This window comes from Miniopterus natalensis, chromosome X (assembly GCF_054644295.1).
Source record: "Miniopterus natalensis isolate mMinNat1 chromosome X, mMinNat1.hap1, whole genome shotgun sequence".
Classification (NCBI taxonomy): Eukaryota; Metazoa; Chordata; class Mammalia; order Chiroptera; family Miniopteridae; genus Miniopterus; species Miniopterus natalensis.
The window spans coordinates 76,023,274-76,167,452 of NC_142103.1; the positions used below are offsets into that span (position 1 = coordinate 76,023,274).

The following is a 144,179-nucleotide window of genomic DNA, read 5'->3' on the forward strand; positions in this document are numbered from 1 at the left end:
AGAGCAGAGAGGCCAGGGGTTGGCGGTCCGGCCCGTGGGTCGGAGGGCCACAGCCAACCCTGCTTCTGTGGCCTGACAGACACGAGGCCCCGCGCGGCAGCGAGCCGAACAGGTGCGCGGGCGGGGGGCGGTGCTTGGGGATCCTGCGCACTGCGCGCGCCCCTCCCCCGACCGGGCGCCAGCGGGAGGAGGAGCTGCGGCAGCCGCTGCCACTCCGGCAGGTCAGCCGCGCCAAGTCAACTCGCGGACGGCGCCGGCTGCTGGTCCGCGCGCGCTGGAGGCGCAGGCAGCTCTGGGACCATGGAGCCTGGTGGCGACGCGGCGCCCCTTGGCCTGGGGCCGGCAGCGCAGGCGCTGCCACCCGGGCTGCTGCTGCTGCCGCTGCTTCTGGGTCGGGGGCTGCGTGTCGCTGCCGCGGCCTCCTCTGGGGCGGAGGCTGAGGACAGCAGCGCCATGGAGGAGCTCGCCACTGAGAAGGAGGCGGAGGAGAGCCACAGGCAAGACAGCGTGAGTCTGCTCACCTTCATCCTGCTGCTCACGCTCACCATCCTCACCATCTGGCTCTTCAAGCACCGCCGGGTGCGCTTCCTACACGAGACCGGGCTGGCCATGATCTATGGTGAGCACCCCACCCAAGCCCACCTCCCCGACACCCCTTGGGCAGCCGGAGCTGCGCTTCCCGCTCCCCGCGCTTCACTGTGCTCCCCCTTCACTCGCAACGTGTTTCATTCCTTTTCCTTTTCCCGCTGTTGGTTCCCAAGGTCAACTGTCTGTATTTTCTGTTACCATTAAAAAGAATTACACTCCATTTCGACGTTTCTTCATGGGGAACCAGAAAAATGAAAGGCACAGAGGTGGCCTGGTTCTGTCCACAGGGTTCTGGCTTGCCCCCGCCCCCCCGTTGCGACCCCGGACCCCCGCCCTAGTTCAGCTTAGCAGGCTGTGTGTGTCCTGGCGGGAGGTGGGTGACTTCGCAGGGGACCGCGCCACCCCAGGAGTCACACCACAGTGAGAGTGGGGCAAGGACTGAGGGCTTCTCGGTTTGGGTATGGGGCCTGGTGGATGCCACATCCATGGTCAACCTGTCTCGGCATCCATTTCTGAGATCTGTGTTCCCTGGTTCCTGGTTGATAAAGTCAGAGCTTGAAGCGCTGTGAAAGGTGAATGTGGTTTAGGATCCAGAGTGGTGCTCAGCCATGTGGGCACGCCTTTCACCCTTGTGTCCAGGTGGGAAGTTATACCCAGTCACTTGCCTTCTCCAAGCAGAGAGGAGCTTTTGTATTCCTCAGATTGTAACATGGACATGATTTTGAGGATACATTTGTGAATGTATGAAGGGGAAAAGTAGTGGTTTTAATTCTGGAATCAGCCTTCTTTTGTTATGAAAGGTGGGCATGATGCCACCATCCTTTTCTGGATTTAATGGCACACAGTGTGTCACATGCACAATGGTCAGTACAAATCTTCTGTCATTACATAGGTGTCATTTAGCCATAATCTGAATCATCCTCCCCCCCCCCCCAAGCCCCCTGATCCCTTCACCGTGACACCAAACTGGAACCAAGTATTCTCCTTTTGAATTTAATTCAGTAGAGTTAAGGCCCACATCGGTGTCCTTATGTGAAATGGATGAGCCCACTTCTCGACTGTTTCCAATAGACAACATTTTACTTTATCACTTATACTGGAGGGATCTCTCCACTCAATTTCCATTCAGGGTTCCCTGATAGAGAATGGAAAGCAGACACCTTAATCTTTAATGTGAAAATTACCCTTGGCTCTGGGCCTTGCTTCCTCATGGTTCTTGATTGGTTGCTGATAGCCCAGGCTCTTGGCCACCAAGGTTATGAAGTGCTGTCGGGAGCCCTTGAGTTTTCAGGGGGTAGTGGCCTTGAAAGATCTTGTATTGAAACAGGACCAGGTCCAAAATACCTGGTCCCTCTTGAGCTCTGTGGTTTGTGTCAGTTGGTGACAAATGTCTGAAACCAAGGCTGCAGTTAAGCTAGGAGGTTTCCTGAGCAGAGAGCAGAATGGGGAGTGGAAGCACATTGTCATTTCTGGCGATTGACTCTGAGCCATAATGCAAATGAAGATTGCCTTTATATTATATAGGTAACCTTGAAAATATTTTTATTTTATAGCCCCTATATCCAATTCATTAAAGTGCAATGTGAAATACTTTTAAAAAGGTAGCTTTGACAGGCTCATAAATATATGCTCAAGTGCATAGAAAGTAAATGGGGATTTAAAAACACATTTTCTGAAGAGTACTCCGTGTTCTTAGGAGCTCAATCACCTTTATCTTAAGGCTTAAAAACAGCAGTGGAATTTTCCTTTGATGATATGTACTTTTAAGCTCATCACCAGCATTTAGTCATTGGGGCTGTGCTGCAGTGTACTGTTTCATTTTGTGTTACTGAAATCTGGTTTAATTGATGATTGTTCAGAAAAGGCAACATCATCTCATACCATTCTGTGTAATTTTTGTACTATGTCTTTGGGGTTTAATGTTACTTTGAAATGTATTAAGAAATTTAGTTTGTCAACATGTGATGTCTTAGGTTATTCCAAATATTAATATTTTGATGTGGCTTGCCTATAATTGTGACTAAATATTTCTCTCAGGGATATTTACTCTTCTGTTTCAAGACCCTCCCCCAATCTGAATTCTAATATCATTTGATTACTGAAGACTATTGAGATTCTGTTAAAAAATTCAGTATGAAAATCTTTGAACACTTAAGTGAATGCAGTACAGATTTTCAGGGCTTCTCTTTTTTAATAGTAAGAAGTCAGATTGCATTTTTTGAAATCAATAGAGGAAGTGAGTAACTGTCCTGTTCCCTCTGAGTAATAAAGGACAAAAAGACCCAAGGAAACTTGTATCTGCTGCATGCCGGGTGACCAACTTCATTTTTGGAGGTAGACAATTTAACTTCTAAATGTGAGCAAATTTTTATGAGTGAAAGTGTTCAACTGTGAATTTCAAAACTTTTTACTTTTAAATTTAAAAAAATCTAATTTCTGCCACTTTAAAAATATTTAATCTAAGAGGGAAGGCTTTTATATACGTAGTAATATATCAAAATAAAAATAAATTGAGATAATGTATACTTGCCAGTATAGTCATAAAATATCTGTAGGAACTAGGTGTCCGTGACATAGGGGTGAGAGGGAGACATCACTTTATACCTTTTGTGCTATTTGGTTTTTGAACTGTGGAAGTGTGTCCATGCCTTCATTCTGTGGCATTTGTTATGGTATTTTTAAGATGCTCCTCAGATCATCAAATTTGATGCCCACTTCTCCAATTTAAATCACATTACGTTGTCAATTTTCTGTGACCTTTCCATTGTTGTGTGTACCCTGGAGCTTCTGGAGCCCTGTGCCTGAAATTGAGACAATTTCAGGTGAAAGGGGAAGATTTTCCCCCTCCTCTCCTTTTTACCCCATTATTCCCAGTGAGTAGCTGATGTTACATTAGGAGTGGTGTGCACAAATAGATCCAATAACAACACTTACTTTGATGCAAAGGACCTAAGACAGTAAAAGACAAATACGCCATGAATGCTTACCATTTAAATTGAGAGGAACTTCCCCATCTACCAAGAGAGAGTTATAAGCACTCCTCCCTGACAACAGCCCCAGACAGCTACAAGGGAAGGTGACCACATACCAGACTCCAGGGTAGTTGAAAGCAGCACCCCAGACCCTGAGATGGGAGCTGTGTGGCAGAAGGCAAGGCCGCCAGTCTAACCTGTTTTGTTAGGGCAGGGAGCTCCCAGCTGTCTGGCTCTGTGGTGATTAAGTGCCATCCTAAAGTTACTGGGCACAGCATGTCTGTATAGCAGAAAAAGCAAGTGTTCAAGGCAGAGAAAGCTGGTATAAACAGACTGTGGCCAGTTAATTGTGGTTTTCTCTCATGTGTACAGTAGTTCCACTTCCCTCATAATGTTTTTGTGACAATTGATGTGGCTCCAAAATATCTAACTTGGTCATGCTAGCATACCACCTGCTTCTTGTTTCCCCCCCTGTTCCCTGCCTATCAGCTTTCCAAGTACATGTCAGTCAGCCCCTCCAAGTTCTGTGGCCCGTGGGCTCATTGTTGCTTTGTTGGAGCTGGATTGCTAAGCACAGCCTGAGAGTGGGTTCATAGGCAAAGTCTGAAAGAGGAAAATATGGCTTTTTTGCAGTAGCATGAAATTAACATTTGAGTTTGTGAGCAAACATTTCGGGACCGTCCTCTTCCTGGTTAATCAGGAGCACTCATTTTTTAAAGAACTCCTTACTTCGGCACTAGTTTGGGGCAGCTCCGTGTGGTCTCACTTTGGTACCAGATTGCCTGGGTTCAAATGCTGGCCCGGTTACTTATAAAGCTGTATGTAACATTGGGTAAGCTCTCTGAGCCTTAGTTTCCTCTTTTCAAAAGTGGAGACAATGTCACTCACCTTACAGGATTATTGTATGAATGAGGTACTCTAAAGGTCAAGTGCAGTTTCTGGTACTTAAACACTGGTAAATATTAGTCTTCATTCTCACTTTAGACTTTGTAATTCTTTGGCCAGTGTTGCTATTTGAGGTTGGTTCAACAGAGGCCTGCAGTAATTTGACAATGCATTAGGATACAGTTAGAGGGATGAAGAGAATTATAAATTTTTTGTGTGGGGACTATTTGTTAATACCTAGAAAAAAGGTACAATGTATTTACCCTACTTTTTTATCCAGCAGCATCAGTTCTTAGACTTTATTCTTCAGAAATACTTGCATTAGCATATTACCTTACTTGAACTGCAGTATTTGTTGCAGTAGAAACAAGTTGCAATACTCATCAAGAAGGGACTGGTTAAATTAAGGCAGCTGCCCACACATACTGCTGTGGAAAAAAAACAAGGCACAGAACAGTATGTGTAGTATTATCTCATTTATTCTTTAAAAATTATGTAATGTATATACATAAACATGATGTCTAGACATTTATATATGGCATGTGTGCTTCTCTGGAAAGATACACAAACTTAGCAGTGGTTATCTTTTGGCAGTAGGACCAGTTGTTGGGAGAGAGGCAGGGAGATATTACTTTTCCCTTTATATTCTGAGTGGCCTAAAATTTCTGTAACATTACTTCTGCAATTGAAACGTTGTTTTAAAATAAAGCAAATGACTTTTTAAAATAAAGCAAATGACTTTTAAATATGTAGCAAAAAATGAATTAGAAATAGATTATAGTTATGTGGTTAGGTAGCATTAGTTATTTAAAAGTTTTAAATGGAACTAAAATGTATGTTAAAATGAGAAAAATGACATTTCCTGAAAGTGTTTCTTAGAACTTTCAGAAGTTAACCTTTTTAGAATAATGTACTTAGAAAATCACCATTTCACAACCCCCAATCATAATTGATTTAGACAAGAATTTTCAATGAATTCAAGAGTTGCAGGTGAGACATTGGGAACTCGGTAGCTGCATGGTGCTGAGTATGACCCCACAGATTACTTGACTATCGCAAAGGAAAGAAGGTACCTTTACAGGGGAGAGGTATGGCAATCACAGTCTTATAACTGAGTCATCAAATTTATCCTTTCTCCCTGTGGAACTCTCTGGTATTATGAGCCTCATTATGCAATGTAATAGGAAGCATACAGCGTTCCCTATGTAGTATTCACCCTCCAAATGTTTCTTCTGAATCTAATCGAGTTTTTTTGGCATATCTTTCAGCTTATAGGAAATATAGGGAACAGAGAAACAAATGATAAAAAACCATGGGAAAAAGAAACATATCCAAGACATGGGACAATCTACAAGACAGTTACCCTAGTTTTTTGTTTTGTGTTTTTTTTTTTGAAAGTCTTTGTCGAGGGAAACAAAAAGGCAGATAAGGTTTGTTATGGATTGAACTGTGCCCCCCCCCAAATCATATGTTGAAGCCCTAATCTCCAATGTGATGGTACTTGTAGGTGGGGCCTTTGGGAGGTGATTAGGGTTAGATGAGGTCATGAAGGTGGGCCTCCATGATGAGATTAGTGCCTTTATAAGAGGAAGAAACCAGAGCCTCCACCCCATGTGAGGATAACAGCAAGAAGGCAGCCATCTACAAGCCAAAAAGAGTGCTCCAACCAGACCCTAAATCTGCTGGCACCTTGATCTTGGGATTCCTAGCCTCCAGAACTGTGGGAAATAAATGTTTGTTGTTTAAGCCATCCAGCCTTACTAGTATTTTATTCTTGAAGCCTGAGCAGACAAAGACAGTATTCTAAGTTAATGGAGACAATGAGACATAACCAAATATAGCACAGGAAACTTGACTGGCTTCTGGTTTATGAAACTTGATTGGCTTCTGGTTCATTAAAAAGCTGTAAAAATGTTTTGAGGACAATCAGGGATATTTGAATGTGGACTTGGTATTATGTGATATTAGGGAATTACTGTTATTTTTCTTAGGCATGATAATTGTTATATAGGAGAATGCACTTATTCTTTGGAGATGAAGGCTGAAGTATTTAGGGGTGGTGTTTGAATCCTAATGTATGCAACTTACTTTAAAAAAGTTCAGTCAAGCCCAGCCTGCGTGTCTCAGCAGTTGAACATCGACCAGGAGATTGCGGTTCACTTCCCAGTCAGGACACATGCCCCAGCAGGAGGTGTGCAGGAGGCAGCTGATCAATGATTCTATCATCATTGATGTTTCTGTCTCTCTCTTCTCCCTTCCTCTTTCTGAAATCAATAGATATATTAAAAAAAAAAAAATAGGAGGTCTGGCCCCAGACTTGCTTAGAATGTCTCAGAGTGGGACTGTGCAATGAAAACACTGCGTTTCCTGTGCTCTCTTGCAGTTGAGTGTGGTCATATGACCAAATTAGAAGTATTATATGTGATTTGTGCAAAGTATCTTTCTTCCCCAAGTTCTCACCCGAGAATATGTTTTTATTGATTTTAGAGAAGAGGGGAGAGAGAGAGAAACATCAATCGGTTGCCTCCCATACACCCCCCGATCAGGGATTGAATCTGCAACCTAGGTATGTGCCCTGACTGGGAATTGAACCAGCAACCTTTTGGTGCACAGGATGATGCTCCAACCAACTGAACTACACTGGCCAGGGCTGTGCAAAGTCTCTTTACAGGGAAGGTAGCATGCCCTTCTTTTGCCATGCTCTCTGTCCTCTTGGATATGGATGTTATGTCTAGAGCTCTAGCAGCCATATTGGATCAAGAAGTAACCTTGACAATGGATGACACTTATAGCGATACAATAAGATAGATGGAGTAGGGGTCTCTGATAGCATAGAGCTGCCATTTCAGGTCTGCATACTTCTGAACTCCTTATATGTGAGAGAGAAATGTGTCTTTGTTATTTGCTACTGAACCTAATTGTAACTTTTACTTACACCAGGCTCTGACTTCCACTTGGAACTTGAGGCATACAGGGCTGTTTCAAGGACCTGAGGCAGATGTTGAGGACTACAGTGCATATGGCACTACTTGGGATTCTAAAGGAGGCTGAAGAATAGGCAATACAGTTCTAGAGAAAGGACTGGAAGAAAGGGTTAAGATTTAAAGTACCACTTATATTTGTTAACTGTTTTGGGCATTTCATACCCACACATTTAGTGATTTGCTAGAAAGACTCATGGGATTCAGAGACATTTGTAGTTGCAGTTATGATTTATTACAATGATAGGTTATGCAGCATGATCAACAAGGGAAAAAGATGTAATAGGTCGAATTTGGAAGAGTCTAGATGTGGGCTTCTAATGTTCTCTCTTTGGGGATTAGGGTGGGGTTTCACAAAGAAGCTTATTCCTCCAGCAATTAATTGCAGCAACACATGCACAGTGTTTCTGACTAGGGAAGCTTGCTTAAGACCCATACTTTTTTATTGGGGACTGATACTCTTACTGAAATTTCTGACTCCCAGAAGGAAAGCAGGTATTCACCATAAATCATATTTGCAGAAACAATCAAGCTAGCCAGGCTTATGTGGCAGAATTCAGCGTTCCAGACACACAAAACAACCTTATCAATTAGTAGCATACGGAATACTTTATAGGCCAAGTTCCCAGGAGCTATTGCAAGGATCAGTCATGCAAGGAGGTCCTCCTAGAGACAGCAACATCAGGCCTATTATGTTAACTCTTCCCTGTAGAGTAATGTGCTGTCAACTGACTGTTAGCTTTTTGTGTTCCCGAGAGGACACTTTTATTTTGTGTCATCCACACACTTTTATTTTTAAAATTATTACCTTTTTAGATTTATTGATTTTATTTTTAAAATTATCATAAGTGAAATTGACTTTTGATGCACAGTTGTATGGATTTTAACATTTGTATAGATATGTGCAACCACCACCACAATTGAGATGTACACTAGTTCCATCATCCTAAAAATCTCCCTCATGCTACCATCTGACTCTGACAACCACTGATCTATTCTCCATCACTATAGTTTTGTCTTTTCAAATATGTTGTATAAAGGGAACATTTCAGTATGTAATCTTTTGGGATTAGCTTTTTCACTCAGCACAATGCCTTTGAGATTCACCCATGTTGTTGCATGTGTCTATAGTTAGCTCATTTTTATTGCTGAGTCAGATTCCATTTTATGGATATAACAGTTTGTTTATTCATTTGCCAGTTGAAGGAAAATTGGGTTGTTTCCAATTTTTGTGTCATTATGAATAGAGCTTCTATAAAAATTAGCTTATGGGATTTTGTGTGAATGTAAGTTTTCATTTTTCTATGGTAAATAACCAGGAATGGGATTGCTGGATTATAGGGTAAGAGTAAGTTTAACTTTATAAGGAAACTGCCAGACTGTTTTCTGGAGTGACTGTACATCCCAACCAGCAATGTGTAAGAGTTCCAGTTGCTCCATATTCTCTCCAGCACTTAGTATTGTTCGCATTTTTTATTTTATTCATTCTAATAGATGTGTAGTGGTATCTTGTGGTTTTAATTTGCATTTCCCTCATGTTGAACATGTTTTCCTGTGCTTGTTTGCCATTCACATATCCTTTTTCAAGTGACTGTTCAAGTCTTTTGTCCATTTTCTAATTGTATTGTTTGTTTTCTTTGAATTTAGAGTTCTTTATATATTTTGGATGCAACTCTTTTGTTAGATATGTAATTTGCAAATATTGTTTCTCATTTTGTAGCTTGTGTTTTCATTATCTTAACAGTGTCTTTTGCAGAGCAAACATTTAAAATTTTAATGCAATCCAATTTATTAACTTTTCCTTTTTACTGATTGTGCTTTTGGTGTCATGTCTAAAAACTCATTGGTAACCCCAGGTAGGAAGGTTTTCTCTTATATTTTGTCCTAAAAGTCTTACGGTTTTGCACTTCACACTTAGATCTGTGATTTATTTTGAGTTAGTTTTTGTAAAAGGTATGAGATTGAGGTTTATTTTTTAATGTATGGGTGTTTAATTTTCCCAACATTTTTGTTGAAAATATGATCTTTCCGTCATTAAATTACTTTTGCAATTTTATACAAAATCAATTGCTGATATTTATGTGGATATACTTCTGGACTTTCTTATTATGTTCCACTTATCTCTGTATCTAGCTTTTTGCCAATACCACACTGACTTGCTTACTGAAGCTTTATAGTGGGTCTTGAAATCGAGTCCCTCCAACTTAATTCTTTTTCAAAATTGTTTTAGCTGTTCTAGTTTGAATATTCTATATTCTTAATGATTTTCTATGTAATTTTATCAATTTTTCACCACAATCAATTTTAGAACATTTTCATCACTCTCACAAGAAACCCTGTATCTGTTAGTAGTCATTTCTTATTTTCTTCCAACACCTCCAGCCCTAGGCAACCATCAGTCTGTTTTCTGTTTCTGTGGAGTTGCTTCTTTTGGACACTTTGTGTAAATGGAACTATACAATACGTAGACCTTTGTGATTGGCTTCTTTCACTTAGCATGCTGTTTTCAAGGTTTATTCATGTTGTAGCATGCATCATTACTTCATTTTATTTTATAGCTGAATACTCTTCCACTGTATGAATATATTTTATTTATCCCTTTAGTTGGTAGAAATTTGGATTATTTTCATTTTTTGGTTATTGTGAATAATAATGCTTCTACAAACATTTGTGTACACATTTTTGTGTGGCTATATGTTTTCTTTCTTCTTCTTTGGGCATATGTTCTTGTTTCTCTTGGGTATATACCTGCAAGTGGAATTCTTGGGCATATTTTTATTTTTGACCTGTTTATGTCTTTATATTTAAAGTGACTTTCTTGTAGGCAGCATGTAATTGGGTCTTGCTTTTTAAAAAATGTAATGTGATAGTCTCTGCCTTTTATTGGGATGTTTTGTCCATTTATATTTGATGTGATTGTTGATATGGTTATTTTGAATTTGTGATCTTGCTATTTGTTTTCAATTTGTCCCATTAATTTTTGTTCCCTTTTCCTACTTTCCTTCATTCTTTTTAATTACTCAAGTATTTTTAAATTCCATTTTATTTTCTGTAGCTTATTAACCATAACTCATTGTTATTTTAGTTACTTCAAGATTTATAGTATACATCTTTAATTTGTCATCATCTACCTTGAAGTGATATTATACCGTTTCAGATTTAGTATAAGGATGTTACAATAGGATACTTCCATTTCTTCCCTCTAAACCTTTATTTTTTCTATGCATTTTACTTTCACAGGGTATAAACACCACAACCCATTGTTACTACTTTTGTTTAAACAATTATCTTTTAAAGACATTTAAATAATAAGAAATAACTTTTATAAGAGTAATATGTTGTTGATATCTGTATACCATTTCCAGGACTCTTCAGTCCAGTGTTTCTTATTTCCATCTAGTTTCATTTTCCTTCTGCCAGGAGGATATGCTTTAAAATTTCTTGTAGTGCAGGTTGCTGCTGCTGAATTCTTTCAGCTTTTGTATGTGTGAATAAGTCTTTATTTTCACCTTCATTTTGAAAGATGTTTTTGGTGGATATAGAATTCTAGGCTTCCCCCCCCTTTCTCCATTTCTTGCTCCATCATCTGTTTGCTTATGTTGTTTCTCATCCTTGTCTTTGTTCCTCTGTATGTAGCATGTCTTTCTCCTCCTGCTGCTTTTAAGATTTTCTGTTTATTACTGGTTTTGAGCAATTTAATTATAATTTACCTTGATGTAGTTTTCTTCATGTTTCTTTTGCTTGGGATTCATTTGGTTTCTTGGGTCTGTGGTTTTCTGGCTTTCATTAAGTTTGGGAAAATTTCGGCCATTATTTCTTCATATATTCTTTCTATCTTTTCCTTTCTGTATTTATGGGCTTCAGGTACCTGTATATTACACTACTTCAAGTTATTCTACAACTCACTGGTGTATTTTCATTTTTTTTCTGTCTGTATTATTTTGGATTTGTTTTGTTTGCTATGCTCTTGTTAACTCACCTTTTCTTCCCCTAATCTGCCATTAATTCTATCCAGTGTATTTTTCATCTCAGACATGCAGTTTTTATGCTCAGAAGTTCCACTTGGGTCTTTTTTATATTTTCCATGTCTCTGCTTAGCTTTTTGAACATAAATATATTATAATAATTATTTTAAAAACTTTCTCTGATGCTTTTAAAATTTGGGTCTGTTTCACTTGCTTGCTTGATTATCCTCATTAATGGTTGCATTTCCTGCCTCTTTGGATGCCTGCTAGTCTTTAGTTGGATGCCAGACATAGTGAATTTTACCTTGTTAGGTGCTAGATGTTTTCGTATTACTATAAATCATCTTGAGCTTTGTTCCTAGATGCAGTTAATTTAGTTGGAAATAGTTTGAACTTTTGGGGTCTTGCTTTTATGATTTGTTAGGTAGGTCTGAAGCAGCACACATTCTAGGTCTAATTATTCCCATTAGTGAGGCAAGACGATCCTGACTGTTCTACCCAATGCCCTATGAATTGAGAGTTTTACCAGTGTGGCTGGCAGGGACAGGTTATTATTCTAGTAGCTAAGCATTGTTCTCCCTAACCTTTTCAGCTTATTCTTTCCTTTCATGCATATGCTGATCTCTCTTGAATATCTGAGGGGCAGACCCTCTGTGGATCTCTAGGATTCTCTTTCTGTTCAGGTCTACTCTCCGGTACTTTGTCCTATGAACTTCAGCTGCCTTTATATCCAGACTCTAAGCTTTGTCAGTTTACACTGGAGAGTCTGCTCGAGTTTCCCCTCCATGTTTTGTAGCTTGGAAATGCTCTTAAGGCAGTTAACTGGAGCAATCATAGGGCTTACCTCTTTCCCCCTCTCCTTCCATCTCTCAGGGATTACTGTTCTTCATTGCCTGATGTCTAGGGTCTTTGAAAACCATTAATTATCTCATGTATTATTTTGTTTTTGTTTCAGGTATGAAGATAAATCCAGTCCCTGTTTATTCATGTTGTCTAGAAGTGGAAGCCTTAATTCCATAAAGGAGTTTTGGTCTTCTTATTTTGGCATCATAACCCCATACACGCACTCTCTATCTTTTGGTATTTATTTTTCTTGAACTGTTGACTTTATGTCTGTGTTTATGCAGTTATACATGTTTATATACACAGAGACACACATTTAAAGCACACCTACCATGGACTATCTTATTCTAGTCTAGGACTCTGTTGGCTACTATACATTTTTGCTGCTGAGAGAACTGGGGAGAGAAACAATTGCATTCATTAACAGAGTAGGCTGTGAATGAGCCAGAGTGATTCTCTTCAGTGGTATGAATGAGAGAATTGTCTATTTTCAATGGGAGTGTTTATGATGGCACTGAAGAGAGACACAGACAAGATGGTAATACTGTAGTGACTTACCTATTGTAGGGAAATGTGGTAAAGGGTGGAGCTCTGATATGGCAGATGAAATCCTCCCAGTTCACTCAGAAAAAAAGAGGCAAGTAGTTCAGTAGGAGGCAACGTGAACCAAAGCATTGGAAGAGCTGAGAAGCCAAACAGGGTGCATTGGAGCAACTTAGTGACATGCAACAGCAGGAAGCCTCTGCCACCCCTAGGGCTGAGGTAGGGAGGAGGTGGTATTAGCAGAGCCCAGGAATGAGATCTCTTGGCAGGAACTGGAACCACTGTGGGGGCTGCCTACTGAGACATAGGAGCTGGAGGGAGGGCTGTCTGGTGGGAGCTTTAGCCATGGAGATGACAGCCATTGCCTGAGAAAGAGAAAGAGAGGGACAGAAGGAGAAAGGGAAAAAGGGAGAGAGCACAAGTGTGTACACATACAGCTGAGAAATAGAGATATCCTGGTATCCTGGCTTCTTTCTTCTCATCCTCTAGTCTCTTACCTGTGCCACCTATTGGATGTATCTAACTGGAAATCACTTGGAAGGGGGACTGGAAATATAGTTTACAGGGGTCCTGGTTGAAGGACCTGGTTGGGCCAATGATATAAGTTCAAAGGTGTGACGCAGGTTTGAGCAGTTTCTTCTATTCAAAAGGCCAAACGAACCTCAATCATTTATTTGTTACAAGAACAAAAAGTTAATGGAAACAAGTTCTTTCTTTAATTGGAATTATAGCAACTCAGGTAATAATATCAGTTAATTCAAACTGATCAGAAACCTTGATTAGATATTAAACTATAGGAATTTCCAATCTTTCTATGTTTTTCTAAGAAAATGATCAGCAAATTTTTCCTTAGTAAATCATAGTTTAATTGACACAGTCTTTCAGTATTTCAAATATCTCCTCTTTGTTGACCAAGCATAAATGAATCAGGAGGCTTTGTCTAAGAATAAATGATAAAGATTTATTCAAGGTTCTTAGGATTTACAAATTAAACACACAACTAGGCAATACCCAGAGTGTTCAAAAGAAAAAAGAAAAGATGAGTGTTCTTATAGTAAAAAGCATGTTCTTGAGAAAAATCAGTCCTGCATTCTTAGCCTCTGGATTGGTCTGAGATGGTAACCTTCCAGGTGTCTGGTGGTTTGGATAATGGCTGTAGGTGGTCTGGGCATGTGAACATTATTTCCTAAGTTCTTCAGAGGATTATCTGTGTGATTTGTCTAGATCTCCAGGCATTAATACACAACTGAAAGGCTCAAAAGTTTTATTCCTCAGACTTAAAGTAAAAGAAAATCTGTTCCTCATGCATTAGCCCATTTGACCTGAATAAGTTTTGTCAGCTTGACTCTATAGACTGCGTTTTGAGTCATCTTTGCTGTACTGGCTTCACCTTGTGTTCCTCACTCGTTGCTCAGAGTACCTGAAAACTAATAACCAACCTGCTGGGTTCAGCTCAGAGATATGGACTGTAGAGCTCTCATCCTTACAACAGTAAAAAAGCTGGACAGATTGCAAATTAATGACTTCCTGAAACCAGAAGAAAATTGAGATTTTAGGGCAAATAGCTAACCCCAAATCAGGAGAGGTACAGGTGCCACTGCAGGGAGAAACAGACCTGAGCATGTGCTTACCTGGGACAGACACTGCTGCATGTCATATAAGCCAGTAATATTAAAGTAGAATTTTTTAATGAATTGCTAAAGGTTAGGGCCTCAGGTAGTAGGAGGTTCTCACCCTCTTGTAGATTTTTTCCTTTAAGGACCCTACCAGGTGCTCACAGGGAATATCAGGAAGACTCCTAATAAAGTTTCTCCCATGTGTTTGCTGGCATAGGCAAATATCCATTGCCAAAATCTGTCCCAAATGTCTCCCCATCTGCCTCAGGAGCAAAAGTTTAATTCTCGAGAAGAAGGATAACAGAAGCTGAGGGCACTGGTGGAAACCCATTGCAGCTATGGAAGGGGAACAGGAAAGCAAAGAATTTCTGCTTTGGGGGAAGGAAAGGAATACCTGCTGGGCCTAGAATTATGTTTGTAGGAGGACTGGGAATGCTTATGAAGACCACAGTCACAGGAACAAGGGTCAAAGTGCCTACCTAATATTGAGGATTAATTGGAACACAATAGAATGCCCTCATCTCCCACCTCCCCAATACCAAGCTAACTAGCATCAAGTAAAAATAGAAATAGAAATGATAAAATGAAATAGTTAAAATGCTCAAAAAAACCTAGAGAAAGCATAAAAAGAGGAAAAAAGAAACAAAGAACAAATGGAACAATTAAAAATCAGGTAACAAGATAGATTTTTTAACTTAATTTTTATTGTTGACATTATTACAGATATCCTTCATTTTGCTCCCTCCACCCAGACCCTGCCCCCACCCTCTGGCCATCACCACATTGTTGTGTGTGTCCATGGGCTATGCATATAGGTTCTTTGGCTCATCCCTTCACCTTCTTTCATCCAGTCCACCCCAACCCCCTCCCCTCTGAGATCTGTTAGTCTGTTCCACGTACCCATGTCTCTGGTTCTATTTTTTTTGGTCAGTTTATTTTGTTCATTAGATTCCACATATAAGTGAGATCATATGGTATTTGTCTTTCTCTGACTGGCTTATTTCACTTAGCATAATAATCTCTAGGTGCATCCATGCTGTTGCAAAAGGTAAGAGTTTCTTCTTTTTTATAGCTGCGTAGTATTCCATGGTGTAAATGTCCCATAGCTTTTTTTATCCACTCATCTTCTGATGGGCACCTGGGCTGCTTCCAAATCTTAGCTATTATAAATTGCACTGCTATGAACATAGGGGTGCATATATTCCTTCTGATTAGAGTTTCAGGATTCTTAGGATATATTCCCAGGAGTGGGTTCGCTGGGTCAAAAGACTATTCCATTTTAAATTTTTTGAGGAAACTCCATACTGTTTTCCATAGTGGTTGTACCAGTCTGCATTCCCACCAGCAGTGTACTAGGGTTCCCCTTTCTCCGCACCCTCGCCAGCACTTGTTTGTTGATTTATTGATGGCAGCCATTCTGGGAGGTGTGAACTGATATCTCATTGTAGTTTTAAAGATAGTAGATTTTAATCCTGCCATATTAGTAATCACTTAAAATGTGAAAGTGTGAATGGTCTAAAAGGCAGAGATTGTTGGATTGGATAAAAAGGAAGACACAACTACATGCTATTTATGAGAAACCCACTTTAAGTATAAAGACATATATAGATTAAAAATAAAAGGATTAAGATACACTATGCAAACACTAAACAAAAGAAAGCTTGAGTAGCTATATTAATTTCAAATGAAGTAGAATTCATAACAAGGAAGATTGGGGACTTTAATTATATCTGCAAAATCATTTAACCTTTGCCATATAATGTACCATAATTTCAGAAATGATATCCTGTCACCTTTGCTATATTATTTTGGTTAGAAGCAAGTTAGACGTCCTTACCTAAAATATAGGTAGTCCTCACTTTGCATCAGCCTAATGTGTACAGATTTCTGTTACCATAGCTTAACTAACAGCATCCCCCTAACAACATGGTTCAAATTTCTGGTGCCACAATATGTTAACTGTGAGTAATTGCACAAAGTACCATCTTTACTACTAGCTCTTTGTTCCAGAAATAACTATGTAAATACAAATACACATCAAGATCAGAGATCAATCATGTTATTTCTTTCAAAGTCTGTTTGTGATTGCTCACCATCCATCTGTTATTCAGTTCATACACAGACAACAAGCATGTAGTTGCACTGTCTCTTTGTATCACAGTGATAAACCCATGTAGCATTTTACAAAAATGGATAACTGAAAGGGAATTGGCCAACAAAGATGAAAGTGCAGCAAATAAATGAAAAAAGATAACACTGGAAAAGAAATTTGTATTGATCGTAAATGGAATCACATAAGAAATAGCTGAAGCAGAAATGTTGACACTGTCATCATCTGAGAAACTAGATATACAGGCAGAAGAACTTAGTGAAAGCGAATTTATTGACATAAATGAGCAAAGTGACATAAATGAAAAGAATGAGATATCCCAGAGGAAGTTATACCAGCAAAGAAACCTTCAGGTTGAAGGAACTCTTTGAGGTATTTCAAGACATTGAAAGTGCTAAGGATATAATGTGGAAGCTGATCCTAACTTAGAAAAGAGTGCGACAATTCACCAAGGAATAGAAAAATGCTCGCTCTGTATTGTAGTTACATGAGAAGAAAGCAAGCAAGCGCTGTTTAAACTACTCTTAATAAGCTTTTAAAAAAGTAATAAAAATTTTAATTCTCAATATTTCTGATGTTTTAAATTATAGTATACTAAATATTAGTTTTACTATCTTTTCATTTCCCTTTACAGTTATAGCCAAGAGTAAGTCTTTAATGTTATTGACAAAAATTTTTAAAGATCATTGAACTATTATATTTTTACCATTGATTATTAAGATTGCTTTACATGCTTTTAGCTTGCATTTTTGTGGTTCCCACTACCTTGCAGGACTGTATACTATTCAGTGATTAAAAAGAATGAAATTCTTATTCATGTTAAAACGTGGATGAACCTCAAAAACATTATGCTAAATGAAAAAAGTCATGCACAAAAGACCACCTACAGGCAAATGTATAGAAAAAAGTAGGTTAGTGGTTGCCTGGGACTGGGGGTGGAAATAGGTATTAACTGTAAATACATTACCAAGGATCTTATTAAGGGCATGGTGGTGATGGTTGCATAACTTGGTAAATTTACTAAAACATATTAAATTATATACTTAAATTGGGTGAATTTTATGAAATGCATATTATAACACAATGAAGTTGTTTTTTCTTAAAGTGAAGGTGAAATAATGATATTCCCAGATGAATAAAGACTGAAAGAATTTGTTTCTATCAGATCTGCCTTACAAGAAATATTAAAGGAAGCCTTTTGGGCTAAAAGGAAATGATACCAGACAATAACACAAATCCACACAAGGAAATAAAGACTAATGAAAATGTAACTATGAGTAACTATTAAAAACTGTATAAATATATACATTTTCCTCTTTTATTTGCTGAACTTTTAAAAAGATATAAAATTGAATTAAACAATGCTGTATTATTGGGTTTGTAGCATATGTTTGTAGTATAGGTGACATGTATTTTAAGATACTAGCATGAAGGAGATATGTAGAAATACTAGAATCAAAGGAAGTTTCAATATTTTATTGGAATTAAATTAGCATCACACTGAAGTTGATTGTGATCAAGACTTTTGTGTTCTTCAGAAGTGTTTTTGAGTTTTCCTCTAAAGTTTAGCACATTTTTTCTTAACCTTATTCTTACATATTTCATATTTTTGTTACCATTATAAATGATATTGTTTTGTCCATTACATCTTTAAACTGTATTGTCCTGGATTTCTTTTCTTTTAAATTGGCTTAGCCACATTATTTTTCATTTTCTTTACTCTCATTTTAATAGCTGAGGATAGTTCATGGAATTTGTCAAATGCTTTTTACTGCATTTTTGCCTTGTAATGAAGTATCTTGAAAATTAATGTAAAAAAAATCTAATCTGAAAATGGATTAGGGTTTCTAGTGTGAATGTTGGTAATTATGGATTTATCATAAATGCTTGAAGGTTGAGAAGGCTGAACTCAGAGTGTGTGGGTTTAGTGGAGGCTGGCTAATTATGAACCAGAACTTGAAACCCTGAAAGTTAAAAGATTAGTCACATGTATTTTGACTAGTTGTTGAATGGCAAGTATTAAAAATCAATATTTGGTCAAGGCTAAACCAAAATATCACTAACTTAGAATGAACCTCTGAGTTAAATAAATCTGAAATTTTGTCCAAAAATAGATAATTATTGCAATTTTATTAAAAACGTTAGAAGTCATATTTTTTTAAAGTTTGACATTGCAAAGTGCAATTTTGCAATATTGCCAGTTACTAGATTGCATGGGAGCTCATTAGGCTGTATGTGTGTGATACCAAAGAGATAATTAGAAATTAAATGCAACTTTAAAAGATTGTTTTGTAATGATATGAATTCTAGTGCACCAAGCACTTCTAGAAAGATTAGAATTATGTTATGATCTAGTATCTATTATTCTATCTTGTATTGTTACTTAATATTTTAGGTATTTGTTGACTTAACCACATATATTTTTTTTTCTTAAGTTAGTGATAGTACTTTTCATTCATTAATTCATTCAATAAATATTCACTGTCTGTTTACTTTTTTATTTCTTAATACATTCCCTTTTTAAAAGCCAGGTTTATTGAGGTATAATTTACATACAATAAAACTCATTTCTTTTAAGTATATAGTTCAATGAGTTTTGACATATGTATACACCAGTGTAACCACCACCAAAATCAAGGTACAGTGGTACCTCGGTTTTCGAATGTGATCCATTCCAGAAGACCATTCGAGTTCTGAAACGTTCAAAAACCAAAGGATCAACAGCCGACAACTGCGCCTCAGGATCTTGCCCTCAGCAGAAGCCATGTGGCATGTTTGACTTCCAAGGCGTGTTCGAAAACTGAAACATTTACTTTGGGTTTATGGCGTTTGTAAACTGAAATGTTCTTCAACAGAGACGTTCGAAAACCAAGGTACCACATATGACATTTCTGTCCCTCACAAAAGTCCTCAGGCGAGACCTTTGCAGACCATGCCCTCATCCTACCTGGCAAGTACTGATCTGTTTTCTGTCCCTACGCTTTTGCCTTTTCCAGAATTTCATGTGAATTAAATAATATATTAGGCAATCTTTTGTGCCTAGTTTCTCTCACTTAGTATATTACTTTTGCAATTCATCCATGTTGTATGTATCAATAGTTAGTTCCTTTTTATTGCTGAGCAGTATTCCATTGTATGAATGTGTCACAGTTTACTTACACATTCACCATTCATTGAACACTTGGGTTGTTTTCAGTTTGGGGTATTATAAATAAAGCTGCTGTGAACATTTGCCTTCATGTCTTTGTGTGGGCATGTGTTTTCATTTCTGTTGGGTAAATACCAAGAGTGAGATTTCTGGGTTGCATGGTAAGTGTATGTTTAACTTTATAAAAATCTGGCAACCTTTTACAAGTCTCAGCAGCAGGGTGTGAGATTTCCAATTGTTCCACATCTTTACTAACTTTTATTAATTAGGAATTTCTATTTTAGACATCTTGGTGTGAAGCAGCATCTTGTTTTAATTTGCATTTTCCTAATAGCTAATGATGTGGAGCATCTTTTCTTATGCTTATTTGCCATCCCTATGCCTTCTTTGGCTCTCTTCATATTTTTGGCTTATGTCTTCTTATTGAGTTGTATTTTTTATATTTTCTGGGTGAAAATCCTTTATCAGATAAGTGGTTTCAAATATTTTCTCCCGGTCTGTGGCTTATCTTTTCATTTCCTTAATAGTGTCTTTTGAAGGGTAGAACTTTTAGATTTTGAGTAAGTCCAATTTATCAGTTTTTTTCTCCTTCGTAGTTTATACTTTTTGTGACCATCTTAATACATTCTTCATAAGTTAACTGTTTTGCATATAAAATTAACAGTTCTTACAGTCAATAATCAGCATTTTATTCTTACAATAATAAAGATGAATATATCGCTCAAGAGACTGATCTAATTTCTGCATGTAAAACACATAAGGTGATCTGTATTCTAAGTTGCAAATAGGCTTAATAACAAATACAAATGGGATGCTTTGTTTATGTTACTCATTTCGTTATGCTGGTCACATGTGATAACAAGTTATGCCATCATATGGTCATTGCTCACTAACAGTTAAGTAATACCAAAAATGACACTGTGGAAGATATTCAGTTACTTCTGAAGACCGAATCTGATTTTTGCCTAAGTCAAACTTTGAAGCATTTCTAGTTTATATAGATTGGTTTCTTGTATTTAATTTTATTGTCTATTAATTACAGATTTCAATCTTTTCATAAAGAGACCCTAGTAAGCCCAATCATGATTTTCACAAAATTAAGTCGTTTGTTGAATACCCAAGCATTTGTGACTATTTATTGTACAGGGACATAGACCCTACTCACAAGGACTTCTATGCAAACACTCTGTGGAGGGGGTTGTTAATAGATCAGCTTTATGATCCCTCTGGGGCTTTTTACCCCCCTTCTGGTTTGGACGAGGCTTGTGGTCTTTAATGTTTCACGTGTGTCCTCACTGTCATCCAGACATTGAGACTTTTAAAATTACATAACTTTCATTCACTTTAGCAGATTAATTGTGAACCAGCTTTATTAGTTTCTTAAATGCAGTTAATGTTTTACTGAGTTTTTAGTGTTTAAGAGACTATGCTTGGGTGTCAGGTGGAGGGAAGAGGAAATAAAGAGAAGGTTTCTGCCCCCAATGAGTTGACACTCTGAGTGGAGCACAACCGTGTACAGTGCACCAAAAGCCAGGTCAGGCTGTGTGGCTGAGGTTAGGGCATGTGGGATCAACTGTAGATATAATACAGGAAACAGGGTACAGATTGTGGGCCTCAATTGCCCTTTTGGAGCTTGGAGGCTCCATTCTATTAAAAAATGGTTCGACATTTGTGATTAAAGGCTTGGGTTGCTTTAGGCCTGCCTGAGAATGACTTTTGTGTCCCATACTCTGTGACTTTGAAAGCAGTAAAGGTAATTGGAAGATGTAGTGTCTGCTTTGGTTGTTGTATGGAGCCGCACCTAGCTTGGGAGCTGTGAATTGGCATGTGGCCTATTGGCCTGCATGAGGGTAGTATAAAAGATTGGTGGCAAAAGTGGCTGTGGCTTTTCTGTATCAGCAAGACCTACAAACATCTTGACTGTCACTGTAGCAGCTATATACGACCTGTGTAGGTGAGTGGACGGAAGAAGCTATGTACTTGGGTGGCTACTGTGTCTTCTGTGGAGATGGAGCTTCTGTCCCTGATGTATTTACTGTCCTGTATTATTCTCTAAAGCTAGATAAATGCATTAACTGAAAACCTGTGTGGATCTTGGAAGGCTGGATGCTGGCTTGAACCCATCACTGCAGCTGTGCTGCTGCAAAGATGCGTTGGAATGAAAGGTTAGCAGTAGCAGCTGGGGAGATGCATTTAGAGTGGTTGTATTGGGGATGAGGGTTATAGCAATGAGAAGGTGAGAATAGTGAACATCTGCACCCATGACAAGTGCTGAGACTCATACTAGCAATTCAGGCAAATGGTGTGGGGCAGAAGAGAGAATAGAATTTTCACTATATCTCTGGTGAGAGGTCTGAATGGGGTCAGGGGCTCTTTCTAGTTGTGTAAACATTTTTAATTTTATGTTTTTTAAAAAATTTAATAATAGAGCATGATATATGCCAAGCACTATTATGGACACTTTATAAATATTAACTCATTTAAGTTCTCATAACTCAATACCATTTATAATTTATTGATAAGAAAATTGAGGCACAAAGAAGTAAAATAACTTGCCCAAGGTTGTCTTAGTAAATGGTGAAGCTGAGACTTGAACCCAGGCAATCTGGCTACAGAACCCCTGCCTTGAACCCTTCCAATTCTTCTAGCTTCTCTTTCACATTCTTCCTCATAGGAAATGAGTGGAATTAATAGTTTTTTAAAATGCCATTGTTGATGACTGAGTCAGAATGCTCATGCAGGTTACAGCTGCACAGGTTTGTCATTGGGCAGTTTCTGGAGAGCACGGATTCCTTACATGGTTTGTGAGGATGGTACCTACCCTTTGGCTTGTACCCCTGTCCTACTACCAGGGAAGACCTATGCTACAGTTGTAGGGCCTCACTGAACATCTATGTGACCTCTTTGCTACTGAGACAGCTTCTTTCTCAAAATTCCTGGGATCAAAAGGTGTATTTTCCCCTCCTCTTGGCATCTATTGTGGGGCTCGCAGCTTTGCTGCTTCAGCAATCTCCTGCTTTGCCTCTTCATAGGAGAGTTAATGAGTTTCCTTTGGGAGAAAACCCAAGCAAGTTCTGAGCAATAGGTGTGCACTTGGGGCTTGCTTAGGGGTTCAGACATTGCTTTTGTTGTAGTTCTTTGCCTTTTCTTGGAAGAAATCTGATTGTTAAAACATGGACTTTCTACCCAGGCCTTTTAGTCGTAGCAAAGAAAGAAAACTGTATTTTAATACATGAATTATTACATTACCTCTTACATCATCAAGTCCACCAGTTATGTGTGGTGGTGGTTTATGTATTTATTCACTTTTTTTTTTTTTGCTAGGTGGGGAGAGCAAATGTAGCTTTGTCATCATGATTTTTAGTCTTTGCCAGAAATCAGTGACTTGGTTTCTAGGTTGACATTGTCAGCAGCCTGATGTTCTATCATAGCACTCCAGTTTGCTCACACTGCTGGCTGAGCAGAGGCTGCTGAAATATGTTGATCAAGTTGTTGAAGCATGCTGTGACTGAAGCTGTCAGTGACAGTTGTTTCTATGTGGTGGCCTAACATGACAGAAGGATACTCGCTTACTAAGGAAGAATCTTCTGGAGGTTTCCCCCCACATCCCTCCTTTGAGCCCACAGAAGAACCCTTGAGTGGCATCTAGTTAATCGTATTCCCATTGTTATGATGACCTGCAGGCGCAAAGAAGGAATCATTTTGTCAAAGTTTTGGAGCTCTCAAATAACCGATTTAATGTCATTTTTAATGGTTTCATTGGTATAAGTACCTGTGAAAAGACTTTGTGATCAGCATTCATCTCTCTATCTCCTTCTCTCCCTCCATCTCTCCCTCCCTCCACCCCTCCCCTTTTATAAACTTTTACATACTTTATTGATTTAGGGACCAAACAAGGCAGCATTTGGTCAGTTAAAGGCACCTAATTGAACATACATTACAGTGCTGTCGAGTGATCCCAGTCACAGTATTTGAGCACAGGAAGGACAATCTTTGAATGATGTTGCTTAGGACACTTGCTCATTTATTTAAAGGGTCTCTTCACACATCATATATGAAACAAGACAAGAGCATAGCATTATGGTACATCTCGGGTGGTTGCTGACAGCTTACCCATGAAAGCAGGTGGACTGATAAATCAGTGGTAAGTTGGGAAGGGAGTGAGACCACTTTTCCCACCCTCCCGATGACCCCTGTAAACTTGATTTGCTGAGCCACTGCCCCCATGAGCACACCCCATATCTCTTTCAAGTGTGGAGATGATTTTTTGATTTTATGGTGTGGGGAACCGGGGTCAGTAGTCAAACCCTCCCTGTTCCAAACTATATGACAGACAGACAGATTTCCTGCATTCCTGGGCTGGCCCAATAACGTTCTGAGATAAAAACTTTTTTTTAAAAAAAGTGATTACTTATACTTTTAAAAACTCTTATATGTAAAAGAAATTGCCCCACTACAACATTGCTGCTCTTCCAGTATTTTTCTTGAGCCCCTCACCACTCTTCACTTTTCATCCTTACCCTGACCACCCCTCCCCTCTGCCCAGCACCTAAGAGCAGGGGTTACGCTGCGGGGTGATGAGCAGTGGTGCAGTCTCACATGGCCTTCTGTTACTAGGATGTGGCTTTAGAGAAGGCTGCTAGGATGCTCGCAAACATGACATTAGGAGTCTGGGATGTGTCAATGGCAGAGTGAATTCCCATTTCCTGTAGTATTCTACCAGCAGGGTAGTCTGAGTGTGGTAGGCCTCCAAGTGGATTTTCAAGGCCTTCGCATTACCATCTGATTGGTGGACCAAGGGTTCCCCAGTGATGTTATCTTTCATGGGCTCCTTTGGGGTGTTGAACTCCTCGTGGTAGGAACAGCCACTAGGGGTGAATCAGTCTTCCTGTGATTCTTGAATCAGCAGAGAGCCTATGATGTAGAATTCAATTACAGAATTAAGTTTTTCTTTCCTCTTCTCCATGAGATTGTCAAGCATTTCTGCCTGCTTCACAGTCCGAGGGAAGCCATCTAGAAGAAACAATTTTTGCATGAAAGGGTATCCGAATTCTTCTCAATGAGCTCCATTACCATTTCATTGCTCACATGCTCACAAGTTTCCCAGCATCCATAGTTGCCTTCAGCTCCCCCCCCCCCCCCCCCCCCCCCCCCCCGGCTCTGAGCCAGAATCCACCATGGCCCTCAGCATGTGCCCAGTAGCCAGAAGGCAGGCACAAGTTTTGGGTCAATTTGGTGCCTGGGTATCCTTGCTGGTCCTGGGTGGCCCCAGCAGCAGGGCCCAGATGCCTTTAAAGGGACTCTCTGGGGGTGGATTCGGCTGCAGGCACGTTGGGAGCCATGGTTGCAGAAGCCTCTCAGCACCATTCATGTTTTATTTACTTTCTTTAATACTGCGGTTCTTTATATGTAATACTTAAATTAAACATCATAAGTGGTATTGGTAGAACTCTTTTCTTGCCTCACTGAAGTTTAGTTTTTACAAATAATTGTAGAACAATTCAAATAACTATGGTTTGAGGAGGAAACATTTCTTGTATATGAAAAACGCTAGTTCTGGCCGGGTGGCTCAGTCAGTTGGAGCATCATCCCGTACACCAAAAGGTTTCCGGTTCAGTTCCCAGTCAAGGCCCATACCTGGGTTGTAGTCAGGGTGCGAACACGAGACAACAGATCTGTGTTTTTCTCTCACATTGAAGTTTGTTTTTTTTCTGTCTCCCTTTCTCTCTCTAAAATCAATAAAGACATATCGTCAGGTGAGGATTAAAAAACCCACAACTCTGTTGTGCTCTATTTTTCTACAAATAACTCTGTTAGCTAGATTAACAAACATTGTCACAGAAATGTTTTGTTTTTTTGAAAGCCATAGATCACTGCATTTATATTTACAAAAGCCATAAACAAATAGGCATTTCTCCCTTATTAGGAGGATATAAACAGTTGTTTAGGTATTAAGGCAGTGACAATTCTAAAACATAATGAAACTAAGTTAGGCTTTATGTTCGTTTTGAAACCCATATTCATAGGCTACTTATGTGTGGAATACCTTTGCATTTTGGGGCAAAGTAAAATTAAGGCTATTGTTATCCCTGGTATCTAGTCCCTGCCCCCACTCCCACCAACAGAAAAACAGAGACAAGTTTTTCTTAAAGCACAGGATCATCAAAATAGATTTTTGGTTTATCAACACTTAGACTAGAATAGGAAACCCATTTTTATTGTAGTGTTTGTATGATTAATAGTTGAAACTGTGAAGTTATATGTTGATTGAGGATATTGGAAGCAAAATGTAACAAAAAATGCCTTTTGCTGATGAATGTTACCAATGGCCTTCACTAATGCATTTACCAGAATTCATAATCATCTCTTCTTTTTGTTTACTTATTTATGGCTACTCTTCCCTACCTGCACTAGACCGTAAGGTCCAAAAAGGCATGCTCCTTGATTGCTTGGTTCATGATTGCTCAATGATTGGTTGCATGAGAGTCTCCATAGTCTTTGGTGGGCTGGTAGGGAAGTGTGGAGGGAGAGTCTTTTCTCAGTCCTGGGCCTTTACTTCGGAAGCCAGGCTGTGTTGTGATAATTATACTAATTTAAAACTGTAGCATCTGAAGATGACTACAGGAAATTGAATTTCAGAGCAAACATATTTATTTCTTGGAAACTTAAAGGATGAATTTTTAAAAAGAGAATCATTTGTTCCTAGCTTCGGAAGCCAGAGAAACCAGAGGCTGCCGGATGTGCCATTTCCCTCAGTCTCCTGTTGTCTTACAGTTTTGATTTCTATCCAGGGCAACGTGACCAAGGAGAGTTATTTGCATCTTTGTAAATTCCACTCTTCTCCTGGATGCTTAGATCGGTAAAGTGGAGACAGTGTGTTCTCTGCCATTCTGGAGAATTGTTAATTAAGTCTCTTGCAAGTCTCATTAATGACTTACTTTTAGAATTAGAAAGAGCCTTAGCTATTAGAGCTGTTAAACCTATTCAGACTATTATATTAAACTTTGTTAAGGATAAAAATTATTTCCTGAAATTTTGTATGATCAACTCAAACTTAAATCAAATTATACCTTCAAATAGGATCACAAAGATAACACAGTTGTCAGGACTGGGAAAGAACAGGATGTGGGTGTGATGAGGTGCCTGCTCAGGGGTACCACATTTTTGTGCTTGAATCAAGTAATTGCTTAAGTGGTTTCTGAGGAAGCTCTTGCCTGTGACTTTAGAACTTCCCTTCAGCAAGCAAGAATATACATATCAAGATCTTTGATTTTTTATAACAAATATCTCTATAACTCATACTTGGAACTGTAGCTTATAGAGCTTTTAAATTACCAGTTATTAGGGTTCTCAGTAATGACTTTAGTCATGTTGTTTGTTCATCCAGCTCCTGTCAGAAGCCTGGCTGAAAATTTTGGTATTTGAGAAAGAATTGTTCTTAAAGAATATATTATTAATTCTTCAAAAAATAATTTCATTAAAAAAATCAGTAAATGACAGATTGGACCATATTATTTTCCCCCCTAATACTCTACCCTCAGAGTTGCTCTTATAGAACCAAACTAACATTATATCTTTAGTTTTCTCTGAGGGCTACTTATATGTGGAATGCCTGGGTATTTTGGAGAAAAATGTTAAAGCTATTGTTGCTCTGAAGGTTCTTCTCCTCCCAATTTCCACAAAAACCCTGTGACAGATTCTTCTTAGAGCACAGGAACAACAAAATAAGTTTTTGATTTATCAATCCTTAGGCTAGAATAGGAAACTCATATTTATTCTTATGATTTCTATTTTGCTCTTATCAGCTGAAAGCATAAAAATTTTAAGCTTATTTTGTGTGATTTTCTTCAGATAACTTTTTTTGGTTGACTATGGCTTTTCTTCTGTCCTTTTTCTTATTGTGTTCATTGATGTTCTAACTGGATTTATGTTTTTACTTTAACTAATTTTAATCAGCTGGATAAATATTGAAAGTATGTTTCTAAGGAGAATGAAGATTTTGGATGACCCTATATCAGTATTTATTGGGATATTTAAGAAAAGGACTGCTTAGACTTACTTGAACAGTATTATTTCTTAATGACTTTAAGGTAACACTTTATTACTCAAAGATAGTAGAAATTACCAAAAGATTAGGACAAGTTTTGTGGTACTAAGTGGGATTTCTACTCACTTGACCCCTTGTATAATTAATGTCAATAACATGTATGTAACATGTATGTCCATTTATAGGACTTGGAGCACTGTTTGAGTATTTTCCAGGAATATAGATTACAGTTGCAACTTTGCTTTTTATGGCATAGCTCCTGTCTGCAGTGCTCAAGAATGTGATTTTCCCTTCCCAATCATTTCATTATTTCTTTGGGGAAATACAATTAGATTATTCGGTGACTGCATGTTGGCATACCTCATGTGGCCAGATGCGCAAGATGGAAGACTAGGCCTAGTGATTTTGTTTTTATTTGTCCTGGGCAGCCCTTATCCTTTTGGTGAGACTTCTGGCTTTATCTGGAAGCCAGCTGACTTTAGGACAGGGTGCTTCCCCTTTTGCAAAACAGCAAGGAACTGGAATTAGCAAGAAAAAAAGAAAAATAAATTAAGAAAAACTAAATTATTATCAAAATAGCTCCAAATGGTGTTTTAAAGAAACTTGGGAGTTATTTGCCTGTTGATTATCAGAACCATTCCTTCCTGTTTGTGTGTAAAACAGTTAGACCTCCAATTTGCTGTTGCTGCTGCTGCTGTTGGATATTTTGAACCAGAAGAGTGAGCGCCTTCACAATAGATAGGCTTAGATCCCTCACAGTTGTTATTTCAAATGTTCTTTTGGATGAGTCAGTGGGGAGTTTGAAAGCATATTTGGGCAAGGTAATTACTTCCCCTCCTCAGTGCTTCCTTTTAGCACTTGCCTCTACTGCAGCACTTCTGCTTTGTGATAGAGCTTCTTAGCTTAAAAGTGGGATCCTGCCTTAGTCATCTCAGGGTTCTCAGCATCTAGTGGTTGAGTAATGCAGAGAACAGGGAGTCCTTTTTTGGGGGGTTGATTTTCATTTGTTATAAGCTTAGGGACTCTAAAAATAAGCATATCTTTACCGCGTGTTACGGGAAGGCAGAGCCCTCTAAAATTCTGCAAACATTCACTTTGCTAGTTAGCCACTTAAAGATGTGTTGTACATCTAGTTCTGTATATATGAGCATTGGTTTGGAAGTCAGAAGTCTCAGGTCTGAGTCACTGCTTCACTCTTTCAGTACCTATTTGTACTTGAGCAAATAATTTACTACCTCTAGATTCTAGCATCTTGATTTATAAAAGAAGACTAATATGTGCATTGCTTACCTTAGAGGGCTTTCACCAGGAATAAAATTAAGTAGTGTGTGTGTGTGTGTGTGTGTGTGTAAAGACTTCTCAAGGCTGAAAAATATACTATACGTGATATTTGTCATTCTTCACTAAGGATGATGGTGCCTCACAAAAATTTGATTTGATCCAGAACTTAACCTTATATCACTGGACTCATATTTTAATTTAAGGAGCAATGAATAATAACATCATTATTAAAATATTGTGACCATTTCCAGGGGCTAACTGCACTTGAGCCATTACAGAGAAAAAACTGTTCAGTCAGCTTGGGTTTTTTTGTTGTTTGTTTTGTTTTGTTTTTGTGGTATCCTTACATGGCAGAAGTGGCTAGGGATCTCTCTGAAACCTCTTTTATAAAGCACTAATCTGATTTATGAGAGTTCCCTCTTTGTGACTTAAACACCTTCCACAGGCCCCATCTCCTATACCAGGGGTGGGGAATGTCCAGCCAAAATCATTTGGTCTGGCCCTGCCAAGGCCTCATCAAAGAGAAACAGTTCCAGCCATCACATTAGGGGTGAGTTAATTAAATGTTTGACCAAGTATAGCAGGCTAATTTTTAAGTTGATAATTTTGTATGGCTGGCGAATGATGTCATAAACATACAAATGGCCCTTCGCAGAAAATAGGTTCCCCACCCCTGTCCTATACTACCAGCTTTAGGGGTTAGGATTTCAACATATGAATTCAGGGGAGGGGGGCACAAACATTCAGACCATAGAAATCAGTATTTTAAAATCTAACTTAGCAATCTTTATTTTCAGTGTTCTTTCTTCCATTGACTATATATACTGGTCTCTCCTTTTCTCCTTGAAACCAGCTTTTTACCATTCTGATTATTTTCAGTTAAGCAGTCAAATGTCTTTGATGTTTGCTTACTATATATTTTTATGAGAATTTTGTTTTTAACACTTTGAAAGTCATACTTTGACAAAAACAGAACCTAGAAATAATTTATACTGTGGTTTATCCCCAGCCATCCCCCAAATAAATTTAGTCTATGATGTACCTGGAATAATACAGGCAAAAACTTTATTATTAAAGTTTTAATACTTTAAAGTTTTAAACTTTAAATATTAGACTATTAATGACAGTAATTTTAAGATAATATTAAAGAATTTTGTCTTAATTGACTTTTTGATGATAGGTAGGTTTGATTAGAGGATGAAAACAAAATAGATTAGACCTGGAAATGTAATCCAAGTGAAAATTTTTGTGAGGGTACAAAAGTGGAGTAATTACATCTACCACAATGTCTGATATATAGTAGATGCTCAGTTAATAATTTGCTTGATGAATGAATCTCTTTCAACAAATTTATCGTCCAATTTGCCAATTCTCTCTTCAACTGTATCTAGTCTGCTGTTGAACTTAAAAATAAAATTCTAAGATCATATTTTTCTGCTCTAGAGTTTCTGTTGGTTCTTTCTAAAATTACAACCTTACACCCCCACATTACTCTCCTTAACCCTTTCTCTGCTTTGTTTTTTGCCATAGCACCATGTTCTTTATGTACGTTATTTACTTATTTTGTTTCTTGTGTTTCTTCCCCTACTAGAATGTAAAGAAGTTTCATGAGAGAAGGAATTTCTCTTTGTTTTGTTTACTGATATATATCCCCAAAGACTAGAACAGTGCCTGGGATATAGTTGAAGCTCAAAAACAATTTGTTAAATGAGTGTGTGGTCCATAAGTATAGAGGCAATGATGGAACCTGTCAGATCAGATTAAGGAGGGAGGTCCTTGTAGAGCAATAGTGGGGAACATCTGGCCCAAGGGCCATATATGGCCTGTGGAATCATTTGGTCTGGCCCTGCCAAGGCAACCACAGGCGGGACTCAAAATTCAATAAATCTGGGAGCTTTTTTCATGGCTAATTTTTAAGTTGATAATTTTGTATGGCCTGCGAATGATGTTATAAATATCCAAGTGGCCCTTCGCAGAAAAAAGGTTCTCCACCCCTGTTGTAGAGCATAGTATGAAATAAGATTGGGGGCATTCATTATGGCCAGATTATAGAGAGTAGCCCTATGTTGAGGTGAGTTTTAGGGGTTCTATACAGTTCATACATACATTATTTATAAAGCTGAGCATAATTTTACCTATAATTCACGTGTCATCTGGGAGCCATCAGGAAATAACAGAAAGAACTCTGGTTTTGGAACTGAAGTATATGAGTTTGAATCCTAGTTCTACAGTTTATGTGACCAGACCAATTTATTTTTTGTTAATCCTCACCTGGGGATATTTTTTCCATTTTTTTTTTTTTTTTTTTTTTAGGGAGAGTGGAAGGGAGGGAGGAGACAAAGAGAGAGAAAGAGGGAGAGAGAGAGAGAGAGAGGGAGAAACACTGTTGTGAGAGGGACACATCAATTGGTTGCCTCCTGCATATACCCCAACTGGGGCCGGGGATTGAACCTGCAACTGAGGTACATGGTTTTGACCAAGAATCGAACCCATGACCCTTCACTGTGCAGGCTGACGCTCCAACCACTGAGCATACTGGCCAGGGCAGTAACTAGATCAGTTTTGTGACCCTGGGAAAGTTATTAGAAGATCTAATTTTCTTAACTATAAAGTAGTGTTAATAATTTCTACCTCATAAAGTTATGTTGAAAATTAAGAGATAATGTTTTAAGTAAAACCCTTAGTAAAAAGTGAGTATTCAATAATTATTTCTTATCCTGCACTGGTTGATTTGAAACTATTATCTCTTAACATACTAAAATGTACTTTTTATGTTTGGGGCAAATTACTTAGAATAATAAGAAGCAAACAGCACTGGGGTAGTGTATTTTAACTGTGGTTTAGAAAAAATAACTACTGAATATGAGTAAAAATGAAAAGGGAGATACTATATTTGGATATTTTACAGTCATGAAAAAAGCCCACAGAAATAACCAGTATCTTTTCACTTCTTCAAAATGGTTTGAAACTCTGAGTTAATTATAGGGGAGAGAAAAATCCCATATTATACCAGAGTCACTAATAATATGGCTTCCAAAAGTACCACACTAAAGAGAAGCCACCAGGCTCTGGGGGAGATTTGGCCTTTCCCGAGTGGTCAGGTCTTCATGGATGTTCTCTTCTGGGTAGGTATCCATGTTGACATGAACATGGAACACTAGCATGACCCTCTGCAGATAAAATATTTTTTTATCCTCACCTGAGGATATTTTGTCCATTGCTTTTTAGAGAGAGAGTAGAAGGGAGATGGATAGAGAGAGAGAGAGAGAGAGAGAGAGAGAGAAACATTGATGTCAGAGACACACATCAATTGGTTGCCTCCCGCAAATGGCCTACCGGGGCCAGGGACCAAGACTGCAACCCAGGTATGTGCCCTTGGCCAGAATTGAACCCTGGACCCTTCAGGCCTGAGGCTGACTCTCTAACCACTGAGCCAAACCAGCTCGGGCTGCAGATACATTTTTAATGTTATATTCTCTACTTGTTAAGGGTCAACCAAGAAAACATTCTCCTGGAGAAGCCTTCTGCATTTTCTGTATAACTGGTTGTTAAAGATGTTACCCTTTCTTGCTAATGGAGCCTTGGTAAAGGTTCATGTGTCAGATTTGTTTTAGAATCAGGATTAAGCAAACATTTATTTCCCTTAACTGATTTATTTCCCTTTATCACAATGATGCAAATCAAATGGAACACAATGTTTTCTTTTTGTTTCAGTTGTCTTGAAACCCAGGACACCATCCATGTCATACCTGACTACAGTAACAGAAAGTTAAGGACCATTTAGTTCCTCTTCTTTATAGTTTAGTATTATCGGTTTCTATTTTAATTGACTTGCTGTAGGGTACCATAAAGGCCTTATAAAACAACCAGACTGTACCTGAGTCAGATCCCTATAGTTTAGCATTTAATTGATTTCACATTTCTAAACACTGTAAATATACACTATATTTACATACACCACATTTAGAATTTAGATTCTAAATTCTAAAGCAGATCTGTCACATGAGCCCTTATAAGATGTACAACATACAAGTGAACAGCAGTGAACATGCATAAACTTCTATGTTTTGAACATGGATAACTCTCAAAAACATAATATTGAAAAAAGGGAGATGGAGCAAAATCCATCCAGTAAGTATGGTGGAGAATGCTACTTGTACCCTAGTATCTGCTTTCTATTTCTTCCACAGTATTGGAATTTTAGAAGGAGAAATGGTTTCCTAGAAAGAAGACTTTCTTTTCTAGCCTCTCTTGTAGCCAGATATGACCATGTGACCAGGTCCTGGCCAGTGGGGTGTGAGTGGAAATAGTGTGTGCAATTTAGATGCTGTCCCCATAAAGGGAAGGGAAGAGCCTTTCCTTGTTCTGTTCTCAATTCTCTGTCCCTGAAATGTGGGCCTGATGGTGAGGGCAACACCCTGTGGATGGTAGAGCAGCAAGACGGGGACCACCATGTTCTCTCAGGAATATTTATGCTCTGACTCTCACATGAGAGAAATATAAACTCCTGTCTCATTTAAGCCACTAATATTTTGGTCTTTTTCCGGCAGCGAAACCTGTTTCCTAATTCTATATGATACTATTTATATAAGTTAAAAGAAACAAAAGAATGTTATATATTTTTGGATATATATATTTAATAAACCTTGGACTGGATGTAGACTACAATGAGTGATGGTTGTCTTAGAGGCAGAAGAGAAGGAATGGCACTGGGAGGGGAAGAATATAGCCTGCCTTTCTCTATGCACTAAGCCATAAGGGATGCTCTGTCTTCTGTGTGTAGTGCTCAGTCAGCCAAGGCCTAGTAGGACGGTTAATTCAGTAATGAATGATGAAGTCTGTATGTTTGAGATTTTCGTGATTGCTTTATGTCAAGCTGGGTTTTTTTAGTTTTTGTTTTTTTATGGCTTTTAACAGTGACTTTTACCTGTTTGAGGTGACTGGATTAGCAGAAAATATCAGTATTATCTGTTACCCTTAAAACGGACATGGAGGACACAGCCATAGTTGTCATTATAGGAGTGAGCTGTGAAATAGAACTGGGAAAACAGACGCTTTTGCAGTCTGATGTTAAAGCCTGCGGCATACATGTTGCCAGAAGGCTTGCAGACCTTAAGAGCCACACAGTTAACATGTACCTTGGCCCAGACTCTAGACAATGACATTGCCAGCCCCTAAACTGAAATTTTCAGCAGTCTGAGTGACTTTCTCAGGATTTGGCTCATGTTAATCAGGTTCAGAGAGCCCAAACCTCAACCAGAGTGCTGGCTTATTAATGTAGGATAAGAGAGTTGATAGGATAATGTAGGATAAGAGAGTGCTGGCTTAGCAGAGCAGAATGTTTGTTTAGGCAGAGCAGAGCATCTTCTCTGTGTAGATAAACAGCAGGGAACCCTGGATTGTCATCAGAAGGTTGCTTAGAGAGGACAGAATAAGAACAGAGGCAATTGGTTATGATATTCTCATATATAGACTGGATAAAGCTGATGGGTCCCTCTCCTTGGTAGGGATAACCTTGTCTCTTCCCCACTGTTGGCCCAGGTAAGGCACTATATCCTTTCAGCCAGTGGTTGCATGGATGATCTCATCATCTGACTTTTGGAGGTTTGCTTTTCTTCCTCTTTTTTCACTGTATTTTTCCCAAACTGGATACCATAGAATGGACTGGATTTCCCCCAAATGAATTTCAGGTGCATTCCAGGTGGGTCGCTTGCAGTTTGGGGATTCCCAGGCTCTTCAGGGCACAAAAACAGCTAATCCCCTGGTTTACTCCCACAATTTGACAATCACATCTAACATATGACAATTGTCCTGGCTAACTCTGAAGAAAACCTTCATTCTCTTGCCTTTAAATCTATGGGGGTCCTCACAGCTGCTCCCCTATTCCGGGTGCATTCCGTAATACTTTTAGTAGTATTTTTGAATGAGGTTCTTCCCATTACATAAAAGGTTTTTCTGTCTGCCCAGTTATCTCTGCTTTCATTCAGCTTACTTAAATGGGGAATAACTCCTGATAACTTTCTTTTACTCTGATCTGTGGATTCAGATACCATTTTTACATAGCTGGCTTGCTGGTCTTTATGTTCAGTCCTGTATGTAATTTCTACAATACAGTCCTGATACTACTTTTGAAAAAAAAAATTTGATAATACATACCATAGTACAGAATTAAAAAGTTCCAGGAGAAGACAACTGAAAAATAGGCCTCCCTTTGTTCCTGGACAGAAATTTGTCCCACTCTTTTCCTTGGAAGGAAATTTTCTCATCATTTGGGCCGTTTCCCCTGAAGGTACTTTGCTGTGAAATCAGTTTATGTGACGACACAGCACCTTCTGTTTTCAATTGCAGCTTTGCCTCTGGACATTCTCATTTCTGTAAATGGTATCCACATCTCACTAGCCACCTAAGCTCAAAGCTTGGTGTTTTCTTTTACTTCTCTTTTTTCTTTTGCCTCATTCATATCTTAATCACCATATTCCATGAACTTATTCATTGTGTATTTTGCAGAAGACCTTTCCTTTCTGTTATATTAGATTGCTGTCAGCACCCTGCTAGATGGTGTGGTGACTTCCCTGCCCACATAGCATTCAACTGCCTGATGACTCACTGAGAACTGTGAGCTCCCATTGCTGTAATACAACTAGAAGGACGATCAGTGGATTCTGTACCCAGGACTTATTTTTTCTTTTCTACAATTCACCTTCAATTGGATTATGGACTCTCAGGGGACAGGAATCACTGTGCACTCTATGTAGTATATCCCCTTTAGTGCTTTACACTATCTTATACATAGAGTGGGTTCTCAACATATATTTTTCACATGAGATAACACTGGTTTTTGTTAAAGTAATCAAGATGTAGACATTTTGTTTTTAAAAACATGAAAAAAAATTAACTGGCAGAGAATATAATAGCAAGAAGATGAGCAGATTACCTGCTGTATTTATGATGGTTTATCTCATTTTCTTTTCATTGAAAACTTCTCTTTTCTTGCTCTGTAATAATTGCACCACTGTCCTACTCCAGGACCTTCCCCAACACTACCTGTGCTCCTCTCTACTTTCCTCCTTAGTACTTATAAAGTACTATTAATTTATTTATCTTTTTTTAGAATCCTCACCCGAGAATATGTTCTTATTGGTTTTTAGAGAGAGAGAGGAAGGGAGAGAGAGAGAAAATGATGTGAGAGAAAAATATCAATGGATTGCCTCTCGTACATGCCTCAACCAGGAATCAAACCTGCAACCTAGGTATGTGCCCTGACCGGGAATCAAACCTGCAGCTCTTTGGTGTATGGGACAATGCTCCAGCCAACTGAGCCACCTGGCCAGGGCTATTTATCTTGTTTTTAAAATGTTATTTCCCCTACTAGAATGTAAACCCTACAAGATTAGGATTTTTGTCACTCTGTTGACCACTGTATTCCCAAGTGCCTGGCATGTGGTAAACTGCTTAATAAATATTTGTTGAATGTATAACCTGGTGGAGGTACCAACTGCGTGTTTTGTCTTAAAATTAATTACTCTTACCAATCCTAGGTTACTACTCTTTGTTTTGTTCAGTGTTACTTGGTATCAGTGCTTTGAGGCCAGAGAGACATTTTTCATCTCTCTGCAAACAAAAGCTATAGTTTGGGACTGAGTGACTGAGAGGCATGTGGAAGGAAGAAATTAACAACCCAGTTGATGGTGCTGGAAAAAGACATTTTGGACTCTGCTTTCCAGTGGCTGGCATATTCTCCAAACATTCCCCCTTGTATTTTGCTAATCTATTTTGAGTACCTTTAGTAAAGGTAATATGTCCCTCTTTGTTATTCTGAACAGAAAGCATGTCCTTTCTCGTGGCTTAATTTCTCCTTCTTTCATGGTCAATATCTCTTCGGACTCCTCTGCTTAGGTGCTGTCACTCTCTTATTAAGGAGGTGGCCAGTTGATTGGATTTGAGTTTGAGCATTAAATAGATCATTTAGTCTCACAGACACGAATTCTGTTTTGTGTCCACATTTTGCTCATCCAGTCAGCCAGCTACCGTGAATATATGAGCCTTGGGTCTCTTCTCCTGTGGGGGAAGTCAGGTAGGCCTTGGCATTCATACTGAACTGAGAGGGTGCTGGCTAACGGGTGACCCAGCTTTCCAGTGAGGGCTGCCTGGCCACCCTGCCTCAGAAGATGATCCCCTACTGTGACTGTGGACATCACATGTGAACTGGGCATGCTGCTCACTACTCAAATAATTAGGTCTAAATGGGTTTCATGACCTTTGTGAGAACTCCATTCACCAAGATGGTATTTAGGAAAACCTCAGGACCTTATAAACACAAAGAAATCAACAGATTTTTGCTGAGAAGTGGAGGCTCTTGTCCTATGGATTGCAAGGTGTCACTGGATGGGGACTGGGCCCCAGTCTGCCTCCGGCTGGCCTGTAATGTATGAGTAGTGCAGGAAAGATTTCACAACACAAGTCCAGGTGATTTTAAGAGTATGTTTATGAAAGCTGGAAACAGTGAGAATATAAGAGAAAGAAAATAAAAAGTTCACCCCTGAGATAAGGCATGGGCTTGCTCCAGAGAGAGTCCATGTTGGTATCCTTTGTCTTGAGGGCTTTTATCTCTCTTTTGCAGTTAAGAATCTTAGGGGAGTTCTCAGGGGAGGGTTTCAGCAGAATATTCATCAGTTTTCTAGTCAGGTGTGTTCTTTAATATATGTTGATGTACCAAATAGAGTCCATAGAAGGACCAGGGTCATTTTCTGGTCAGCTTTGCCTCAATCTCAGATTTGTTTGACTCTAATTAGGTCTTTTGTTATTTATTCCTCTGACTTCATCTGTCCTTGGGTTTGGCTGCCACTAATGGCACTAATTGGGTCTCTGTTATCTCTCTCCCTGACCAGGGTGATTTAAGCTATTTATTCTGTGGTTCAGGAGCAGAGGTGTAAACTATTTGCTCTCAAGTGTTCTAGGTTTGGGAAGATAAGATCTTGTGATTTACTAGCTGGCTGTAAATTGCTTGACTTGTTTGGCCCTATTTATCTAACCATTTGCCTCAGTTTCCCTTTTCCCAATTGTTAACATCTAACATCTAACTATCCTGCCTCAACTGGAAAACTTTAAGCTAGGCAGAGATGTTTATTTTAGAATCACTGTCCTTTCAGTGGTTTTGAGATAGACTGCTGAGGAATGTAAGGTGGGTGCAGGGAGGCTAGGAGGCTATTTTAAAAAGTTCATGTGAAAGGTGGGGAAATGGTGGACATCTATAATACTCTCAACAATAAAATAAATTTTTAAAAAAGTTCATGTGAGAGAATGGTTGCCCCTGTGCAGAACTAGATGACTCACTTGGGGGTAAATGTGATAAGGATGACTCACAGGTATTTGATTCTCATAGAGACAGGAAATGGGAAAGAGAAACAATGTTTACAGAATGGCCTGAGAGTTCCCTACCTCTTGGACCTGTTGAGTTAGTGGTGTTAGGAAGATGTCGAGCTTGGTAGAGAAGACTGTCCTGGAATCACTGCCTGAAAGCTTCATGTTGGGTGGATGACTTTAAAAAAATGTTTTATGCCCGGCCGGGCGTGGCTCAGCGGTTGAGCATCGACCTGAGATCCAGGCCATCGGGGTTTGATTCACGGTCAGGGCACATGTCGGGGTTGCGTGCGGGCTTGATCAATGACTCTCTCATCATTGATGTTTCTATCTCTCTCTCTCCCTCTTCTTTCTTCTCTTTGAAATCAATAAAGATATATTTAAAAAAATAAATAAATAAATAAAAATGTTTTATTATGGAATATTTTAAAGACATAAAAGTCGAGACAATAGTATTGTGATATTGTGATTTATCTAAGAAATATGTATTTGATCACACAGCTCATAAAAGGCTTGAAATTTCCCAAATAATAAGAGCAATAAAGGTGTCTTAATATTCATAACAATCCCCTTTCAACCACACAAGAATTTATGTTAATCATGGGACTTTTGGAAAGCACCTCAGGATGGGGGCTGGGGCTGGTTGTCAGGGGAACCAACTATGTGATTAGAGGATTGGAACTTTTAGTCCCATCCCCCGACCTCTGGAGAGGGTCTGGAAATTCAGTTAAGTCACCAATGGCCAACGATTTAATCAATCATGCCTGTGTAATGAAGCCTCCATAAAACCCCCAAATGATGAGGTTGTAGAGCTTCCAATGGGTAAAGACGTGGAGGGTGCTGGGAGAGTGTTTCGATCAGAGAGTGTATGGAAACTTCAAGCCCCTTCTCTGTACCTTGCCCTAAGCATCTCTTCCATCTGGCTGTTCCTTAGTTTTATCCATTTATAATAAACTGGTGATCTAGTCAGTAAAATGTTTCTGAATCCTGTGAGCCGCTATAGCAAATTAATTGAACCCAAGGAGGGAGTTCTGGGGATCTCTGACCTACAGCTGGTTGGTCATATACACAGGTGACAATCTGGATTTGTGATTGGCATCTGAAGTTGTGTGGGGTGGGGTGAACATTCTTGTGGGACTGAGCCTTTACCCTGTGGGATCTGAAGCTGTTTCCAGGTAGGTAGCATCAGAATTGAATTGAATTGTAGGACACCCATTTGGTGTCGGGGAATTGCTTTGTGGTGTGAAAAACACACACACAGAAGTATAATAAACCAAACTTCATGCACCCATTATCTAGCTTTGTTAATTACCAGCTTATAGTCATCTTGTTTTACCTATATCCCCTACAGCTACCCCTTCCTATGACACAAAATCCCAAGTTTTATTTGTAAATATTTCAGTATTTACCTGCAAAAGATCATGAATCTTTAAAAAATATAGCCACAACACGATTACTCCTTGAAAATAACAGTATTTTCATAATGTTTGTCAAATATCCAGTGAGTTCACATTTCCCCAATTGAATTTTTTTTTTTTTTTTTTTAGTTTAAGATGCAAATAAAGTCCCTACAACCACATTTGGTTGATAATCTGTTTAATCTGTAGGTTTGGGTGGATAACTTTTCAGAGCATTCTGGGTTCTATTTGTATGAACCTGAGTGATAACCAGTGCTTGAACAAAAGAAAGAGGTGCAGGAAGATAGTGTTGATGTAAGAAATGTTTAAAACTGTAGAGAATTTTTAGGAGAACTTATTTGAGCCAAACTTACAACATTACCAGGAAGCAAGATGTCAAATGTTCCCAAGAATGACAGTTTTGCAATTTCTTTTACACATTTGAAATCGAGGGAAGTAAGGAAGATTACATGGAGGTGGGAGAAAGCAAGGCGGGGATTGGATTATAGGGCAGTTAACAAAATTACATGCTCTCTTGAGGGTGGTTAGCTTGTAAAGAGAGATGTTTCAGAGGCAAATTAACCTAGATGAGCAGAAACAATGGACAGGGCTTGCTTAAGGCAAAGTTGAACCTTTTACTAAAAAGTTATATGCCTGGGATGTGACTCCCCGTCATGATCTGTCCAGATAGGCATTTATGATCAGATCACCCTGTGAGATTATTTCCCTAGAACCCCTTTTCCCTCCACAATAGGATAATGTAGGGATCTTCTTAATAAGATCTTTCTTAACTGAAGGATTCATTTTTATATTTTTCTCCTGAGAGGCATGATGCTTTTAGGAAAGCTTTACAAAGTTCTTGTACTTGTAGCCTCTTTCTCCTGCAGTTAATTCTCTGTACTGCAGCTATAGTATCTTCTAAAAGTCAGGCCCAATTATGTTCCTTCTTAGCTCAGAAGTCTCTGTGGCCTCTGTTTCCTTTGGGAAATGTCTGCTTTCAGGAGCTTGGCTTAAAGAGATGCCTCATCATCTCCCTTGTCCCAGTCTCACGCCTGGACACTTGGTCTCCACCCTCCCCTTTTCTCCCAACATGGGGTATGCTCCAGCCGTGCTGCTGTGGTAATGTTCACTTTCCGACCTCATGCTGATAGCTTTATCTGAAATATAGTTCACACCCCCTCTTCTTTCATCCATAGAAATCTGACTCATCTTGAAAGACACAACTGAGAAGTCACCTTTTCTGTGAAGTTTTCCACAGCTAATTTTTCACCTGAAAGAATTATTCATTCTGTCCTTCACTATGCCACCTTTTCGAAATTTTTTATTTTCGATTTTAATCCTCACCTGAGGACATGCTTAGAGAGAGGAAGGGTGAGAGACAGATAGAGAGAGAAACGTTGATCTGTTGCCTTCTGCACACGCCCAGACCAGTGATCGAACGTAAAACCCAGGCATGTGCCTGACTGGGAATCCAATTAGCAACCCTGTGGTGCACACTCATCCAACTGAGCCACTCATCCAACTGAGCCACTCCGGCCAGGCTATGCCACCTTTTTATGCCTCTGTTTTGTGGTGCTTGGCACAATTTGACTGGCTTTTTTGTTAGTTTTATGTTCCCTGGGCAGACGGGTGTGTGTATGGAAGCTCAGGAGGGCAGGTGCTGTGACTTGGCCAGCACTGTGTCTCCTCAGCAGCCAACTCGGAGCCCTCCTCTCCTGGAATGCATAGTACATGTTTGGTACCAGCTCTTAGAAGGATGAACAATAGCTTTTCTATTACAGCTTATCCACCGTCTGTTTTGTTTTATCAAGTAGGCTGTGAAATATGATACGGTTTAGAGCTGAGCTGAGTTAAAACCAGTGAGTAATTACGTTTTATTCTGCCCTCATAAACATGTAAAAGATTTTGCTGAGTATATGGTATACAGTGTTTCTTTTTATGTCATTAATGTTGACTCTGATTGTTGACTTTGGATACTTCCCAGATACCAGTTTCATGACTCACAAATATTGTAATGAAAACACAAAGCTCTAATCTTTCCAGATACTGTTTTGTTGCCTGCCAAAACCCAGACATAGATTGGGCGGAGGAAGGCATTATGTTCATAATTTAGGGAACTGACACTAGCATATGTGTATGATTTGTTAATATAATTTGTAGTCAGGGTACAGTTTTTGATTTTTGTTATTTCATTCTTTCAGCAACCATTAATTGAGTGATGGCCATACTCCAGACATTGCGCTGGGTTCAGCGGAGCTTGCAATCTTGTGGGGAGGACACACAATAACACTTATGTGGGCACTGACAGCACAGAAGAAGGAGTGGTTAACTTTCTGACAAAGGTGGTGCTGTTTCAGCTGAGTACTCCAAGTGAATAGGAACTGACCAAGTAGATTGTGGGGTATAGAGGCGGGGGCAGGGGAGAGGGTAGAGGGCTGGGAGACAGACCTGACAGCAAGGGCAGTGAGTGCCAAGAGCAGAGAGGTAGGAAGTGGCCTGACGTCAGTATTTAGCTGTCAGTTTTATTTTTAATAGGAAATATATATTACACATGGTATAAAATTCAAATGGCTCAACAATGAAAATTAAGTCCTATCCTTTCTGTGATCCCCAGCCATGAAAGTCCTCTCCCTAGAGACAACCACTGTTATGCTTTCTTTGTACAGAGTTTTGCTGCATTTACAAACCTGAAATCGATTTTCTTTTTATCCCCATGCAAAAAGTAGCATGCTATGCAACTTGTTCTGAACCTTGCTTTTCCCCCACTAAATGTATTGGAAGTAGTATTGCTGCATTTTAAAAAATATAATGGCTATAGGCTCTGTTATGTGAGGAGACCACAATTTATTTAGCCAGTACCCTTTGGAAGGGACATTTAGGCCTTTATAATAGTGTTTTGTTATCCATCCCATGAAGTACATGGGAATAAGCGAGCTACAGCCACAGAGAACAGAGCTGAGGGTTGTAAATATTACTTCAGGTCCTCTTAACAAAGAAAAAGTCAGGCATATTTGGAAAAGAACCAAGTAGAATTTCAAGAAATTAAAAATAGTGAATGAAATTACAAACTCAATGGATAGGGTAAAGAACTGAAGAGAGAATTGGCAAACTAAACAATGAATCCAAAGCAATTATCCAGGAAGTGGCACAGAGAAGCAGGAGGAAGATACAGCTACATGCTGAAGTGCAACACAGTGCTGAGACCACAGGAACTAGGGCCACTTGTCAACATGGATGATGCTCACAGGCATATTGTGGGGTGAAACAAAAAGCAAGTTACAGAATAATTTTCACCACATGTAATTCAAAGCCATACAAAATTAAACAACATATATCTGCAATTAAACTCTAAGGGCATAATAAACACCAAATTCTGGCTAGTGGTTTCCAGGGTGGGGAGTGTGGGGGGGAGTAGAAGAATGGGGGGCAGTGGGAGGACTTGATTGGGAAGAGGTACTTATGAAGTGTACTTAGCTTTCTTGGGAATGCACTGTTGATTAAGTTGAGGTCTAGTAGGCCATTCCTATCCTGATTAATTCTTGCGAAATATATTAAATAGCACGGACATACCTTGGAGATATTACAGGTTCAGTTCCAGACCACTGTAATAAAGTGAGGATTGCAATGAAGTGAGTCATAATCTTTTTGCTGGTGGAGGGTCTTGCTTTCAATTTATAAAAAATGCGACATCTGTGAAGCACAATAAAACGAGGTACATCTGTATACAAAATAGTATATATAGCTTATGTATGGAGAAAAAAGTTCAGTCATTGAACCCAACTCTGCCTAGTACAGTGAAAGGGAATGAAGTGTTAATTCACATATTCCTTGGAGGAATCTCAAAGGTGTTATGCTGAGTGAGAGAAGCCAGTCTGAAAGGGTCATACATATACTGCATGGTTCCAGTTATTTAACTTTGAAAAGACAAAACTCTAGTAATGGGAAACAAATTAGTGGTTTCTGGGGTTAGATAGGGTGAAGGTGTGACTGTCAAGGAATAGTACGGGGTTTTCTTGGGAGTGATAGAACTGTTTAGTATCCTGATTGTAGTGGTACTTACATGAATTTATATGTGGTTAAAATTCAAAGAACTATATAGCAATAGAAAATAATCAATTTTATTGTAAAACAATTTAAAAAGTAAAAAAATAAAAAGACAACATAAAGAAAGTTTTAAAAAACAGTAAAGAAAAAATAAGCTAAGACTAGGAGGGAATATTTTCAAATCGTGTATTCAATCAGAAACTTGTATCAATACATAAAGATCTCTTACAATTCAATAAAATGACCCAATTTGACTATGGCAAAAGCTTTCAATGAATGAACATTTCACCAAAGAAAATATATGAATGTCCCTTAAGCACATAAAAAAATATTCAACATCATTAGGCATTAAGGAAGTGCAAGTTAAAAACCACAGTGAGATACCAGTTAGCACTCTCTAAAATAGGCATAATCAAAAGACAGTAACAAGTATTGTTTACCATAAGCTGTAACTATCATACATTTCTGGTGGGGATATAGAGTACTACCCTTTCCCAAATGGAAAACAGTTTGGCAGTTTCTTAAAATAGTAAACATAGATTTACATATGACACAGCAGTTCCACTCCTGGGTATCTACCCTAGAGAAATGGAAAGATATGTTAAAGTAGACTTATATATAAATGTTCATAGCAGCATTATTCATAGTAGCAAAAAAGTGGAAACAACTCAAATGCTTATCAACTGGTGAATGTATAAACAAAATATGGTATATCCATGCAATAGAATACTATTTGGTAACAGAGTAATGAAGTACTGATACCTTTCTTCCACATGGATGAACCTTGAAAACATTATGCTTGGTGAAAGAGGCCAGACTCAATATACTACATATTGTGTGATTCCATTTTTATATGAAAAGTCCAGAAAAGATAAATCTGTAGAGACAGAAAGTAGATCAGTAGTTGCCTGGGGCTGGGAGTAAGAAACAGAAAGTGACTGCAAGTCAGAATGTTCCAAAATTAGATTGTAGTGATAGTTGCACAACTCTGTGAATGTACTAAAAATTACTGAATTGTACACTTAAAAATGATGAATTTTATGGTATGTAAATTGTACTTCAGTAAATTGTTTTTAAAAAGTATTTCACTACATATTCAAAATAAATAACAAAAATACTTGAATGAATTCTCCTTGAAACGAATGTATCAATGAATAGCACAGATGCATAATAAGTAGCAGAACAAGTAAAAAAATATTGAAGCACAACCCAAGTACACGGACAATGGTGGGGAGAGGGACTGGGGAGGGGAATGGGATGGGGTGGAATGGGTCATTGGTGAGAAGAAGGGACATCTATAATATTTTAAACAAAATTTAAAAAAATATTGAAAAGACTAACATTCATTCTCAAAAACAGAGTCACTTAAATGATCCCCAAACCTAAAAAGTCATTGTCACAGCTGGGATGGATCTATTGCTTTCTCTTTATTCACTGAATTAGAAATGGTTATCACTATCTTCACACACTGTGTAACTGGGTCTGGGTGGGATGCCTTCAGATGAAGCTTTAGAACTCAGAACAACCTGTACAGTGCTGTAACCAGACCCTCAGTGGTGGCCGAACCAAACTGGTGATTATCTACTCCCAGTAGCCCATCTAAGGGAAGGTGAGGTCTTAGTAGAGAACAGTGCATCCATGCACCTGTTCCCCAACTCTTTAACAAAGGCTTATTAATAGAGACATCTAAATATTGCAGCTGGTGGATGGCTGTCTAGAATTACAGCGAACTGAGTGTTCACCTGTTCAACTGTTCCCAACAATCTCAGTCACAAAAGTGGAAACTGGCACTGGACTAATGGGGGCTTGTTTCTTTAATTACTTCATAGAACTTTTGAGCCACACTTTGTCCATAATTCCATAATTAAATTCTTTCCTCATACCATCAAGTTTTGGATGGGCACATACATAAACTATATGTAGGGTATCATCAGCACAATATACAAATACAGTTATGAAGTGAGTTTTTTCATACCTACAAGTTGAAACAGTCTTGAATTTTTTAAATTGAAAAAGTCTTGAATTTTTGCAGCTTTGGAGTTCACCATCTTGTTCTAAGCCACATCACATGTCAAAGGAATTTCATCTATATTTGCTTTCTGTAAATGGTCAAAACTAAAATTTTTCCTGACATTAGTCATACACCTATGAAATCAGTGATCCTCTATCAGTTGATATCTATGTGCTATTTTTCTGGCTCACACGCATAGTAGATTATTTCTCTTTGTTATATGGAACTCTATGATGTTGTTGATCCTAGAAAATCACTAATGCCTCTGTTGCCCTCCATTGTTTTTTGTGAATACTGAGCATTTTGGGCTTTGAAAAAAATCTAGCGTCATGTTTTGATACCTTGTAGTTATGACCTCTTTACAGTTCCCTTTCAGAGGATGTCTTTTACATATGGCAGATAAAAATATGCCATTCATGTTTTCTCCGTACCTTTGTCCTAATATCTTATTATTTCTTGAAGTGGAAAATGCCAAATGTGAACCTAATATCATAGCAATGACTGTCCTTTTGCTCCATGGACTACAGTGGTAATAAATATGAATCTAAAATGTTTGAGGGGTTACTTAAACTCTACCTTGAATTAGCAGTACTGTATATCCCATTGCTTGGTATATTTTTGGTCAAAACTATCAGGACAGTGTTAACTTTGTATCTTTGTTGAGGTGTTTTTTGTTGACATGTTTTACAACAAGGGGCATCATCACCACCTTTACTGTTAGCGTTTAATCTTTAATATGGATGCATTGGACCCAGATAGGGAGGGAAAGATTTAAGAAGTACTATATAAAAACAATGTTCATCACCTAATAATGCTTATAGATATGATGGTGATGGTTAATAGGGGGGAGTGTAAAGGCATTTCCTATAATTTTCGATTTTGTCTGCAAATAAAAACATCCTATAGGGAAAAAACTCCTGTTTCTCCTTTGCTCTCAGTACTCACATTGGACACTTCTATGACCAGATATGTGGGAATTTCCCCACACTGAGCAATTCTCCAACTCTCTGCTGGATACCAACTGGGTGTCTCACAATTTTACTCAGTTCTGATACTTTACCTGGAAATAGTATCAGATTCCACAGTTCAGGGCTCAGTCCTACAAGACTGTTGCCCCTCCCACTTTAGAGGCCAGTCACAAGTCCAGGTTGTCACCTGTGCTTCTGATCAATTGGCTATAAATCAGAGATTTCCCACAACCCCCTCCTTGGGTTTGATCATTTGCTAGAATATCCCAAAGAGTTTGGGAAAAGAGTTTACTGATTTACTATAAAAAGATATAACTCAGGAACAGCCATATGGAAGAGAAGCATAGGCAAGATATGTGGGAAGGGACACTTGAGTTTCTGTGGTCTCGGAGTACAACACTCTCCCAGCACAGCACCTCCACTTTTCACCAAATCAGAAGTATTAGGGCTTGCTTAAGGCAAAGATAAGCCTTTTACTAAAGAAGTTAACATGCCCAGGGCGTGACTACCTATGGTGACCTGCCCAGTTAGGAATTTGTGATCAGATCACCCCGTGAGGTTACTTTCCTTTTCTCATCCACATGCCTAACTAGGGAGTGAAATAAGAATAAAAAACAATATTAAGTTTGATGTGGAGTGGACAGTGAACCCCAGAGAGCCCTTAGCAGCCTTCTGGCCACCAACAGCCATTTCCATCATAGCTGGGGAGCAGCCATGGCTGCCACAGTCAGCTCTAATCACCACTCCCATTACTGCAACCATGAGCAGCAGGGCTGAGACCTAGCAGCTGCCTGATCCACTTCCTCAGCTCTGCCACCACTCAGTATGACTCCGTGGGCAGGGACAGAGGCAGTGGCAGCCCACTGGTCATCACAATGAAGGTTGGGGGAATAGTAAAATGGTTTATTGTAAGAAACAGACATGGTTTCATCCATGGGAATGACACCAATATTCATTTGTATACCAGCCTGCCGTAAAGAAGAATAACCCCCAGGTAGCACCTTCCCAGTACAGGAGGAAAAGAAACTATAGAATTTGATGTTATTGATGGAGAAAAGGCAGCAAATGTGGTAGGCCCTGGTGGATTTCCAGTTCCAGGCAGTAAATAAGCGGCAGAGTGTAATCGTTATAAACATTATCAATGTTATGGGAGATCTCCATGTGTTTACCAGCAAAATGACCTGAATAAAGAGAATGGGGGGAAGAAGGAGGGATTGTAGAGTGCCCCTAAGTGCCAGGACCAACCACATGCACACGTTTCCCCATGTGGAGACCCTACTGTGGGTGCTGTCCAGAGTATTACAATCCTGTGCAAGGGAAGCAGTCGGGGTGCCGACGATCAGGTTGGAGAAGAACAAAGTAGACCAGGGAGACAGATCACCTATTGGGGTTACAGACTGTGACTCGGAGTCCCTCCTTACCTGGTACAGCAATGAAGAGGAGCAGGGAAATCAAGAAGAGACCCAAGGTGAGTAGCCACCTCAGTAGAGGTGCCCCCAAAACTTCAGTTACCAACATAGACACCCAGAAAACCCTAAACTACAAGATTGCAAAGAGCCCACCTTTGTGAAGTCAGCTCCGAGGCTGAGCAGGAAGGGGATGAGTAGTGAGGACTTACAGTCTCTACCATTACCATCATCTGGGTTAGTCTCTCAACAAAAAGAACTGAATATGAAATTTCCGCAGCAAGACCTGAACAGATGATTGCTGCTAAAAACCTTAAGTGCTTGCTTTGTGCCATTGACCAGATAACTAGAACTATCTGCATTATGGGGTTTTTATCGTTTTTCTCTAAAGCCACCTCTTTTTGGTAATGACCAACATGATGCTTTTTGGATTTTTAAAAAAAGTCTGGTGTTGCCCGGCCGGGCGTGGCTCAGCGGTTGAGTGTCGACCCAGGGTCCAGGCAATCGGGCTTCGATTCCCGGTCAGGGCACATGCCCGGGTTGCGGGCTCGATCCCCAGTCGGGGGCGTGCAGGAGGCAGCTGATCAATGACTCTCTCATCATTGATGTTTCTACCTTTCTATCCCTCTCCTTTCCTCTCTCTGAAATCAATAAAGATATATTAAAAAAAAAATAAAACTCTGGTGTTTTTATATACCTTTAAAAGTTTGAAAATTATTTCATATCAGGTCAACATGATATTATTAAGAACCTGATTTTTAATTTGTAATAAAATTTGACAACTTGTTTTTTTCCACAAAAGGCAGCAAACTGCAAATATCTATTAATACAAGTCAATAATAATAATAGTAATAATAATGCAATACAGAGACAGAGTTTGACTTAAAGAACTCTAAGTTTTCCCTAGATTTTGTATATTTATTCTTCAACAGTGTCTTGTGAGTTTTCATGTGTCTTGGTGATAAGAGACATTATAGAACATATACATAGAATATAGTAAACACTGGTCATTCTTTTTCTCATGTAACTTTCTCCTTCAATGCAGAATGGGACAGGGGAACATTTTACTATGCTGTCTTTTACTATTGCTGGCAAAGAACTGAATATAGAGAGATGTCTGAATTTTTCCTCCTAAGAGAGAAGTGTAGAAAGTGGTGGTTATTTATGTTTTTTTCACATTTCACTCACTTTTCCTTGGGCATGTGTGACTCATGTCCAGGATCAGGGGAACACATTCCTCCCGCACTCGTGGGGCTGAATGCTTATGCACGACTTTGCTGGAGGGTGGGGTGGGGGGTTCCTAATGGGAAAACCTTACTAAGAAGAAATGAGACTTAAAGACTTGTAGGGAATTATTTTAGCTGTATCATAGCCACAGGCCCAAGAAGTTGGCTCCACAGTCCCCGAATCATGACTGCAAAAATGTGCACTGTGGTGTTTAGTTTCCCAAGGGATATAATTACTTTTTCCATGATACCCAGTCCTTGAAATGACCTGAACAAAAACATTTCTTTTTATCTCCTACCTCTTATGTAGCAAAGCAAATTGCATTTGTTGCAACTAGAAATTTCCGCAGTGCATCCAGGTCCTTGTTGGCAGATGGCAGCAGGACTGGCCTGAGGGCTGCTGCTGGTGCAAATCAAAGAGCTCAGAAGTTCTGCCCTGGGCAGAAAAAAATTGCTTCTTATCATCCCTTCTTCATTCACCAAAAGCCTGAGAAATGAGATATGATCAGTTGTTAAAAGTACTCAGTGCCATAATAACCATGAAATATACTCTCCTACCTTGTCCTCCTGGTGGCTGAGGGATGCTTAACCCTTTTGAAGGACTGTGCAGTCTCTTCTAAACCTCACACCCTGTACCTGAGCTCTAAGATTACTTCTGAGTTTCTTACTTGTTGAAAATCATCCATGCCATTATTTCTATGCTCTCTCTGTCCTTCCACAGGCCTGATGTGTTTTTTCCCTCACTCTGTTTCAGGACTCATCGTCGGGGTGATCCTGAGGTACGGCACCCCTGCCACCAGTGGCCATGACAAGTCACTCAGCTGCACTCAGGAAGACAGGGCCTTCAGCACATTGTTAGTGAATGTCAGTGGGAAGTTCTTTGAATACACCCTGAAAGGAGAAATCAGCCCTGGCAAGATCAACAGTGTAGAGCAGAATGACATGCTGAGGAAGGTGAGCTGGGGACATTTAGTGGTTGTTGTCTGATATGGTTTTTGACTTCCAATTTGATCTTGACCTTATGGAGAGAAATCCTTTTAAACTCATAGAGCATAGGCAGCATTCCTGCCCCTCAGTTTTACTAGGAAGCTTTTGGGCTATGATGAAGAGAAGAAGGAACCATATTTGAACTTGAGCCCTCAGCTTTGCTAGGATCAGTAGCTGACTTGGCCCATTGATGGTGCAGTAGGTTTGTACATCCCCATTCGGCTGTCTCTCTAATCCCTATCTTTTCTTTATTGTGTCTTTTGTTATGGTTTAGGGAGGAGGTTGTTTCTTTCTTAAGATTGGTTTCACTTTCAGCTTGTTTATTCAGAGTTCAGAAGTATAATTCTTAGTTCTTCATGGTTCATTTGCTGTATTCTATAAAAATTGAGTATCCCCTCTCATTGGTGATTGATGCCAAAGGCTTATTATTCAGAGGAAGAATATCTTCTTGTCTTAGAATTTGAGTTCAAACATTGGTTTTCATTTGATGTTGGGGGTAGCTAAAATACTCCACAGGGAAAAGGATAGGATTCTATGTCTCCTTACTTGGATGATTTCCAGCATAAGTAAGAGATTAGTATTTATCCTCATATATTCTATTACCATATAGACCTGGGCTTATCAGCAGGAAGGCTTCTAGACAAAGTCTGGGGGATCAAACTTGTGGGAACCCCTTTTAATATGGAATAAGTCTAATGTGTCTGAAGGCTTGCAGTCAAATTCAAAGTATAGCCTATGCTCCAAAAATTAAATTGTTATTGATCTCAAGATGTACCCTAATCCTCAAAGAAAATTATTCTTGACCTGGAGCATTCAACATGTCCATCTTCTCCATGTCCCAAATGGCAGTTCTAGTGAGCTCTTTGCTTTCAACCCTTCATAAGCATTCATGGGATGATATGGGTGTCAGGAAACTCTTGTGCTGCTTCACACATTACTGGGTTTAGTGATTTCCAGCAAATTTCACTCTCTTTGGCCCCAGTGTCCTCATACTGGATAGGTATTGTCCAAATTCCTTTCTCATTCTGACAGTCCCTGCTTCTCAGGACTACTCTTATCTTCAGCAAGAAGATAGACTAAAACATAATTTTGAGAGAACCATTCTATTTTTAATTAGACTGGTTAACATTTTCATTTTCTAAAGAGAAATGCTAATTTTACTTTTAATAATTAGAATGAAGATTTAAAATAATTAATTGAAATAACAGCCAAAAAATATATTAACATGAACAATTTTTTTAAAAAGGTTAGGAGGTTTATAGAATGGTTGTTTTTGGGGTGTGATAAGACTTTGCTGTCTAATAGTTTCACAGTTATTTACCTGTATCAAACTCACAGGTAATTTTAGTTCCTGTACAACTGCTGAATTTATGTCAATGTTTAGGAAGCCATCAACATTACTGGAGACTTTGATCTAGGCCACATCATGTATCTCAGAAGGCTGGCCACTCAAGAGACTTAAATTTGGTAGAATTATATCTATAAATGATTCTGTGGGAGGATCCAGAAAATTAATAAAGAATTATGACTGCATCTTTTATTGCAGTTGAACCTTCATAAAGGTTTGATAAAAATCAAGATGTTTTTACTTTTTTTTTTTTTTTTAATTGATTTTAGAGAGAGAGGGGAAGGGAGAAGGATAGAGAGATAGAAACATCAATGAGAAAGAAACATCAATTGGCTGCCTTCTGCATGCACCTACTGGGGATTGAGCCTGCAACCTGGGCATATGCTCTGACCTTGAATCAAACTGGTGAACTCTTGGTTCATGGGTGGATACTCAACCACTGAGCACACCAGCTGGGCGAGATGTTTTTATTTGTTGTTTAAAAACATTGACCAGAAGCTTTCTATGAGGTCTCAAAATTCCATTTGTACTATTGTGTCTTGTGTGTTAAACAGCAGGCCAAGAGCACAACTCAGAAGTGTTATGTGGAAAAGAACATGCCAGTCCACAGGGGAGCTGTGGCTTCTTTTGTGATGAGCTCATGATTTTTCACATTTATGTTATGTGCTTTAAATATTCAAACTTTAGCCAGTGGTTTAAAATATTAAGTAAATACTATAGCACTAATTGGTATTAAACTAAAAATGGGCTTTTTTCTTTCTAAACTTTTAGGTAACATTTGATCCAGAGGTCTTTTTCAACATTCTGCTGCCTCCAATTATTTTCCATGCTGGATACAGTTTGAAGAAGGTAAGAGATTTTTGCCAGTATTTCTCTCCCCCCCCCCCCCCAAGCTTAGAAGTAGTCACAAATTATCCACAGATAATAACATAATGACATTCTTGGGGTGAATTTTCATAAAACAAAAGTTTTGTGTAGTTGAAAAATGAAATATAAACACATTCCAAAATAATGCTCATGATAGTACACATGTGTGTGTGGTATATACAGGTAATGCCACAAGTGGGTCTACCTGTACCAATAACTTCATGGAAACTATGGAAACAATTCCCATGGCAAACAGATTTCTTGCTGGTTGACCTTTTAATAGTGTTATTGCTTGTTTTAAAGTTTTACTTTCTCTTGAGAGGTAGAAAGGCTTTAAATTATGTAACCAGTATGATTTTTTGCCAGTATTTCTTAAAGCATGGGAGTCTCTGTGTTAATTTACCTGCATAATTTTCTAGTTTTTTCCTTCTCCCAGACTGCTTATTACTGTGTTCTGTGCCCACTCAGAGACTATAGTTGACTCATAATCAGTGATTCTTTTCTGTTTTAAAACCCAGAACTCAAATACATTGCCAGTGGGAATGTAAAATGACACCACCACTCTGAAAAACAGTTTCGCAGTTTCTTATAAAACTAGAGTTGAAATTCCCATATGACCCAGCAATTTTATTCCCGAGGACTTATCCCAGAGAAATGAAAACTTATGTTCACACCAAAACCTGTATATGATTATTCATAGCAACTTTATTCGTAATAGCCTCAGACTGGAAACAACTAAGTTGTCCTACAATAGGTGAACGGTTAAATGAACATCTATACCATGGAATACTATTCACTGATAAAATGCAATAAACTACTGAAACACACAACAATCGGGATGGATCTCAAAGGCATTATGCTGAGTGAAGAAAATGCAATTACAAAAAGTCACATACTATATGATATCATTTATATAGCATTCTATAAATGACAAAATTATAGGGATGGAGAACAGATTAGTGGTTTCTGGGGACTAGGGATGTGGGAGTGAGGGGAATGAGCATGACTATAAAGGGGTAGCATGAGGGACATTTTTGTGATGATAGAACACTTTTTTATCTTGATCGCAGTGGTGCTTACATGGATCTACACATGCAATAAAATGACATAGAACTATGCACACATATTGTGCTAATGTCATTTTCCTGGTTTTGATATTGTACTGCAGATATAACCAGTGGAGGAAACTGGGTGAAGGTACATGGGCCCTCTCTGTGCCAGCTTTGCAACTTCTGTGAATCTATAATTACTCCAAAACAGAAAGTTTAAAAAATTGATCCTGATTATTGAGAGTCATTGTGTTCAGCAGCAAGGTAGGGCCTAAGCCCCTAGTTATTTAAAATACCAAATACCTTTACAAATAATGCTAGTGGCTCCCTTCCTGCCTCATTGTGGGAGTATTCTGTAAAAATTTAGCCTCCAAAAAGGCCTTCCTCCCTCAAGCTCAGGAGCTTGTTTCAGCTCTCTTTCTGAATAGAGACTAAAGGAAACTTTTTCAGTGAACCTAGAGAAGGGAGATCTTGGCTGCCAGTAAAACTCAGTAACATCCTTAGGAACTAGAGAATGCCTTTCCAATTGATAAACCTCTAGATACATTAATCCAGAAAAAAAAGAAACAAATTACCTATATCAGGGATGAAAGGGGGAAACATCATGACAGGCACTTCAGACATTAAAAAGACTATAGTGGAACACTACAAACAACTTTGTGGAATTAAATTTGACAACCCAGCTGAAATGGACAAGTTCCTTGAAAGATACAAAAGACCAAAACTGACCCAAGAAGAGATAGAAAACTTGAACAGCCCTATATTAATTAAAGAAATTGAGTTCATCATTTAAAACCTTTCCACACTCCCAAATGGCTTCACTGGTGAAGTCTATCTAGCAATTAAGGAAGAAATAATATTGGTCCTATACAAACTCTTTCAGAAGATAGAGGAGGGAGCACTTCCAACTCATTTTATGAGAAGACACCTGCCCATTAGGCTGGTTCTTTTGTCAAAGCAACTCTGCAGTTTTCAAAGGTTTTTAAACTATTTCCAATCAACGTAAACATAGTTATACTTTAAAGTTTATCTGACACAGACTTTATAAGAATGTGAGGGTAGTAGATTAGCCCCCACCCCTTCTCCCTCAGGTTTCCAACACATTGATAAACAGACAGACACAAGGAGCTGACTGACAAGTGAATGATCCATTTATGACCCAAAGTCCCTGGTAATGCATGTTGGATGATGTGGTTTAGTCCTTAGTTTTAGGGCTGCTTGCTACACATAATGAACTGAAGACAGATGCCCTTTAGTTGCCAGCTCAGTCTCCGTCACAAGTAGGGAGGCTGAAATGGAGAAATCCTAGAAATTGCTGGGCCTCTTTTGCTGTTAGCATGGAGACTAGAAGAACAAGAACAGTCCCCTACCTTGCACAAGAGGATCAAGATGGCAAGTCAGTGTCAAGCCAGTCTCCCCCTTCAGAGATCAAATGACTCCTTTCCACTGTATCACCTTTGGGAGAGGAGGAATGAAACATAAGTCCCCTCTCCATGATGGATGCTTGAGTAGCAGGAGGCTGTGTTTCTGCACACTAGCCCAACATATATTTGTACACACCCATACATGTAGAAAGTGTCTTGCATTTTACTGGTGATGAACCTGACCTCAGAATTATTAAGTGGCATCTATGAGGTTACATAGATGATGAGGGACTGAGTCAAGGTTATGGACTATCCGTCTGACCCCAGTGCCCAGGGTGTCCATCTTTGCTACACTCCCTCTGGATTTAGATTTTCTGTACAAAAAAATGTATCTTTTTTCTGACTAATCTATTGGGTTGCCAAAGTCATCTGAATCTATGCGTCAACTATTGACATGTAACAGATGAGAGATGGTTTTATGGATATAAATAATGTTATTCTTTATCTAAATGAAGATTTGGGAACTCCTCTTAAGATTGAATGGGTGATGAATAATTTAGTATTTTAAATAACTAATCTTAATGTATAACCATAGTTATAGTTGCTTTCAAATAAAACCAAATCATTGGTTGTGAAAGCCACTCTAATGACCAAGAAGCATTTTAGTTTTTTCCCAGCCTTCCCTTTGTCAGCTTCATTTTCTCAGAAGAAAAACAACAGACTTTGCCAGTTACCAATTTAAACTGTTTTTGAAATGCTAGTCTTTCAGGTTATCAACTATTAGTTTAATCTCTTTCCTTTTTAGCCATCATAAAGACACTTAAATTGTTGGTTCTTACATGGTTGCCATCTCTGATTAAACCTGCTGTCAATGGAATGTGTAATAAATATTTTACCATTTACCACAGGTATGTAAACATATATTCGGACCCTTCGACATATGCACATATAGTTGTCATGTAGACATGGCCTTTTTTTTTTTTCTAAGCTGAAAAAGTATCATTGCAATTAGCTTTGATTTTTGTGCTGCTGCTCATGGTTTGCTTTCAGGGCATTGGCAAAGAAGAAATTCACCTATAGAAGCCTTAATTTTTGGTGATTTCCCCCAGCAAACACACACACACACACACACACACATATTAAAATTAGTCAGTGGTAGAAGATGGGGTTTCCCAAAAAGTAGGAATGCTAGGCTTAGAATGGTAGGAATTGATATGTCAGGTAGGTTTTCATCATGAGCAAACTTTTGTTAAAAAAAATATATCTTTATTGATTTCAGAGAGAGGAAAGGAGAGGAAGAGAGAGAGATAGAAACAGCAATGATGAGAGAGTCATTGATAGGCTGCCTCCTGCATGCCTTCGACTGGGGATTTAACCCCCAACCCGGGCATGTGCCCTGACCAGGAATCAAACCCTGATTGCCTGGATCCTAGGTCGACACTCAACCGCTGAGCCATGCCCGGCTGGGTGAGCAAACTTTCTCATGCTGATCTTAGCCTTATATTCTTGAAGGCTTTACCAGGGCATGTCATCTCCTTTTGTCTCTTTGTTCCATTCTGTCATGGAGAGGGGAAAGTAGGGGAGACTCTAAACCAGTGATGACCATGTGAACCACACGACAGTGTGTACTATCATGACCACATAAGAAGACAAAAGACATAGAATTCCACTAGACACCTGTTTTTTTTCCCCTAAAAGGATGTGGTGGGAATTGAGAAGGATAGCTTGTGCAGTGAGAGTGCAGTAACCTGGGGTTAGAGCACTTGCTCTCCAGTTCTGGTGCTATGGTTTGGTGGCCGTGTGAGCTCTCATCATGTGAACCTTTAGCCTAGATGTCTCTTATATAAAATGGTTTAAATAACACTTTCCTGATCAGGTCATTGTGAGAATTGGATGAGCTAATATATGTGAAAGTACAGTAGATCCTTGAACAACATGGCTTTGAACTGCATGTGCCCACTTAATACATGGATTTTTTTTCAATAAATATTGTAAATGTATTTCTCTTCCTTATGATTCTCTTAATAACATTTTCTTTTCTGTAGCTTACTTTATTATAAGAATACAGTATATAATACATAGAGCATACAAAATATGTGTTAATCAATTATTAGTAGTTAAGTTTTGGGGGAGTCAAAAGTTATATGCGGATTTTTGACTGTGGGGGTTGGTGCATGCTCCTAAATTGTTCAAGGGTCAACTGTAGTTTCGTAAACCATGAAGTATACAGTTAAATACTAGGTATAATAATACATAAATAAGATGCATGTTATACCTTTTCAACGTGCAGTAAAACCTCATTTCATATCAGCAGATATAAATGGGGATTCCTAATTGTGTGTGTAATTTTAGAATATATTTTGAGTGTATTTTTGGTGGCAGATTTACATTCCTATTTTTTTGCTTTGACTAATATCATGAATATGAATTCTTTTAATATATTCAAACTAATCATAGGAATGGTTACCCAAAAGAAAGCTGAGTGGCAAGGGAAAGCACATCTGGTATTTTTACAGTGAATTTATTGGAGTGACATTGGTTAACAAAATTATGTAGGTTTTAGGAGTACAATTCTACAATTTGTCATCTGCATATTGTGTTGTATGTTTACCACCCCAAGACAAGTCTCCTTTTATCACCACTTATCCCCCTTTACCCTCTTCTACCTCCACCCTCCCCTTTTCCTCTGGTAATCACCATGCTGTAGTCTGTGTCTATGAGTTTGTTTGTTTTTTATGTTGAAATCCTAACTCCACACCTGAGAATGTGACTGCATTTGGAGGCAGTCTTTTTAAAAAATTTATCAGGGTGACATTGGTTAATAAAATTATATAGGTGTACAATTCTATAACACATCATCTATATATTGTATTGTGTGTTCACCACCCCAAACCAAACCTCCTTCCGTCACCATTTACCCTCTTTTACCTTCCCCCACCCCCTCTTCCCTCTGGCAATCACTATCCTGTTGTCTGTGTCCATGAGTCTTCATTTTTTTCTTTGCTTAATTTCTTCATCCTTCTTACCAGCCCCAACCCCTTCCCCTCTGACAGCTGTCAGTCTGTTCTCTGTATCCATGAGTCTGTCTCCACTTTGTTAGTTATTAAAATTTGTTCCTGAATACTTCACATGAGTTTCATTGATCTCATGTTTCATCCCTGATGCACTTTGAGCCCTCCCTGATTTAAGCCCTTGCTGGAGCTTTTAGAGGCAAGTAGATCTCACAGTTATTGATTTTTTTGGGGAAATCTAATATTTTCAAAACTTTGGTGTATAAATACATTAGCTTAAAAATAACTGGTTTAAGAGGCAAACATAGTGTGTCCATAATATGTACAGGCAGCACGGTCATTTGGTGACTGTGGTATGGCAAGCCCTTGAAGGTTTCTTTTCTGAGCAGGTGAGGTTGCTTAGGGACAGTAGGCATTCCTTGACACCTTTTTCAGCCTCAAAGAGAGGCAAGCATTGGGGAAGGACAAAGCCAAGTCCTCAGATCCTCTGTCTAGAATTCAAGCAGAGGATGCCCACAGCCCTTTATCTGGTCATATTTCATGGTTGCTGCTCTATCCAGGCTAAGTTTTTCTTGTGCTCAGCTGGCATGCTGGTACTCTCCTGATTTTTTTTTTAAAAAATATATTTTTATTGATTTTAGAGAGAGAGGAAGGGAGAGGGATAGAGAGATAGAAACATCAATGAGAGAACAACATCGATTGGCTGCCTCCTGCACGCCCCCTACTGGGAATTGAACCTATGACCTCTTGGTTCATAGGTGGTGCTCAACCACTGAGCCACACCCGCCAGTCTCTCTTGCCTTTTTAAATTTTAAGATAAAGCATTCCTGACCCCTACTTAATTAGGGTGTTTGGGTGATTTTGTTTGTCTGTTTTTGTTAAATAGTTCTGATTGTCCAGTGAAAACAGCTTATGCCTTGAGTAGTAAGAACCATGGCTCCAAGAACAGGGATTTTCCCCGTCAGAATATCTGACAGCCTTAATGATTTATGAGCAGTAACTCTGTGTGTGTGAGAGTGTGTGTATGTTTTAAGGTAGCCAGTGAATGTACAGAGGCATTAAGAGGAGTACAGTTTTGCCACTTCTTTCTGAATAATACCTTATATCTGTGTAACTATAATTTTCTCATTTCTTCTTGTTTCTCATTTCTAGTTGTTTCTCATTGCTTTACATCTATCTTTCCCAGGCTCTCAAAGTTAATCCAGATGAATATCAGGAGACACTGCAGATGCAATGAGCCAGTATTTAGGACATTCTGTTTTCTGGTACTGAATTAAGTAGAAAGCTCCTTAGATAGCACTTTCATACTTTATTAGTTTCAAACTTGTATCTGTAATGATCTTCTAAGGTTCCACCAGAACTAGAAGTGACTAGCTGAATCACTAGAGTAAAATGGTTTGGGTTAAATCTATGAAAATGATTGGTCTACTTACATGTGCACACACACACACACACGCACACTCAATGTAATTTAATATAGTTAGTTGCAGTAGTCTTGTCTGAAATTTACTAAGCCCTTGCTTGCTTACTCAGTGATTGGTAAAGACAAAGGACATTTAAAAACCATGATGTTTAAAGGCTAAATAGCATTATTCAGGAGTAACTTCAGTTATGACTTGATATAATAGAAATAGTAAGTAGAGTTTTACTTTTTAGAGACTTTTACTGTGTTTCTAATGCTCACTGTAAAAAATCACAATATGATTCCTGCTTTTTTGTTTTATTCAGAGACACTTTTTCAGAAATCTTGGGTCTATTCTGGCCTATGCCTTTTTGGGGACTGCCGTTTCCTGCTTCATTATCGGGTAAGGCACTCTTTGTCATATAACTTAACACATTTCCAAAGAGATGAGATCCACATGGGCCCACAGAGTCAAGTATTTTCCCCAGCTTTATTGAGATACAGTTGACACATAACATTGTGTAAGTTTAAGATGTACAACGTGTTGATTTGATACATTTATAAATTGCAAAATGATTACCAGCATAGCATTAGCTAACACCTTCATCCTCTCACATAGTTACCATTTTTTTGTGGTGAGAACATTTGAGACCTACTCTTTTATCAACATTCCAGTATATGATACAACGTATTGGCTATAATAACCAAGCTGTACATTAGCTCTCCAAACATGTTAATCTTATTACTGGAAGTTTGTACCCTTTGAGCAACATTTCCCCACCCCCAGCCCCTGGCAATCATCAGAGTCCAGTAGTTTGATATTTATGGTGATGCATTTAAGCTCTAAAGCTACATTGTCCAGTGTGGTAGCTATTAGCCATGTGTGGCTATTTAAATTAAAACTAAAATTAATTGAAATAAAATTATACCTAGTTCCCAGATCTTGGTTTCTAATATTATTTGCCAATAAAAAGAATCAGGGCCCTTTGCAGAAGTGGTTGATTCTAAGGCTGGGGCAGCAAATATACAAGATGAGAATGGAGAATCTTATAATGCCAAAAGGTAAGGAAGTACTCATAAATCAAGCAAACATTGGTGATGATGGGAGGCAAGATGGGGAAAAAGCTGCCAGAGAGAAGTCTAGTAACCATGTCTAAGCTTGTGGTAGAAGGAAATGAAGAGGAAGGTGTGGTTTCAGCAAATATTTAAAGGGTTGATGAAAGAAGCCTTTGATAAGCAACAAAGGGCAAATCAAATCTGTATCACAGAGTTACTATAAATTGAAATAGAACCATTCAAGTGTCTGGAACAGTGACGGGCACAAAGTAAGCAAACATTAAGTTATAGTTATTCTCAAAAGGATTAAATTCTGCAAATAGTTCTTGAGCTCCTAGCTTAGTCAATTTACTTGTTCTGGGCACCCAGGATATAAAAGTGAGCAAGGACATGGTTCTGACCATCAAGAATCTTATCAGAAGATTGGCTTTAGGGTGTAATGAGTCTATTCTGTGGTTATTTTTATTCTCTTAACCCCTGCAGCTGCTGCCACTGCGTGCACACACACACATACACACACACACACACAGAGCAACATGTACTAGGTCTTTTAACACTCCTCACTCTTCATAATTTGTAAGCTGTCCTGTAGGAAATGTGCTCTCACCAAGTTTGGTGGTCCCTCTTGGGCCACATATTCTGCACAGCATGAGGAGGGCTGCTGCTGGCCTGCCAAACCCATGCAAAGAATGAGAGGCCAGATATGTTGATGGGTACACTGATATTTTAATTGGATTTTTAGAGTTTTGCCTCTTTGAAATAATTCTTGGCAGGAAAAGTTGATCACTTGAATCTTTGTGGCTAACCCATTTTATTTCCTCTCCAACTTCATCCAGTCCACTCATTTCCATGACTTTCAATGCACTATCTTAGAACCCTGTGAGTTTTATAGCAATTTGTTACACATTATACAGGTTTCTTTCTCTTTCTCTCCTCTCAATTACCTAGCTGTTTAAGATGCCTTTGTAAGTAAGCACAACTTTTAAAAATGGGATGTTCAGATGTTTCAGCAAGATGATATTAACTGCAAACTATTACTTGGTGCCAAAGTCTTATTGCACATATTCCTGGTAAGTGTCCAACCACAGCAGCTGCCTGATGTTTTCATGACTCTCTCTTGAAGTACAGTATTCTAGTACTACTCTGTTGCATATTTGCTAGTTTACTCAATTGGGAGAGTTTTTTATTTTTCTCTTCTGATATAGTTTGTCTTCATTTCTTACAGAAATCTCATGTATGGTGTGGTGAAGCTTATGAAGATGGTGGGACAGCTCTCCGATAAATTTTACTACACAGATTGTCTCTTTTTTGGAGCAATTATCTCTGCCACTGACCCAGGTATTTTCATATTTGGCATTATTATTATGATATTTCATTATTTAAATCTTAAAAAGTTCAGAGTAATTGTGAACTTTTGTTTCAGTAGGGAGACTGTAGTATTAACATGGAATGGTGGAGGAATAGACTACTAAGTGGTCTAACAGACTTAGATGGCTTTTCTAAGAAAGTCATGTATTTCCCTATTGTTATTATAATTAATTGTGGTAAAACATATAACAAAGTTTACCATTTTAACCATTTTTAACTGTACAGTTCAGTAGTGTTAAGTGTATTCACATTATTATCTAACCAACCTCTAGAACTTTTTCATTTTGTAAAATTGGAAATAGATATCCCCATTAAACAACTCCCCATTCCCCCTCCCCCAGCCCCTGGCAACCACTCTTCTACTTTCTGTCTCCATAAGTATGACTGCTCTAGATACCTCATATAAGTGGAATCATATATTTGTCTTTTTGTGACTGACTTATTTCACTTCTCATAATATTTTCAAGGTTCATCCATGTTATATATAGCATGTGTCAGAATTTCCTTCCTTTTTAAGCCCAAATAATATTCTGTTATCCGTATATACTGCATTTTGTTTATCCATCCATCTGGCAGTAGACCCTTGGGTTGCTTCCTCCTGTATTTCCTTTTTGTCTTTCATTTCAGAATGTCTAATTTGTTCATAATTTTTACAAATAGACTATCTTCTTTTTCAGTGCTGTGCTTTTGCCTTCTTTCAGGAAACATATCATTTGGTTTAAATAATACTTTCTCTTAGTGGAAACGTACACAGTACCTGTAGTGAGTGTAATTTAATTTGTAAACTCATTTTGTGCACTGTTCCTGCATGACTGCACATTGTGATGTGGTTCTTATACATAAATTTCTTACCATGTATTTTTCTTTTTTTAAAAAATATATTTTTATTGATTTCAGAGAGAGAGGAAGGAAGAGGGAGAGAGAGAAAGAACCATCAATGATGAGAGAGTCACTGATTGGCTGCCTCCTACACGCCCCCTACTGGGGTTGAGCCCAAAACCCTGGCATGTGCCCTGACCAGGAATTGAACTGCAATCTTCTGGATCATAGGTCGATGCTCAACCACTGAGACATGCTGGCCAGGCTACCATGTATTTTTCAAGTCTTAGTTGAACCAATTCTTAAAAGTTAAACCAGTTCTTATTATATGTCTTTCCTCTCCAGTAGCTCAAAACAAACAAGCCCCCCCCCCAAAAAAAAAAACAACAACACACCAAGCAAACCTCCTCTCCAAGTCAGAACCCATAATTAAATCAGTTTTCATAAAGTAGTTACAACTATTCTTTCCTCTAGTGTCAACTATTGAGGGTACACCTTAGGGAAAGAATTTACAGAGAAAAGCTCTGTAAATCCTGTCCTAGTAGTGGAGATGGAAATGCCTACGATGTCCTCCAACGTTCTGAACAGTAATGATCTTAAAGATACTAAGATTCCCTCCCACTTCACCGTGCCTCTTGGGGGTCCTCTAGATGAGTGCTATGCCATAGACCTTTGTTAGATGGTAGAAATGTTCTGTAACTTTCCCTGTCAATTGTAGCCAGCAGTCACATGTGGCTTTTAAAAATGTGTGATAGTACAACTGAAGTACTGAATTTTAAATTTTATTTTATGTTAAGTAATTTAAATTTAAATAGCCACAGGTGGATAGCACTGCTCTAGACAGTTATGTGGGTCTAAAAAATCTCAATGTTCCAAAAACCATTGACCCTCTTATCCCCATATTTTATTCCAAACACTCTAGGTAAATCGATATTGAAGACTTGGTTGGTTGAAGCACCCTAGTTTGTGAAAAGAATGTGAGATGTGGAGTTGCAGGCAGAGGTTTTCATTCTAGCCCTGCCAGTCACTGAGCTGGTGGCCTGGGCACGCTTTATCACTTCCATGTCAGTTTCCTCATTTATGAAGTAGGAATAATGGTACCTATTTCCTAGGACTATTGTGAAGATTAAATGAAATAACACATGTAAAGCATTGAACATAGCATCTGCTAATTATATTGGTTTCTATTCACATCTGACTCAGGCACAGATTTCTCTGTTTTTCTTGTGTTTAAAAAACAAATAACAGGCCATCACTTAACCCCAGTATGTTTCTAAAGAGCACTCTGAAAGTGGCTTTATTATTTTAATACTACAGTGTCTGTGACTGTCTCCAAATGTGTGTCTATTGAGAAATAGATTCTTCGTAAATCTAGAAAAGGTGTTTTGTTTCTCTGAAAATATATCAACTATAGTTGTCTATACTGTATTGCTAACTTCTTACTAGTACCACCAACAAGCAAAGGGAGGTTATTGTAACATAAAGATTACTGATGTTACATGTTTTCTGAGCTATTAGTTTTGCTTCATGTAATTGGATAAAAGGGCTTATTTTTCCAAATTATCTTTGTAATTGTTTGCTTCACTTTACTGTGTCCATCCTGTGGTGGAAAATAATGGATGGCATGTCCATGATACACCATTTTTTTTTTTTTTTTTTTTGGCCTGTGATGATTGGCACAGTAAAGGTTTGACATAAATTGAAAGTTCTAGGAAATTGAGAGTTTAATCTTAATAAACATGAGGGCATTAACTTTAACACCTTTTAAAATATATATATATATATATATATATATATATATATTTTTTTTTTTTTTTATTGATTTCAGAGAGAGGAAGGGAGAAGGAGAGAGAGAATTAAAACATCAACAATGAGAGGGTCATTGATTAGCTGCCTCCTGCACACCCCCTACTGGGGATCAAGCCTGCTACCTGGGCATGTGCCCTGACTGGGAATCGAATCACGATTTCCTGGACCATAAGTCGATGCTCAACTGTTGAGCCACGCCGGCTGGGCTTAACTGCTTTTTAATGGAAATCTTTCTGAAATGTGGAGTGTTTTTTAAAAGTAAAAGTGTTTTTTACCAGCTTCCAAAAATTCTGTTGTTTGAGAACTTGTGCCATTAAAGAAACAAAAACTTAAGTATAGAGTTAGAGGGAACAATAAGACCGAATTGACTTCTCTTGCCTGGTATATCAAACAAAAATTCTGCTATTGGGATATGTAGTGGTATTGATTGATATGAAAGAATAAGTCTTTGCCCCTGATTACACTTTACTTGGCTTGAGACACCAGTCTTGGGTCTTCCTGTTGAAGAGGACACTGTATGTGTGGAATGCAGGAGGCTGCTCTGTGACCAGGAACCCTCTCCGTTCTGTGGTTATGTGTCATGGGTGCCATTTGTCATCCTTGTGGACTGTTAATTTAGATGGATCCACAATTCAGCAAAGAATGAAATTTCCAACCCATACTGCATTCCTGGGCAGCTACCAGAGAAAATGGGTGCTATTCCTTTCTGTGAACCATTATGAAGTGACTCCTCTCCTTTTAATTGTCACTTTTATACCCCTCAAGTCAATCAAGTCTTCTCATAGGTTTCATAATCTGTGATTGGTGTTGTCAAAGAGTAATTCTCTCTCTAGTGGCATCACTCAGGCTAGTCAGTATTTTGCTTATCCTTTGTGACAGTTCAAATCTACCACCTGTCTGGTTCTTCCCTCACTCCTTCAGTTACTTGCTCTCACGGCTCTTGAGTTGTCTATTTTGTACACAATATTGCTGCTTTGTACTGAGTGTTTGCATGTGCTAAGTGTTCTTTAGTACATAGGTGAAGTGTTCAGAAAAAGTTGAATGAACAAATTACGGTTCTTCATTTTTCCTTCTCCCCCTATATGCTATTTTTAATTTTTTCCACTGCTTTTTAGATACTTGTACCAGCAGTCATCAGTCAGTTCATTGTCATTTTCCTGTTCATAATCAGTTGGAAACAGCTATTGTGACCCTGTTCTCTCTGATTCCAAGGGTCTTGCTGTGAGTGGAAGAGCCCGTTTACTCCTCACTTTTAGAAGCCACTCACCCAGTCTGCCATGTCTTCATTGTCTTCCTGGTGTCAGCACCCGTATTCGTCAGCTTGGTTGGGTCCAGCCTTGCTAAAGAGGGGATTGGCAGAGTTCCTGCCCTGTTTTATAAGGTGATTGGCAGGAAGAATGAGAAATTGAAATTCAGAGCAGTCAGATTCAGACCAGTGCTGTACAAATGTTAATTGTTATTATTATTAATTATGCAAGCTAGCCTTCGTTATCATTGATAAATGAGTTAACTACACACACACACACACACACACACACATTTTTTACTAGTGGTAACTGTAGTATTTTAGGAAAATATTATTTAAAGTCAAAAGAGCTTTTGAAAATCATGCATCTCAAACCCTCACTTGGTTAAAATCTGTAGATTTTGCCGTGTGCTAAGTTCTCATAGCTAGCTGGTGGCTTTGTTGGGTGCTTCTGTGAGCCCCTCCAGAGTTACTTGTCACCCTTCTCCATTCTCCTCTGCACGCCAAGGGGCTGACTTGTGTGGAAGACTTCAGAGGTTACTTTGCCTTCTGGTTTCCCACAGGAGTTGTCCATGGAGGAGCACTAGTGGGAGAATGGAAGGAAGGTGGAGATGCAGGGTCCCTGAGGGCTGGCTGTGTCCCTTGTTCAAAGGTTATAGCTTCTGTCAGGTGACCCACTCCATACAGTTCCTGGTTCTGACAATCACTCCTTCCCTTGTCTGGTCCCTTTGGGCCTCGGGGTGGTATAAAGCTCCCTATTTCAGCCTCAAGGACTGCCCTCTCTGTTGTGGCTTTGCTGTACTCTCCCCACACTTCTATAAATAATCCCTAATTAAACATTCCTCATATTGCTCAGTTTGAGGGTGTGCCATCTGTTTCCTGCCAGGACCCTGACTCATAAAGTACTGGGACCCAGATCTCCTGGGCTGCCAGCCCTGTGCTCTGTTTGTGGGGATTAGCCTCCATCAGTCTTGAGTCCCTGAGTGACTGATGTGAACAGAGAGAGGCTTCCAGTGCAAACCCTCAGTGGACATGTTGTATGAGTAACAGATAAAACTATTCTTGGGTTCAACCACTGAGATTTTAGGAATTTTGATATTGCAGTAGAAAGCAGTCCCATCATACAGGGCCTAATTTCTTTTCTCTAGGTTGGAGGAGATGATAGTGCTACCCACAGGCTTTTATGAGGACTGAGATTGTAAAATATTTAGCATAGTGCCTGCTTCATGGTAAATCCTTAATTATTGTTGTTATTATCATTGTTAATTTTTCTTTAACATTGAGTTAAAAACAAGACAATTCTTATGACATATACAATTAACCCTTGAACAACACAGGTTTGAGCTGCGTGGGTCCACTTGTATGCAGTTTCCCCCTCCCCAATAAATACTTGTACTATTTTCAATCCATAGCTAAGAGTCTGCAGATATGGAGGATATTGATCTACCCCATTACATATTGGGGAGTTGAGCATCTTTGGATTTTGGTATCTGCAGGGGGTCCTGGAACCAATCCCCCATGAATACTGAGGGGCAAACTAAGACTTGGGGGAGACAAAAATTATACGTGGATTTTTGACTGTGCAAGGGGGTCAGTGCCTCTAACTCCCATGTTGTTTAAGGGTCTCCTGTAATGATAAACTAGTAAACATTTTGTATTAGTTGGAGTTCTTCAGAGGAACAGAACAAATAGGAGAGGTGTGCATGTAGAGAGAGACAGAGAGAGATAGACAGAGAGAGAGAGAGATTGATTGATTGAGAGATTATAAGGAATTGGCTCATGCAATTATGGAGGCTGAGAATTCCCAAGATTGGCAGTCCAAATCGTAAGAACCAGGAAAGCCAGTGCTGTAGCTCAGTCCAAGTCCAAAGGTAGGAGGAGACTGACATCCCAGCTCAAAGACAGCCAGGCAGAGAGATTGAGTTCTCCCTTACTCTGTCTTTTTGATCTAGTCAGGCCTTTAACAGACTAGATGTGTCCCACCCACATTGGGGAGGGCTATCTGCTCTACTCAGTCTACTGATTCAAATGTCAATGTCATCCAGAACCTTACAGACACACCTGGAATAATGTTTAATCAAATATCTGGATACCCCATGGCCCAGTCAAGTTGACACATAAAATTAGCCATTACAGGTTTTATGTAAGGAACCACAGATATTGTTCAAATAATAAATAATCCAGAAAATAAGAACTTTTTAGCCTAATCTCTAAGGATTTTTCTTCTTGTGAAACCTGATAAACTGTATTTAAGAGTGAATGAAAGGTATTGACATTGCTCACTATCAATAAATGAAATAAATGTTTTGAAAAGGAAGGCATGGTGGGGGTAGTGTAGTTTTGGAATATCCCTCAATGCCTAACAAAAGTAGAGAAAGCAGGACAGCCAAGGAAAAAACACAGAGATGCAATAGCTGACAGATTATCCTCATGAATCCCCAAGTATCGACTGGTGGAGTAAAACCACCAGCAGCAGTGAGACTTAGGGATAGAAACAGCAGCTGTGCTGAGGAAGGGGAGGGGAGAAGAAGGGGCTGCTGTTCATTTTGACTGTCAGGGAACCCTGAAATTTCCCACAACTATTCACACTCTAAATGAGGGCGTCCCCACTAGGAGTGAACAACCTCATAGGCATATTGGAAAACAACAGTTAAAACTGGGAGGGGCTTTACAGGCTTCAGTGGGTGAGGTCGAGCAAGGAGACTGGAAGAGGTGTGAGACTTCTGGCGTGACATGGGCACTCAGGACTCTCAGAAAATACCTACGGAAGATCTATCTGGAAGCCACTCCCTATTCTTGAACTGCTAGCACCATGACCCTTGATGGGGCATTAAAAGGGAAAGAAAGTTAAGATACTAGTGGAGGAGGAAATCAAATGAAGTAGATCTCAGAGTGCTGGGGAGGTGGTTACACCCAGAGGCCATGTTTTTAATACTTCAATGTAAAACCAGAAGAGGGAGCCCCAGAACCATGAAACAAGGAGATCTATTCTGTGCCTTCTACTCCGACTTAATATGAGGAGCAGAAATGGATTGAGGTTGAACTTCATGCAAACATATTGTAAGAAAAATGAAGTTAATCCTTGTGAATAATAAAGTTACAGATAATGAAGTCATACCAGAAAAATAGGGTCGCAAGGCAGACAAAACTTTACAGTGGTACCTCAGTTTTTGAACGTCTCTGTTGATGAACATTTCGGGTTACGAACGCCTTAAACCCAGAAGTAAATGCTTCGGTTTCCAACATGCCTTGGAAGTCGAACATGCCACACAGCTTCCCCTGAGGGCAAGATCCTGAGGCCCAGCTGTTGGCTGTTGATCCCTCGGTTTTCAAACGTTTCAGAGCTCAAACTGTCTTCCCGAACGGATCACATTCGAAAACTGAGGTACCACTGTATTAATATTCCAACAGAACCTAAAGGAAATTTTCAAAAAGTGATAGAAGTTATAAAAGAACTGTGTGTATCATATTGGAAAATTTAGAAATGAAAGGACTAAAGAATAGGACATTATGAAAAGAGAGCCAACAAAAAGGAATGGAGTAAAAGAGATGTAAAAAGCATTTAAAAAATAAATTTTAAAATGGGCAAAACCAAATGATAGTGTCAGGAAATCTACATTCGGTGGTCAAACTATAAGGAAATGCAAGGAAGCAATTACTATAAAATCAGGTTATGGTTACTTTTGAGTGAAGGAAGGGGTTTGAGATTAGGATGGAACACATGCGGGGAGTTCTGCGGAGGCTGGCAAAGTTCCATTTCTTGAACTGGATGATGGTTATAAGAGTGGTTGGCTTATAACTCACTAAGCTAAACATTCATTTGGTTTATTTTTCTAATTGTATCAGTTTGTAATGCTTTTGGCTGCAAATAACAGAAAAACCTTGCAATGCCAGCTTAAACAAATAGCTGTTTGTCTTGGCTAACAGTCCTGAGCTGGTGCCAGGGCTCCTGCTACAGTCAGGCATCCAGATGCTCAGTGTGCAGTGCTACTGGCATCTTGTGGGTAAAGGCCAAGGATGCTGCTAAATATCCTACAATGCACTGGACAGCCCCCCACTAAAAATAATTTTCTGGTCCCAAATGTCAATGGAGCTGAAGTTGAGAAACTCCAAACCCCTTTCAGGGGGTCCATAAGGTCAAACTGATTTAATAATAATAATAGTAATACATCATTTATCATTTTTACTTTCACTCTTTAACAAGTATGCAGCGGAGTAGGGTTTTCTGGAGGCTGCATTAACATGTGATTTTGACTACCTGTTGCTCAAATGCAGAAATAAAGATGAGAACCATCTGTCTTACATTAATCAAAATTTGAAAAAAATATTAAAAGAATGTATCTCTTCTCACTATTTTGTTTTGTTTTGGGAATATTATTTTCCAAAATATGTTATCATATAATGGGCTTGTTAGTAATTTTAAATGAGTAAATATTTAATTTTTCCTGCTTTACTCAATGTAGTAAATATTGATAGCTATAGTTTACAAAACTAAAGTTCTTTTAGGGCCTCAATAATTTTTTAGTTTAAAGGAGTCACGAAGCCAAAAGTTGGAGAACCGCTGGTCTGGAGACTAGCTGATTTTTAAATGCCTAAGAAATATGGAGACTATGAGAAGTGTAATTATGTATAGTCAGTCTGTCACAAACAAAGACTTATTTCACAAACCACCATTAAAGCCTTCTCTGTGCCTTGACCCTCTGCTGGGTTCTGGGAGCACAGTGGTCAATAAAATAGGCTTTCTGCCCGATAGTAGAGCTGAATCACATTAATTGTGATTATGTTTTTTAAAGTTCCATAACAGAGGTTTTTTTCCAAAGTGTGACAGGATTACAGTGAAGCTCAGTGTTTCTGTGCAGTGTTATTAGAATGAAGCATCATCTCACAGCTCATTCTGATTAGGAAGATTGCCATTTTCCTTTCCACCATAGACAGACAACCTGCCTTTGACTTGACTGTCTCCCAAACCACCTGATACCACTGAAGATAAGAATTGCTTCTATAAATTTGTCGCCGATGGCTTAAGGTCAGAAACTCAAACTAATTTATGTGCTTTTGGCTCATTTTTTAGTGACTGTACTGGCAATATTTAATGAGTTACATGCAGATGTGGACCTTTATGCACTTCTGTTTGGAGAAAGCGTCCTAAATGATGCTGTTGCCATTGTGCTGTCCTCGTAAGTAACAATATTTATGCCTGAATGCTCTGGGCTAAATTCAGAGGCCTGTCTTAAAAAGGTTAAAATTGAATTGGGTGTTTTTCTAAATGAGGTTTCTCAACTTTATTGATAATGTTGTGTTGCTTTGTCCAGTTGGCAGCAGTCAGAATGCTATATCAGTGTAACATGGTGACTGCAGATTAAGTTCAATGAATGCAGCATAGGGAGTGCCTGGCAGAGTGTAGATACTTGTGTTTGTTGATAGTTTTTGGTACCGTGGTATAAAACCAGCAGTATTTTAAAACTTTTTCTTCTTTTTAAACTCCAGGTCTATTGTTGCCTACCAGCCAGCAGGGCTGAACACTCATGCCTTTGATGCTGCTGCCTTTTTTAAGTCAGTTGGCATTTTTCTAGGTATATTTAGTGGCTCTTTTACCATGGGAGCTGTGACTGGTGTTGTGACCGCTCTAATATCCTTTTTGTAGTTTCTGCCCCTGCCTGGGTATGATTGTGTGACATTACAATTGCAAAAAGAAAGTTGTCAGTTCTTCCTTTCAGAAATGAATCTTAAATCTATTGTTCCACTGGAGTTTGGGGGCTCTTGAAATGCCCCTCTGGTGAAAAATGACAGTCAAGTGCTTGGCTAAGGGTCTGAGGAAATGTTTGGAGTGTACCTCTAGGCTTAGCTCTGTCCTACAGAGGTCAAGGTCTCACAGCCTTATCTTCCTAGGCCAGCCCTAGGCACTCCCAGCACTGTTAGAACTAACCTGACAGACTCAGGCCAAGACTGTGCCTTTCAGAACCATGAGCATTGCAAGGAGCACAGAAAACCCATTTTCAGTTTCTTTACAAAGCTTAATTTTAAAAAGCAGCTTTATTGAGATAAAATTCACACTGTACAATTCGCCCTTTTGAAGTGTACATTTTGATGGTTTTTGGTATTTGACATTTATTTTTAAAAATTGTGGTAAAATGTATATAACAAAATTTGCTCTTATAACCATTTTTAATGTACATTTCAGTGGCATTAAGTACAACCACAATGTTTTCTGCTATTCTCACTATCTATTTCCAGAACTTTTTCATCATTCCAAACAGAAATTGTGTACTCATGAAACAATATCCCCCCTTTCTGGCCCTTGGTAACCTCTATTCTACTGGAAAGCTTAGTTTTTATTACTTTTAAAAGCAAGCGGCAACTTTGGGACCCCAAAAGAAGAGTTGAGGGGAAAGGATGGCCCTTAGAGAGGAGATCCTGGGCTAACAGAATGTGGTTCTTGGTGACTCTGGTACTTGTTCCTGGAAATGAGTTCCTTGACAGGGGTTGACGTGACCAAGTTTACCAAGCTGCACTGCTTCCCCCTGCTGGAGACTGCGCTCTTCTTTCTGATGTCCTGGAGCACGTTCCTCTTGGCAGAAGCCTGTGGGTTTACAGGTGAGTTTTCTCTACCCTTGGGCCACCCTTCCCCTCACTGTATACCGGGGTGCTGTGGGAGCTTGAGGGAAGGGAAGAATTCTTAAATAGCAGCTGCATGGAGTTGATTAACTACTCACCGAGTGTCCATGTGGTGGATTGCTGAGCAAGGCTGTTGTTCTACTTTATGAGTAATTTAGTTTCCCAAAGCTACATATTTTTAAAGGATAAAGTTTATTGTTTCAAACTTAGTTATATCTTTGAGTACTCATTCTAAAGATAAATATTTGTTTAGCTGCAGAGGTTACTGAACATATTAACATCTTATTTGTATCCTCCCCTAGGTTGCTATGTTAGTTTACAAACAGTAGCAATAACAGCTAAAATATGTGTCCTTTTAAAGGTAATTTTGTAACTACTCAGAAGAGTGGGGACACAGTTATTCCTTATTTTGTCTCTGGTTTGTTTAATCATTGTTTTTGAATACCATGTTTTTATGGTGCCAGTTTCATATATTAGTGCAAGTGATCATGTGGTTTTAGTTCCTCACATTCTCTCATTACAAAAACAAACAAAAAACCCAAATCACTGACTTTTTTTCCCATTAAAAAACTTAAATACAGTTACTATACATAATCCAGGTAGTTAGGAAGTCCTTTTATCATCTTTTTAAAATATTGCAATGTGTCTTTATATGCAGCATTATAAAATGCCTCACATCCTTAAAACTTCACAATTATCTGTAAATATATAAGCAAAGTCCCAGGTGTGTCAGTTGTCTTGCACAACAAATTGGTTACCATTAACCAGAAATCTAGATCATCAGGGCTTGGATAAATGGAATAGTTTTCTGGATCCATTTTGTCTGAATCCCTAGACCATGCAAAAATTTAAAGCATTGGTTGAAATTAAACTCATTCATTCCAAGAACAGAGGGGGATATGACAAAAGTGTATGACAGGCCCTCACAGCCTCTTTGAATGCTAGATGCAAAATACAGGTGGTAATTCAGTAGTAGTTTAGAGGAGAGGAAAGAATACCCTTAAAACTGGAGTAAGAGAGGAGGTTGGGACCTTGGGTTTGAAGGGAAGGCAGAGTTGGGAGAAGGAAAGGTTGATATGAGTGGTGAGAGCAGGGGGAGCTTTCAGTAATAGGAAACTCAAAAATATTCAGTAACTTGGATATGCTGGACTTGCCTATCTTAACATTTTGTTTCACCAGGGATTTTTCCTGCTGCTTTTTATTCCATTGATTTTTTTAAAAACTTTCACGCTAGGTGTTGTAGCTGTCCTTTTCTGTGGAATCACACAAGCTCATTACACCTACAACAATCTATCGGTGGAATCAAGAAGTCGAACGAAGCAGGTGAGTAAGAGCCCTGGGTCCTCAACAAGTTTCTTGTGACTACAAGGGGAGGGGTCCGCAGGGTTTAATGCTTCCTTTTCCCTTTCCGAGCAGCTCTTTGAGGTGTTACACTTCCTGGCAGAGAACTTCATCTTCTCCTACATGGGCCTGGCACTGTTTACCTTCCAGAAGCACGTTTTCAGCCCCATTTTCATCATTGGAGCTTTTGTATCCTTTTTTGGTTCCACAGTTTTCTATACAGAGAGATTGCCATTGCTGAGGAAGCTATAGTAATAAAAATTTCTGTTTGGGGTGGGTGACTGAGCCAGTGTGACTTCTTGGTGTTTTTATGATGAGAAGGCTTAAAAGGTTCATAAAGCTAAATGTATTTGATTTAACAGACTGGCAATGATTTTTTAGGCTGTCCTTTCTGCATTTTCTGTGTAAGATGGCCTTTCTGTTATGCTGGTGCTTGGCAGGTGGCAGTTTGTTTTATAAAGAGCCCTTCTTAGCAGATCTAAGAGTAGGCAACCATGTCAGTCCCCAAAACTATTTTTATTTCATTGCTACATAAATTCCAATCCGGAAGGCTCCCTGTTTGGAAGACCTGAAGGTTCTGTTACTCCTGCTCTTGACTGCATACTGGCATAGGCAGCCCTTCCTGACCACCCAGGGAAGCTTGCAGGCAATAAGCACGCTTTCACATATCATGCTTAACACACCATGGTGGAAAATACTCGTTTTTTTTTTTCCCAAAAAGAGAAAAAGGAGAGGAAGAAAAGATCAAATGGAAAAACACTTGGTTCCTTGATTCAGTCCCACTGGGAGTGCAATTTTTAGAAGAGAAACACAGTTTTGAGGGCTGGCTTCTCTCAAGTGAGGAGGAATGTGAATACCTAGCAGTGGATCGACAGCTGAGGGCTTTTCTCACTTGGCCTCAGATTCTATTGTTTTCATTAAAGTGAACTTTTCTGTGGCTTGGAGCTGTAGCAGTCCAGCTCAGCCTGGATTTCAAGATCCGGAATAGGAGTTTGCTATTGCTGGGCATTCACTTTTCCCTTTTCCCTAGGCGTCATGGGTATCCTCAGGTCTTGAGATGCTGGCAAAAAAGAAGCGTGTTTTGGTTTTTTTGGTTTTTTTTTTCTTCCTGGGTTTTTCATTTCTTGTGAAGGAATAAGCGATAATCACCAGGCAGCTAGGTAGTGATAATGGTCTAATGCTATTCCAGAGTCCTTCCACTTAGAGAGGTTATCTGCTTTGACTGGTTCATTTCTTGGATTGACACTCAACAAACTAACAGCTAAAAGTCTGAGGGCTCAGTGTTGTTTTTCTTGATTAGGAAAGACCTTGCATGTCATTTTGATTTGCATTCCTAGCACGGCATCCTGTGAGAGATAGTGAGAGTCCAACCCTTGTTTACAGATGAGGACCCTGGAGGAGGGCCAGCCAGGTCCTTGGAATCCCAAAGGCTGCTTACCACGTAGGACTTCTGCATGGCTTCTGGGGTAGAATGGGCTTTAAAAGCCCTACCTGTTTCCTTTTGTTAAAAACAAAACAAAAAAGTAAGATAAAAAAGGAAAATTTTAGTCAGTGCTTCTCCAGTTCTGCCCTCACTTCTGTCTGAAACAGCTGCAGCTCTGGCAGCTGGTGCTTTGCCGAAACGGAAGCTCCCTGTTCCTCTGGCTCCCACGGTGCTTTCCTCTGTGACCAGGGCAGTTTGCGCTCTCTGTTGGGCTCTGTTCTAAATTCAGCGAGTGACTAATGACGGATTTCCCTGAATTCTTTAGTTTCCATAGTACATTTCCTCTTCCACACTCTTCGTTTTCCATTTCTCATATCTCTGAAAGACATTTCAGCCACTTAAGTGGAGAAGTCTTCCGAGGTTGATTCTTGTGAGGAACATGAATGTCTTAGTATTATGAATACCTTAAGTTTCCCCACCTCTTATTTAGAGAATCTTGCTGGTCATTCAGGCCCCTGGCATTTGCTTCCAACTGAAGCTTCTGAGCTTACCCAGCAGACTTTCTCTTCATAGTTTGACTCAGGGGTTAGTAATTTTTTCTGCTTGTGTTTTTTCTTCCAAAAGACCATGACACACTGTTTGCCTCTCTCAGCTTCCCACCCCTGTCATGGGACCTTAGCTTATTTCCAGGCTCCTATGAAGATAGATCAGATCGGTCATACCAGTTTAATTCAATCAGGAACTTACAGCAGTGCATCTAATGGGCTAGAAGCAACCTCTGTGTGCCAGGGGGTGGGGCTCTTGGTCAATTGAATACCACTTGTTGCTGAGATTTGTTTAGAGGGAAATGAGACAGCCTGGCTTCTCTGTGTAACTCTCCTGATCATAACGAGTTGTCACAGCATTCCTGAAATTCTCTGTTCAACCGGAGGTTGTGACAGTGGCATTCTGGAAATCTGTTCGTCCCTTAACCTCCATCTGGTGCTCAGGTTGCCATCTTCCTGGGCAGAGCTGCACATATCTACCCGCTTTCCTTCTTCCTCAACTTGGGCAGAAGGCATAAGATTGGCTGGAATTTTCAACACATGATGATGTTTTCAGGTAAAACAGTATACATGGAAATAAAATGAGTGTTCTTTAGCAGGCAGTGTTAGTATGATTAAAGTATTGATAAGGTTCATAAAAAGAAAAAAATTCAACTTTCTGGTTCTTTTGTATCCCCTGCAGTGCTGAGCAGACAGGTGTACATGGTAAACTGATTTTAAAAAATGTCTTTATTGATTTCAGAGAGAGGAAGGGGGGGAGAGAGAGAGAGAGAGAGAGAGAGAGAGAGAGAGAGAGAGAGAAAGAAACATCAATGATGAGAGAATCATTGATCAGCTGCCTCCTGTACTCCCCCAACCAGGGATCGAGCCTGCAACCTGGGCATGTGCCCTCACCAGAAATTGAACTGTGATCTCCTAGATCCTAGGTTGATGCTCAACCACTGAGCAGCACCAGCTGGGCCATGTTAAACTGACTTAATATTGATTTTGCAAACTCTACTACCAAATGTGAACATTCTCCCCTAAAATACTTGCATGTTTGTTTATTTCATCTCTACCACCCAGGGGGCCAGGAGGTATATATTGAAAGTGCTCAGTTGTTCTCTAGTAGATTGTTCATAACCCTTAATCCTCAAGAAGGGCTCCAGATGTAAAATTAGAAGTAAAATAGGTCTTTAATGAGAAAGGACATATGCTGGGTCACTCAACATCACCTATTCTGTGCTTTCTTTATCTCCACAGCTGCAGTATCCTCTATTGTAAAACAATGAAATTGAGCTGATTAGTTGAGGTCCCTCCTAGTTCTAACTTTCTCTGGAACAAAAGAAATAAAACATGCTTGTAAGAAAGATGAACCTCAACCTAGAAAACAACAGCTGTGATAGTTCTGCTGATTTACACTTTAGTCATACTGTCTCCCAGATCCCTCCCTCTCCACTCTGAAGCTAGGAAGTGTGGAGAAGCCACTGATACAATAAGGGACAATAAGGGAATGTATGGAGATAAAGAAAGCAGAGAACAGTCTGCATGAGTAGATGGTTTACTAAAGGGTGGTAAGCATCAGATTTGATAAATGAGACCCGTTAGAGCATTTCTGAAGAGCAAAGGGTGGAAATGGTGGCACAAAAGGCTACTGTGACCCTTAAAGTTACCTCTGTCCTGTGTGGGGGTTGGGGAGCTACTGTACAAGAGGCAAGTGAGTAGCTGCCCTTTACTGCCACACAGTAGTTCTTGAGAGCCTCAGAGTCACACTGAAGCCACACCAACTGGCACTGTCCAGCAAAGCAGTCACTGTCTAGTACTCACTTGCATTGGCCCTTAAATGTACAGCCTGCCATCATGATTTCCTTTCACTCTGACAAACATTTATCAACCATGCTCTTTTCATAAGCCACAGTTCTAGGTTATGGAGGATACAGAAATCAGCCTCTTTCAAGCTCAGTCTACTGGGGGGAGACAGGTGTACAAAGTGCTTTCTCTGAAGAGACGGGGGCAAATTGCACAAAAGAGGTATGGAATAAATGCAGAGGAGAGGTGGGGCCATCTTCACAAAGTGGTAACCTTTGAACTGATCTTGGGAAAAGTGGATTTCAGGAGGCAGCAGGTTGGAAAGGCAGGAAAACGTTGCCCTGTGGCTTTTTCACGGAAAGGTAGCAGTCTGGTTGAAATGTAAGACACATGGGGTAATGCAGAAAGAGGGTGAGGTTGGAAAGGAAAATTACATGTAAAGTGGTGTGAACCTTTAGGTTGCATTGGAATCATCTGTTGGGCTGGTTAAAGTGGAGGGTACAGGGCGGCCTCGAGAATTTTCATTTCTAACATGTTCTTTGCTGCTGCTGGTTTGAGGACCACACTTTGAAAACCACTGCTGGAGTCTAGACCATGGAGAAGCTCCAATGCTGTGCCAGTTTGGGTTTTACTTAGGAACAGTTGGGAAACATTAGACGTTTCTAAGGAGGACAGTGACAGGATCCTCTTCACCTGTTAGGAAAGTGATGGCAGAAAGAGACAGATGAATTGGACATAACTCAGTCACCTAGATAAACTTAAAATATGTTTGTTATCTTCTGTACTAAAAGACTGAGAAGTGCACAGTGCTGTTTAAAGATATCTTCTATAAAAATTATTTTCTGCTGGGAGAACTAACTCTTCAAGACCATGAACTACCTGAGGTTTCACTGTCATATTGCTTATGTTTGCCTAATAAAATAAAGAAAAATATAGCACACGCTGTCTGTTTCTGACTCCCAAGTTTTCTTCTTTGAGATAACATCTCTTTAAAGGCTTAAATATTGATCAATTGATCAATGACATAACTGGCTTGTGGGGTAATGTAGATATGTATCAATATTTCACTAGGACAGATTAATAGAAAACATTAACTTTGCTCTGTTCTTTAATGTAACTTTTGTTTCCTTCTTCTATAGTAAATTGTAGTGAAGTTCTCAGTTTAATTGTGAAATTATTGGGAGAGGTGGGAAAATATACAAACAGATATAGTGGGCATAACTTTCATTCTCATATAATATACACAATCTTGCTCACGGTGTATAGAATTTATACTAGATATGTGTTAAAGACTATGGATTCAGTCTTTACTATAGAACAAAGTATGAGCACTGTATGAGGAAGAAACAAAAGAGCTTAGAAAGATAAACATTTAAAATGTTGGTGCTTAATCTTTACACCCGTTAATGTAGATCATTAGGGTTAGCAAACTATGGCACCTGGGCCAAATCTGGGTGCTGCCTTTGTTCATATACCCCTAGGGCACAGAGTGGCTTTTACAGATGAATATTATCTATTCGATGATCGGGAACAATAACTTTGAAACCCAAATAAGCACTCCCCACCCCCAAATAATTCCTTTCTTTTCAGTAATAGACCTGTATTACAACAAATTGTCCTCATTATTATTACAGTTTTGGTTTTTGTCAATCAAATTTTGTGAAAATTCATTTTCTCTCTTTTATGTGAGTACCTACATGATAGCCTTGATTTTTCCTCATGGTCCAAAAAGCATAAAATATTTCATGTCACCTTTTACAGAAGTTGCCAGCCCCTGACGTAGATCAGGTTATATTGTTGCTTTTCTGTGTGGCCTTGCTAAGAAAATGTTGAACTGTTTTGTGGTTCATAGTACATGAGCCACAAATATGCATTTGGCATATTCCTACCTAGCCTGCTTCTTATGTTTTTAATGACTGTGTAGTGCATGGGTCGTGCTTGGATCACGGACTTGGCGAGCTTAAATTATTTCTTATTTATATTTCTTTTTATTTTCCATTACTAGCAGGAGAATTATTTCAGCAATAAAAGAGTGTTATTCTAAAATATGCTGTACAAACTAGTGCACTGTTTTTATCATTGCATTTGGACATTTCGCAAAGGAAACTTCAAATAGGAGAAAATTATATTCCTTCAAGGCTCTTCTTTCTGAATAAAACAGCTTGACTCTGGAAGTACAAGTGGATATGGTTTATGAGCCCTGAGAGAGAGCAATAGATTTTAGGACACACTGTCATTTGTCCTTATAAACAGGAGATCTTCCTCTTTGTTCCCTGCAGGCCTCAGGGGAGCAATGGCATTTGCACTGGCCATCCGAGACACGGCATCCTATGCTCGCCAGATGATGTTCACGACCACCCTCCTCATTGTCTTCTTCACTGTCTGGATCGTTGGTGGAGGCACAACACCCATGTTGTCATGGCTTAATATAAGGTCAGTTTGAAACCGAGGCCATTTTTGTGTCTATACTACTATGCCCATGCAGGCTGTGTTATCACTTACTGCGTGGAAGGTTTTTACAGTTTTTTATTTTGTTTGGGGGAGAGATTAAAACTAAAAAACAATAAAAATTCATAGTATTGAATTTTCTGGGACAAAAAAGTCATTAAAATTTTTGTTGGTACAAAAACACAAAGAATTAGAAACACCTGGGCCTTGCTAGAGCAGCGACATTTGGGCAAGAATCCAAAAAGTCTAAAGCTACAGGAGAGAGAATAGACATAGCTCTTGGCAACATCTGGTATTTCACAATTAAGTTTTGTTTTTTAAAATTAGAGTTTTGTTTTAGGAGGAAACTGCTGTGTCTCTTTTTGCTTGAGTGCACAAAAGAGGTGACATTTCCTGCATAACCCTCATTTGTTGCAGCCTCATGGACGTCCCTTGCCTGTGGTTTTGCAGCTGTGTCAGAATGAAGGGGCACTGACCTGAGTTTGATTTTTTTTAAAGAGCATTTAAATTCCAAACTGGGCTTGTGAGCTCCAAAACCCTTTAGTAATGAGGACTTTGGAACAGGGATCAAGAGGCCAGCAGCCCAGCTCTGGCTCTGGTTTAATGCAAGCCCCTCATGTCTTTGGGATTTGGTTTGTCTCAACGGTAAATAAAAGTGCATTTTCAGAGTTTCCCAGATAACCTTCAGCTCTGAGTGAACACTGCAACATTGGAGGTGCTCTCGCCACCTGCCTCAGTTTTGGGTCTGCAGAGGGTGAAAGGGATAGGAATGGGAAGACACTTGGGTAGTGCAGAGGTGTAAAGAATTCTCTGAAAAGCCACAAGATGGCAATGTTTTTTTCATTCTCTGCTGGCTTTTAGTTTGTATTTCCTTCTCTAGAGTGTAGAATACATGGGACTGACAGCTGCCAAGCATACCTAGATTAGAGGAGAGAAAATGAACAAGGATCTCACAGTCATCCTTGGAGTCAGAGAGAAAACTGGAATTTGAGAGAATAGTCTCCCCCATTGGGGACTTTTATATTGATGGCAGGCAGGGGTTCCTGGGTTTGGCCACTACCATTTCCGGGCTGGTGTGTCTCAGCCACAGAGCGGGGGTGGGGTATCTGCAGAATCTATGTGGGGCTTATCAGTGACAGTCATATAATAGCTAACACTTGTGCTGCAGGTGGTGTTTAGAATGCCACATGTATATTAATTAAGGTAATTCTCATAACATCCCTATAAGGGAACTGCTACTATTATCTTCATTTTAGAGTTGGGGACACTGAGGCACAGAACAATACATTGCCCAAGGTCACAAAGCTTTAAGTCAGGGGTGAGGAACCTTTTTTCTGCCAAGGGCCATTTGGGTATTTATAACATCATACAAAATTATCAACTTAAAAATTAGCCTGCTACATTTGGTCAAACAATTAATTAACTCACTCCTAATGTAATGGCTGGAACTGCTTCTTTTTGGTGAGGCCTTGGCAGGGCCAGACCAAATGATTTCAGGTCAGATGTTCCCTACCCCTGCAATGGACGAGTTGGGATATGAATCCAGGCAGTCTTGCCACAGAGTCCACACTCTTTTAACTACTACTGTGCTGTACCGCCCTTAACAAGGCTTGCTGTGTTAAGGCTGTTTTTCATGTTGTAAAATTTAGGATGCTTAGAATTTCATTTTTTTGGCATGAATCTCAAGAGTTATATTAAAGAAAGCAATTCATCTGTGGTAATATAAACCCAAAGAAAAAAGTGTATAGATTTTTGGCTTGAAACTTGAGACATAAGATGGTACTATCTTTGTTCTGTGTAACAGAATAAGAACAAGAAAGGAAGTTTTTACCCTATACACAGTTGTGAATCTTTGCATTTGGTTACCTCTGAGATTACTTCCTGCTCCTATTTGGTCACCAAGCAGGTACCCTGGATGCTCAGAGCCTGATTGTATCATATTTGTTTTTAGTGCTATTTTATAAGTCCTTTTTGCCCCCCCCAACATATACAGGATCAAATAATTTTCCACTGAGAGCAGAGAGCTGACTTGTAACATTTTGCACTTCTCATAACCCTTTTCAAGAAGTGGGCCATCAAAACAGTCCTACTGAGAGCTGAGAGAGTGGGCAGCTTTCACTAAGGCACACAAGCTATATATGTATGAATATAATATAGTAATTGAATTTTTGTGAAAATATCAATGTAATATATATATAGCACTTAGAACATAGCAGCTAGCACATAGTGATGGGTCAGAAATGACTATGTGCATGACTGTGTGTATGAGAGATTCAGTTTCCCAATATCATTGCAAGCACTTGGTGTTATCACAATTTTTTCAATTCAGCTGTTCTAATAGGTGTTGGGGATACCTCACTGTGGTCTTAATTTGCATCTCTCTCATGGCTAATAATGTTGAACATCTCTTCGTGTGCTTATTTGCCATTCATACATCTTTTATGGCAAAATATCTGTTTAAGTCTTTTATCCATTTTCTAATTGGATTGTTTTTTATTGAGTTTTGAAAGTTCTTTAATTTATTCTAGGTGCTAGTCTTTTGTCAGATGTGTGGTTTGCAAATATTTTCTCCTAGTCTGTAACTTGTCTTTTCATCCTTTTAAAAGCGTCTGTCATAGAGCAGAAGTTAATTTTGATGAAATCAATTTATCATTTTTTCTTTTATGGGTTGTGCTTTTTTTTTTTTTTTATTGTTGAAAGTATTACAGCTCTCCCCTTTTTCCCCCTCATTGATCCCCTACACCTGGTATCCCTCCCCCCAAGGTCTTCTCCACACTATTGTCTGTGTCCATAGGTCATGTTATGGATTGTGCTTTTGAGGTCATGCCTAAGGACTCTTCATCAAGCCCTAGGTCTCCAAGATTTCTTTCAGTGTTACCTTTTAGAAGTGTTTTAGTTGTATGCTTTGCATTTAAGTCTGTGATCCATTTTGACTGAATTTTTATTTAAGAAGTGAGGTTTAGGTCAAGGTTTTATTTTATTTTATTTGAGTATGGCTATCCAGTTGTCAGCATAATTTATCCTGACTCCTTTGAATTACTATTGCTCCTTTGCCAAAGATCAGTGGGCCATATGCATGTGGGTCTGTTTCTATTCTGCTCCATTGATTCATGTATCTGCCCCTCCACCTGTACCACACCGTCCTGATAACTATAGTTATATAATAAGACTTAACATCAGGTAGAGTGAGTCTTTCCACTTTATTCTTTTTAAAAACTGTCATAGCTATTCTAATTCCTTTCCATATACATTTTAGAATAAACTTGTCTATATGTTTTCAAAAATCTTGCTGGGATTTTCATAGGAATTATGTTAAACCTGTATCTCAATTTGTGAAGAATTGACATCTTTACTCTGTTGAGTCTTTGAATCTATGAACATGGCATTTTTCTCTATTTATTTAGATTTTCTTTTATTTCTTTCATCAGTATTTTATAGTTTTCAGTATACAATGCCTGTACGTGTATTGTTAGATATATGTGTAAGTATTTCTTCTTCTTTTTTGAGCAATTGTAAAGGTTATTCTGTCTTTAATTTCAGTTTCCATGTGTTCATTGCTAAGATATAGAAATATGGTTGGTTTTTCTGTGTTTATCTGATATCCTATGATCTTGTCAAACTCACTGATTAGTTTTAGGAGGGTTTGTTTTTGTTTTGGGGTGGTTGTGTGTGGGTGTTTTTTGGTAGAGTCTTTGAGATTTTCTAGGTAGACCATCATGCCATTTGCAAATAGAGACAGTTTTATTTCTCTTTTCCAACCAGTGTGCCTTTTATTTTGTTGATTTATTGCTCTGGCTAGGACTTTCAGTATTACGTTGAATAAGAGTAATGTGAATGGACATCCTTGCCTTGTCCCTGATCTTAAGGGGAAAGCATTCTGTCTTTTGCCAATAAGTATGATGTTATCTGTAGGGTTTTTGTAGATGTTTGTCATCAAGTTGAGGAAGTTTCTACCTATTGCTAGTTTTCTGAGATTTCTTTAAAAATCATGAACAGATGTTGAATTTTATCAAATGTTTTTCTGTATAAATTGATATGGTCATATTGTTTCTCTTGTTTAGCTTGTTAATATAGTGGGTTACATTGATTTTTAAATATCAAACCACTTCACTTCTCTAAAATAAACCCCACTTGGTTGTGGTGTATAAATTCTATAAATATTGTTGAATTCTATTAGCTGATACTTTGTTAAGGATTTTTGTGTCTGTGTTCATGAGGGATATTGGTCTGTAGTTTTCTTTTTATACACTGCCTGTGTCTGTTTTTGGTATCAGGGTAATCTGGCATCACAAAATAAGTTGAACATATTCCCTACTCTTCTGTTTTCTGAAAGAGATTGTGTAGAAGTGTTGCTAATTCTTCTTGAAAGTTTTATGGAATTCTTCAGTAGAACCATCTGGCCCTGGAGACTTCTTTTCCAGGGTTTTTTAAACCATGAAGCCAGTATCTTTACTAGTCATATGGCTATTAAAATAATCTATTTTATATTGGGTGAGTTATGGTAGTTTGTGAGATTGATCTGCTTCATCTAAGTTGTCATATTACCTTATTATCCTTTCGATGCCTATGAGATCTCTAGTACTATCCCCTGATATCACTGATACAGGTAATTTGGTAATTGGTAATTCCTGATATTGGTAATTTTTATCTTCTCTCTTTTTTTCTTTGTCTTGCTAGAGGTTTGTCAGTTTTATTGATCTTTTCAAGGAACTAGCTTTTTATTTCATTGATTTTCTGTACTGTTTTTCTTCTCAATTTCATTGATTTCTGCTCCTATCTTTATTATTTTCTTCTTTCTGTTCAGCTTTACCCAGACAACATAATGAAGCTAAGTGTGCCATTGTTGAAAAATACACATCATGTCAGTTTACTGCATTTTCCATGTATATATAAATAGTGATTGTGTAAGTGTAGAAACTGACATTTACAGAGATTATATCAGAAGAAATTCCCACAAGATTCTTATTCTAAATTGATTCAGAAACCCCCTGAAATTCAACATGCTGTTTTGACTACTGTGACCTTAGTAAGATCAGTACCTGCTTGTTTCTCACTTCTCTTAGACTTCTGACAGAGGCGCTACTCAGAAGTCAGAAGCCCAGGATAGGACTCAGAGTTCCACCATAAATAATTAGGAGTTAGCTGTGATTTTTAACCATGGCTAATTTCTAATCTGTGTATAAAATAAAAATGAGTGTAACCACGAATCCAAAGCCAGGTCACTGCTTTCCAGAAATCCAACTTATCTTTATTTTTAAATTTATCTTTATTGTTGAAAGTATCACAGATGAACCCTCCCTCCCCCACCATTGACTTTTAAATTGGTATTTTGTAATTGATATTTTAAAACATAATGGCAAAATGCTCATACTGTTTTCTGTTAATGCACAAACTACATAATACTTTTCCTAGTCTTTTGAGCAAGTGTTGCTATTCACAAAGGACAAAATTTTGGCAACTTAAAAAAATGATCACCAGATTATTTCAGCAGATAAGTCTTGTATATGGCCTGAGTGCATTTTGGCAGCATGGTGGCTGTCCTCTTGGAGTGCCCAGCTTAAGTGACACACTTGAAATGGTGGTGATGATGGGAGGTGGAATAGCACACACCCAGGAAGTCAAATGAACAGGTAACCTTGCTACCCCAGAGTGCAGTAATAGAATCGCTCAAGGACAAGTGAGGACACTCTGTCCCCTATAATCCTATTAGACTGAGCATTTGTGATAAAGCTTTGTAAGAAAGCTTAAGGAATAAAGGCTGCAAGAAGCCCTGAGCTCTTTATGTAATAGCATTTGTAACTAGATATTTTTAAGGATTTCAAGATGACACCTTGTAATCAAAGACAGTATCCTAGAAGGTGAAGAGCTGGGCTCTCGCTCCTAACAGACTCAGTTGCAATCTTGGTTCCACCATTTTTCACCTTTGTGACCTTACGCATCTTATTTAACTTAGTTTCCTTACTGGTTCAATGGGGATGATAATAGTGTGAGGACAAAATGTGATAATTAATAAATGTGATAAAGAATTTTCTCATTAAAGGTACCATCTGGCACATGGTAAACATTTAGTATATTTTTGCTGTTATATTATCATTACTAATCATAGTATCACTACTGCTATGATTACTATTATTACTGGTGAATCTTACATTAGTGGAATCTAGCTTGCTTTTCTGGAATTTGTTATAATTTTTAATACTATAGTAATATACAGAGTCTGGATAAGTCACAGTCTGAATGTGTGACTAAAAGTACCACTTTAAGAAGCATCGCCTCTCACTTGCGTATTTCAGGGGCTATTAGTAGCACGAGGATTTGGGCATGTCTAGCACAGTGTTTTTCTTTCTTTTTTTTTTTTTTTTTAAATATATCTTTATTGATTTCAGAGAGAGGAAAGGAGAGGGAGAGAGAGAGAGAGAAACATCAATGATGAGACAGTCATTGATCGGCTGCAGCCCACAACCCGGGCATGTGCCCTGACCGGGAATTGAACCCTGATTGCCTGGATCCTAGGTCGACGCTTAACCGCTGAGCCACGCCCGGCCGGGCAGCACAGTGTTTTTCAACCTTTTTTTTCATTATTGGCCCCTCTAAGGAGCTTTTAAAAATGTTTTCCTCAATTTTAATACCACAGTAAAATTTTAATTATTTTTCTTTTTAAGAAATTTCAATACCACAGATCTACTACATGTCTATGTACTATGATGCTTTAGAGGTTACAAACCATTGTAATATGTAAAAAATTTTTGTCCTACAAGAACCAATTTTCACACACATGGGGTCAATATCACCTCCCATTGAGAATACATGATTTAATGCAGTGGCTCTCATCTGAGGGCAATTTTGCCTCCTAGGGGACATTTGTCAATGTCTGGTGACATTTTTGGTTGTACTGGGGCGGGTGAGTGCTTACTGGTATCATGTGGGTAGAGGCCAGCGCTCAAAATATCAATAGTGCCAAGTGTGTGAAACCCTGCTCTTTGTATAATGGTGAAGTTCAAATACATTCTGAATAACCCAGCAATTATTAGGAAGGTAAAAATGGACCATGCCACCTCTAAGGTCACTGGTGAAGAGAATAGCAGAAGCTGGGTTCCTGACCTTCAGACTGAACACATGGGCAATGTGATATACTTGTCTAGAAGAAAAGGCCATCTCTATCTTCTTAAGTATTGTTGCTGTTTTCAATAATATAGTGCTTTTTGCTCTTTCTGCCAAATATGTATAAAAATATGTGAAAGCACTTCAAATATGTGTTTAGTAACAACTTTGTTTTCTATTTTTGTATGGATATGTCTTGCTTTATGAAATGGATGAATTCCTGAAAACAATTGTATAAACTCATTTCCTAGGAGTTGAGTTGCATTTATTCCTCTGATTTCATTTCAATATATTTTGAGAGGCTTATCTTCATTCCTAGTTGATCCTCATTTGACCTGGCTCAGCATTGTTGCTTTAAATGTAAGTTTAGCAGCCTCTCTATGTTTTAGAGAGTAGGAATAGTTTAAGAGAGGGTATGGATTTATGTTTAAAGTGAGACAGTCTATTCTCTGATGGATGTGGTCCAGGTCATGTGCCCAGAGCTCCTGGCTCCCCTGTTGTCCCTGTCACACTCACGTTCCCTTCTTCTGCTGGCCAGAGTTGGCGTCGAGGAGCCCTTTGAAGAGGACCAGAATCAACACCGCTGGCAGTACTTCAGGTGACACAAGGGCATCCTCAGAAACAAATTAACTGGGCCTGGCTTTTCTCCTTTTTCTAACCTGAGATGTTTCTCTTTATGCTGTTTGCCTCTTTCTTTCTTCCTGCGTGTGCCAACCCTGTGCCCGTTTTAGCAAAGGGGCAAGAGACCAGGTCAAGTTTAATCATTTTTCCACTTTTTCTCTGGGCTGGCTGATGTATCAGTGTTCCCGAGATTGTGTCTCCTTACCCTGCACTTTGGCCAGTGTTGGCCAGTGTCTCCTTGTACAACTGAGCTAGCTCAGTGTTAAGAGCAGCACATTTGCAGAGCCACAAATACTTTCCCCACAAAATTCTGCTTATTTTCTAGTAAACAAGGCTTCTAACTCATAAAGAGAATTAGAATTTTATATTTCAGCCATGGCCAGGGTATGGCTTACACCATCTTAATTGAGTACTGTTTTAGTTTTTTAGTATGTTTTGTGTACTTGTACTTTATCATGGTGAATCAGACGATACGAAAAACAGGTGTTTTTAATCCAAAAGATAATTAAAGGCTCTTCTAATGCAATTTGTTCCTCAGTGTGCATCCAAGTTTTTTATTTGATTATGCTTAAGGGTAGTGATGTTGGGCAGTCAGAAGAAAGACTTTAATGTTCTTTCCTTTCTGTATCTTTAACCAGCATGCTTTCTTCCTGATCTGATTTTGGATGCTGGTCAATAATTCAAAAGCAAAATAGGCTTGAACTCTGTTCTTGGCATTGTGAAAGCATTTCTCTCTTTGAGCACAGCATTGAAAGCAGCTATAGCTGTCATGGATCTTGGGATATCACTAGGTCCCAGAAGTACACTGTAATGACTTACATTCAATTAATTGAAGCATTTAAATTTCCGGGGCTCGAACTTTTTTCTATTGTTTACAGTACACACACATATTTATTTTCGGAGATCTGACCTTAGATACTGATTAAGTTGCAGAGGAAACCCTCTCCTTAGAAATATTCCGCCTTCACGGAGGAAGGTGCTTCAGGCAAAGTACAAATGATTGCACTTGGGACGGGAGAGAATGCAGATGCTGATCTGTCGCAGGTGGGTGTCTAATGTCCCTCAGATTATTTAGGACCTCTGTCATTCAAATTTTAAAAAACCTATTGATTAAAGTAGGTAGTTCTAAATTTCTAAATTTTAGAAGTTCTAAAATTTCTGAAAATTTATGGCATTTTTATGGCAGTTAATCAGAGTATACATGTTGTACCAGAAGGGAAATTATTCATTTTTAAAATTTAATCATTTGAGAGTGAACACATCCATTTGATTGCTTTATTTTCTCATTTGGTGTGGGATTTCCACATATATCTCATTCTTAATGAAAAGAAGGATAATTCAGTTTATTCTAGAAGAAAAGGCAGTTGTATGTGCTTTGATTAGCTCAACCCCGATGTATCAGGGGAATGCTAAAATATGGTATAATAAAAGAGCACACAGTTGTAGATTTGTAGTGTCACAGATTAAAAGCATTATAGCAGGTCAGAAGAGAAATATGTATTATGGACAGTTGCCTGAAACTAGGAATTTCAGAAAGTCAGGGAACCCCCAAGTCTTCTGAGGCATTGTACTTAAAAGACTGTACCTAGTGTTTCTTGCTGCCCAGAGCACCATCAAACACCCTGGCCCATTGCTTAACTTCTGTCTCCAGAGACCAGGCTGGTTTTAAGCTCTGCCCCAAGAGTGAGGCACCTTCTAGTTGTCCAGTGTCATCCTTGGGGATTGGTCCAAGGGGCCCTCAACCCTGCCAGAAAAGTAATTATTAAATTGTCCTAAAGTAAACAGCCTTCAATGGGAAAAGAAATCAGAGAATACCATTTGAGTCTCAGGGCTCATGGTTTGTTTTCTTCTGTTATTTAAAAAGCAGTAGCAGTCCGGGAAACAGGTCTTTGTTTCCTTCTTCAGAACTCTCCTACCAGCATTTATACCAGTAGCAGTGGCCTCCAAGGCCACTTCAAGGGGCCCTCCCATGTTCCTCTGCCTGTGGGAGGGTCCAGGAGGTCCTTTTAGGCTTCATGCTGTCAGGAGTTTGTCGTGCATCTCAGACAGGTAGTTGATAGCAAGTGGCTACAGCAAGGCATAAGGAGGTAAAAGCAAAGAAAGGGGATGCTGGGTAGGACTGTGCTTAGAACTGAGGATTTCCTGAGAAATGACATCAGAAGATGGCTGAATTGATTATATGTTTCAATTAAGTAGCGTTTTTCTCCTTGCTCTTCACTTTTAGGAGAATTCAAAAAAATATTCCAGGATTTATCTGGAAAAGAAAAGCACATAATTACCAGAATCGATATCTACCTATTTACCTATTACCTATATTTACCTATTATAGCATCCATGGCTCTTTACTCTCTTTTAGTATAGAACAACCCTCACCTCCTTTTTTGTCTCTTATGACATTGAGGTGTTTTTGTTTTGTTTTTTTTAAGTATTAAGGACAGTTGTCTCGCAGAATGTCCCACGATCTGGATTTTTATGATTTGTTTTCCTCATGACTAGAGATAGATAATCATTTTTTGGGAAAAAAGCCCAGCCCACCACCCTGTAAAAGTGATGTTATATATTTCTTGTTGCATCTTATCGTGTGGTGCATATTGCCAAGCTGACCTTTATTAGTGATACTAAATTTGATCACTTTAGACCCCAGGTCACTCCACTATAAAGATACCATTTTCCCTTTGTAACTAAAAAGTAATCTGTAGAGTGATCTTTTGACATCATATGAATATCCAGATTCTCAATAACCTTTACCCACTGGTAAATTACCCACTGATGACCCTTGCTTGAAACAGTTATTACACTAGTAGTGGAAAATGGGGATTTTCTATTTCTGCAGTTCCCTTCATGTTTATAAGATGACATTTATCTATAAAGAAGAGCTTTCAGCAGGTTTTAAATTTTATTTTATATACTGATGAAGTGAGGAATCTCTCCATTGTCTAAGTAATGAGTTCAAGCCAAATTTTACATCATATTTGTGGCACTTGTGGTTCTGTCTCTGCAGGATCTCAGCAGGCATCTTGGGCATTATCATTGAGAAGGCAAAAGGTAGGAGACAGTTGTCATTTTTTTTAGAAAAGAGAGAGATGTGGCTGGAATTAGTACTTTCTAGAATCTTCACTTTCCAATTCAGTAGCCACTAGCCATATGTGGCTATTTAAATTCAATTTTTAATTAATTAAAACTAAACAAAATTTCAAATGTAGTTCCTTAGTCATATTAGCCACATTTCTAGTGCTCAGTGGCCACATGCATCCAGTGGCTACCACATTGGAGCGCAGATCTAGGACATTGCCATCGTTGCAGAAAGTCCTGTTGGGCAGTGTAGATCTAGAATCACTCTTAAGTTCCCCCAAACGAAATGTTCTACATCCCAAGTTTGGGATGAGGTTAGGGTGTCCCTAATTTTGTGAGTTTATCAATTATTCCATTGCTTCATACTTTGTTGTTTTGATTCTGGCCTGGCCAGGGTGAATAGATGAATTCCACTGATGTGGCCAGGATGTGAGTGAAAGTAGTCAAAACCTAGTCTTGTTAAACAGAATCTATTTTAATTCTTGTTCAACATTTTTTTTTTCTCTCTGAGTAGAGATCAGTTAAAAGAAAAGATGGGGCTAAATTTCATTTGGCAGCTTTTATTGTATTAGACTTTATTTTCTTCATTGCAGTACAGGGTACACTTCAGCCTTTCCTCCTATCCATAGGCTTCCTATTTCACCCAGGCTGATAAAGTCAATTGGTTTTATCTCTACTGACATGAAAGCCACGTACAAAGGCTAATACATCTGTTTCAAAATTCACGGTACAGAAAGGAGAGAGCATTAGTTCCAGGTCTGAATTGCCATACTCCTGGCCATACTGTACTTCATGCCCTTCAGATCACATAATCTTGTTACTGCTGCCCCACAATAGCTGCTCTGTGGTTAGGCTGAGGGCTGTTGGGTCACCTGTTGTTCAGGTAGCCTGTCTGGGAGACAGTGGGTTAACTGACACTCTGCCCCTCTAAGTTTGCACCAGGAGCTTATCTGAGTCAATTAGTCTGCCATGAAGTGGCTTTGTGCTGCTATAGAATTCACAGAACAAGGCCAATATTGGATCCCTAGCTGTTAATTTTACAAATGCTGACCAACTGTCATAGAGGCTTATTCTCTGTGTAACATACATTAAGAGACTCTCAAAATAGGTGAGAGTTCAGGATCAATAGCTAGAAAGTCAATTTGTGACCTCTTCTCTACCACTTTGGCACATTAGACACTTTGGGTGCACTTATGCTCTGGCATGACTTTTGGGGGCAGTCCCGGGACCTCTGAATTAGGTGGATTTCATGTCAAAAAAAATCTCTGTGAGATTTGTTACTGGATAATAGTCCCTGGATAATGTCCAATTTTGAAGACAAACCTCCAGCCCTCAGAAACTCTTGCCTAGAAGCAGCTTATAGACATGTAGCAAAGCCCATCTAATTTACTACAAAGATCCCATCAAACCTCAGGCCCATGGGGAGGAAATCTGACACTAGGTACACTATAGGTTTTAACTAAGTGCCCAGAACAGTGCCTGGCATAGTAGGCACTTAATAAATATTTGAATACATGAATTCATCTTGTGGGTTTAAGCTTTGCCTTCAACAAAATATGGAGTAACTGTTCCCTTTCCTTCTATATCCCACTCTGTCCAGGGGCATGCACTTTGAGTTAGTGCTTGACAAGCTTGGAATAAGAGAGTAGAGGCTGGTTTTGGAGGTGGGGTGAATCTGTGTTTTCTATTCCCCTTTTCCATTAGTATCTTTTCTCAAGAAATATCCTGGGCATCACAGGTGGGGAAGGGAAGGAGAGGAGGAAAAGTAAGACACACACAGGGCTTTGTGCATCTGAGGTCTGCTCAGTGGAGTGAGCACCCTGGTTACTGCAGATAACACTCCTGGTCAAGGCCATTCAGCACCTTTCTTCAAGCCAAAATCAGACCTGCTGTGTTCTCTTTACCTTTATAATATCATCTGTGTGTGTTTTTGTTTTTTTTTTGTGATACTGGAGGGAGCGAGGGAAGACAGAGAATTTTCCTGGCATCTTAGTTTTCTCCCTCATTGCCCCATTTTATCCATGTTATCTATGTCAGAATCAGGAAGGCACAGGGATAAAAGAATTAACAGATGCATAGGGCAACAGTTGGTATGTTACTAAGTCAAGAAAGTGCTTTTATAGAATTTGTTATAAGTGGATTTTGCCACTTTGCTTTTGCTTTCTGTCTTCAGTTGTTGGTCTTAGATGTGTGACTTCTCAGGTCATCTCTGCTGTGGGAGGACGTGGCGGCACTAGGAAAAAAAGCTAGAGATATGCATGCTGAAGTATTTAGAGGCAGTGTGCTGATGCCTGAAACTTTATTTGAATTTATCAAAAAAGTAAGATGGGTGATAGATAGATGGATAGAGATATAATAAAGAAAATACAGCAAAATGTTAATGGTAGTATCTAGGTGGTGGCTGTATAGGTTTTCACTGTAAATTCTTTCTATACTTTCTTGAATATATGAAAAGTTTTATAACAAAAGTTTAGGGAAATATAAGCAGGGCAGGGCAGGGCAGAAGTGAGGAAGCAGTAGAGAGGAAAAGGGCTGGTACAGTGGGACCCACATTTTTATAACGGACAGCCTGGTACAGGAAGGCAGATCAACTGTTGCCAGCTGTTGCTGATGCTCAGAGGCCTTGTTCAGGGTGTAAGCACACAGAATTTATTTCCCCTTCTACCCCTTGGGGTCTGATGTGGTACATAACCTCTTTCTCACAACTTTTGCATGACAGTCTTCCTCTTTTAGCTAATCATTCCTTCTGCTTTGGTAAGATGGTCATCCTCTTGCCAACTTTCAGCCAGGATGGCTGCCATGGTCCAAGCTAATACTCTTCGTTTTCCTCCTTGTCTTTCTCCCTGGTGATTTATAGAGTTGGTGTTGACCCAGATCAAGACCCACCACCCAACAACGACAGCTTTCAAGTCTTACAAGGGGTAAGTCACAAGACATGCTTCTTCCGAGGGAAGACATTAAAATTTTAAAATAAAAAATAGCTAAATTTTATTGAGCATTTATTACATACTAGGCACTTTACATAAATTCCCTCATTGTGATCTTAACAAGAACCTTATGAGGTAGGTACTGTTATCCCATTTTGCAGATTTGAAATTGAAGTTTGAGAGTTTCAGTGAGTTATATATATAAGGCCAGAGAATTAGAAACTAATGGAGCCAGGGTTTGACCCCAGAGACAGTGTCCTTAAACAACATATTAAGGCAGTGGGCTGGCTAGAAAGACTAAGCTAAGTCCCTGACTCCCTACCTTCCACGAGTAGATATATTAAATAAATTGGTGATTGGTTCACTGTGACTGGTTCTGAGTCTCTCAGTCGCATCCAGGCAGAGGAAGGAAAGGGATTGCAGGCTCTCCTGTTCTTCTAGGACCTGGGGTACTCTAAGCTGAGTTTTCTTCCAGCCCAGCAATGGCAGAGTAGCAGCCCTCATTCCTGTGTAGGCTGAAGGTCACAGCAAGGCTAACAGTTAAGGCTTGGACAGGGCAGTGGCAGCAGTGACAGCCTGGAGCAGAGTGTGGGGAGGGAAGCTGTAGAGGCAGTGTGTGGAAGAGCCCTATGGCCACATTTAGTGTGAGCACAGGGAAGAGTGTCTGCAGCAGCAGAGAATCCTGATGGCTTTTGGTATGGCCATCTGCACCAGTTGCCATTGCTGCATAATAAACTGCCCCAAACGTAGGAGAGTGAACAACTTCTTCTACTCATGTATTCTTTAGGTCAGGAATTTGGAAAGGGCCTAGTAGGGATGGCTTGCCTTTGCTCCATGAAAAAGGCCGGGGGTAATGCGAGACTGGGGCTGGAATCATCCCAAGGCTGATTTGCTCCTATGTCTCGCTCCTGAGCTGGGAGGACTCACACAAGGACAGCCAACTAGAATGCCAAATTGTGGCTTCTCCATGTGGCTTCAGGGAACTGGACTCCTTATATGATGGATTATGGTTCCAAAAACCAGTGACCCAGCAAGCGAGGTGGACACTACATAGTCTTTTCTGACCTAACCTTGGAAGTCTCACAGCATCACTTCTGTGACTTTCTATTGGTTATAACGAGTTGCTAGGGCCAGCCCAGGTTCAAGGGGAGGGGATAGACACCATAATCTCTGGATGGGAGCAGTGTCAGCAAAGTGGGAGACATGCTTTAATGCTGCCATATCACCCCTGTTGTGGAACTGGCAGGATGATTTTGTCTCCAGGTTTTGCTCCTTTCCCAGGTTGGCATTTCCTAGGCAAGCCAAGTAGGGGAAAGGAGAGTTCTGGTAAGAGCAGAAATTTGTTTCCAAATGTTATTATTTGCCGTTGGGAGTCAAGAACAATTCTGTTCAGCATTGGATACCCAGTGCTGAGCATAGTGCCTGGCACCTGGGGAGCTCAAGAGGTATTTGATGGGCAGGTGCAGGCATGAAGCACCAGTGCAATAGGAAGCTTTATGACCACACGCATGTGTTGTCTGTGAAGCCATGTCGAGTGTTTTTCTTCCAGCCACCTTTGAATTAAACTCGTCATTGCACTTCATTCTAAATCCAGCCTACATATTTCAGATTCCATAGGATCTTCTAAATGATTCTATCTACCAAATCACATGTAACAAGTGTTGCAAAATGTGGTGCTGTGCGGGGCCCAGGGGATGCTTTTCTGATTTCTTTCCCTTTGAGGGTGGTCACAGCCTGATAAGGCATTCTTGGTGTTGATGCCCCTTGAGGAACACAAAGCCATGCCCTCTGAAAGTTCTGGACATTTTGGGAAGAGCTTTCAATGAGCTACATTGGTACCCACTTCAATGGTGCTCCAGAAGTCCTATGTGATTATATTAGAATTGGCCATTGTGCCAGTTGGGAACATGTGGTTTCAATGAGAAGTTCTTTTTGAAAAGTTGCTGTTTGACCCTAGCTTTGATTAATAATTTTAGTAGGTGGGATTCAAGAACTGTGCACTTGGAAGATAATTTAGAGTAAAACATTTTGGGAGATCTTGAAACTTACCCTGAGAAAACCTGGGCGAATGTCTTGGATGGATATCTTTATTTCACTGAAAAGAAAACAATGGCTCTGGTAGGACATGACCACCCTCTTTGAAAAGTATTCTCCACAGACCTACAGCTAGTCAAGATTAATTTTATAAGAAAAACAGTCCAATTCCAGCTGGACAGCCAGGATTTAGAGAGATTTCATCTTGACAGTTCAGGCCAGTCAAACACCTCGCAGCCTTTTTGCTGTTTACCATTGCTCTTGCCTTTGGAACCAAGCATCTGTAAAAGGAAATATGGAAAATAGTTTGGTTGGTTTTATGCAGCTTAACTTATTATACATCTCATAGGAACTGCACATAGAGACTATGGACTAGTAACCAAACTTAGTAATAAACTTGCTGTCACTTTTCCATGGAAACGTTTAAGAAAGCAGTAGGGTTCTAGATGTACATTTAGTCCATGCAGTGATAGCTAAGATAGTGCCCTCTGCCCCAGATGGGTAAACCTTCCTGGATGGGTAAACTCAGTGACACAGTGTTCCTGACAGCTCTCTGGAGAACCTTTTGGGCCAATTGTAAAAGGATACAGCCATTCACTGCACTCCCAGTTGGCCAGTCCTAGTTAAGAGCTGTGTCACAGCTTCCCCTTAACTTCCCTTTTTCCATACCTCACACACAGTCATGCAGAGGGCCCCCAAAGTCAGTTCCGTTGGCATATCAATATTGCTGTCAGAGTGGACCAAAAAAAAAAAGAACTTTAAGTTTGGTTCTCCCAGGACACCCTCTTAAAAATGACTCATGCCCTTCTGCAGAAATGGCCTTATTTCTCTAACTCCTCCTGGCCTGTCCTTCTTGGCACTGTGAGCCACTAACAGCAGTGCTGGGAGTACTCAGTGGTCATGAGAAACAGGAAAACAGAAAGATAAATGGGCTTCTCATTTTTGGGTGAAACTCTGGGTTCTTGCAGTTTCCCCTGAAATGGATCCAGGTCACACACTCCCTGTTGTCATGAAACTGAAATCAGAAGTGGCGAAAGTCCAGATGTTTGTTCTCCATTGGAAAAGAGGGCAGTTCTCTTTACCTCATTTTCTAAATGATCTTTCTAAAAACAAACAAAAAAGTGATATTTGATGGGAAAGCATTTTTTTATATAGAGTACAATTTTCCTCACTGATTCTAGAAGGAATCAGACTATAAACAGAGTCATGGTTACAGGGCTACAGAATATTAGCTCACATGGGTGAGGGAAAGGAGCTATTAGCTAGAACATTTTTGGCTTTATGTGAGGGAAATATAAGAATATTGTGGGCAGACTTCAACTTCTTGTCCTTGGGAAGTTTGACTCATTAAAACAAAACAAAAAACTCAGTTGCTTTGTTTCTTGAAGGTCTTGGTGACTTTGCAACCAAAACAAAAGCAAGTGCAGCTGGAGGCAAACTGCCCAGGCTTGGGGGTGGTTTCACACCCCATTCAAGTGGGGACTTTTCATGCCAGACCCAGCAAAGATTTATGCTGGCCGGACATGCAGACACATCATTAACTTCCTTCCCCAAGTTTACAGAAGAGCACTCACTGATGATGCTTAGTTAGAATCTGAATTTATCCTGGCTTTATCATCTCTGCAGGACAGGGTCACAAGCCGGATGTTAGTGGAATGTGGAGGAAAGGAAACCTCTGTGTTAGCAGTGCTGTGTGTGTGTGTGTGTGTGTGTGTGTGTGCGCGCGCACAAGTATGAAAACTGCAGAAAATCAAGGTCTATAGTTACATTGACAAATAACTTTCTGGGCAAGTTGGATTTGTTTGTTTCTGGGTTCTCCTCCAGTTTTCCTCCTGGCTGAAATCTGATACCCAGTCACTTAAATCTTTAACTTCAAACTGTTGCTGAAGTACCTTTCCTCAAATGCTTACTTTCTGACCCCTCTCCCACCACACTTTTCTTTTTGTTCTTCTGATTGCCTCCCTTGGGCCCCTGATTTCCCGTGCTGCTGTTCTTTTTATATTTCTTAAAGTTCAAAATTAACATTAAGTTATTCATTCATTTGACAAATATTTATTGAGCATCTGTTATATTCCAGACATTCTTTCACGCTCTGGGAATACATCTGCAGACAAGACAGATGAATCTTTGTCCTTTGGTGACTGTGATAAAGGGTAAGGGTGGAGAGTGGCAGAAGTGAGCTCCTGGAGGGCCTCATCTGCTTTTCCTCTAGGGGCTGTAGATCTATCCTTCTGCTGTCCCAGTTGTACCCATGGACCAGCAGCCTGGGCATGACTAGAGCTTGTTAGATATGCAGACTCTCAGGTCCCACTTCGACCCACTGAATCAGAATCTTCATTTTAACAGGGCTCCCAGGAGGGTTGTGTGCACTTTACTATTCAAGAAGCCCTGGAGTAGGCACTGTAGAGCTCTAGTCCCTGTTTTTACTCCCTTTAATTACTCCCTTTTTGAGAAATCTTGGCCCCATCATCCGAGGGACATGAAAAAGACCAAAATCTGGTTCCATCACTTATTTACTCTTTTGCTCTGCATTAGTGTTGTATTCCTGCTGTAACAGATTGCCATAAACTTAGCAGCTTAAAACAGCACAGTCTTACACTCCTATAGGTCAGATGCCTGGTGGGCTGCACTGGTGTTTTCTCTGTTGCAGGTCTCTCAAAACCAAAATCAAGTTATTGGCAGGGTTGGGCTTTGGGGGAGAAGCCACTTCCAGGTTCATTCAGGTTGATGGTAGAATTCAGTTTCATGCTGTTGTAGGACTGAGGCTCCCTTTCCTCATTCACCGTTGACCCGGGGATCAAGCTCAGCTCCTAGAAGTACCCACAGTTCCTGGCTTGTGGTCCCCTCCATCTTCAAAGCCAGCAACAGTGAGGAGAGCCCCTGTCACGCTTCAAATCTCTCCTGCCTCTTCCACTGCATCTCTCTGACTCTTAAAGGGGCCATGTGATTACATTGTACCCACCTGGAAAACCTTCGGTCTATCTACAAAGCCCCTTTGTCATGTAAGAGAACATGCTCACAGGCTCCAGTGATTAGGATATAGAAATCTTGGGGGGGGGGGCAGTATTTTGCTCCATCCCTGAAAAAAGCATAAGCTGTTCTCATTATTGTAATGACCTTAACTTAAAAAAAGTCTTTTAACAGTAAGAATGGAATGAAATCCAGTTCTATCCCGAAATCATTATTCACTAGTTCTAGAAAGATTATTTTGAAAATAGGTCTTTTTGCCACCCCTCAGTTCTTTAATCTGCTTTCTTTTTCTTCATCACACTCGTCACCATATATGTATCTGTCTGTCTCCCCCCCCCCGGAAATGTGCTCAGGGGACAGGTGCTGGGTCTCATTCCTCTTTGTGTTTCCAGTGCCCAGCATGGTGCTTGGCAGGCACACAGTCGGTGCTTATTGAGTGCAGAAGAAGACTCTAAAATGGTGATAAGCAGAGTTGGTGGTATTTATTCTTCTTTTCTTTTTTTTAATCCTCACCCAAGGATATTTTTTCATTGTTTTTCAGAGAGAGTGTAAGGGGGGGGAGGGAAAGAGGGAGGAAGGGAGGGAGGGAGGGAGGGAGGGAGGGAGGGAGAGAGAAAGAGAAAGAAAGAAAAAGAGAGAAAGAGAAAAATCTATGTGAGGTCTCCCACTCATGCACTGCCTGGGGGCTGGGGATTGAGCCTACAACCGAGGTACGTGCCCTTGGCCAGAATCGAACCCGGGACCCTTCAGTCTGCAAGCCGACGCTCTAACCACTGAGCAAAACTGGCTAGGGCAGTGGTACTTATTCTTGAAGGGGCTTTTCCATTAATAATGTTAATAAAATGTTTAAAAATCTCTCATGTAACTCATAAGAACAGAGTAGAATGGTGGGTGCCAGGGGCTGGGGAATTGAGGAGATGTTTAAGGGTACAAACTTGTAACTAAAAGATGAATAACACCTGGAGCTCTAATGCACAGCATAGTGAATATCAACAATGCTGTATTATAAACTACAAAGTTGCTAAAAGACTAGATCTTCATTGTTCTCACCACAAAAAATAAATAATTATTGAGTTGATAGAGGTGTTAGCTAACACTGCAATGGTAATTATACTGCAATATATAAATGTATGAAATCAACACACTATACACCTTAAACTTACCTGATGTTATATATCAATTATATTTCAATTTAAATTTGGCCAGAGTCACACAGCAAGGCAATTACATAGTCATGAATAGAACTAGGGTTTGGAACCAGGTAGTCTGTTGAGAAAGCCTGTGATGTTCACACTCACACCTCTTGGAGTGCTCTGTTGCCTTTGAAACATTTCTCAGGGAAGATGACCTTGTGTACAGCCTTGAAAAATGAATAGGAATCAGCAAGGCACGAGAAATTGAGACTATGACAGGGAATTCCAGGTTCTAGAAGCAGCCTGAGCTTAAAGATACGGGGGTGTGAACCCTCCTGGTGGGAATGCAGGTTTTGAGGAGGGGTGTGGTGACAGAGCAAGTTCCCACTTTTTCTGTGGGTAGCACTTGAATGGAAATCCAAGTCTGCAAGTGCAGCTGGGAAGGAGGCCCTGCCCATTCCATTGTAGGATCAGCCTGCATCCACACTGACCCCTGCTCAGTCCTGTGCTGCTTACATCCCACAGGAAGGATTCCACTGGCTTGTCTGTGATAAATACCAGCCCAAATCAAGTTGTGAAGTAGTTCATTGTCTTCTGGATCAGCTTACAAAATTAGTTCTAGTTTACAGGCCCTCCCTGATTTCCCCAAAGCCACTCTGGATTTATGTAAGCTCTTCCTGTACCTAATCATGTTTTTGGCACCATCTCTTGGAATAAGAAGTTGTTTAACACCCCTGTTGCAACGTTGCCCTTTAAAATTTGCCTTGATTTTACCCCATGTAACCCTTCAGGGCTGTCTCTTAGTTCTTATATTTCTGAGGTCATTTGATCTTATCTGTGGAGTGCAGACATATCTTTTTGTAGCCTGAGATCTTTTGGTACTTGGCTTTCAAAAAGAAGTGTTTCCCGTGCTTTACTTTTTTAAATTGTCCTTCTTGGGGCTTATATAAGTCTCCTGTAGCTTCCTTGACATGAGATAGCAAGAACTTGTGTTCCAGGTGACAACAGTGCATTGTGGTTTCGCAGAGGCAAGGATGACAGAGTAGGGGTTTGTCATTTTTTTATTGTTGTTTGAGAGGAGGAGCAGAGGAAACTGGCTTTGAGGGACTTTTCTTGTGCCTGATGGTTTAGAGTATCCTTCCTGATGATCTTATCATCTAGTTCATTTTTCTTCATTAAGATTCTGCAAGCACTTAGAACTGAGAGCTTAGAACCTGTCAGTTTATAAAGAACCATTTACTTTTTCCATAAACATATTTGCTTCCCGGAATGTTCATCTACTGCTTTTCCATTCAGTTGTGTGGAATTTTGAACTTCCCCTAGAGTTGTCATTGGGCTAGCAATTTAATTACCTGAATGAATGATTGTTATTGCAAGTGGAGATATTTCTGTGCCCTCTTTCTTCCACACGAGTTATAAAAATGTGAAACAGAGTTAGTCTCTGGAATCTCTTGTTTTTATTTCCTCATCCACAGAAGGGCCCATTTAACTAAGCCATTTCCATACAGGATGGGGCAGAAGTAGGTTTCCAGTTATGAGTATGTGAAACACAGAGTTTATTCTTGTATTGTTATTTATTAATTATTGTATTTTTTCCCGTACAAACAACTGTAAACCTACTTTTGCCCCACCCTATATTTGTTATTAAACATTCCCCAAATACCATGGCACTTCATTTTTAAAAATAATCTTCGCCATTAGAAACTTTAGGAATTTAAGTAGTTCATGCTAATGTCCGTCCCTCTACTTGCCTGTATGCTCAGCTTCTCAGAGGTCTCCAACTAGTCCCAGAACCTGTATTTCTCTTACAGGTGGAATTTATACCCACTGTGATTTAGAACTAGTTGTAATTGTGGCTCACCTTTTATTTGGTTATTGCTGATTGTCTCTCACTTGTAGAGTTTCCTCTGCATGTAATATTCAAGAGGATGGTGATAAAAATGGCTGTGCTTCCCAAGCAGTCTGTACTCTCAGATCTTTTTTTTTTTTAATATATCTTTATTGATTTCAGAGAGAAGAAGGGAGAGGGAGAGAGATATAGAAACATCAATGATGAGAGTCATTGATCGAGCCGGCAACCAGGCATGTGCCCTGACCGGGAATCGAACCCCTATCGCCTGGATCCCAGGTAGACACTCAACCGCTGAGCCACGCCTGGCCAGGCTGTACTCTCAGATCTTGTGATCCAGCAACACAGGACCCCAGCAGTGCCCTTAAAGTGCTGCAGTCAGTCCATTTTAGTAGAAATTGAGCTGCTTATAATACTTGCACAGAACAGATTTCTTTTTCAAAAAATTTATCTTTAACAAATTTGACTAAAACTCAGAGATCCTCCTCCCTGCAAGGCAGGAGCCTGGGATCTATTTTCAGGCTGTGGCCTGGTCAGGTCTTCTCCTTCCCCCTCCCTGCTGAAGGCTATTCCTCTCCTTCTCTGCTGAGGAGGGGTTGGGCTGAGGAGCCTGGTCATTTCCTCCTTTCAGTGGAATACCCTGGGAACCTCCCCAGCCAACCCCACCCCACTTCTGGGTGTGCAGTGACATAAAGGCAAGTAGGTGGAATACTTCCCCATCCCAACTCCTCACCCCATGAGGAAGGTGACAGAGACATGTCCTCTTGGTGGGATGCAGAGGCAGAGGCTGTTCCTTGGAACTGGCATCTGGGGTTGTTCATAAAAAAATGAAAAAGAAAAAAGAAAAAAATTATCTTTATCATTGAAAGTATTACAGGTGTTCCCTTTTTTACCCCCATTGACCCCCTCCCCCCACATCTGCCCCCCAGGCCTTCACTGCACTATTGTCTGTACCCATGGGTTATGCATATATGCATATGAGTGCTTTGGTTAATCTCTCCCCACCCACTCCCCCACCCCTGCTTTCCCTCTGAGATTTGTCAGTCTGCAGAACAGATTTCTTAAACCTGAAGTGAATGTTTGATTTTGTCAGTTATTTTGAAAATCAAATGATGGGGATGTTTGATTGGAAAAGGCATGAAGAGTAGTAAAGGAACTTACTACTTGAAGGTAGATAAAATAACAGAGATGCTAGTTCTGGCTCTATTTCCCCTGCCCAAAGCTGGTAGGGCATCAAGTTACTGCACCGCCTGGAACAAAATGCAGGTGCCTCAGTCAGGACCACCAAGAGCCCTCAGCTGGTTGGTCAGGAAACTCAACCAAGCACGGTTTTTCCGGATCAGCTTTGGGGGACCTCGAAAGTTGGTTTTACAGAAGCTTTCTTTAATATTCTCTGTAAATCAGTTTTGGCCTGTTAGGATCTAGACTTTAGGGTAACTAATCTGCTGAAAGGCACTTTGGGGAAAATTACAAGATTGCCGAAAGAAATTTTGTATTTCTTTGAGTTGATCTACCCACAGACATAACCAAATTGCTTTATTTTGGGGATTGATTAGCCTGCCTTTTGAATTTATTCAATTTCTTTTAAAAATATTACCTCCCAATATAACTTTGATACTTTGGTGATACAGGATGTTTGATTCTGAGCTCAAAATAACTAAAAATTATGGCTTAAAAAAAGCTACTTCCCCCTCATTTCAATCCCTTTGTACAACTAAGCATCTGTCTTCTTGTTTGTTCCTAGGATGGTCCAGATTCTGCTGGAGGAAACCGGACAAAGCAGGAGAGTGCCTGGCTATTTAGGCTGTGGTACAGTTTTGACCACAAGTATCCTTTGAAGTAATTTCCCTGAAACATTGATAATGAAATCCTCTTGTTGAGTTGCCAGTGAATGACTTTTGATAAGTAAGGAATGACGTGTGCTTGCTACAGTGTAGTCAGTCCTCTCTTGGGACTCATACAGTGATCATTCAACCACAGGTAATCCTGGTAAGCATCTCTCTGGCCAAGAGGAATGTTTGTACATCATTAGGTTAGCCAACTCATAGCCAGGTTGACACATGTGATTCTTCAGAGCTTTGTGTACAAGGGGAATATACCTTTGGAAGTGAATTGGTGTGGTCAGGAAGGGAAGTGCAACTTATGTACTTAATCTATATGGGGAGGTTAATTTCTTTCTTAAATTTATCTTTATTGTTAAAAGTATTACAGATGTCCCCTTCCCCCCCCCATTGATCCCCTCCACCCCACATCTACCCCACTCCCAGGCCTTCCCCATAACAATGTCTGTGTCCATGGGTTATGCTTATAGACATATAAGTTCTTTGATTAATCTCTCCCCACCCGCTCCCCCACCCTGACCTTCCCTCTGAGATCCCTCAGTCTGTTCCATGCTTCTATATCTCTGGATCTATTTCGTTTGTCAGTTTATTTTGTTCATTATATTCCACATATGAGTGAGATCATGTGGTACTTGTCTTTCTCTAACTGGCTTATTTCACTTAGCATAATACTCTCCAGTCCCCCCCATGCTGTCCCAAAAGATAAGTGATCCTTCTTTTTCACAGCTGCATAGTATTCCATGGTGTAAATGTACCAAGGCTTTTTTCTCCACTCATCTACTGATGTGCACTTGAGAAGAATGTATATTCTGCAGCTTTTGGGTGGAATGTTCTGTAAATGTCAATTAAATCCATCTGATCTAGTGTGACACTTAAGGTCACTGTTTCCTTATTGATTTTTTGTCTGGAAGACCTATCCATTGAAATCAGTGGAGTGTTGCCCGGCCGGGCATGGCTCAGTGGTTGAGCGTTGACCTAGGATCCAGGCGATCGGGGTTCGATTCCCGGTCAGGGCACATGCCCGGGTTGTGGGCTCGATCCCCAATGACTCTCTCATCATTGATGTTTCTGTCTCTCTCTCTCCCTCTCCTTTCCTCTCTCTGAAATCAATAAAGATATATTTTTAAAAAAAAAATCAGTGGAGTGTTAAAGTCCCCTAATATGACGGTCTTGCTGTTGATCTCTACCTTTAAGTCCTCTAGAAGTTTTTTTTAATAAATTTAGGTGCTCCTGTATTGGGTGCATATATGTTTATCAAGGTTATATCCTCTTGTTGGCTAGATCCCTTTAGTATTATGTAGTGACCTTTCTTGTCTCTTGTTATGATCTTCATTTTGAAGTCTATTTTGTCCGATATGAGTATTGCTACCCCAGCTTTTTTTTCATTTCCATTTGCATAGAAAATTTTTTTCCATCCCTTCACTCTCATCCTGTGTTAGTCTTTTGTTTTGAGGTACATCTCTTGGAGACAACATCTATTTGGGTCATGTTTTCTTATCCATTCAGCTACCTTATGTCTTTTTATTGGAGCATTTAATTTACATTTAAGGTTATTATTGATAGATACTTATCTCTTGCCATTTTAATTCTTTATGTCTATGTTTCTCTTTCCTCTGTTTCTACTTCTAATTATAGCAGTTTCTTTAATATTTCCTGCAATGCTGGTTTGGTGGTGATAAACTCCTTTAGCCTTTTTTTGTCTAGGAAGTTCTTTATTTCACCATCTTTTTTGAATGATAGTCTTGCCAGATAGAATAGTCTTGGTTTCAGATCCTTGTTTTGCATTACTTTGAATAGTTCATGTCATTCCCTTCTGGCCTGTAGAGTTTCTGATGAAAAGTCAGCTGACAGCCTTATGGGAGCTCCTTTGTAGGTAACAGATTGCTTTTTCTAGCAACCTTTAAGCTTCTCTCTTTGTCTTGGATTCTTGGCATTTTAATTATGATGTGTCTGGGCATGGGCCTCTTTGGATTCTTCTTGCTTGGGACTCTCTGTGCCTCCTGAACGTGTGTGATTTTTTCCTTGACCAGGTTAGGGAACTTTTATGCCATTATTTCATCAAAAAGGTTCTATAACCCTTGCTTACTTTCTACCTCTTCTGGCATTCCTATAATGTGAATATTGTTATGTTTCATGTTGTTCCACAGCTCCCTTAAACTGTTCTCCTGTTTTTTAATTGTTTTTTCTTTTTGCTTCTCTGATTGAGTGAATTTTTCTACCCTGTCTTCTAATTCACTGATCCTATCCTCAGCTTCCTCTAACCTGCTGTTTATTCCTTCCAATGTATTCTTTATTTCTGCCATGTCATTCTTAATTTCCTTCATAGTTTCCATATCTTTTTTCATGCTGTTGAGCATCCTTACAATGAGTATTCTGCACTCTATATCTGATAGATTGCTTATCTCCATTTCATTTAGCTCTTTTTCTGGAGACTTTTCTTGTTCTTTCAGTTGGGGCTTGTTTCTTTTGTCTCCCCATTTTGGCTGCCTGTTTGGGCTTGTTTCTATGTATTAGGTAGATCTGCTAGGACTCTCAGTCTTTTTGGAGGGTCTCTGGTGCAGGCCAATATCAGACGCAGTTTGTGACTGGCCCTGAGTGCCCTGTTTGCAGCTATCAACAACCCTCTGCCTGAGGTCTCCTCTGCTAGAGCTGGGTGCGTTTGGACAGGACCAAGATGTATGCCAAAGTCTGCTTTTCTAAGGCAGGGGTCCAGAATCAGATCAGGCAAAGACTCAAAGCACTCTGATGTTCCACCTCTGGCTGCAGGCTGATTAATCTGATTCTCTTAATGAGCTTCAGGCTGTAGAAACTCCACAGGGTTAGGCGGCTGGTAGTTATCAGTCTAAGGAGCCTCAGGCTGTAGAAATTCCTCTGGGTAGGGCTGGAAGTTTTCCAGCAGGATGGGGCAATTGCTTCCACCTCAGGCAAAAGCTGCTTGGAAGGTAGATGTCTGCCTCTGCAGTATGGGGGAATGACTGGGCACAGGAATCTAGATGGGTGCCTTCTGATCTCAATCTCCAGAAGCCATAACCCTAGATTCCCTTCACACAGCTCCAGTCCACTCTGCCCTCCCTCTGCTGGAGCCTAGGGTGAGTGGCTGCCCATGAAACTTTGTGCATTGGCTCTTTAAGAGGGTGCCTGCAGTTCCAGCTGCCTCTCCCTGGCAGACAGAAACCCTGCTGCTTTTCACAGCCAGATGTTATGTGGGTACCTTTCTCAGTTCTGGTGCTTTGAGATGGGAAGCTCAGCCTGGGGTTTAAGCCCCAGAGTCTTCAGTGGGAACCTCCCACAGCTGAGATATCTTTCTGGACCTTCAACAGCTGCGTGTGGGAGGCCAGCCAGCCTCTCATGCCTACATACTTCCTACCAGTCTATGTGGCCTCCACTTTTCTTCCTTGGTTATGAGGGTGCTCTACAGCTCAGGGAGGTTAATTTCTAATGACTGAACCACCTCTGGCCAAGTCTGATCCAGGCCTTAACTGGGCCACACGCAGGGCAGACTCTGTTCTTGTAGATTTACTTGGTTGTAGTTGAAAATTAAAAACCAAAAAGTTAAACTTTCATGATTTCTTAAGTTGACATAGTGATCAATCAGATGGGCAGGTAGGTAGCTTACATATGGTCTTTGGAGACTTGGAAAATGTTTAATATTTTTTATTGAAGTATAAGATATGTATAGAAAAGTATACAAATCGTAAGTGCTCAGTCAATTATCACAAAATAAACACACTTATTTTACTCCCAAACAGTTCAAGAAACACAAAATTACCAGGTCCCCTCATGCCATAACCCAATTACTACCCCTCTCTCTTCCCCAAATGCAGCCACTCTCCTGACTTCTAGCAACACTTAACAGGTTTACCTGTTTTTGAACTTTGCATAAATGGGATTATAAAGTATATATATGTTACTGTCTGGTTTATTTGACTTGACATTATTTGTGTGATTCATCCATGTTGTCTCGTGTATGTCTAGTTCATCTATTTTCATTGCTATATAGTATTTCATTATATAAATATATTATAATTTATTGTTGATGAACATGTAGATTGTTTCTAATTTGGAGTTGCCAAAAAAATACGGCTATGAGCGTTCTTGTTCATGTCTTTTGGTTTGTGTATGTACGTTTTGTGGGGGGGAATATATCCAGGAGTGAAACTGCTGCATCATAGGACATGCATAGGGTCAACTGTAGATGAAAGTGCCAAACAGTTTTATAAAATGGTAATACCACTTTACACAAGCACCTCTAGTATATGAGAGCTCTAGCTGCTCCACATCCTCACTGACCATTGGCGTTCAGTCTTGTTAATTTTAGCCATTCTAGTGGATTTGTAGTGGCATTTCGTTATGGGTTTAATTTGCATTTATCTGATGACTAATAAAGTTGAGCACCTTTCCATAGATTTACTGGCCACTTGGTATGTTCCTTTATGGAGCACCTGTTCAAGTCTCTTGCCCATTTTTCTATTGGGTTATCTGCCTTTTTCTTACTGATTTGTAAGAGGTCCTTATATATTCTGGATATATATCTATATCTATCTATCTATCATCTATCATCTATCTGTCTGTCATCTATCTATCATCTATTTATCTATCTAAAGCACATTAATCACTGGGCTTAGTATTTTGCTAATTATATATGATAAAAATAACTTCTCTACCTGTGACTTCCATTTTCACTTTTAAATAGACTCTTTTGATGAACAAAAGGTCTTCATCCAATTCATCTCTTCTGTTCTGATTAGTACTCTTTGTGTAGAAATCTTTGCCCCAAAGTCATGAAGCCAATTTTCTATGTTATCTTTTAGAAGCTTTATTTTTTTTTTCTTTTGTGCATCTGTTTGTTTTTTCAGTGACAGACAAGAAATGAAAAAGTATACAGATAATTGGAAATGCTCTAGATGAGGTTATCATTCTTCAGAGATAATTTAACTTACATTGGGCCAGTGACTAGGTTAGGGACTTTAGTAATTCCAGATCACTTTAGTCCAATCAGCAATAAGGATGGTTTGAAGCTGGGCTTCATTTCCTGTGAAGGCTAGTCTGTTTTCTGTTTACCCTTTCTTCAAAGGTTCAAACCTAGAGCCTTGGGTGTTTATGTAGTCTTCTTCAGAAGGCCCTGGACACCATTTTTTGTCAGATTCACTATCTCTTTGAGTCTGCCAGATGCTCTGCCTTTAGGGAAAACATGGCTTACCAAGTGCTAGGCTCACCTCTTGGATTGTCCTCCTCCAAATTCTGGCTCTCTTCACTGCCATGGTAGCTTTCTGATGCCATTAAGCAGAAGATTTTGTTGTGTTTTATCTTGTTTTGTTTTGCCCAGCTTGGCTAGTTGTTCTCAGTGGAAAGGATGGTTTAAATTACTGTTTGCTGTTGTTTGCTATTAACTTAAAGCCACATGAACTTCATCTACATTGTAATCCAGAATGCATGTTACTCACTGGGCTTAGAAAGGTTGTAGAGAAAATTGGAGAGAGTTCACAGTAAAGTGACAAAGTGCTGAAGTGATAATTGATTCTTGTCAGCATTCGATACTCCACTTTCAACAATGGATAGATTATGCAGAAAGAAAATCAATAAGGAAACATTGGACTTGAACTACATTTTAGATCAAATGAACCTAACAGACATGCACAGAACATTCCATCTAACAGCAGCAAAATGTACATTCTTCTCAAGTGCACATGAAACATTCTCCAGGATAGACCTGTATGTTAGATCACAAAACAAGTCTTAGAAAATTTAAGAAGACTGAAATCATATCAAGTATCTTTTCTGACCACAGTGGTATGAAACTAGAAATCAATAACAGCAGGAAAACTGGAAACTTTACAAATATGTGTACATTAAACAACACACTCCTGAACAGAACAACCGGAGAGTGGACATTAAACAATACAGTCCTCAGTAACCAATGGGTCAGTGAAGAAGTCAGAAAGGAAATTAAAATATATATATATATCTTGAGACATAGGAAAATGGAAATGCAACATAACAAAACTTATGTGATGCAGCAAAAGCAGTTTTAAGAGGGAACAAAAAGTTTATAGTGTTAAATACCTACATTAAAAAAAGAAAGATCTTGCCCTGGCCAAGTAGCGCAGTTGGTAAGAGTGTCTTCCCATGCACCAAAAGGTTGTGGGTTCCATCCCCAGTCAGGAGGTGTATGAGAGGCATCCTTCATTAGAGAGAGTTTCAATTGATGTTTCTCTCTTATGTTGATGTTTCTCTCTCTATCTCTATCTATCTCTATCTCCTCTATCTCTATCTCTTTCCCTCCCTGTTCCCCTCTCTCTAAAATCAATAAAATTGTATCCTCATGTGAGGATTAGAAAAGATAAAGATTTCGAATAAACAACCTAACTTTATACCTCAGGGAACTAGAAAAAGAACAAACTGAGCCCAAAGTTAAGTCCAAAGAAGGAAGGAAATAATGATTAGAGCAGAAATAAATAAAAGATAGTAGAAAAAAATAGGTTTTTTGAAAATATGAAGAGAATTGAAAAACCTTTAGTTGGACTAAGAAAAAAAGAGATGATTCCAATAAATAAAATCTGAAACAAAAGAGGAGACATTACAACTGATACCACAGAAATATAAGGGGCCATAAGAGACTGCTATAAATAATTATACACCAAAAATCGGACAAGAAATGGACAAATTGCTTTTGTTACCTGTACTCGTATATTCATAGCAACATTATTCACAGTAGTCAAGGTATGGAAACAACCTAAGTGTCAGTCAGTGCACGAATGGATAAAGAAAATGTGTGTATATGTAATGGAGTATTATTCAGCCTTAAAAAGGAAGGAAATTCTGCTATTTGGGACAATAAAATTGAATGTTAGAACACTGTCATACATTATCAGACTTCTAGGATGAAAAGAGAAAGCCTGAGTCTGGAATTCTACATCCAAACTCTTAATCAAAATGAGCAATAAAAAGAAGGGTGGCTTTTAGCCATACACAAATTCAGAAAATTTAGCACCATGCAGACACTGTAAGAAGGGGAAAACAACAGCATAAGGATCAAACAAAACAAAATCCAACTAAAGGGACAACGCGGAGGAAGCAGTGATTTGCTATAACTCAGAAGAAGTAAATAAGATCGAAAAGAAATTAAAAGAGCCTTTATTTAGCAAGACACTCAAGCGTTCTAACAAAGTTTAAATGACATTGTTTTACATTTCCTTTAATAGTGTTCCAGTCACTCTGCTTGGTTACAGTGAATAATATTAATATAATAACATTAGTACAAATGCTGATTATTGATTTTTAACGTTTAGACTCAATCCATAGACAGAGCATAGAAGATTTGCTTATTAGTTATAAAATAGAATGCAGATTTTATATATCTGCAGTGTAAAATTAATTATAAAAATTAGAAAGGAAAAAAAATTGAAAAGACGAGGCAGGAGTGTAAATGAATTAAATTTGCCATCCTTCATAGGAGGGAGTTAAAAGCCCCTGACTAAAGTCTATAAATCAAGAAACAGGAGAAAAAATGTAATCTATACAGTTGTAATGGTAATTACCAAAATCACTGAGTGGGAGAGAGACTTGATGTTTTTTGCCTTTGGACAATCTGAATATTTAACAATTTATATGTAAATATTTTTTTCTCTTTGAAAGATGTTGTTTAAGGGCCTTTTGTATTGGGGGAAGAGGGAGCTTGCCTTCGAACTGCCTGAGGTGGAAAACTGAAAGGTAGCCTCTGGGAAAACTGAAAGGCAGTCATTCCACAAATCCAGCTGCTGTCAGCTTCTGAGTTGAAGACACAGGAGAACTGATAGGCCTGTAGAGGCTGTTCCTAGGAATGTGGTTAGAGGATGGGGGTCAAAGGGAGCTTGTTCTGTTTGTAAAAAGTTCCAGCAGAACCCACACATCCTCTGTTGAGTAATTCCCAACTAGAAGTGTGCCCCTGGGTCTCCCTTCCATCTCCTGTAAGGAAGCTTTTTCTTTCTTGTGCTGCTCTAAATGAAGACCCAAAGTGATGGTGCTTGGAGTAGTCATGCTGTGTACAGATGGTTGTGACACGTTCTTACCTTCCTTTAAAGCCATTCATTCTTGCATTTGAGGTGGCCATGTGAGTCTTCACCTTTTCTATATTGCTCAGGCTGTGGGTGTCAGAAATGGTCACGGCCCTGTCATAATGTGACACATGCTTCGTGGTGCTTCCAACACAGTGCTGAGCATTTGGCAGCACAAATATCCACAGACTGACAAACCCTGAGCTCTCCGCATAACAGCTGATCTTCATGTTTTAGCAGTAGTCCCAACCAAGAGTGAGTTTGCTTCTCAGGGGACATTTGGCAACGTCTGGAGACACTTTTATTGTCACACTTGGGGAGGGAGTGGGAATGCTACTGGCATCTAGTGGGTAGAGGCCAGGGATGCTGCTAGACATCCTACATTGCAGGTCAGCCCCTTACAAGAAAGAACGACCTGGCACAAAATGTCAAAAGTGTTGAGTTTGGGGAAATCTGTGTTGGAGAGTCTGGGAGAGAGCAGGTAGAGTGAAGAACAGTCCTGTATGGGAAGTTGGGAAATTTAAATCTGAGTGACCTTAGTAAAATCATTTTATCTTGCCAATTCTCAGTTTCCTCCTTTGTAGTAGCTCCAGGTTACCTCTAAGGCCCTGCCCACCTCGACTGTTTCTTACCATGCGACTCTGAGCAGAGTGGTTTAATAAGAGCCCTTACAGAGAACCCAGGGCAGAGAGGACCCAGGGGCTGCAACATCTCCCTCCACTCCACTCTGAACTATTTCCTGTTTCTAAGGTGTGAGCTGGTTATGTGTCAAAAGCTAGAATGCTGATTGACACAAAAATTCTCATTCAACATAAAAGAAGGGAGAAGGGTATTCTAATTAACAAATACTCTTTTTAACTGAAAATTGGGAATCAACAACCTGAGAGTTAACAGTTATCGCTAAATGCTGATGGGGCATAGTTTAATCTTTGATTCAGACTGTTGCAGAGTACAAGTACAGGCATAGGTCAGAGATATTGCGGGCTCAGTCCCAGACCACCACGATAAAGCGAGTCATAATCTTTTTGCTGGTGGAGGGTTCTGCCTGCGGTTTGTAAAAAATGCAGCATTTGTGAAGTGCAATAAAGAGAAGTGCAATAAAATGGGGTATGCCCGCATTTTCTGTATTGTCCTGGTAGAATGGGAGAAAGGCTTTTTGTGGGTAGAATGTCAGATGATTTAGTCGTTGGGATTTCTAAACATGTTTTGTTGGATGTGTGTTTTCTTTGCAGACATTTTTTCCTTAATTCTCTTTTTAAAGTTACTTGAAGCCCATCCTCACACACAGTGGCCCCCCGTTAACCACCACTCTCCCAGCCTGGTGTGGCTTGCTCGCCCGATGTCTGACTAGTCCCCAGGTGTATGACGTAAGTACAGCATGAAAGGGCTGCATTCCTGTTCATCCAGATTCACAGATTTTGCTTCTCCAATGAGATGACTACAAATGGCCAGCTTATGTATGCTTAATACATTGTGCACAGCAACAGAGAAACCTTTTCCAGGGTTATGGGGCTCCCAAACATCAGCAGCTGTGGTGTAGTAGAAAGAACACTGGATTTGGAATCAGAACAACTGGACCAATAGATTCAAAAGTTATTTTTATTATTTCCAATCCTGCTGATAGCTTATTTAATAAAAGCTATCTTTCTGAATGCTGAACAGTTGGCCCAGTTCAGACCTGTTTAAAGTGACAGTGTGGGTCATTTGGATTTTTTTTAATCATCAGAGACAAAGGGCACTGACCTGGCATCGCCACTTGTCCCACTATTGAAGCTCTGATTACACCCTTCAGTCTTATGTTTCATTGGGCTTACATGTTTCTTTGCCTCCTGGCTCTAGTCTCTTTTAAACAGTTTCTAAAGCCTTCTATCTTAATTAGGTTTTATAAGGGTCACTTTTCATGTCTGTGTAATAGTATGAGAACTAACCCACTATTAAAACTTTATAAAAACCTTATCTAATCTGAAGCTTACCAACTATTCCTTTGCTCATTGCTTAGGGGCACCTGAACTAGTTTGAGCTCAGCATAAACTCAGTAAACTTCCAGGCACTTAAGTTGAAAGTACTTCCCTCACCAGTTTGAGGGTCTGCCCAAGCTTTGCTTCCTAGGGTAATGTTTGGGCTGCAGACTCCCCACAGCCAGCCCAAGATGGGGTGACTTGAGCTACAAGCCAGAATTACCCTCCACGCTGCTGCTGCTTTGGAACTGGAGACCTGACCAGGGTCTCAGTGAGCTCCAGGCACGACAAGGCCTGTTTCTGAGAGAGTGGGAGCAAAGAGTCTTTGAAAACTTAACTGAGGAACCCAAAGGTGAGAGAGTGGAGGGACTCCCTGCAGAGTTTAGTGCTAGGTGAGGGTCTTGGACTAGGCGACTGTCATGGCTCTTTGACATACCATTGTGTGCTCCTCACTTATCACCTATAGGGCATTTGTACTTAACCAAGTTTATTTGGGAGATATCTAAGATGTTCACTATTCACCATTTCCACTAACTCCAAACCACTTAGGTTTGTTATCTGCCTAGAACATAGTAATTTTCCACTTATGAAAATGACCTCTGGTTATTTAAAATGTGCATATTCCCACAGTACACTTGTTTGCAGATATTTGCAGGGTTATTTTGCTGCATTTTAATAGGAGCCTGCGGTGGACAGCTAGATATATGTTACACAAACCTTCAGCTTAACTAAACTTTTGCTGATCTTGTTATCTAGAATTCAAGGGAATGGATTGGTTTCATCATCTGCATACAACATTCATTAAGCTCTGATTTGAAAATCCCTCTCCACTAGGTTTTACTATGGCCTTGTTTCTGAATGACCTTTCCTTGGGTACTATTTGTCTGGGCTTATGAGTTTCTTGATGGAATGAGTCAACCTTCAGTCTCTTCTCCTGTTGGTGAATTTTGACCCTGCTTCCCACTGCCAGGGGTCAGAGGGGGCTACACCAGGGTTCCAACCACAGCTCCTCTGTGCTGCTGCTGCTGTGTGTGTGTGTGTGGGGGGGGTGAGGGCTTAGCTGCATTTGCAGAATTTCCCTCAAATGAAGTTATTTCAGATTCCTCTCTGTCCCTCTGAGGCTCCAAACTTTGAAAGAATGAAATACATGCTGAGGAGTCTCGCCATGAAACTTGGGCACTAAGAGCCCTGGGAGAAGTATTTTGACAGAAATGATCAAAAGCAATACTTAGCACATTTATGAATGGGAGAAGAACATGCTAAAACAGGGAACATGATGTCATTTGTTGTTAAGAAAACTATCACAGGGCAGACAGAGTTTCAGGACTTTCTAAACAGTAATGGAGAGGAGGAAATTGGGGGAGTTTGGAGCGAGTTTTTAAATTTCTCTCTGCCTGACTTGAAGACTCTTATTTAAATGTACATTTGCATCCTGCCTCATTCCAGTGAGGATTTGAGGCAGCAAGCAAGAGTAGTAGTGTGCTTGCCTGTTAAAAAAGCTGCAGCACTGGTTAAGTGGAGTCACATTGTTGAGTTTGGAGAAGTTGACATCACTGAGAAACAATGTAGAAAACACGGATGTGCTTGTCACCAGTAAGGGCACAGAGATGGGCTGGGACCAGAGAAGTGAGGTAAGCAGAACCCAGGAGTCCTCCCTAGGTCAGTGCATTTAACAGGCGTTCATCTACCACCTACTGTGAGTTAAGCACCCCAAGGAAGAGTGCCAAGAAGAGGAGAAGGAGGTCACACTGCCCTTTGGGGATTCCTCACCCAGATGGGGCGTCCAGGCTTGGACACGGGAGAATCTGCCTGTGGCCTTGGGCAGTGTGACTGAGTGGGGACCATGAGGCTGTCAGGGAGGCGGGTTCAGGTCCTGCGCCGAGGAGACCCTGTTATGTAGAGAACAGGATGCAGGACTTCAGATGTGCTTTGAAGGGTAGTCAGAGAATAGGAGAGAAAGAGCAGTTTTAAAACTGTCTTTGCCATTCAAGAAAGAGGTCCACAGTGTTTGGCAGCCGTGCAGCGGGGGAGTGGGGGAGCACACCACCCCTCATTTTGCTTGTTGAAGCTGTTGGAGAGTAAAAGGTTGTGTCTGACCTCGCGCTGCTTCCTGACGCCCGCCTTGCTCAGCCTGGTCTGTTTTGCTACAGCTGCTGCTTAGTATAAGATGCCATGCCAGTCCTCTTCCTGATTAGGTGACTTTTCATATCCTTTATGTGGTCAGAACCAGTCTGGAGGCAGTATAAATCCAAACCCTCCTTCCTCCCAGCTGGACAACCTTGGGCAAATTTCATAGGTTCTCTTAGCTCAGATTTTCTGCTCTGTGACATGAGTGTTTGCGCCCTTCACAGGAGAGGGATAAGGACCAAATGAGAGCTTATGCGACATTCCTGGCAGGCATATAATAGAAGCTCAAGAAAAATGCACCCTTCCTCTGTATCACTTGCTTCATCTACTTGAGGGCTTCCCATCAGGGATTTTCTGTGAGGAAAGGAAAGAAATCCCAATAATGGTTTGTCCTCTTCCCTCCATTGCTGACTAAGGCAGAGTAGTTCAAATGTAAATCAGGTGGGTTTAGGATGGTTCGTGTAGGGCAGGAGGCCCATCCAGAAGACCTTCCCAGAGAAAGAAGGACCTGAAACCTATTCGCAGGTTTGCCTAAGTGATCTTAGCCCTTCCTTTCTCTGTGGGTTGGAAAGCTGAAAATCCAGGCTGGTTTCCTTTTCTTCCCTTTTGTCATGAACTGTCAGGTATTTAAAATCACAGCTGCTTTTTGCTTCTCCAAGTCCTAGTTCAGGCAACAGTGCTATACATTGAATAGCACTCTGTAGTTTACATCCAGTTATCATGCTAGAGGCTCAAGGAGGCAAGTTTCATGATCCCCAGTTTCAGATGAGGAGCTGAGGTTGCGGTTGGCTGGAGCTCTGAAAGATTCCAGTCTTCAATTTGTTGTTATTGTTATTTGTTGCACTTTTCAGAACCAAGAGCCACTGAGAGAGGAGGACTCTGACTTCATCCTGACTGAGGGTGATCTCACCTTGACCTACGGGGACAGCACTGTGACTGCCAATGGCTCCTCAGGCTCCCACACGACTTCCATGAGCCTTGAAGGCAGTCGGAAAACAAAGAGCAGTTCTGAGGAGGTGCTGGAACAAGACCTGGGAATGGGAGACCAGAAAGTTTCAAGCCGGGGCACCCGCTTGGTGTTCCCCCTGGAGGATAATGCATGACTTTGCCCCCCAAACCCTGAAGTGATGGGGTAGACCCACCAGTGGTGGGGGTTGGCTGCATGCTCCAGTGTTGTTTGAGGTGGGACAGTGACTGAATGGAACTAACACTTCTATTTTACTGAGGTCTGAAGATATCTTAACATTTAAAATTTAACCCAAGATACAAATGGTAGGGCTCAAGTGTCTCTAAATCAAGACAAATGCACACCTATTCCCACTTTTTCACATATTAGTGCACTGTTCAGAGTTAAACAAACAAAAACAATCGCATGCTTTACTGGTCTCTTAATTCATTCACCTGCAGTACCTGAACAAGATTTGGTAGGTGCTGGGGATCCCTTCCAGGAGAGGCTTCATATCCATACACAGCAGTGCTAGTCCAGCTGGATGTAGGAATATCAGGTGAGAGAAGAACAGGCTAGAAGAAAGATTGTGAAGGAAGGCAAGTGAGATTGGACCTCCAAGGATTAGGGGAAGCTGGTGTTAAATGGGACAGAAAACATGAAAAAGCAATTTGACTGGAGGCTCGAGCAACAAGGGCTGTGTGATAGCAGCCTCATCTCAGGATTCCTGACTTCTTTTGCTACCTGTATTTCCTCTAGACTGAAGATTGGAAAATATATCCATCAACATTTCAACATCGGGGAAAGAATTATAATTTCTTCTCTGGAAATCTCCATAAAGAAGAAGTTACTGAAATGTTTAAAACCAAAGGCAAAATAGTGTTATACTGCTGTTTTTAAATTAATCTGAAGGCAAGAGAAACTGTTTAGAAACTGATGATGATATTACTGTAAAAATCAGTCAATCCTTGAGGGCTGCTATATGAACTGACTGCCTGGAAAATCATTAACAGGACTGAGATAGCTACTGTGGGTTTAGAAGTAACACCAAAACTTGTGGAGTGCTTTGATCTGGGGAAGAGAAGGGAGTAAGAAGCCTAGGAGGCAATAGGCTAGTATTCGGAGGGAAGAAATCTCACTGTGATAAAAACAACTGCAAAGAAAATACAAGGTAGTATTCTAAAGACTGAGCCGAATTCCAACTTCAAGCTAAGGAATGAATGAGATTTTAGTGGCCACCTGAAGAATCAGAGGTTAGTCAGTGGAATGTTAAGCTTTATTCAATCCAGTGGAAGGTTCCTATCCACTATAAGATTAAAAATCTAGACATCTTGACACTGAGTGCCATGTAGAGGAAGGTCATTTTCTTGTTATCCAGGGAGGCTTTCACCAGCTTAATGTGTGAGTGTGGTCTGAAATTTAGATTTTTAGTTTGGGTTCTTCTGTGTGTGAGCTAGTCTACCTGCCCACACTGGTAGTAAGTGAAATACTGAGAACTCTTAGAAATCAAGTTTGGGATTCTCCTTGTGCTCTATGCTTCAGTGCTATTATATTTGAAAACCCAATTTCTAAAAAATGCTTTCGTTTAATGTGGCCATTTTCCTTATAAAATAGTGGCCCAGTCTAGTGCACCCATCATGAAATCAGCCATTTAACCTTCTTAACTCACATTTTAAAATAAGACATTGGTTAATTTTTAAATAAGACATTGTTTCACACTTTGTTTTTCAATCTATAATTTGTGCAAATCAGGAAAAATGTATTAGTTTGAGCCATATGAAATTGCTGTTAACAATTTTAAAGAAAAAGAAATGACAATTTCATATGGTTCAATATAAGAGAACTGAATGATTTTTATTCCCTTCTTTCCTTTTTATCTACAATAAAGCCCATTTTGATTTGATGGTCATCCATGGGCTTTGTAAATTTTGGGGGAAAGCTAAACGTACCTAACCCCATCCTTCCACTGTGCTAGGTGGTGAAAAGTAGGGTGCCATGAAGCCCAGAAACTATCTAACCCAAGGCTGACTATTTGTTGCCAGTCTGGCATAAACCAGACTGAAACTGCTGAGTAATGGTACATCCAACTAAGCAAAGTTCCTCTGAGAGGGTCATCCTGTCATCTTATGAACATATTTGTCCCGGGTTGGGGCGATAACAGTTCACCAGAGTCGGATGTTCTAGAGCAGAGCTTCTCAATCCTGGCTGCACATTAGGATTATCTGGCCCATTTATTAAAAATAGCAGAGGTCCAGATTCAGTAGTTTTAGAGGGGGGCCAGGCTTCTGCGCTGTATTTGTATCCTCAGGGATTCTAATCTGCAGCTAGGGTTGAGAGCCTTTAGTCTATAACTTGCAGTGGACCCTACTTGAAATCTTAAAGAATGACCTAGCAAATTAAGTTTTTTTAAAAAAAATTGTTAGTCACGTGGAACACAATGAGTGTTGATCAGTAACACAGACTGGGTAGCTGTCAGTTTTGTGCTAATAATGTTTGCAGAATTCAAGAATGTACTGTATAAAGTACAACTGAAGAGAGGTCACATGTGAAAACCTTAGAGCATGAAAGGGAGAGAAGGATGATGAGTGTATGTATGCAGGGGGATTCAAACCTGTCTTCTTGGCCCTCGTTTGAAGGAAAAAAGGGGTTTTGTCTTAACTGACCTGCTAACTAATCAAATATGAAGGTTCCTGAGAAGCTGTCCTTTTCAGTTTAACCTGGAGTTAAATTAATAGCCCCCTTTGCACTCAAGTGAACTTTCTCTTCACACTTCGCTTGTCCCCATACCTGAGTCCACGCTGGACTCCTCAGAATAGAGGTGGGCCCACTTACTGCCAGAGCACAGGCCCCATATTAAGTGGAAGGTTGTGATCACTTTGCTGTCATGTGGTGGTGGTGCTGGTAGCTGGTAATTAAGGAGCTGCAAACTTTTGTATAGCATTAACAGAGGGAAGATACAAACTTCTTCCCTTCCTTTTAATATTCTTTTTGGGGACCTGAACTTTCTCTCCTAGAGAAGAAAATTTGGAATTTAAATAAGGCTGCATTTCTTCCTGTGAAGCAAGTATAGGAAAGGTATATGTGATTAAATGGACACTGACCAGCCTGGCTGGTGTGACTCAGTGTTTGAGCATCGACCCATGTAGCGGTTCGATTCCCGGTCAGGGCACATGCCCAGGCTGCGGGCTTGATCCCCACTAGGGGGTGTAGGGGGTGTGCAGGAGGCAGCCAATTGATATTTCTCTCTCTCCCTCTCCCTTCCTCTCTCTCTAAAATCAATAAAAATGTATTTTTAAAAATGGCCACTGACCATCCAGGTACTTCCTGGAGTGACTGGACAAATAAGCATTGATGCCTTGCAGCCAAAAACTGCGCTGCAACATCAAGTGTTTCATCAAACACACAGCAAGGAGCTCTTTAGGCTTTGATACCTAGACCTGAAAACGTCCTCTGTGTTTTGGTTGACAAAACAAGTTTTAGGAAACACCGAAAATGTTATCTTAGCTATCCATGAACATTTCAATCTAGGGCAAAGTTCCTTCCTAAATAGAGGTCTGTTTCACGTCCTCCCTCATCACCAATCATATCTTCCCCTTTCTCTGTCCATAGACAAAGTTGACGTAATCATGTTCGATATTTAATGTGAACAATGGCTCCTAAATGTATGCACTTAGGAGATGTATCACTGATGCACTTAAGAGGTCAGTGGCAGGGCAACTGAGCAACTCATCAGAGGGGAAATCATCTGCTTGGAAACCTACGTTGGTACCCATTGTGAGTTCTAACAGGTGTATCAGAAAGCTGATTTTACCATCTGTTGTCAAATGTAATCTGGAATGAGTGTTGCTGGAAAGTTAGCTTGCTGATTCAATAAATATCACTTCTTATTCCACTTCAGAAATGGGGAACTTGACAAATTTTGTGCCTGCCTTTGGTGTTGATTCTGTAGAAGAGTTAGTGTAGGAGCTAGTCTGTCAGAAATTTTAGACTGGTATCATTGAGTTCTGACCTCTTCTGTTGTTTTTTTAATTGGGAATCTGGCTTTCCAGTGTCATTTGTTATGTTCTGACACAGTAAGTTGAAAGAATCCAGTGGCCAAGAGTTAGAATTTAGTAACAACCCATCTGAATGCTGCTTTCATCACTTTGATACCTGAAAAGACCTTCTTCCTTTCTAAAACCTAATAACAATATGCAGAGAAATACTCTAGAAACCGTTGCGAGTGTCTGACTAAGAAAAGCAAAGAGGATCTTTGACAATCCTTTCAAAACAAGATTTAGAAATAAACCATATATTTCAGTTTCAACTTTCATAAGGAGAGTTTTTTAAAAATCAACAAACACATCTTGTCTTGTCACCCAGTGCTAGAAGAAATTGTAAAGAGCAAAACCAAAGTTTTTGATGTTTTATTTTTGTAAGCAGGGTATACTATAACCATGGTCCACATGGAACACATGGGCAGCCAGTTTTCTGCTACTTGAGCCTTGGAGAAAATGAGAAGGAAAGTCTGCCTGTTCTGCCTTTTGAAAAGGTCTGAGACAGACATGAGAGCACTTGGGAGAGGCCACCTTCTCATTCTGATGGCCACCTTTTAAAAAGGGTTAACAGGATTGACCAATGTCATGGTCAGCTCAATTCTTGGCCAGTGGAAAATGATTTGGGCCTGTATATGTTGGAGGAGCTCAGATAGAAAAGGACATGTAAACAGCATGAATAACTACATCTTTGTCTAAAGCACTTAAAAAAAAGTTAAGATCCCAGTGTTACTGGGTGACTAACTGCATGGACATTTGGGGGTTGACTTTGGTTGTGATTGTTCCAGTTGTGGGCTTTGGAGAAGCAAAGTAATGATTATTAGTTGTGTTGGTGTTAAGTCTATGGTTTTGGAATTTGTCACTGGAGTCACTTATTCAAAGTGTGACTTCATAGTAGGGTCACCTCCTCCTATGTTGTCTTTTTCTTTTTTACATAAAATGCATCTGGTCTTCTTACTTAGAAGTTTTATGTTCATTAAAAATTTTTAAATGGGAAGGCCACCAAGATTCATTTAATAGCTGAAAAGCAATTTTTTAAATAGAATAGGATGAATTTAACATGGATGATGTGACCTTCTGGAGAACTTTTTATAGAGAGCTTACATACTGTAATTGGCAAGCATTTTGTCTTCTGTTTCCTTTCAATAGTGGCAAACTGGTGGTTTTATAAAATTAACATTATAGAATGTTATATAAACATGTTATATAAAATAATATTAAAATGTTTAACTGTGAAAAAGTAAAGACTTGGAGTTATCAGCAACCTTGATGTGCAATAAAGAAAACTGAAGTTAGACCCCATTGGAGTGCTATCTTTCCCTAGCATCCTACTTAATGTTTGCCTTTGTGTATATGTTTAGATTGATATTATAAAGCTAGCCACATGTTTTTCTGCCTTTGCTGATATTTAACACATTTTTCTCAAAGCTTTTCTGTATTTTTTTTTTTTTTTTTTTTTTACAAAACTCAAAATAAAAGATTAACTGGCTGAACTAATCTTGTTTTGTATTTTAAAAGTATTGTCTGTTAGTAGAAGGGCGTAGCATGATCCTATTCTTTGACTCTTTCCCTCACTGAGAGGCTCTTTTCTAGGTGAAAGCTATTCCTCTCCAGCTTCATTTAGACCAGGAGTTGACAAATTACATCTGGCCCATGGATCCAGTCTGGCCCACTGCCTGTTTTGTAAATAAAGTTTTATTGGCATACACTGTGCTCATTCATTCCCGTATTGCCTGTGACTGCTTTCATGCAGAACTGAGGAATTGTGACAGAAGTGAGCAACTATTTGCTTATAAAGCCTGAACTATTTACTGTCTGACTCTTTACAGAAAATGTTTTTGCCAACCCCTGATTTAGATGCTTGAAAAACTTTAGTTTTAAAATAGGGTCTAAAAATCATGGCAACAGATTTTTGAGATTTAAAAAATGTGTCTTGCCTGGCCAGACATGGCTCAGCGGTTGAGCATCGACCTAGGATCCAGGAGATGGCGGTTCGATTCCTGGTCAGGGCACATCCCCTGGTCAGGCCACATTCCGGGTTGCGGGCTCGATCCCCAGTCAGGAGCGTGTAGGGGGCGGCCGATCGATGACTCTATCATCGTTGATGTTTCTATCTTTCCCTCTCCCTTCCTTTCTCTGGAATCAATAAAGATATATTTTTAAAAAATAAATAAGTAAATAAATAATAAATAAAATTTAAAATGTGCCTTGCCCTGGCCAGTGTGGCTTAGTTGGTTAGGCATTGTCTTGTGCACCAAAAGGTTGCTGGTTTGATTCCTGGTCAGGGCACATGCCTAGGTTGTGGGTTCGGTCCCTAGTAGGGGGCAAGCAGGGGGCAGCCATCGGATATGAGATCGATGTTCCACTCTTACATCTATGTTTCTCTTCCTCTCTCCCTTTCTCTTTTAAAAATCAATAAAAAATATTTTTTAAAAATGTGCCTTAGGGTTAAAAGAACCACTTTAAACTTGATCTCTGCCTGTGAGTTTTCCTGGCCTGAAACAGTCTTTAACAGGTTGTGTCAGATAATTGCTAAGAATCTTGAACCCAACATACAGTTTCCTTTATAGTCTTCATATTACTTTGCATGTAGACTAGCTCTTCATAAAATCCAAAGCTTCCTAGCCAAACAAAACAAATCCTGTCATTAGCATGACTCCAGTCATTTAATAGAATAATTACAAAAACACCAGATAGAACAATTTAAAAGCAAAAATTTGTTTCAGTTCATTAGGGTTCTCTCACCCTAAAGAGAGAAATTACTTTTTAAAAATCAGTTCAGGAGTGGTGGCAAGGGGAGCTATTTGAAGAAGAGCTGGATAAGTTGCATTTAAAACAATACCACCCATACTTTTTATTTAATATTAAGTAATTTAATCAAGATACACAGGACTGCACTTGGCCCTTATTCACATTGATGTTTTGTCCAGACATCTGCTGATGGGAAATGGTACCAAATCATGTCTCTTCTTTGTTGTGAAGACACCTTGTTGAAATGGCTCCAGCTGAGGCAGGTTCAGGCTGGGAACCAAAGCCCTTCCTATTTTATTGCCATAATATCCACATTGCACTGTCACTTCCTTACTGGAAACTTTGTTTCAACCAGTGTGTTGGTCATTATTTAATAAGTTCATGATATTCCTGCTCTGCAGAACTGCACAGCAGTTGGTACCAAATCAAGTCCCAGTCTCTGACAGTGTAATAAATTGATTCCACAGTGTGGCTTCTCAGTGCTGGGCAACATGCTGAGTGCCTCAGTTCATGATGACTGACCTGGAAGGAAAGGAACAAAGGATGTTTGAACTTCAGAACACCAAAATCCGCAAACAGAAAGCCCGCTGAACCCTGACGATATAAGGCCTCTTAAATATGAAACCTTTAATCTTCCTTAACTAAACTGCATTACGCAATGCTGGAAACCCATGCAGAACCAGTATCTATCATTTCTGCTTTGTGAAGACACACCAGGAGTAAATATGACCCAAGAGGTGTTTGGTGAGGATAAAGATAGGAAACAGATGGGGGCAACTCTGTCAGTATGACTGTGCTTTCTGCAGCTGCTGCTGTGGGGTGCCTGCTAAGGAGAATAGAGCTTTCTGAGACTTGCTGGGTAGAGTGGGGGAAAGAGCTGGTACTGAAGCTGTACCTTTAGGCATCAACCATATAACCACCCATCCTTCACTTGTGTATTGGTTCACATGCACAAAATAAATCCTGCCAAAAACAATGGGCTGTTATGTACAACTGAGGCTGTATACAAGCAACGAGTGCAGCTTCCTCTGAACTTTTTTCTTCTTTCATTAAAACACGCTGATATCACTGTATGGGAGCGGCAGAAAGTGGGCTGAATCTGGGTGTTTATCACAGTTTCTTGTGATCCTTCCTCTGATCCTGGATGTGTGCCAAATTTGACATTACTGTTTTCTAATGTGTTGAAACTGTTCATCATCTTAATAGAATACTGATGCAGAGTTTGGGAAGGATGCACTTTCAACATGATTGAAAAGGTGCAATAAAGATTCACATTAAGCATTAAGGAAAAGCTAATTTCATAAAGGCCTTTCCGTGAACCTTTAGTATTCTGTTAATACAGGTTATTTACATAAAAAGAGCCACCATGTCAAATTTCAGTATAATTTACTTTAATTTAAAAAAGCAATTTCCAGATGGGCTAACTCTGGTTCCAGATAAGATGTAGTAAATACATTTCTCCTTATTCCTCCCACAATGTATAACTGAATCCCCAAACATGATACATAAAACAAAGATAAGACTCTAAAGGGTGAGGAAAGGAAGGCGAACTGACTAGAGACATTGGGTAATGAGGAAACCATAGCTGTGAGTTCCCTGGGTTTTCCTTTGGCCTCCTCTATATCCTGGAATGGGTGCAAAAGAAGCCCACAGAAATTATCCCCCCTCCTGTCAGTAGAGGCCTAATGGGAAGCCAGGACTTCTGGACTAACATCCCCACCTGGCAGTAACTAGATGATGCACACCTTCCTCCACCAGTGCAGTGTCAGTGGAGGTCTGCTAAAATAGAAGATTTACATAAAATTCAGAGATTCATCACATATATTCAAATGTTCAGGATACAATGAAAAAAATTACCTGTCAAACCAAGAAACAGGGAAATTTAAACTTGAATGAGAAAACACAAGTGACAGATGCCAACACTGAATAATGAAATTATCCAAAAAGGATTTTAAGCCGCTATCACAAAAATGCTTCAGTTAACAATTACAAATATACTTGAAACAAACAAACAAAAAAGTATTTCTTGGCAAATAAATATAAAAAAAGAACCAAATGGAAATTTTAGAACTGTAAAATTTTACTACTGTAACATAACCAAAATTTTAAAAGCTCACTGGATGAGCTCAATGGCAGAATAGAGATTCCAGCGTAAAGAATTAGTGAATCTGAAAATAGAACTATAGAAGTTACCCAATCTGAGCAACAGAGAGAAAATAGAGTAAAAAAGATGAGCAGAGCCTCTGAGATCTGTGGTACTACAATAAATGATCTACTGTTTGTTTCATCAGAGTTCCAGACAAAGGGGGAAACAGACTGAAAATGGAAAGTACTTGAATAAATATGGCTGAACATTTCCCAAATTTGGAAAAAGACATAAACATACAGGTTCAAGAAGCTGAAGGAACTCCAAACAAAAACCCAAAGAAATATACAACAATATACAGCTTTCATTAAAACATATTGCTGTGTTACTGTGTGGGAGCTGTGTCTCACAAATTTTGATATAATGTTACTTATGGAAGTGATTTGAATGTTAGTGGATTTCATATATGAAACCATGGAGGCCAGAGGAAGTGGCATAACATTTTCCAAGTGCTGAAAGAAAATAACTGTCGCCTCAGACTTAATATATTCCATGATATCCTTCAGGAATGAAGGTGAAATAAAGACATGCTCAGGAATAGATCCAAGATGGCGGTGGAGTAGGTGAAAGTTACACTTACCTCCTCCCAGGAAGAGGATACAAATAAGTGGAAGCATATACTATGCTCATGGATAGGAATAATTAACATTGTTAAAATGTCCATACTATCCAAAGCAATCTGTAGATTCAACACAATTACTATCAAGATACCAATAACATCTTTCAGGGAACTAGAACAAATAATCCAAAAAGTTATATGGAACCACAAAAGACTGAATAGCCACAGCAATCTTGAGAAAGAAGAACAAAGTTGGAGGAATCACGATACCTGATAACAAACTATATACTACAAGGCCATTGTAATCAAAACAGCATGATACTGGCATAAAAACAGACATATAGATCAATGGAACAGAATAGAGATCCCAGAAATAAACCCATGCCTATATGGTCAATTAATATTTGACAAAGGAGGCAAGAACATACAATGGGGTAAAGGTATTCTCAATAAATGGTGATGGGAAAATTGGACAGGTACGCGCAAAAAAAAATGAAACTTGACCACCAACTTACACCATATGCAAGAATAAATTCAAAATGAATAAAAGACAAATGAAAGACTTGAAACAGTAAAACTCCTAGGGAAAAAAAAAAGGGGCAGTAAAATCTCAGACATTTCTCTTGGCAATATTTTTTCTGATATATCTCCTCAGGCAAGGGAAATAAAAGAAAAAATAAGCAAATGCACAGCAAAGGAAGCCATCAACAAAATGAAAAGACAATCCACTGAATGGGAGAACATATTCACCAACAATACATCTGATAAGGGGTTAATATCCAAAATTTAGAAAGAAGTCATACAACTCAACACCAAAAAAACACACAGACACCCACAAAAAACACCTCACAATCCAATTTAAAAACAGGCAAAAGATACCATACAGTCATTAATCAAAAGAAAGAGTGGGCCCGGCCGGGCGTGACTCAGCGGTTGAGTGTCGACCTAGGATCCAGGCGATCGGGGTTCGATTCCCGGTCAGGGCACATGCCCTGGTTGCAGGCTGCAGCCGATTAATGACTCTCTCATCATTGATGTTTCTCTCTCTCTCTCTCTCTCCCTCTCCCTTCCTCTCTCTGAAATCAATAAAGATATATTTAAAAAAAAAAAAGAAAGAGTGGTTATATTAACTTATATCAGATAAAATAGACTTTGGAGCAAAGAAAATTACCAGGGACAATGAGACAGTACATAATGGTAAAAGGTTCAACCCACCAACAACACATAGCAATCCTAAATGTGCATGTATGCAGCAAAACAGAACTTGAAACTTCTTAAAGCAAAACCTGAAAGAACAAAAAGGAGAAAAAGACATGCCCACCTTTATAGTTGGAAACTTCAAAATCTCTCTCAGCAATTGATAGAGTTACTAGACAGAAAATCAATAGTGATATAGAATAACTAAATAATACCATCAACCAAATGAGATTGAATTGACATGTATAGAACACTATGCCTAAATAATGGTAGAAACACATTGTTTTTAAGCATACATGGAACATTCACAACCTAGGCCATATCCCGGTTCATAAAACTAACCTTTCCAAATAGCTAACACCTTTTTGGAAAAGAATAAAGTAGAAATAATTACACTATTCACTGTTAAGCTACATCTGACTACATTAATTAAAACAGTGTGGTATTGGTGGAAGGTCAGATTCATAGATCAATGGAGAAGAAAAAGCCCCCAAACAGACATACATGTGTATAGCTAACTGATTTTTGACAAAGGTGTAAAAGCAATTCATTGGAGGAAGGATAGTCTTTAGACATCCACAGGCAAAAAACTAAACCTTGACCTAAACTTCACACTTTATACAAAAAATAGCTCAAAATGAACCACAGAATTAAATGAAGGCATAGATAAGCTTATCCTAAAATTTATAAGGAAAGACAAAATAGAAAATGTAGAACTTTTACAAGAAAACATAGGGGTGGGATGGGGTGGGTTATGTGACTATAAAGAGTTTCTTTGTGCTGATGGAACAGTTCTGTATCTTGATTGTGGTGGTGTTTACACATATCTGTATGTAATAAAATTACACAGATCTATGCACACAAATACACTCAAAAGGAGTGCACATAAAAACTGCTGAAAACCAAATAAAGTCTATAGATTGTACCAATGTAAATTTCCTGGTGGTGTTACTGATCTACAAACAAGATGTTACCATTGGGGGAAGCTGGGGGAAGGGTACACTGGACCTCTTCGTACTGTTTTTGTAACTTCCTATGAGTGTATAGTTCTCTCAAAATAAAACATTTTCCTCTGTCACTGTTTGTGCAATGTGTTCAGCTCTCCATTTGGGTTGTTTTAAAGACCTGGAAACAATTTGAAAGTAACTCAGGATGGGTTTCTGTCAATGACTAACCAAGTGCTAAATGCTGCCAGGTCAGATCCCAAGTCCCGACAAACATTTATGGAGATGCTCTGGACTCTTTAAACCCTTTTATTTAAAATCTCCTTAAATTTTTAAAAAATTTACCTGGAAAACTGCTTTTCACTCAAGTTCAAATTTTGTATTAAATCACTGGCAGTACAAGGTGGGAGGAGAGGAGGGACAGGAGCTCTGAAAGATCTATTACTGCCTCTGGGATATTTGAAGGACTGTTCTGAAGTCCTACTAATCCTGGTTGGGAGGCAACCTCACAAGGCCCTTTCTGTCTTCACAATAGAAATGGGTTCCTATCCTCCCGTTTTGGTCTCTAGTTCCTGAATGTCATGGAACTAGGGCAGGGATGTTCATATACCTTTCAGTTCTGATTTATATCTCCATGGAGCCTGTAGCCAAGTAGACTAAAAAAACCTGTTAACAGATTTCCTACCACTTTCAATATTTTTGTTGTGTTTAAAATATAAACATGTCTGAATTATTAGGGCGATGTTCCTCAAAATTCTTAAGCCCTCAGTGTTTTAGAAATAGGATTAAAAATTAAATTAACTCCAGACCCCACTCTTCTTAATACTATGGGGCTCTATTCAGTTGGAGCTACGAATTACTCAACTTTGGGTGCATTTAAGAACCAAACACTCAGTTTATCAGCCAGCTACAGTGACCAAATAGCTAGCCTTGCCCTTTTTTCCAACTACTAGATGTCTGACAATGAAGAATTAAATGTTAAGCTACTAAACTTCTTGGTCAAAACTATTTCCACTCACCCAGAGTTTGGGAAGAATAAAAATGTTTGTTACTGCGTGAATCACCTGAAATGAGTGTAAACCCTTCTGGTCATTCCTAAGTCAAAAGTATTTAAAGACCCTATCTTGTATGATAATAAAAAATAGATAATTTAAAAAATTGTCTTAGTACAATTAATTTCCAGATTTATAGAGATTTTGTTAGATAGGACAAGGATCTCAAGGTCTGGGCAGCTCTAAATGTTATTTCTTGCTAAATGTTAAAGTATAGCACAGTATTTTGCAGGTGCAGCAGTGAACAGGATGAGCTGACAAGGAACTCAAAGGGATGAAAGTTAGTCAACTACAAAGAAGAAATCAACATATAATTGAGAAAATAGTGCACATAATCAATGGCTAAGCCTCCCTTCAGGGAGCCAGAGCTTTGGATATGACTCTCCTGTGTCCCTTACTTGCTGCAAGTAAATAAAACTACCTTGCAACAACCACGTCTCATTTTTTAATAGAGTACCCCAAGCGGTGAACCCCTTGAGTTCGGTAACAATTTCTGTATGTCCTTGTTTTGTGAAGTGTGCATAAAAGGGCTTTTAAATCAGTGGCATTGAAATGTGAAGTCATTCCTTAATACTAAATTCACAAATTCCTTTGCACTTAAGAAAAAAAAAAAAAAGGATTGTTTACTTAAAGATTCAGTCATACTCCAATGAGTTGAGTGTATTTTTTGGCCTTTAGTACAGTTCCCCTGAGTATTTAAATGACCAGCCCGGCCCTAAATGCAGCTGGGTGACCTCCTAATAGCCTCACTGCCATCAAAGGGACATGGGTTTTCCCTGAGGTTAAAAGTATTTCTCTTCCCCTTTGACTGTTGAGAAATAAAAATAGAATTAATTTAAAAAGCATTCAATCGTGCTAAGAGTTTTGTTGTTCTTTATTTTCAGCCAGCCATCTCTTTTTTGCAAAATAGTCCCCTTTGCTATCTTTAGGCAACATGTAACTTTTTTGTTGTTTGTAGAACCTGAAAAATGTATTGTTTTCCTTTATTACATCTGTGTCGGTGATATCCTTTATCAGAACAAGAGACAGCATCTGCTTTTATTGCTTCTAAAATCTGTCTATTTAACATATGCTAAACTCCATGCTGTATGAAAGGAAGTCCTATTTTTAAAACATTATCTTCATCTTAGTATTTTTGGCTTACTGTTCCCATAATCTCTCCAAGGCAGTAATGTGTCCTTTTTGGTAAAATCTGGTCTTAGTCATGGGGAAAGTGACTTTGAAGTTCACCTTATCTGTATGTGTGTAAGGACTGCTTTAGTTAGCTTCCCAGTTCACGCTGGGGGCTGCTCATAACTCTCTTTAGTTCATCATCTTTACAAAGAACTGTTTTGCACCCCTACTGGCTCCCCATACCTTATGAATGTCTCTGTAATGTTCTGTGTCAGACCTTCATTTAGCCTGCTTTCTCTGCTTTGGAGCTGCTGGTTACCACACCCAAATGATCTTAATCACACAATATTAATCTCTTCAAACCATCCCGCTAGGCATTTGGATTTCAGGCCAGATGAGAGGCTTCTTGATGGCAGAGCCCAAAGACTGCCCTGGGCCCTCACAACTCTCCCTGTGTTAACAGAAAGGGCTTCCTTTACACGAGTAAAAACATGTCTCAGTGGCTATTTTTGGCATGCGACTCTTTAGGGGAGGAGAATCTGCTCATTCCAAACATGGTCAGCATGTAAGTCAAATGTGGTGGTTGTTTTTCACAGCTTCTTAATCCTCTAATTTAAAAATATCCACTGTCACTCCTGGCAGGGTGGCTCAGTTGGTTGGAACTTCGTCCCATACACCAAAACGTTGCAGGTTCGATTCCCAGTCAGGGCACATACCCAGGTTGCAGGTCTATCCCCAGTCAGGGCGCATGCAGGAGGCAGCCGGTGGATGTTTCTCTCTCACTTGATGTTTTTCTCTCTCCCCCTTCCTCTCTCTAAAATCATATCCTCAGATGATGAAATATATATATATATATTCACTATCAGCTGATGCTCCAATTTCTTCCCAGCATCTAGCATGATGGTCTCTAATGTGAACAAGGCTAGCTGCAGAAATGTCAAACTGGGCCACTGGCTTGGTGCCTGTGGGCCAAACAGGGCAGGGAGCAAAATTGAAGGACTCCAGTTCTCATGAACACATCACTGAGCTCTGCAACTTTTCTCCAGTTGAAACTGCTTTCTATTCAGCTCCCAATAATGAACTTGGACCAGGATTGTTTCTTAGTCTCTACTGTTATTCCTCTATACTGCACCTAAGCAGAGATGTTCCTTTCAATAGAGCAAGTTCTTTGGTTCCACTACGAAGCAAGAGGATGAGGAACCAGGAGCCCTCATAGAGAGAGAGTCATTTATTCGTCACCTTGTTCAACTAGAATGTCAGACACAAAAAAGCAAGGCCGGTTTAGCTTTTTTAGTTTCATTCTTTTCTCTGTTGCTCATGCTGAGCCTGAGAAAAGGCACATTGAGGAATTTTAAGCCAGCTGCTTATAAATGTTTTTTTGAAGAGCATCACTGCCAACTATTTATATTACATTTGTATTCATGGGAAGAAAATCTCTGCCCAGACTAAAAAAAACACAAAAAACCTCTGAAAACTCTCTGAATCCTGCCCCAGCAACTGCAAATGGACATTTCTGCCCTCCCCCAGACTACAAGGACAGCTCTCAGGAGCACAGAGAAAATGTATGAAGAGTTAAACCTTATTTAAAATCAGCCTTATCTCCCCAGTGATAGCATCCTGAAATAGGTGAAGTTCAAGTAAATAGGTACAACCCACTGCATCAGTACCAGAAGGCCATCTTAACAAGAAACTTGCTAAAACCTGATGGCATCTGTAAGTGTGGTTTTACAAAGGGATGATCATTTTTATTTTAAAATTTATCCAGTCCTTTAAAAGAATCACAGAAGTGACACTTTCCCAAATACATGTGGACTGGGGAAGGGCCAAGAAGTTGATGACATCTTGGCATCCTGGTTCACACCTAAGATGCGAAGCAATCATGCATTGTCTGAGATGAACTGTAGGGACAGAGAGAGCCAGGGTGTTGGGAAAAAGGATTTTCCATCCACCAGACTAGCCAAGATGAAAAAAAGTAGATAAAAATCCATGTCATTGAATGTCTAGAAAACAGACACTCCAAAGAACAGCTCATGGGAGTGAAAGTTGGTGCAACTTTGAAGAACTTTACTTCTTCAAAATGTACAAAGCATATACCTTTTGCTACATAAGGTCACCCTCCTTAGATCTCAACTTTTAAAATGTTAAGGAATTAAAACTAAAAACATTTAACTACCTAAAAGGCTATATTTTTCTGTTTGAATTTGCATAAAATATTTCTAGACATATATTACAAGAAATGTAGTGGTTGCTTCTAGCAAGTGAGACTGGCAAGTATTTTGTATCTTTCCATACTAATGAACTTTTTTCCACCACATGCATATATTATTTCTTAAAAATTTTAAAACACTAGTTTTAAAATTGACAGCACCTGATTTTATTTATTTATTTTTAATCCTCACCTGAGGATATTTTTTGCATTGCTTTTCAGAGAGAGTGTAAGGGAGAGGGAAGGAGGGGGAGAGAGAGAGAGAGAGAGAGAGAGAGAGAGAGAGAGAGAGAAACATGGAGGGAGGGAGAGAGGGAGGGAGGGAGGGAGAGAGAGAGAGAGAGAGAGAGAGAGGAGAAACATCGATGTGAATGAGACACATCGATTGGTCTCCTCCCGCTTGAGTGCTGACCAGGGCCGGGGATCGAGCCTGGAACAAAGGTACATGCCCTCAGCCGGAATTAAACCCGGGAACCTTCAGTCTGTGGGCTGATGCTCTAACCACTGAGCTAATCCAGCCAAGGTGACAGCACCTGATTTTAATCCTCTGGCTGTGTTATCCTTGACAATTACCCAATCTCTCTGAGCTTGTTTCACCATCCCCATAAAATGGGGATACTATCTCCCTCTTAAAGCTAAGATGGGGACTAACTCAGACAATATGCATTAAGCAAGTAACACAGTGCACAAAATAGGCACTCAACAAATGTAACCTCACCTTAGCACCAAGAAACCTTGGAAATCCTCTTAATTCAACCTCCTCTTATTATTAGTAAGAACACTAAAGCCAAAAAAGGTTTAGGGACTTGCCCAAGGTCAATCAAGTAGTCACCAGGAGAGCCAGGCCCTGATGTCTGGGTTCCTGCACCCCATTGTGAATGCTGATTTCATATGTGCCAAGGAATGACTCGGTTACTACATTATAGCCACATGTAACTATGAAGGACCAGCCTTTTCCTCTTCCTGGCCCACAAGACTTCATGAATCTTCATGATTTTTCCTAAAAACCAAATTCACCATGAACTGATGGGGTCCTGGCCTGGGAAGGCAGCCCCAAGGGAGAGCTCCATGAATGTCCTGATCAAAGGAAGCACTAACTCCACAGGGAAGAAATAAGGATTTGGATATGGATGTGCTTTTAAAAATTGTTCGCACCTTACTGCAGCCCTGCCACTAAGGTACCTATCTATGTGTGCACGCACCCACGCGCACACACACGCACGCGTGCACTATCATTCCCAACTTCCAGCCCTCTGGCATGAACACAGCACCCACAATGCCTTCCAACTAGGAATTTAAACAAATTTTCCTGAATGAGAAATTATATGTAAAGAACAGTGTTTAACAAATGCCTGTTCATAGGCGGTCTGTGTTTAAGCAAGAGGTCCTCCTTTCAGGGATATTTATACACATGCTGTTTGGAGCATAATAACCAGATTAAAATGGAATGACTTTCAAAATGCTGTTAGGGATTTTGGTGGTGGCTGGTCATTTCTTTTTCTGTTTGGATGATTTCCTTAGAAAGAAAGCATCCTGATTGTTGGGAATTAGGTTACAGTGCACTTCTCTCCTTTCCTAATTTCATTCAAAGAGTCCATCCATCTTGTCAAGAAAAAAAGGCCAAGGTGTCTTAAATGCCTACAGGAATGAAATCCTAGGTCCTAGCAAGGCTACAGGTCAAAGGGAGACAGGCTGAAAAGGATAAAACAGCACATCAGTCTGCTCGGAACCGTAGTGGATAGTGTACAACAATGGATTATTAGTAGTGGGTAGTGTATGACGATGGATTATTGGAGTAGTGGAGAGTGTATGACAGTGGATTATTAGATAAGGAGTACAGACAACAAAGCATTTGAAGGAATGTGAGAGGGTGATAAATGGATCTGTGAATAATTTAGGATGTTTTCCCCTTTTCATATTAACACCCTGCATCTGCTTGGAATTTCACAGTTCCAAGTTCTTTCACATAAGTTACTGTGGCAAACAGCTCACTGCTCATTAACAGCCCCTATCCTGATCTTGTTCCAGAGGCAAAGACCTAGCCCAGGGGATGAATCATGACTGGTCTAAGTCAGGGGTCCTTAACTTATCTGTACAGTACAGTCACCTGGGGAACTTTTTTAAACACCCCAATGCCTGCACCCCACCCCAGACCAATTACATCAGCATCTGGTGGTGGAGCTCGGGTATTGACATTAGAAACAAAAGCTCCTCAGGTGAATGTAATGTGGTCCAAGCCACTCATGGCCATCCTAGTCTCTCACCAATTTTTGGGCTAGGGTAGGCCATGTGATCCAGTCATTTCTAGCCAGTTGAGATGTAAAGGAAAAGTATAACCACACTGAAGGAAAAGTTTCTATAGCCAGATTGAAGGAAAGAAAGACAGATAAGGGAAAACTCTTCCACTTGCTAATCAGTTTCCCTCCTTTCTGCATCTTAACAACCCTGAATAGTTGTGTGAGGAAACAATGCTTGTTTCTGAGGCTATCACCTTGTGACAGTGGGAAGATAAGCTGATGAATAAACCCAAAAAGATGTAAAAGATGGAAAGAGCCTGGGTCCTTGGTGACTTGACTGAGGGTGCTATCCAGCCTTGAAAAAATCACACTGACTCCCTCCCGGACAAATCCTGGTTGTCAGGTATAGACCATCCAGAAGTTACTCAGATTAATTAATGTGTAGCCCTTCTTCACTAATGAGCTAAGGTCATGCTCAGATGCCCCGTGAGAAGGATGGCCATGGGGAGGATGGCTTAGAGTTACCAACTTTCCTGTGTAGTTGTTATTGGCAGCTCAGGGATATTTTATTGATTTGTTCAGTGGTTGGAACATATTAGTAATAAAGCTAAATGTGTTTCCCACCCCATATTAGTCTCAAAGCCTGACTAGAGTGCCAAAGGTGCTGCCAGGGGCCGCTAAGGGGGGCAGGTAAAAGTGGGTCATAATGGAGAAATTCTGAGCTTTGGGGTTGAACACCAAAGCTGCTCCACCCTCACCAGCCCAGGTGTGATTTCAGGTAAATTACTTGACTTCTCTGAGTCTTGAATCCCTCACCTGTAAAATTGATAATACTTCAAAATAATGATATATGTACAGTGCCCAACTCAATGTATGGCACATAAGGATCCATTCCCTTCTCTTCCCTAAAGTAGAGTGTGACAGACTTTTAGAAATTCATCAGTGGGTCAATAATGTTGGTGGAGACATGGTAAGTGTCCAATAATTCCAGCAGAAATGTGGGAGGAAGGGATTAGTCACCAAAGTTTGGAAGAGCCTAAAACTGGCTTCCAGATTTCCCTGAAGCCTTGCAGAGAAAGCCCTGTTGGTCTTTCAAACAGCAGCACCAATGCTTTCCCCCATAGTCACCCTCACAGACTCTAAGCTCCTAGAGGACGAAGCCTTGTCCTCTAACCCTCCTTTCTATTCTCTTTCTTACCCTATCCCAGTCAGCACTCAATAAATGTTAATAAAAATGGGGAAAAAGTGAAAATTTCTGGGAGATTGTCAGTTCTTAAAGCCATAAAATGCTGCAGCATTTGCCCTGGAGAGGGGTTCCCTCAGGCCTCTAAACGAGGGTTAGGGACCATTGTTACTTACATCTGTAAATACAGGATTAACACATGAAAGGATGTTTTTGTTAAGATGTGACAAGTCACCCAGTGCCTTACCTTCCTTTATTCTGGAAATCAGGAAGGAACACAGACTTCCTAGCAATTACACAAACTGACGAAGAAACCACTGGGAGAACAATCAGCTAGCGTCCAAATCTCTCTGAAACCTGACTCTATTAACAACAAAATCCACCTTCATTAACATCTTCAAATTTGTCCTCAGAGCTTCATCCCAGGGGAATAGTGAATTACATTATAAAATAATGAATGGAAACTTAAGTCACTTCCGCCCACCCTGCACTGCTTTTCCTCCTCCTCTGGACTGCACAGTGCAGAAAGCTGCACCCTTCCAACTGCTACAAAATTTGGGGAAACCCATCCCCGTGTCACTAACTAGACTCCTAAGGTGAGCACCATGCAGAACAAACTCTTCCCCTGACCAAAGTACAGGCCATACACTGACCTAGACACTGAACACATTTTGAGATCATTTAAACCCCATTTTAGCATCTCAGGATATATGCTTTACAGAGAAAGAACGCAAAGCTCCTTCTGCAGTTACAGCCAAAGCTGCTACAGCCAATCTAAGGTTCCATCTCTCAAATGGATGGGGTGAAGTGAGGGGAAGGCCCAGCCCTGAGGTCTTGTCAGCAGTAGAGGAGGCTGACCAGGCAGCTTTTGGGAACTGATGTAAATAGGATATGGTCAAATATCCTGCAAACACCAGCCATGGGGGTGGGGAGAGACTCCACATGAGTCAAAAGGAAAGCTAAGTCCATTCTACACCACTATACCAGAGCCTAAGACACACATGGGCAAAAACTGATGCAAGGGAGGCCTGACTATGCCTGTGTGCTTGGGAAGTCAGAAGTAAAGCTCTGGCGCCTGCATATCAGAGACAGGTAGAGGGAGAGAAGAAATATGAAACAGATTGGGGGAGTCAATAACTTTCCACCAAACCCTGCTTTTGGCTTTCTCTGTGCCTGCAGACACTGTTGCAAAAAGTTTCCCCATAGGACAGACTGGCGTCAAGATAAAGTCATAATCGTCAATATCAAATGGTCCCCCAAATCCTATGCTTTTCATGCCAATTCCTAGTCTCAAATTCCATTACTATTTTTCAAACCTTCTCTACTCACCCCAGACCTCTGATACCCCTCTTCCCTCCCCTCCCCCAATTCTCAACAGATGATCTTATCTCCTATTTCATAGAGGGGACTGGGAGTACAGAGACCTGAGTTCCGCCTCAGCCATACTTAATCTGGAGATCCCGATGACACTTCCAAATTCTGCCAGCAGCGCTTTCCCATCACTCAAACCTATTATGACAGGGTGAGATCGGGGACAGCATCGCTCTCTCCCCTGCAGGCTGGTCCAAGCTCCTCTAAGACCCTTCCTTGCCCCTCCCTGCCCCAGGCCACCTTACCCGGATCCACCCCCAGGACGCGGACGGGCGGCTACGTGGCCCCCTTGGCCTCCATCTCCTTCAGTGTCTCCTCGTCCAGGGCTGGCTTGGGGTCATCCTCTTCTCCGCTACGAGGGTAGGCCAGCAGACGCATGGCTGGAGCGCAGGCCGCCTCCACCTGGCGCACCTGCTCTTGGCTCAGGCGCTCACGCCAGGCGTGCACAGCCTCCCGGGCATCGCGCGCAGACAGGTGGAAGGGCCGGTCCGCGCCATAGGCCGCACCGCGAGTCATGTTGAGCGCGAAGTTGTCGAGCGCTGCCAAGGCGCGCAGCCCGGCAAAGCGCAGCAGGCGGCGTAGCTGGGCCCGTGGCTGCCGCACCAGGTCCTCGTAGCGCAGCCTCAGGTAGCGGCGCCTCAGCCAGGCGGGCGCCCCGCGGGCGAAGAGCAAGTCGCGCAGCCAGGCTTCACAGATCACCTCCAGCGCACCGGTCAGGAAGAAGTCGGTGCGCGGCGCAGCGGGCAGCGCGCGGGATGAGCCCCCAGGACGAGCACCCACACCATGTGCCAGCAGCACGCGGTGGAAGCGGTCGCCCCTCTGGCGGGTGCGCAGCACCTGGATGCTCTCCCGCAGCAGCCCCTGCCTGGATTTGAGGCGCGAGTTGTGAACGGCCCGCGGGTCTCGGAAAAGCTGCACCACCTTCAGGTTGAGGCCTGGATCACGCAGCAGGGGCACCAGCACGCCCAGGTCCAGGAGGCGCACGTCCTTGATGACCACCACCGGGTACTTTCGGCACTCGGCCTCCAGGGCGCGCAGAGCCACAGGTGGGCAGCTACGCTCGCAGGCAGCGTCCTCGACTAGGCCAACCTCTGCCCGGGTACGGGTCGCGCCGGGGCACAGGGGCGGCGAGCAGATGACCTTATTGGTCCGCCAGCGAAAGAGAGTGGCCGTGGTGAGATTGGCTGAGCCAGGAGTGCGCGCGGCGGGGTCTCCTGGCGGAGCGTACAGCCGCAGCACAGAGAAGTCACAGCGGAAAAGCGAGCGCAGCATGTCACGCAGCGCGCCCTGCAGGCTCTCAGCGTCTCCCGGATACAGCGCCTGCCAGAGATGCCACATGGGCTCGTACAAGTAGAAAACGTCCGGGTGCTGGTTAAAAAGCTCACCGAGGAACGACGAACCTGTGCGCCAGGTGGCATGCACATAAATGTGCTGCTTTAAGCCAGACACCGTCTCCCCGACGGCACTGCTGAGGTTGCCGGGGGAACCCAGGGACTGGCCTGAGTGCCCCTCAGCTGCGGGCTGCGCCTCGGCTCCCTGCTCGCGCTCTCCCGCTGCCGCCGCCTCCAGGCTCCACACTCCCAGGCTGCGGTGCAGGCCTTGGCAGTGTCCGGTGCCCTTGTCCCCTTCGCGGCCTCCGTCCAGTACTGAGGGGACGAGCAGCAGCACCAGCGTGTACAACACCAGCAGCAGCGCAAACTTGCAGTACTCCCGCCGCCGCCGCCGCCGGCCCTTCATCGTTTACCGACACCCTAGAGCTAGTGGGGACCCCGTCCTCTCACCTTCCTTAGAAACCGCGTCCCGAGTCCGCTCTTCCGGCCCCTTTGGGCCCCTCTGAGCCGGGAGAAGCAGAGCCACCAGGGCTATGCATCCACAAGGGGAAACTTGGGAGCGGGTGGTGCTAGGGGCGGCGCCCCTGCGGTCTGTTGGCTCAGCGGCTGGAGAGTCGCCTATTGGCCGCCTTGGCAGCCGCCCGCTCCGCCCCCAGTTTCTCCCCGCCTCCCTACCCGCCCAGATTCGCCCACGGATCTGCCAGATCTGAGAGGAGTTGCAGCGGGGTGGAGTCGCAGTCTGGGATGCACCGAGCCAGACCCCACCTTTCCCCAACCCTTCCGTAATGAAGTCAAGTCTTCTTGAATTAACTTCAGGCAAGGGAGGGGCTCGAGTGTACGGAATGTACCCAGTGACCAGATGTGGACCCCACCCGGAGATCTCCACTGCCTCTCTTATTACATGTCCCCTGCCTGGCCATCCCTGTGATAGACAGACTCGCTTCCACACTATTTAGAGTTCCTGGTCACTAGCTACATCAAGTGCCCACATCAGCCCCAGGATGAGTGTAGCTGAGTTCTGGATGGAGAATCTCTCCACTTAAAGTACACGATTGTGCCCTGGCCCGGTGGTTCAGTTGGTTGGAGCGTGGTTCCATACACCAAAAGGTTGCGGGTTCCATCCCCTGTAGGGCGCTTATGCAAGGCAGTCCATCAGTGTTTCTCTTTCAAGTCGATGTTTCCCTCTCCCTTTCTCTCTCCCTTCCTCTCTAAAATCAATAAAAACATATCCTCCGTTGAAGATTGGGGAAAAAAATAAATGATTGCACATTGCATGGGGGTCCAGAGGAACTGGAGGCACTACTGCATCCACGTGGTGCATATAGTTATTAAGGTGTAGTCTTTGTGAAATTTCAAGTGTTATGTTCCTTAGGGTTTTGCCCCCTAAGGGGCATGCACATTTTACAGACATCCTGAGGATCTGTTTACTCATTTCAAAAATATGATGATTTTTAGTGCCTCTGTACTTCCGAGTGTTGTGATATTTTGGGGTCATTTGTTACTACAGCATAACCTAGACTATTCTGACACATGTGAACAAAAAACATTTACAAAATCAGAGTGGGAAGATGGTTGAGTTTCTCAGGAGCTCAGTGTTTACAAGGACCCATAAGCAGAGACATATACTCAGGGATGGGTGAAAAAGTGATAGCACATCCAAGAGGCAGATTAAGCTTAGAGTTCCTGAAATCCAAAAGAAAACTAAAAAAGATAATTTTTGCTCTGTTTCAAGCAGGGTAATGAACAAGAATAATGAATACCCTTTTGGAGAAGGTGTTGTAAGGTTAATGGAAGATATACAGCTAATCTCATCACAAGGGGAAAGTGTTCAAATTGGAAACGTCAGAACATCTCCAAAGATTTTCTTCAGTCTTTTTCATCACAGAAACTACTCTACCTATGAAATCGCTAGCTCAAGCATCCACTTTCTGTCCACAGTTCCCTCTCCCTTCAGTCACTTGTTCAAATCCTCTCTACTCTCCAACCGCATTGACCACTACCCTCCACTTCTTCTCATTTTCATACTCAGCAAAGAGACCCCAGACCATTACACTTCTGCCAATAACCTAAACACTGTGGCCCTCTGTCTTTTCATTACTTATTTAGAAAAATTTCCCAAACCCTCCTTTAGGCTTTCTGTATGCCTGCAAACACTGTTGCAAAAAGTGTCCCCAGAGGACAGATTAGCATCAAGATAAAGTCATAATCATCAACCTCAAATGGTCCCTGAGGTCCTGTACTTCCCAAGTCAATTTCCAGGCTCAAGTTCAGTTATGACTATTTCAAACCTTCTAGGAGGAGAGGTCTACTCTATTTAGACCTTTGATACCTCTCTTTGCCCTCTACCACCCCTCCCCATCTCAACAGATGACCTTACCTTCTGACTTCATAGAGAAAAATGAAACTATGTTGGATAAGCTCTCACTTTCCACCACTAGACCCATATATCCACTTACATCTGTACCCATCTTCTCCTCTGTGGCAAGAATATTGTTTTCCAATATTAATCTATAACTTTTTCCTTCCCCATGTTTTTACTTCCACCCTCCTCTCCTCTTTTAAGCAAGTAGGTAACTCTGTGCTCACCTGAGTGGAGAGATGTGGTTGGGCAAAATGCAAAAGGTCACCAATGTCTTATTCCAAAGGTCTAAACTCCAGTAGAGTGTGGTAGGTTTTAAAAATAACCACAAAGTTTCATCCTCCTCTCTTTACACCCTTTGGCAATATCTACCCACACCGACTCTGGGATGACCTTGTGACTTGCACTGACCAATGGAACAGTAGCAGATATGACACAGAGGCTTGGAAAAAGCTTCCACTGTGGAGATTGCCCTCTTACTGCTCTTGGGAGCCCTGAAGTTGCCGCTTGAGGAAGCCTGAGCTAGCCACACGGATCAGAGAATAAGCCTTTCCAGCTGAGTATTCCCAGACCAACCAGCCTCCCAACCACCAGACAGACGAGAAGGGATATCCTAGACTAGTGCATCTCAAACTTTAATGTAGACACAAGCTCCTAGGGATCTTGCCAAAATGCAGAAGTTGGCTCATTAGGGGTGGTGTCAGAGAGTCTACATTTCTAATAAGTTCCTTGGTGCTGCTGGTCTGAAGACCACACTTTGAATAGAAAGATGCTACTCCTTACAGCCCCAATTGAACTGACCCAGAACAGAAGAACCACCTAGCTGGCCCACTGAGTTATGAGAAATAAGAGATGTGGGTTGTAAGATACTAAGTTTGGGGGGTGGTATGCAGGAAGAACTAGGTGATATAGGCAAGGTGTGAGGGCTTAGATGAAATGTCTTGGAGAAGTAGGGAAGAGCCGCCCTCCATTGGCCCTTCCCCTAGGCTAAGGATTGCTGAAAGGAGAGAGAGAATTCTATGGGCTCCACAGCCGAGAGCACCTGAACTCTACTTCCTAGCAATGCATCAAGGAAGAGCAGGACTCAAGGGGGAGTGGTTGTATGGTTTATCTTGACAGAGATGATCAGAGGCGAGACACTGTTTCAAACCTTCCTGGGCCCCAGGCACAGCTTGGGGGTAGCAGAAGGGTCACAGAGATAGTGATGGTTGACATTACTGGGGTAAATATTGTGAACCAAAATCCAATGATCTGAAGACTCTAGATCAACAGTACAGCCCTGAGAGTAGAGATACCCTAGGAATCTCCAAGGCAAATTGTTAACCCAGCAGAAAGAGAACTTAATCAGGCATAAAGTTGTTTTCTATAAAAGTGATTTCTAGCCCGGCCAGCATGGCTTAGCGGTTGAACATCGACCTACGATCCAGGAGATCGCGATTCTATTCCCGGTCAGGGTATATGCCTGGGTTGCGGGCTCGATCTCTGGCAGGGGGTGTGCAGGAGGCAGCCGATCAATGACTCTCTCATCATTGATATTTCTCTCTCTCTCCCTCTCCCTTCCTCTCTCTGAAGTCAATAAAGATATATTTTTTAAAAAAGTGATTTATCACTTTTTTAAGTTAGTGGACCTACTACCTTTTTCTTTCTTTCTGGCACAGTAGAGTAGGCACAGTTCCTCTTACTGCAAACCACTTCTCCTTCCTGTGAATCCAACCATACCCTCTTAACAAGATGATTCTCACCAGGGTGAGAATTAAACATAGTTACATGGCTCTCTTTTCAAAAAAGTCCCATTGATTCCCATCCTCCTCTGGCACAGCTGCTGCTTACACATACAATGCTTTCATAGGAATCAGAAAGTACCCCCTCCAGACAGATACATTTCAAAAAGGGACCTCACCACATTGAAAACAGTACCCCTTCTTTCATGCCACAGTCCCAGGCCACAGTTTACAGTTGGAGTGCAGAGCTTAGCTGGATTCCAGCCTGCATTTCCATCCCTCTGCCAGACACCCTTGGCACTCCCTTGCTCTGCTGCCACTGTTTTCTTAATAAGTATTTTTAAAATATGTTTTTATTGATTTCAGAGAGAGGAAGGGAGATGGAGAGAGAGATAGCAGGAGGGTCACAGAGACAGTGATGGATGACATTCCAACCAACCAGCTTTCTAAGCTTATCAATGGCTTCCATGTTACTGAATCCAGAGGACATTATCATGTCTCGCCTTATTTGGCCTTTCAATAACATTGAACACTGTTGACAACTCCTGCCTTCAAACCCATCTTTAAATGTTTATGACATCACTCTCATCCAGTTCTCCTTCCATTTCAGAGCACAGCATTTGAGAGACTGGGCTCTGTAAAAGAGTAATCTTAATAGTACCTATCTTGCAAGCTTATTTTAAGAATTAAATTTTATAAGATAGATGGGTAGGTAGGAAGGTAGGTAGATAGATAGATGATAGATAGATGATAGGTAGAGATAGAGAGGTAGAGAGATAGAACAACAGTGCATGACATGGAGTAAGCTTCAAGTATTATGAGTTACGGTTACTGTTGCTATGGGAAACTCATCCTCCTCCACCTGGTCATTCAATGTTAGAATTCCTTCAGGCTCAGTCATAGGCTCTTTTTCTTCTCACACTATGGTCTCTTCAATAACCCTGGATCAACGTTTCTGTCTCAGATCTCTCCTTGGCACTCCAGACCTAGAAATCCAGTTGCTTATTTGACATTTCTTCTTCTTTTTTTTTTTCTTTTTCTGGTGAACAGCATCCTAATTATCTCTCTTTTTAAAAAATTTATCTTTATTGTTGAAAGTATTACAGATGTCCCCATTTCCCTCCCATTGATCCCCTTCACCTGGCATCCCACCCCCAGGTCTTCCTAACACTATTGTCTGTGTCTATGGGTTATGCATATATGCATATAAGTTCTTTGATTAATCTCTTCCGACCCATTCCCCTACCCCCACCTTCCCTCTGAGATTCCTCAGTCTGTTCCATGTTTCTATGTCTCTGGATCTATTTTGCTCATTAGATTCCACATATGAGCAAAATCATGTGATATTTGCCTTTCTCTGACTGGCTTATTTCACATAGCATAGTACTCTCCAGGTCCATCCATGCTGTCCCAAAGGGTAAGAAATCCTTCCTTTTTATACCTGCATAGAATTCCATGGCATAAATGTACCACAGTTTTTTATCCA

General features: G+C 40.2%; 2 protein-coding genes and 1 pseudogene across 3 annotated transcripts; 1 reads left to right on the forward strand and 2 right to left on the reverse strand.

Annotated features, from left to right (window-relative positions):
• The first annotated feature begins 300 nt into the window (after positions 1–300).
• SLC9A7 (solute carrier family 9 member A7) lies at positions 301–118,305 on the forward strand. The gene is made up of 17 exons (XM_016218484.2): positions 301–619; positions 50,146–50,345; positions 52,498–52,575; positions 59,746–59,822; positions 61,701–61,813; positions 70,789–70,894; positions 71,205–71,346; positions 72,206–72,311; positions 73,567–73,655; positions 73,749–73,862; positions 76,086–76,197; positions 79,709–79,862; positions 87,517–87,576; positions 93,529–93,592; positions 103,329–103,411; positions 112,720–112,825; positions 116,395–118,305. Exons 1-17 carry the CDS (start codon positions 301–303, stop codon positions 116,644–116,646), a joined length of 2,175 nt encoding a protein of 724 aa, XP_016073970.2. The 3' UTR covers positions 116,647–118,305.
• LOC107541444 (adenylate kinase 2, mitochondrial-like) lies at positions 24,265–24,993 on the reverse strand (annotated as a pseudogene).
• A 4,503-nt stretch (positions 118,306–122,808) lies between the features above and the next one.
• Positions 122,809–139,051, reverse strand: CHST7 (carbohydrate sulfotransferase 7). Of its 2 annotated transcripts, none has more exons than XM_016218493.2 (2): positions 137,528–139,051; positions 122,809–123,796 (listed from the first exon to the last, which is right to left on the reverse strand). In XM_016218493.2, exon 1 carries the CDS (start codon positions 139,017–139,019, stop codon positions 137,559–137,561), a length of 1,461 nt encoding a protein of 486 aa, XP_016073979.2. In that variant the 5' UTR covers positions 139,020–139,051; the 3' UTR covers positions 122,809–123,796; positions 137,528–137,558. The 2 variants fall into 2 exon arrangements, with proteins under 2 accessions (XP_016073979.2, XP_087685652.1); XM_087829526.1 differs by lacking the exon at positions 122,809–123,796 and adding an exon at positions 127,299–127,348.
• Positions 139,052–144,179: the final 5,128 nt, after the last annotated feature.

Excerpts from the sequence above, each read along its gene's own strand:
- SLC9A7 (XM_016218484.2), top strand. The coding sequence starts at position 301 with ATGGAGCCTGGTGGCGACGCGGCGCCCCTTGGCCTGGGGCCGGCAGCG. Across the intron at positions 61,814-70,788 it reads TATCTCTGCCACTGACCCAG|TGACTGTACTGGCAATATTT; the intron begins GTATTTTCATAT and ends CTCATTTTTTAG. Across the intron at positions 76,198-79,708 it reads ACACATGATGATGTTTTCAG|GCCTCAGGGGAGCAATGGCA; the intron begins GTAAAACAGTAT and ends TGTTCCCTGCAG.
- CHST7 (XM_016218493.2), bottom strand. The coding sequence starts at position 139,019 with ATGAAGGGCCGGCGGCGGCGGCGGCGGGAGTACTGCAAGTTTGCGCTG.